The following is a 144,179-nucleotide window of genomic DNA, read 5'->3' as shown; positions in this document are numbered from 1 at the left end:
CCTACTAAAGTTTTCAGTAAACCCACCAATGCTGTGTGAACCCAAATTATCACCAGCAATACAATACAGGGCCCCTTTGACCGTTTCACCACCTACAGTTATTCCATTTTCCTCCAAATCTTTTAAATCCACTAACATCTCTGAGAAAACCTTAGCACTTCCAAATTGTTTTAGGTCATTCTCTCCACACAATAAGACAAGGGACATGTGATCAGTATTGGACCGCACATGAGCAGGTAAATTTGCCAGAGAAAGATATACTCCAACAACTTTGTGTTTTTTCTTAGCAGAGCCGAGGGGATTGACAATTTCAAAAGCATCCTCGTACAGAATTAGCTTCAGGCATCCTGGATTTTCAATGAAGAACTGGTTGGACTTAAAGTTTTGTCCATCACTTATGTCACCTAAATCATCTGAGTCTGTTTCACAAGACTGTTGTGACACTGAATTCTTCCATAATTCTGATTCTAATAAGTTATTTACTGTTTGTTTCACAGGTATGTAGTAAGCAAACCTTTGTGCCATATTTTCATCATTTCCTAATGTAACTTTTTTAGGCTCCATGTATTTGAACATCTTTTTGAACGTCTGAGCTCTTGAATATGTTGTTCTCAGTGGTCCCTGATGACAGACAGAGAACAGATCTGAATCCTTCACACAATCACAGATTTTAGCAATAGCATTATCTGTTAGACACATGTCATTTTTTAAAAGTGAACGTAGTTTACTTAAAGTGTAATCCTGTCCCAACTCATGCACATTTTGCATCTCTTCGACAATCGTCTGTATTGTTGAAGCTGGAAGAAGGAGCTGCCCTTGCAATTTTAGGTAGAATAAACATACATTCCTAAGAAAGGTCTCATTGAAATTCTGTGGCAATTCAATGCTTTCATTTGTTGTTGCATCATTTGAGCTCTGGGAAGCATCTTCACATGCAATGACAGCAGAAGACTGAGAAATAGTTTCCCTGTACATGTCACTTATGCTATCCACCGAACATGCTCTATGTTTCCTGGACATATGAGCAGTAAATGATGATTTCACAGTGAACGTATTTTTACAACCAGTTACTGGACATGCCACAGGTCGCCCCTCCACTATATGCTCTTTTAAGTGGGATATAAGTTCTTTCACTGTGTGAAATTGGCGCTCACACAGCGAAATGGCACATTTAAAATCTGTAACAACGGCTGTAGCAGTAACAGAGGGTGCAGGCACATTGTGAACCCGATAGAAATGAGCTTTAAAAGCTGCATAAGTAGAAAATGTCCGATTGCAGTCAGTGCCAACACATTTGAAAAAACAATGGGGTTCGTTCCTATGAACTCTACAATGCAGCACATAACCCCTCAATGTCTCTAGTGTTTTGCTGCAAAAACGGCAGGTAATCATTTTTAGCAAACTAACAAAACCGCTGGTTTTTTAAGTTTTTACCCTCCTCGGATGACGCTGCAAAAACCACCGCTCCTCAACAGCATGAAAAAAAGAAACTGAAAGAGTTCAGACATAGCATGAAACGCCAGACTAATTAAACCCCAGTCAGTCGGCGTTATTATTATGACTGCAAAATATACCCTCGGTCACAAACAGAAGCTAGTATTTTTCTGACAACAAACGGTCATGTATTTCAAGTTTTAAGAAAAGAAATTGTTAGTTTACCAGTGCTACACATCGTGATTCTCCATGTCATCATGTACACACAGCTCCATGCGCTGGCAGACTGGGCAGTGGGCGCACGCGGCACACTACGAGCCGTTAACTTCGCCAAGATGGCTGCTCCCGCGATAATTAAGCAGTCCAATGAAAGAACAGAAACAAACTCTACTGCTCAGTGAGTTGACGAGGCAGAGCTCATCTAGTTTGAAATTCAAACACAGGCGTTTATTTTCGCGGGAATGTAAAATTTACATTGAAAATCATTACTGTTACATTTAAAATGGCCTTAAGGCACTATAAATATTACCAACTGACATTATTCTGTAATGAAAAAAACAGAATAATGAACTGATGAACAGCTATGGAACAGATGAGCAGCTAAATGTCCATTTGGAAGACAAAGATAAAATTTCTGTAATTCCATCACCAGTCATTATTACAAGTTCTACACTTATTTTAGGAATTTATGGTGTATAGACCTCAGTTATCTGTAATAATACCACTCGTTTTTCAGTAAAAGAAATACAATTTACGTATTATTTTGACTATAGTTAAGACCAGAGGAAAATATATTGAGGGATTATCACAGGCTGGCATCTGTTTAGCCAGGATGCTGTTTTGAAACCATCTAAAAAAATGTATTGGTACCATAGTCCCATTTGGTGGCTGCCATAAGCAACATCTGTTTCTGGTCAAAACTGACTGATGTGATTTTATTCAGAAAGAACAGTCATGACAACTTATTATATATTATTATTTTATAGATTCAACCTAAAAACAACATGAACATACCTTTATATGTGTGTGTGTGTGTGTGTGTGTGTGTGTTTGTGCGTGTGTGTGTGCGTGCGTGCGTGTTCATGAGCATGAGTGGCATCGTATGATCATTTTACAAACGTAGGCATGGCATTTGTGGCAGGTGAGGCTAGTTTTGATGTCTCTTGGGGCACAGAACTGGCATCTCTTCCTTTTACGCCCTCTTTCTTAGGGGGTTAGGGGAGCTGCTGGGGCTGGGAGGTGAGCAAGGCCTCAAGAAAACTTTATTTATAAGATCTGCAAGAAAATGTATGTATCGTTTTGTCTGGAAGGTGTGATTCCTGTGGGGGGGTGGGGACATAAGCACGAGAAAGAGATAAGTTCCCGTAACTAACATTATATTGTTTTGTCTGGAAGGTGTGGTTCCCGTGGCATGATGAGGCGGGTAAGGGGGTGCTCAAGAATGATAGGAGGTCAAGTCTGGGTCAGAATCACAGCTGAAGCTTTGCAGGTGTGTTTGTGTGTGAGAACAAAGGCCCCTCTCGTCTGTGTGTATGTATGTGCATGTGTGTGTGTGTCTGTGTGTGTGGGATTGTTGGTGGTGGGATGGGTGGGGGGAGGGTTGGGTGTGGTGTGGGGATGTATGGGGAAGTCAGACTTGGGTCAGTCAGATGAAATATACCATATTTATCACAGAAGAAAGTTGTAATCGGCCAATTTTGCCCGGAACACAATAGGAGGGTTAAAATCCATTGGCTATTAGCTACACTTACTCATGAGTTCTTTTATCAGGGAGGCTATAAAAATAGTTCATATGTAATGCAATTTTTTTTACAGTGACCTACTACTATTATAGTTTTACTAGCCTACTGATATATTGTTAAATATAGGCCTACTCAATTCTAAACAGACACATCACCTGTTTTTTTAAACCCTTCATATTAACATAATTTTACTGTATTTGTACATATTCTTATCTGTAAAGTATAACATATGAATTTGTAAAATGTAATACGGTTTCTTTCTGTATAAAAAAAAAACTACCTGACAAAAAACATTATTTTAACACTGTCAAGTTGTAATTTTAACTGTATTGTATTGCTTTTTGTTTTACAGTTTTTCTGTGTTTGAACTACAGTAATCTGTAAATTCTACAAAGAAATATGATTATTTTAACATATTCTTACTTTAAAATTAACAGTTGTGTTTGGTTCAGTATTTTACAAAATATTACTGTAAATTAAACACTGCTTCATTGTTTTTCTATTTACACTTTTTTGATGTCATAATTTCACAGCACTTCACTGTTAATTTCACAGACATTTTTTACAGTGTGGTCATCAATCAGAAAAAAATAAGAATACAAGGATTATAATTATTTAGAATATAGTGTCAATATGATTCACATAACAATGTAATATATTGATCAAGAAAAAAAAGTAAGATGTCTTGGCTATAGCCGTGTTATTTTCAAGTCGATTGTCAGTTTATTCAGTGGTTCTTATATCTGAATATAAATATGCTTATATTTCTAATTGCTCAAAGATTACTCATTATCAAACCACTTAAAAAATAATGCAGGGCAAAAATGTACAAGAGTAGTATCTTTATTCAATATCTATTGAAAATACAAAAACTGTATGCCTAAGTGCAAACCATGTCTGTGAAACCAAATATAGAATGAAGCCTTTGGTTTCTGATTTGTTTTTCAGCTACATCTCTGATGATGAGACTTTAAGACTTCTGGAGAGGCATTCTTTCCATAACCTGCCCTGGGCAACCCACATGTAAGTACCCTTTAAACATTGCAACTTGATTGTGATTAAAATGAAGCCACTCCAGCAGCGCCACCATGAACACTGCAGTAGCCCTTGGAGTAGTTCTCCATCATGCTGCATCTATCCTGCATTAGTACTGCACTGGCCACTGTCCCACAATTTGGTTCAGAATCCAAATCAGAAGCACCTTTATCCGCCAAGCACTGTTCAATACATACACAACAAGTATTTTTTCTGAGAAAAAATGAGGAAGCCTCTCTGTGGTGGTCTAGGGTGGCCATTTATAACTGCAGAAACTACAAGCCAGCTCACAAGTCACCAAGCTACTCGAAGCTAATGCCTTGAAACCTGGCATGTGAAACAGATTTTTTTTCTTTGGGTGTGTGTGTGTGTGTGTGTGTGTGTCTGTCTGTCTGTGTGTTTGTGTATGTGTCTGTGTGTGTGTCCAACAGAGAAGTAAGAAGTATCAAAACACTGGCACACATTGACCCAGAAGCATTTAAGGATCTGCCTAATTTAAAGTATCTGTAAGTGAAATCTCATTTGCTTTCATTAGTCTACATAAGTATATCACGTTTTTCACAGGAAAACCATACATAAATGGTGCTAATATGCTTGATGCTATATTGTTTCCTATCTAGAATTTAACTCTTTGGTGCCATTATTGCTAACTGAAATTTGTTTTGATACAGTGGTATTTTCAACACAGGTCTCACCTCCTTCCCTGCCCTACAGTACATTCAATCCAACCAAGAGGAGTTTATCTTGTATGTAGCATTTGAATACTGTACCTAATGGCACATCTCATTTGTTAGTCAAAGTAGCTGAACTTTACTCTTTATTGTCTGGTGTGAAATATTTAATGTCCATATCATCTCAACAGGGAGATGGTGGATAATATCTTCATAGAAGTAATACCTGCAAATTCTTTCAATGGAATATCTGAAAATGATCTAACCATGTAAGTATGATTTTGACAGTTCTGCTTCCTCTGTATCTCAAATGTTGCTTTTCTTTGACATTACCATAATAAGTACATTAGTCCAGCTCTGGGCTACTATTATCTACTAGCTAGGCCCCAAATGGCAGCGAGACGTAACTCTGAGGTCATTTTGAGGACTTCATTATCCAGATATCATCTAAGGTGATATCAGTAAACTGTACACAGCCCCAGCTGATCTGTGATCACTTCTGGAAATGTCTTCCTTTGAAATACCTAATTTATTTCCTCATGATATTGGCCATATTGTTGTGATCATCATATAGGCTCAGGGCAGTCTGATGAAGCATATCTGAACATCTGAACATATAACAGGAATAAACCTTTTGCATATTGATCTGGATAAAGAATGTGGACGAAGTGATCCCAGGTGGACATTACTTACATACATGAGCACATCAAAGTATTAAATATGTTACATCACATGGGACAGCCACAGGAAAGTACAACCTACTGCCACTGACAGACAACTTGAGCCCCAATAGGTACTGTATGGAGATTGAGGTACTTCAGATTTATAACTGAATAACAATGTGTTTTTGTAGTATGTTGAATAGCAATGGCCTGAAAGAGATCCATCGCTACGCCTTCAATGGGAGCAGACTTGAGGAAGTGTACGCAGTTCTTAAGTATTGTGTTGTTGACAAAAGTTTAAAGTGGTAATCCACGAGATTGTCTTTTATTGATTTTGTCTCCATCTTTGGTGCTATGCAGTCATTGCTGTGGTGTTTACATTTTGTCTCCATCTTTGGTGCCAAGCGGTTATTGCTGTGGTGTTTTTTAAATTTTGTCTCCATCATTGGTGCTAAGCGTTCATTATTGTGACATATTTTTCCTTGGATTTTCTGTTGATGAAATTTTAGTTTCTGTAGATGTAGATTATTCCATATAAACTGGAAACATAAAACGCATCACTTCCTGTGCACCAGACCCAACACCAGGCTTCGAACAGCAAATGTAAAAGCTTTCATGAACAGGGTTGGATTACTATTGTGTTATATCAATCAGTGATAGAGAGTAGCAAAACGGACATTTATTTATATGAAAATTTCATGGATTATTACTTTAAGGAATGATATCAATTACAAAACTTCCAAAATATTGCCACTTTCCCCTGCCTTTAATCTATTCTCCTTTGCTCAGGTATCTTCACAGGAATGTGGATTTGGAAAGACTAGATGAATTTGCTTTTTCTGGCGTGATTCATGGCCCAACTCTCTTGTGAGTGATTGAAAAGTATACAGTGTTTGCTAGATAGGGATTACCGTTGTTCTGTTACTGTTCTCTCTGAAGAAACCACAAATCAGCTAGACATATTTTTTTCATAATTTAGTATTTTACTGAATCAGAGAATATCCTAAATCTACCCCTACAAAACACACTGAGCTCAGACTGTAAACCAAAACAGGAGACAGGAACAGCCTTAGCCTTGTATCCATATAAATTCAGCTTTGCTCTCTCTGTCTTCCCAGAGACCTTTCAGAGACCAGAGTGAACTCTTTGCCGTCAATAGGACTGGAGACCATTGAGAAACTCCAAGCTAAAAACACTTGGACCCTCAAGAAACTACCCCCCCTTAGAGCCTTTCTCCATTTACAGAGTGCTGAATTGACCTTCCCAAGCCACTGCTGTGGCCTCAAAAAGTTGAAAAGATGGAGAGGGTGAGTAAGAGAATAGAAAGTCCTCTAAAAAATGTTTCCCACGCTATACTTGATTACCTCTGGTATTTGTTCTTCTTCTTTTTTGTACAACATTTCCCCCATCTATTGAGTTTGTATGTTCCACAAGAGTTATGTCAGTTTGGGGTATTCATTTTTATGCATTTTAGTTGAAATAATTTTTATAATGATTTTACTTCAAACTTCAAAGTTCATATGCATTTAATTAATTTGCAGTTAATTACTTGGTATTCTCTGATGAATAATCCTTGCCTTCTGTGCTCAAGACACACTGAGGCAGTTATTTGCAACCTGACCAGGGCTGGCTTGGGACAACAATTGCAGAAATCTTCTGGAACTGTCTCTCAGAGTTATAGGAGACACAAAATCTACTACCAGCATCCACATCTGAAAGACAGCTATGCTCTCCAAACCACTGGCAACCCATATCACTATTATTACTACTACAACAGCTACATTTGTCCTCCGGATGAGTGTCAAAATGATGGCTTTTACATGGAGTTGGCTACGGAGCGTCCTGACAAGGATTTTGACTATGCACTGTGCAATGAACTTAACACAGATGATCATGGGCTTCCCTGCAGCCCCCTTCCTGATGCCTTCAACCCATGTGAGGATGTGATAAGCCAAGGATTCCTGAGGGTGTCTGTCTGGGTAGTTAGTCTGTTAGCCATTCTGGCTAATCTCCTGGTAATGTTCGTCTTGCTGACCAGCCACCACAAGCTGTCTGTCACCCGTTTCCTCATCTGTCACTTGGCATTTGCAGACTTCTGTATGGGGATGTACTTGCTGCTCATTGCATCTGTTGACCTTTACACACGCTCCCAATATTACCACCACGCAATTGCCTGGCAGACAGGAGCCGGCTGCAATCTAGCAGGGGCGTTATCCATCTTTGCCAGCGAGTTGTCTGTTTACACATTAACTGCAATCACCCTTCAACGCTGGCATGCCATCTTTTTTGCAATGAGGCCAGAGAGGAAACTGCGACTACGCCATGCGGCTGTGTTGATGCTTGTTGGTTGGGTGCTTTGTCTGATCCTAGCACTGCTGCCAGTGGTTGGTGTGAGCAGTTACCAGAGGGTGAGCATCTGCTTACCTATGGATACTGAGACAACTGCTGGTCAAGTTTACGTGGTCTCTATCCTGATGCTCAACGTCTTGGCTTTCATAGTGGTATGCTTGTGCTACTTCCACATATACTGTATGGTGCACAATCCCCAGCACCAGTCGAGCAGATGTGATGCCAGCATGGCCAAACGCATGGCTGTTCTTATTTTCACCAACTTCTTATGTCTAGCACCCATCTCCTTCTATGGCTTGTCTGCAACTCTCCACCAACCACTAATCACTGTCACAGATTCAAAGGTTTGACTCACTCTTGATTTTGAATTCAGTACATTTTCATTATGTATTTTCCTGATAGCTAAAATAAGGGCTAATCTGTTTGTCCCCACAGGTGCTGCTGGTGCTCTTCTATCCTATCAATTCTTGCGCACAGCCATTTTTCTATGCTATACTCACAAGGGCATTTCACTGGGACATCCTGATGTTGCTGAGCCGGATGGGGCTATGCCAGCGCCAAGCACAGCTCTACCGAAGCCAACTTGTCAGTGTTACTCCCCACATATGCTTTCCTCACAATCCAGCGTTCAAATCTCAAAATTTGTCAGTATGGGAAACACCAGGCAACAAGCTGTAGGTCCCCCCTTTGATCTCTCATCCTGTAGTAGGGCATGAAACTCAAAAGGGATAATTGTCTTTCTGTTCATTTATAAATGTGATGAAATTAAATATGTAGTATGAAGTAACATACATAACAGTAGCAAGCAGATGCTGCTTTCAAATGCAGTTAGAAATATTTTAATTACGGGTAGAGCACACTTGAACGACCCAATAAAGTGGTAAATATGACTGAGAAGGTCAAATTTTACATGATTTTAGGTGTCACGTAACTTTTATCCAATAAACTTAAAATATCAATTACAGCACTAATGCAAACATTCTTCCCTTCATTTTGCCGTTGTAGCACAAAGTGGCTCTGTACCACATGGTTTCTAAAATAGTCACCAATAAAGCTACTTCTGTTTCAGGGTCTATTGTTATTTCTGACCAAAAATAACAACAAGATGCATTTACGACTTTCCACTCAGAAGTAGGAGCTTACAAGGAGCATTTGAAGGCAGCAAGACTCTTTTGCCAGATCGCTGAAGGGCGGCCAGAGCTTTGTGAGTGGGGAAAATCAATGAGGGACAATGAGGTAAATATTGGTGTTTGTTTTTTTTACATTTTTATTTAGGGATAGCAAAGTGTACACATATAACACACATATAACAGTTCAGGCATAATAACAACACTTTCCCCTTTTTTTTTCACGTCCACATACTTTAACCTAGCCCCTACTGCCTAGCAGGTTTGTCACAATACCAAAATTTTGACTTTGATACTGATACCAGCTTAATAATTGCGATACTGGTTCCGAAACAATACCATGGCAAAAACCTAAAACATAAGGAAAAGTAATGGAATATTATATTAGATAACAGAACATGGAACATAAAATTCTTTATAAAATCATTCAGATAACAGAACATATTTTGACACTGTTGAAACTTAAATAATATTGAACATGTTTTTAATTAATAAATTAAATGAAATTAATTTAGATAATCAAATAAGTTGAGCTATGTGTCATATAGATACCATATAAGAATTATAAACCTGTCTATTCTGTAATAATCTTTGGCATCAGTGTGTGAAATTAAGAATCCAGTCTGTAGAAATCCAATAGGCCTACAACAAAAAACACTTTAGAAAATTCAATAGCCTAGTTCAAAAATAATTCCACATGTAATAATCTTTCCAAAATAACAGATCAGTTTACTTATGGACTTAAGGCTATTGTAGTTATATTTAATTAGTTTTATTTTATTAGTTTCCCATTTTATTTAGTCAGTCAGTCAATCAGTTCGTCTGTCAGCCAGATATCACCACAGGATTTCTAGATCGCAACTGGGCTTTGTAGGCCTACTTTCAGCGTTAAACAAACAAATCACCGGCATCCAAATCAATTTGAAGGATAGCAGTCATCTTTTTGTTTAAAGGCTTCTCCTTTTGCTTTGTTGCAGAGAGTCCAGCAGTTAGAATCCTTTCTTTCATGCTACGATCTGCCATATTGATTAGCTTCATACTCAATCTAAGCAACTAGCCTGCATTTAATCTGTGGTTGTTGTCTTCCTGGTTTGGTTGAGGCACCTCCTTTCTGCGCCACTTTTTGCGCCAGATTGTACCCGGGGATACCAAGTAGGTCTATCTGCAGCCTGCAGACTCCCTACAAGACATGCCCCACAGGATACGTATAAGACACGCCCCCTCGATTAGGCTAATTCAATTTGCTCAGTGCAATGAAAAAGGATGTGATGTTGTGCTTCTCGGTGGGTGGGTATCTCAAACTCGTGGCAGAGGAGACCGCTAGAAGAGAGCTACCATGGTTTCTACAATAAATTACACTTTGTGACCAACCTCACATCAATCTTTATTCATCAAGTAGCTGGTTAAGTAGCTGGTTAAGTAGCTAACTAGCTATCAATAGACCTCCGATTCTATGGTATTTGGTTAGCAACTTAACATAGCTAAGTCGCAATCAATCAACTCTGATGCTATGTGGTTAGCAAGTTAATGAATCAATGACATGCACTTTTTAAACAACTTGTTATGGTTACTAAATTTATTTTGCCCTTTAACCCCCTTTGACCTCCTTTGACTGACTTTTAATTTGCCAAGCATATTCTTCAGCCTAGACTACAGTGCTTCATGGCAAAGGTAGCCTATATACTTTGCTTATAAAATTGGATTTGATGGTGACAATGGAGGAGACCTTCCTGCTGGGGAAGGCAAGAAGGCTGCTCCACATCTAAGTGCTGCAACTGCAAAAGCACAATTTAGCCCGGGTTACAGCCATTCAAAACCAACATGTTAATTAAGCTTTACATATTTAACACCTTGTCCACACCTATGTGTCAGTGCAATGGGCAGCATAGACGCGTCAGAACGGCAGATAAACCTTTTCCTCCTCATGCACGCTTACTGCTGCAATTGCAATGTTGATCATGATAAAACGAATGTTTATGATGTCACTTACTGAAATGATAAATTGTCCATAGGTGTTGATCGTGATGAAGACCTATCGAAATGTTGTAAGATAAATAAATATATAGGAGCACTGGCAGCAGTGTGCAGCATTTTTTCGTAAATACTTTAGCTCCACTACACTCCAGCACCTGATAAAAAGTTTATGGGATGCTGCATATGGTCATCTTCTCTTTTGTGTTATGATAACACATCAGAAACTGTCTTTTATAACCACAATCAGAGCGGTAATTAATAATTGCAAAGCCAGTGTGTGAGTCATATTTATTAAACATTTTCATGTTTCCAATGATAATTAATGCCCTGGAACTTTATCTATTGATTTTTTTTTTTATTAGGGGTCCAAGCATGTAGTGCTGGGAACCCTATTGTTTCTGTTCGGATTATTAGTGTGCTTGCTGAAAGCAAGTATACACTCTTATTTACTTCTTTATTTATTAGTGTGCTTGCTGAAAGCAAGTCACACTTATACACTCTTATTTACTTCTTCATTAGTTGTGCTTGCTTCAGCAAGCACAACTAATAACTATTGTTCTCCTGTTTACTTATTATTATTCTTCCGGACAGATTTTTGCCCATTAATGCGGCTTGAACCGTTTGAGCTATCGACCCGGTTCAAACTCTAAAATGTTCAGCATGTTCGGGAATAGTGCGCTATTACTTTTCTAAGCATTCTGATGTTTACTTTTTCTGCAATTTACGTTTAAACATGATATTTTTCCCCATAGAAATGAATGGAGAATGTTCAGCCTGCTAGAGTGGTGATGTCATCACACACTCCATCAATTCCATCATTGTAATCTTCCCGTTCTGTAGCATATAAACACGGCAATATTGTAATTGTGTTCATTACTTTTTCTACAAATGTATGGTCTTCCATTGCTGGTCGCCGGTCGCCGCCTGTACTATAAACTGCCCCAAGATACTTATTGCAGTTTCTTCTGTTACAGAAACTGATCTTCAAGAACCACCCTGGAACCACCTGACACTGCTCTGGAAAATGCTCCCAAAGAAATTAACTTATTTATGATGTGTTCTGGCCTTTTCACTAGTTAGTAAATTCATATGTAATCAGATTTAGTGTTCATAGTGTATACGTTTGTTTTTTTTTTGAGGGGTATTTGGGAAAGGCCTACTCAAATTAAGTCAAAGAAGGTTGTAAGGTATGAGACAAGCATCCCCATCTTTTTTTTCTTTAATCTTAGGCTACTTTGGCGTTTAATGAGGCCGTTTTCTATGCATGTTTTTTATTTTTTATTTTAGATCACTTTTTGTTGTTTGTGATCCTTTCTGATGATAAAGCTTTTTATCTAAACAGGACCTTGGCACATACTGTATATTGGAAGTAAGCATGTTCAGTTATTTATCTGTTACAGTAACACCTACACTAGATTTTTCCCGCCTTATAAACTAGTGTTCCAGTTCAAAGATGATTGGTATTTTCTAGTCACTGGATTGGTCTTTTTCCAAATCTGATGCAATGCTTAATACTCCCAATAATGATTCACCCATTTAAAATGGAACATGTAGAATGAAATATTGTATTTTTAAATAAATGTTTATGCTAGCTACATACTACAATTTGTCTTGGATCATCTCATAAATAAGTCTCATCTATCATCACATTGTAATCCACTGCCCTCAAATTACTTTTCTCAATCTTACCTTGGTTATTACATTTTACCAACATATTGTTTTTCCAGTCACAAATATCAATATTGTGTTACCAACAGTGTTTTTAATTATACAAGCCAGTCTTACAGAATATACATCGATACATTTTTTGAATGTCTCTTCCTTGTGAGTACTTTCTGCCGACATTGACTAAAGCCACACATCTAGATCACACAGTCCAAGTTAATGAACATGCTGTTGCCTCAGTGTAGAGATAGTATTGCTTGTAGCCATTATTATTCTGCTGCATGTAGGCTACTCATTTAAGACATGGGATTGAACTACACTGGATCAAAGGTGAGTCGCCTCACGACATTTGTCCATGACATAAATATTAGAGTTTTGCTAGTGAAAAAAGTCTGTTACCAATCACTGCAAACAAGTTCTACCACATGCGCAGTTGAGCAAATGTAGTTACATTATCCCAGCTGTAACAGTAAATTAAAGTGTTGATCAAATGCTATTTTCTCAGACTCTGCGGAACTAAATAAGGCTAGGTATATGATAACCACATTATCATTCCAGCACTGATGGCAGTGGTATGCCATCAGTAATCCACCTCAAGTGACCATGTCAGTCCTTGCATAACAGCTCAGACCGATAGCCTAAATCCGCACTCTGCTGGATACCATTATATAGCCTACTGCACTGGGAGACTTCCAACTCAATTCATGAAATGTTTTCGTGATTGCTGAAAGTGGAAGTACTTTATAACAAAATAGCCAAATTTTCATACAAAAGTTAAACAATTTCTAAAAATAAAATAGCCATATATGCTACAGATTTCTGATTTCTTGTATTTTAAAAGGAATCCTTCAAGATTATAATTTTGAATAAGATAAACTCCCTATACATGTGTTAGAACTCCCACCTGGTTTTCCTTTTTTTTTTCCTTACTTTATTCTTTCTTTATTATACAATTTTAGTGTACAACATTCTTAGTAAGTATTACTGCTGTTCAATTGTTTGTATTGTTGATGTACATTTGCAAGTTGATCAATAAAAATAAAAAACGTTAGGCTACTTATGGAGTTTAAAGTTACTACAAACAGCATAATTTCAAAATGCAGTGTTGTAATAATCACTAGTAGGCTACAATGGAGAAACTGACCATTTACAAATTAAATTTAGGCTATTACATATTGGAGCACCCGAGGCTAGAGACCCCCTGCCACACCAAGGTCTATTTAAAAATCTGTCTATTTGTTTTTGCCTTGCTTATCGGCAAAAAACACACATTGGAAAATATAATTTGAGACTTTATTATGAATCAGTAGGGTGTTCTGGTAAATTCAGCATGTATATAATCCTCCAAACGCTCCAATTTATGTATGTATGTGCAGGGGAACAGTTAGCCTACTTCACACACACACCTTCAATATGCTCCAAAAATGCACACACAACAGGAATTGTGGTATAATGTCAAGATCCTGATAACGGTCCCCGTTCATTGAACAATGCTAAGACAATAGAACAATGCTCAAACTCAGTGAAACATGATAGAATGTTCATTATTTTTGATTGTGGAACAGTCCAACCTGCCCACCATGCTGATGATGGTCTCATTCTAGCAAAGGCACAAAATAGGCTGTCTTGTCATGACAACACTGAACTGATTGAGGTCAGCATTGGACCAGAAATTAGGCTACACATTAACCCTTCAAAGCATATACTGTATATTAGAAACAACAAATTATAAAATATAGGCTAATCAATTATAGTCTGGTGTGGTTTGCTTCTCTTTTGTGCTTTGTAGTGGATATTTTCAAATTACTTTCTAATCTGTAATCATAAAATGTACCTTCTGTTTTGTGCTAGTTGTCACAAAAACAGGTGGTTGGTGTGGTCCACAGACTTCCAGGACATGTCATCCGTTTCACATTAAAAATACACAAACAAATAAATAAATAACCTGTTATAAAACTGTTCTTTTTTTCTGTCAAAAAGTAAAACATGAAAACGGTCTTCATTTGTTATAGTTTTACTAGCAATTTACCTAATCTAATATCAGGTGTTTTACTGCTGATAAACTTTTCAATAGTATATATAGCCTATAAGGCATACTGTGAATTTGACAACCATCTGTGACTGTATTGCATTATATGCTTTTGACTGGTTTGGCGACACTTTATTTTTATTTGCGTAATAAAATCAGGAATGTAGACTGCAGTTGTATAGGCTACAGTCATATGCAAAGAATTACAAAAAAAAAGACAAAATTCTTGTTTTTTTGGGAGTTTTTTTAAAAGCCTTTATTGAGGTAGGACATCATTATATTGTTTCACCAAAAGACCAAGGAGGTTTTATATTAAAATCGTTGATGTTATTGGGTAAGTTCATACATCATTAAATTTCACTGTTAATACAGTTATGCTTTCTACGTATAAAGTATAGAAAAAGTATAAGAAAAAAGGTTTCTCGTTTAAAAAGCAATGCCACTTTTGACAATAACGATAACAAACACGATAAGCATGTAGCGTTACTGCAGTCTTTCATGGCCTACTCCTCAGCAACAGTGCTAATTAGGTAGTTAACGAGCTTAACCGTGCCCTAGTTGTCACTTGAACAGTTAAGAAAAGCGCTGTTACACTTTATTCTTTGAATGACTGAGCTATTTCAACTTTCACATTTGCCAATTAACGTTACGGAGTAGTCTAGAAATGCGAGCACAATCAACCGTATCATCATTCCCACACACCTTTGAGCCAAAAAGCAGAACAAATAGGCTACCATGTGTAATTCACCTGTAGGATATTGTAAGGTAGTCGACATCCAACAAAGTGAACGCAATTTGTTTATGTCTTTTTGTTTTTACAGGTTTACAAAGCTCAATTGCCATATAGAGATTTATTTTACAAAATGTGACAAGATATAGCTCAATTTGTTTCAAATTTTATGCTTTTCATGGGCCTGGCCCTACATTATTTCCTCTCCAGACTTACCGTAGTTGACGGTTGCTCTGCGCATTTGTCTGCACATACCTGGTGGTCTGAAACTGCACTGGTTCTCCGCAGCTGAAGGTCGTTGACGTTATTGGGTAAGTTAATACATCATTACATTTCACTGTTAATACAGTTATGTCTTTTACGGATAAAGCATATTCCGAATTAAGAAAAAAGGTTTCTCGTATAAAAAGCAATGTAACTTTTGACACAAGGCATATTTTCTTAACAAACGCGATAAACATGTAGCTGTACTGCAGTTTTTCACAGTCAACTAGCCCCAAAGGGACGCTAGATGGCTATGCCGTTATTGGCGTCCCAAATATCTTTATCCAACTTATCATTAACAAGAACTTAATTTAGCAATGCCTTCCAAACGCCTGCTCCTTTGTGGCTCAAACTTACATTGAGGGGCGAATTCACAAAGAATGGATTGCAGCCGCTAATAGCACCATGAATTGTGTATCATTTGCAACCGCTGTTTGCTCCGTCTCAAGGACCGATTCACAAAAGATATTGCGCTAATGATATGCCAGCGCAAACACGCCCATAACCTGTTGCAACTGAGTGCAATTTGCCCCTGTTTTGCGTCTGATTGCAATTATCAATGTGGCAAAGTATAAATGTTGCCTTTGCGCCAAGAACACAGTAGGCAGGACAATGGCAGAGAGAAAGAGAAAAATGAAATTTTTAGACCGCGAGCTGCAAGTCCTGACGGACGAGGTGCAGAGGCATTCCTCAAAACTTCAGGCAAGAAATTTAACCGGGACTGCGAGAAACCATATTTGGGATTTAATATCCCAGTCTGTCAGTGCTGTTGGTGTTTCCAAACGCACACCTTCAGACTGCAAAAGAAGATGGCATGATTTGAAGCGGAGAACAAAGGAGAATGTAGGGGAGCTTTATTCATTTATTTTTCATGACACAATTGCATCCTGTCACTGCATCCTTTGTTTGTCATTGCATCTCACTGCATCCCAAAATAAACTAGAAGGGCACTCGGAGAGCGCAGACCTCCACCAAGGCCCATCCAGTCTTCTATGATATGCAAATGTGCAAGTGCAACCAATATACGGATCCGCTCCAAAATTTAGTGGGTTCTTCCTTGGCCCATGCTACATCCTTCCACAAAGTTTCATGAAAAGCGGGCCAGTAGTTTTTCCATAATCCTGCTGACAGACAGACAAACAAACACACAAACAAACGGCACCAAAAACATAACCTCCTTGGCGGAGGTAATAAATGAGTTTGAGCGGGGCTGTCCATGGTGCTGAATCTTTAGGCCAAAATAAGACTCACTGTGCTGACTAGTGAGATAAGTGAAAATATTTTCAGAGTGAGAAATTGAGTTGTATTGATTGTTTGGTTGTACTGATTTATTTGCTTTTGTTTGTGAAGCAATCTGTGTTAAAGTTCTATAGTAATAATGATAATAAATATAGCCGCAGGTGGCAATGACCGGGTCCAAGCACCTGGTGACCTCTGGGTTAAATGTGAGATATAGACACCAAATATTGCACATTTCCTCAGAGTAGATATGTGCACAAGTGTACCAGATTCAGTGAAGATAGCACAAAGCAATCATGGGTTAAGGCTCATTTTCTCAAATATGTGCCACGGCATCAAATTGATTGGCATATAGCGGCCAAACGATATGGAGTACCAAATACCTTTAAATGTTTTTTAATCATGGGAGTCCAGAGATGATGCATACCAAATTTGGAGTAGATTGGTTCAACGGTGTAGGAGGAGTTCGCAAAAATAGGTTTTTGAGAAAATCCAAAATGGCGGAAAGTCTAATATGGCGGCAATGGGCGGGGCCTATGAATATGATGTGGCTTCACCTAAGGAATACAGGAAAAAAAGAATTTTGTTTCTGTGATTTATAATTACTGAATTATGGGCATTTAAAATCTAAAATGTTGCTGTAGCGCCCCCTATGGGCAAAATGACAGCAAATTCTGGTTTGTATCTCAGAGTAGACATCTGCACAAGTGTACAAAATTTGGTGAAGGTAGCACAATGCACTCATGAGTTATGGCAATTTGTGTAAAATAGACCCCGCCCACAACCTCTGACTAAACTTTGGAAGCTAATTATATCAGAACGGTATGGAATATCAAATATCTTTTAATGTTTTTTAATCATGAGTGTCCAGAGATGATGCATGGCAAATTTGGAGATGATTGCCTCAACGGTCTAGGAGGAGTTCGCAAAAATAGGTTTTTGAGAAAATTCAAAATGGCGGAAAATCTAGTCAGACGGAAATGGGCGTGGCCTATCTGGGTAGATGCGTAATGATCCAAGGAATCCACGAGTAGAGGAATTTTGATTCTATGACTCACGGTTCAGAAGTTATGGACCAAAACGTGAAGTAGGCTGTTATAGCGCCACCATCAGGCAGATTGGGGTAATTTTTGTTTCCTGAGTAGTGGGTGAGATTTCCAACCTATGTGGAAAGTTTGGGTGCTGTGGGGCTTATGGTTTCTGAGGTCCAGATACTTTTAGGGCACGGGAAGAATAATAATAATAATAATAATAATAATCGGAACAAAAACAATAGGGTTCCCAGCACTACGTGCTAGGACCCCTAATAATCGGAACAAAAACAATAGGGTTCCCAGCACTACGTGCTAGGACCCCTAATAATTCCTTGAAATACAATAGGTCCTCGCACCGGACGGTGCTCGGGCCCTAATTAAAGCTGCAAGCAGCGATGATCGGGCCCTCGCACTTCGCGCACGTCGGGGTGTGCCGCAGCCGCGGCGTCGTTACTGGACACCGACCGGTCGACGCGACTCTGAATTTTCATTATAAAACATGTCATTTCCTTTTGCCAGTAGGTGGCGGTATGACTATGATTGAAAATTGGCCTGTAGATGTGTTGAGGCCGGGAGTCTCATCAAACGTGTGAAGTTTGGGGCAGATTTGACCACGTACAGCCGAGTTACAAACCACTTCCTGTGTTGCCAGTAGGTGGCGCTATGACCATAACTGAATATTGGCATGTCGATGTCTTCATGCCGGGAGTGTCATCAAACATGTGAAGTTTGGGGCAGATTTGACCATATACGGTGGAGTTACAGAGCACTTCCTGTGTTGCCAGTAGGTGGCGCTATGACTGTGATTGAAAATTGGCATGTAGAAATGTTGAGGCCGGGACACTTATCAAACATGTGAAGTTTGAGGCAGATGTGACCATGTACAGTGGAGTTACAAACCACTTCCTGTTTTGCCAGAAGGTGGCGCTATGACTATAACTGAATTTTGCCATGTTGATGTCTTGAGGCCATGACACTTATCAAACATGTGAAGTTTGGGCCAGATTTGACCATGTACGGCCGAGTTACAAAGCACTTCCTGTTTCGTGGCGAAACATGGAAATTCGACGCCTCGCCACGCCCACGCCGTTCGAGGAAAACTCAAGCTTTTAATAACTTTTCATCGTCAAGGTCTGTTATATACGCTGAGCAAGTTTGAGGTGGATCCGATTAACCGTCTAGGAGGAGTTCGTTAAAGTATGACCCCTGTAAATGGGCAAAAACGCACAAAAATGCCACAATCAATTCAAAATGGCTGACTTCCTGTTGGGTTTAGGTCATGGCACCTATTGACGTTTTTTGTAGGTCTGGACATGATACATGTGCCTACCAAATTTCGTACATCTAGGTGAAACAGAAAGTTGGGGGCTTTTGTTTTGAAATTTTGTAGGGGGCGCTATTGAGCCACTTTGCCACGCCCATGTCCAAGACCCATAAAATACATAATTTTTCACCACTTCTGACGCGTGTGCAAAGTTGCGCAACTTTTCCAGTACCTTTAGGCCCTCAAAAATGCGATCAAACAATAAAAATAATAATAATAATTAAAGCTACAAGCAGCGATGATCGGGCCCTCGCACTTCGCGCATGTCGGGGTGTGCCGCAGCCGCGGCATCGTTGCTGGACACCGACCTGTAGACGCGGCTCTGAATTTTCTGTATATAACGTGTCATTTCCTGTGTTGCCAGTAGGTGGTGCTATGACTATAACTGAATATTGGCCTGTGGATGTGTTCAGGCTGGGACACTTAGCAAACATGTGAAGTTTGGGGCAGATTTGACCACGTATAGCCGAGTTACAAACCACTTCCTGTTTTGCCAGTAGGTGGCGCTATGACTATGACTAAATATTGCCATGTAGATTTGTTCAGGCTGGGACTGTCATCAAACATGTGAAGTTTGGGTCAGATTAGACCACGTACAGCCGAGTTACAAGCCATTTCCTGTGTTGCCAGTAGGTGGCGCTATGACTATAACAGAATATTGGCATGTAGAAATGTTGAGGCCAGGACTCTCATAAAAAATGTGAAGTTTGGGGCAGATTTGACCACGTACAGCCGAGATACAAACCACTTCCTGTTTTGCCAGTAGGTGGCGCTATGACTATAACTGAATATTGCCATGTCGATGTCTTGAGGCCATGACACTCATCAAACATGTGAAGTTTGGGGCAGATTTGACCATGTACAGTGGAGTTACAAACCACTTCCTGTTTCGTGGCGAAACATGGAAATTCGACGCCCCGCCCATGACTATAACTGAATATTGGCCTTTAGATGTGTTCAGACTGTGACACTTAGCAAACATGTGAAGTTTGGGGCAGATTTGACCATGTACAATGGAGTTACAAACCACTTCCTGTTTCGTGGCGAAACATGGAAATGCGACGCCCCGCCCATGACTATAACTGAATATTGGCCTTTAGATGTGTTCAGACTGTGACACTTAGCAAACATGTGAAGTTTGGGGCAGATTTGACTATGTACAATGGAGTTACAAACCACTTCCTGTTTCGTGGCGAAACATGGAAATGCGACGCCCCGCCCATGACTATAACTGAATATTGGCCTTTAGATGTGTTCAGACTGTGACACTTATCAAACATGTGAAGTTTGGGGCAGATTTGACCATGTACAGTTGAGTTACATAGCACTTCCTGTTTCGTGGCGAAACATGGAAATTCGACGCCTCGCCACGACCACGCCGTTCGAGGAAAACTCAAGCTTTTAACAATTTTTCATCGTCAAGGTCTGTTATATATGCTGCGCAAGTTTGAGGTTGATCCGATTAACCGTCTAGGAGGAGTTCGTTAAAGTATGAACCCTGTAAATGGGCAAAAACGCACAAAAATGGCACAATCAATTCAAAATGGCTGACTTCCTGTTGGGTTTAGGTCATGGCACGTATTGATGTTTTTTGTAGGTCTGGACATGATACATGTGCCTACCAAATTTGGTACATGTAGGTGAAACGTAGAGCGATGAGTATTTTTTTGAAATTTTGTAGGGGGCGCTATTGAGCCATTTAGCCAAACCCATGCGCAAGACCCATAAAATATGTAATTTTTCACCACTTCTGAGGCAATTGCAAAGTTGCGCAACTTTTCGAGCATCTTTAGCCCCTCAAAAATGCGTTTTTTTTTTACAAAGAAAAATAATAATAATTAAAGCTGCAAGCAGCGATGATCGGGCCCTCGCACTTCGCGCACGTCGGGGTGTGCCGCAGCCGCGGCGTCGTTACTGGACACCGACCGGTCGACGTGACTCTGAATTTTCATTATAAAACATGTCATTTCCTTTTGCCAGTAGGTGGCGCTATGACTATGATTGAAAATTGGCCTGTAGATGTGTTGAGGCCGGGAGTCTCATCAAACGTGTGAAGTTTGGGGCAGATTTGACCACGAACAGCCGAGTTACAAACCACTTCCTGTGTTGCCAGTAGGTGGCGCTATGACCATAACTGAATATTGGCATGTCGATGTCTTCATGCCGGGAGTGTCATCAAACATGTGAAGTTTGGGGCAGATGTGACCATGTACAGCCGAGTTCCAAACCACTTCCTGTGTTGCCAGTAGGTGGTGCTATGACCATAAATCAATATTGGCCTGTAGATGTGTTCACGCCAGGACTGGCATCAAACATGTGAAGTTTGGGGCAGATGTGACCACGTACAGCCGAGTTACAAAGCACTTCCTGTGTTGCCAGTAGGTGGCGCTATGACAGTGATTGAAAATCGGCATGTAGAAATGTTGAGGCCGGGACACTTATCAAACATGTGAAGTTTGGGGCAGATGTGAGCATGTACGGTGGAGTTACAGGCACTTCCTGTTTCATGGCGAAACATGGAAATTCGACGCCAGGCCACGCCCACACCGTTGGAGGAAAACTCAAGCTTTTAATAACTTTTGATCGTCAAGGTCTGTTATGTACGCTGAGCAAGTTTGAGATGGATCCGATGAACCGTCTAGGAGGAGTTCGTTAAAGTATGACCCCTGTAAATGGCCAAAAACGCACAATCAATTCAAAATGGCTGACTTCCTGTTGGGTTTAGGTCATGGCACCTATTGATGTTTTTTGTAGGTCTGGACATGATACATGTGCCTACCAAATTTCGTACATGTAGGTGAAACGTAGAGCGATGAGTATTTTTTTGAATTTTGTAGGGGGCGCTATTGAGCCATTTTGCCACACCCATGCGCGAGACCCATAAAATACGTAAATTTTCAGCACTTCTGACGCATGTGCAAAGTTTCGCAACTTTTCGAGCAGCTTTAGGCCCTCAAAAATGCGATTTATTTGGCCCGAGAAAAATAATAATAATTCCTTGCATTTCAATAGGTCCTCGCACCGGTCGGTGCTCGGGCCCTAATAATTCCTTGCATTACAATAGGTCCTCGCACCGGTCGGTGCACGGGCCCTAATAATAATTCCTTGCATTACAATAGGTCCTCGCACCGGTCAGTGCTCGGGCCCTAATAATAATAATTCCTTGCATTACAATAGGTCCTCGCACCGGTCGGTGCTCGGGCCCTAATAATAATAATTCCTTGAAATACAATAGGTCCTCGCACCGGTCGGTGCTCGGGCCCTAATAATAATCGGAACAAAAACAATAGGGTTCCCAGCACTACGTGCTAGGACCCCTAATAATCGGAACAATTACAACAGGGTTCCCAGCACTACGTGCTAGGACCCCTAATAATCGGAACAATTACAACAGGGTTCCCAGCACTACGTGCTAGGACCCCTAATAATCGGAACAATTACAACAGGGTTCCCAGCACTACGTGCTAGGACCCCTAATAATCGGAACAATTACAACAGGGTTCCCAGCACTACGTGCTAGGATCCCTAATAATAATCGGAACAAAAACAATAGGGTTCCCAGCACTACGTGCTAGGACCCCTAATAATCGGAACAATTACAATAGGGTTCCCAGCACTACGTGCTAGGACCCCTAATAATCGTAACAATTACAATAGGGTTCCCAGCACTACGTGCTAGGACCCCTAATAATAATCGGAACAAAAACAATAGGGTTCCCAGCACTACGTGCTAGGACCCCTAATAATCGGAACAATTACAATAGGGTTCCCAGCACTACGTGCTAGGACCCCTAATAATAATTCCTTGCATTTCAATAGGGCTTCGCCCCGGTCGGTGCTCGGGCCCTAATAATAATTCCTTGAAATACAATAGGTCCTCGCACCGGACGGTGCTCGGGCCCTAATAATAATTCCTTGAAATACAATAGGTCCTTGCACCGGACGGTGCTCGGGCCCTAATAATAATCGGAACAAAAACCCAGCACTACGTGCTAGGACCCCTAATAATCAGAACAAAAACAATAGGGTTCCCAGCACTACGTGCTAGGACCCCTAATAATAAACCAGCACAATCCTGATAGGGTTCTACCCCTTCGGGGTATGAACCCTAATAAACCAGCACAATAACAATAGGGTTCTACCTCTTCGGGGTATGAACCCTAATAAACCAGCACAAAAACAATAGGGTTCTACGTCTTCGGGGTATGAACCCTAATAATAAACCAGCACAAACCTTATAGGGTTCTACCCCTTCGGGGTATGAACCCTAATAAACCAGTACAAAAACAATAATAATATACCATAATAAACCAGCACAATCCGTATAGAGTTCTACCCCTTCGGGGTATGAACCCTAATAAAGGGCCGTCAATATAACTATCTGGAAAACTGACTTAGATTAATCTTTGAATAACAGACTAGTTACTATATAACTACAAGAAGCCGTAATAAAGTGTGTGATATGTGTGTGAAGTGTGAATGTAATTGAATAGCTATGTGTGATGTATGATATGATGCCCAGCGGACAATGATCAGTACATACGACACCAGCGGAGGTCCAGAGGGAGATGAAGCACGCGAGGCCGGGAGTCTGTGAGGAGTCTCGGCTCGACGAGGTGCTGGAGGTTGAAGATCCGACGTCTGTTCAGTTAAGGCTAACGCCGACCCACTCTGGAGGTTCCGATGAGTCTTCAGATTTAAACTCAGCAGGATAGTTGATAGTGAGGTTGTAGCAGGCAGGACACACAGACACACGTGCTGGCGTGTGTGTGTATTTGTCAGGCAGACAGGCAAGGCAACAAGGCTCTCTTCACTGTTTCGGATGAAACAGGCTTTCCACTTGGCTTGTGATGATGATGCAGTTGAGTCCGTCTTTGGAGACAAACTTTAGAACAAAGTTGTTGTCAGACTCCGTTAGCACACGTGTCGCGACCACGTAAAGTGCATGAAATCCGCATTGGAAATGTGTGTGTTTGGTTTTGTTGTGATCAGTTGAGGGGTGTGTGCGTGGGCTGGCATGTCTAGTGTTACGGCTAAAGATAAAGAAATTGAATAATGCAAATAACTATTATATAAAACATCACAGTTACACATAAAATTAGACATATACATTAGACTCCACCACAATGTGATCATGAGTCTGTATCAAAGATTTCTTCTGATTTTGGCAACATTCCAATGGGTGTCACTTCAGACTCTCTGGCGCCTAGGGGCTCATCAGAGACAGGCTGTGTGTTGGTGTTTTATGGTTGTTTACCGAGTCTGTTTCTTGGTACCATCCATGAAGAGTGAAAACGGAGTGATTCACCAAGAGGTCAGTGGCCTCCTTTACGATCCAACCACTTTCCAACCACTTTCCTGATCCGTTATCAGGGAAGAGGCTCACACAGGATGCAAGGCCCTTCCAGATGTGTGATGACAATGACGGTGTGGGTGCAGTTACTACAGTATTATATTGTGTCATGTAACACTGCTGCTAGCAAAGCCATTTCTTGGACCAGGTCTCTCTTGAAAATGAGATTACATCTCAATGAGACAACCTGGTAAAATAAAGGTTAAATTAAAAAAAAAAAAAAAAATCTCCCTTTTCTAGGGAACAAAAAGTAGATTGCTTTGTCTCACCAGACCATAGAGGTTTAGGGGAGACCAGGACATGTTACTTTTTTTTACTCACTGGTGTATTTCTCAGCAGTGCCTTACTATTGAGATACAATATATATATATATATATATATATATATATATATATATATATATATATATATATATATATTTCTAGCTAGATTATGGTCTTCAAGAAATGGCATTTACTGCTGAAATTACTCTTGAAAACCCCACGTCAGGACGTGTTGTCACATTGACAAGTGTGTTGTATTCGGGCATTCAATTCCATGTCCTTTGAAGTATAAATACTATAATAACATAAACATACTCTTGTATTGAAAACAACATAGTTAATCTTAGCCCCTCCCTCACCCATCCTAGGATGCATAGACAAACACAAATTCTGATCAACAGTATGATATATTAATATCAACACTATTATATTTTAATGTACATTTAATTTGATGTTTTATGGTGTAAAATGGCTTCTTAGTCACAGAAAACAGTAAAAATACTAATCTGCCTATGCAGCCTACCCTCTGTGGTTGTATGCGAGGGTGGTAAAGCAATGACGCCAATAATGAATAAAACTATTTAGAAACCGATTATAAAAAATATTTATTATAAAAATGCTTTTAAATTAGCCATCTAATAAAACTATTTATAAACCGATTAATAAAAATGCTTTTAAATGAGCCAAAATTTCCCTTTCATTTGTTCATTTGTTTATTCATTTTCATATTCTTTTTCCTTTTCACAATTAATTTTGGACCTTACTTTACCATTAGACAACTCTTTTACTTACTAAAGCACAAGCACAGAGAGTGCCACACTGATAGTAATAGCTACATTGAAGTATTTTGATTAATTAAAACAGAAATAAGTCAAACAATTTGCAAAATGGCTTTTAAAGATTTTTTTTAAGACATTTAAATGTATCTTTTCGTTTTTTCATTTGCTAATTCCTTTTCCATTAAAAAAATGCTTTAATTAAAGCCACAGGGACCAAGAGTGCCACGCTAATCATTATATGAAGTCCCACCCACAGAGCAGTAACACAAGCTCTCATTGGCCAGCTGCTGCTCTGTGGATTCTAAGGCTGCGGTTGAATAGTCAAAAAAATAGGTCCTAACTCCTATTCCTAACCACTTTACCTTGACCTCGTTGGAAAACGTCATGAGGTCAAGGAAAGATGTGAAGGAGAATGCATAAGGACTTAGGAAAAGACAACCGCGGTGCTAAGAGAATCCGACTGCACTTACACTAGGCTACGTAATTATGCGACAGCGGATGTTAATGACGTGGGTCTGCCGTGTGAAACTACAATGTTCCGAAGATGGACTACTAAAAGCGCATCTTAGATACTTCGCCCCGTGCGTTCTTACCGTGTTGTTTCATGCAGGCTATATAAACGTGGACAACCCGGTGAAAAATATTGCTTCATCACCAAGGTTGGAATTGAAATAAAAAAGGAATAGGCTACCAGTCACAAAACTGAAACGAAATGCTCACATTGAGAATGGTTGCTCACGCCCACCCTCCTGTCCACTCATATTTATCGACATGAATCCCAATTAGTATGATTGTATGAAAATAATTGTTAAATCCATGCAAGATAGGCATAACATGTTAGGCCTACAAATCTACTACTGTACATATCATCATTCTTTTCAGTTTCGTTTCAAACATGTTGAATTAAAAACATCATCTGGCTAAAAACGTCTCATATCCCTTTTTCTTGAAAGACTGACTTCTGTGTTATGGTTAATATGCTGATTATGATCTGATTATAAACCTATGCATATAATAGCTTAAGAACCACCACACAACTCAGTAAACACCTTGAAATGTTGACTTGATTGTGCTTTGATGTTATGGCTGATACAGGCTGTGGATGTGTAATGTGACAAAATAGTTGATTCCCCAAAGATATTACTGTCAGATAATCAAGGGCCCAACACTACTGCACCCAATGAATGGCCAGTAACCCATCTACCCAGCTGAGTAGTATCCAGATGAGCCTATCTTCAGTTAGTGGCCTATAAAAGGGCAGCTGGGGAGTATCAGAGTTATACAACAAAATGGGAGACATGGAGCTTGCTGCTGCTGTGTGGCTCACCTTACAACGAAACCGAAGGGATATTCACAGGAGGAGAGTACGACTGCAGAGGCTCATGGCATTGTGTTCAGAAATGGTAAGAGGATGCGATATGGGTTTTGAACATCATTGATCACAGAGCATGCTTAAATTGAACATACCATCAAAGCATAACTGAAATTGTTCCTGCATATCTAATGTGTTCCTATGTAGAATACAGTATAGCCGTTATGTTTTGCCTTACACAAGGATAATGCAACATTAGGTTTAAAAATGCAAACAAGACAGGAAAAAACAGCACACTAGTTAGCACACACTTTATTCTATTTACACTTTATTTTGTCTCTTACAGGAGAGGAGAAAAATCTATGCCACCCCCAACACCCATGTTCCTCTAGTACAGATCTATTTAGATCTATCCAAAGACATGCATTTTGACTACCGCCTGTCTAGGTCATCTATTGAGGCACTGATGGCCCTTCTCAGGAGGGAGAAGACCCATGGCTGGGAGAAGTACATGGAGGTCCTCCTGGTGGTCTACTGGCTGGCACATGGATTGTCTTACACCGTTGTCTCCCGGGTCTTCGATGTGCCAAAGACAACCGTGTTTGACATTGTACATCAGATGTGTGACGCACTCCTGTCTCTCCTGGACAAAGTGGTCCACTTCCCCACACTGGCACAGTGTGCTGAAGTTGGCCATGGCTTCCAACACCTTGCCAACAGCCCAGCCTTCAGCCACTGTGTGGGAGCCATTGATGGATGCCACGTCCGCATCAAGGCTCCCCATGGTCCATATGCACAAGATTACCTGAACAGGAAACTCTTCCACTCTGTCCAGCTTCAGGCAATCTGTGACAGCACTGGCAAATTTCTGGACATATTTGTTGGTTACCCTGGTTCAGTCCACGACACCAGGGTGCTACGAAATAGTCCAGTGTTTGTCAGGGGCTGTTACCCACCAGCTGGTTACTTCATCCTGGGGGATGGGGGATACCCATGTCTGACTGTACCAGTCAACCTCATTACCCCATACCGGGAACCAGTGAGGGGAAGAGTGGAGGCGCGCTTCAACGCTCACCATGCCAGAGCCCGATCCATTATAGAGAGGGCCTATGGCATGATGAAGGCATGGTGGCGAGGGATCTTCTTCAAAGCCCTGGAAGTGGATCACACCTTTGCTCCAAATGTCGTCGCAGTGTGTGCACTGCTCCATAACATCTGCATCACTGCTGGGGACATCCTGCAGCCGACTGAGGAAGAGGATCCAGTGCCACCACCACCTATGCAAGGGGATGAACATGGGGGTCAGCATTACAGGGACAGACTGGCAGCACAAGTGTCAGCCCCAAACCAGTGTCCCTCACCTCTGCACGATCATGACTATTTTATTTTGTAAAGTGAATCAATGGCTTTTCTGTTACATTTTGGTTTCAGTCAATGATTCAAGAACCTCTCTTCATTTGTTTGCACATTAATGAATCAAGAACCTTTTCTTTCACACAGTGTTTGTCATATTTATTACAATGGATCTTTCTGTGAGAGATGCAAAGACCATGGGCTGCCTAAGAAACACTTAAATCATTAACTCTGTAAAACCAGTGGTAAAGGGGCTTCCAACTGGTCAAATTATTCTAAATAATAAATGTCGAGTGTCTGAATGTAAATGGAAGTATATAGTGAAAAGGACAACATGGTGGCTATGTCCTGCATTATAGCCTACATGTGTTCCATTACTGCTGGACTCCTTTTTTCATCTGTGTGGTCATTATATTTAGCTTGTATATTTCACAGGAGTAGTCAGTCACTTAGCATTCGGTACTTCTACCTTTATGCACCAGGTAGGCCCTGGTGTTGAGGATTTCATCACGGTAAAGAACATACATTATGTTGCATGTACAGCAGAAATCTCATGTGTTTGAGGTGACAGTTCTGAAAAAGGGGATCCTGACAGCTATTGCTATTGGCCATCTTGTAAGAGGTGGGAGGAAGAGGCTTGCGCAGTACAGTGAGTTAGGCAGTGGTTGGGGACAGCTCTGACAGGTGGGCTAGGTTTTTTGTTTGTGGATTGAAGCAATGTGTTGCTCAATACTATTCCATTCATTCAGCAACTGAAGAGCTTTGTATTTGACTTCTTTCAGTTAACACAACAGGACTCCAAGTTTAAAGTTGTTGTTTTTTTTACAAGTTCAGCAAAGAGGCTGAGGAATCTCTCATTTTGCTCGTAGAGAGCAGCATCCCTTGCTTCCTCCTTCTCAGCCTGCTTCTTGAGGAAGGCCAACATGCCCCCACCCCTCTTTGGCCTTTTAGTGGGTGGCTGGGAGCAGGTCGAGGGCATGGATTCCTCCTCACTGTCTGTGCCAGGCAGGAGGGACATTTGTGAAGGCCCTTCACATCCAGAGGATGAGGCTTCAGCAGCAGCCTGGCCATGGTGTGGCACCGAGCATGAGGCAACAAGGGTGGGAGGCTGAATGGACGGCCTTTCCCCAAGTGCCTCATGCATGGCATCAGAGAGTAATAAAGACCAGCTTTCATCAGAATATTAATGTGACAGGTGTAGGTCAAAGGTCAGGGGACACGCCCCCCTCCGGCGTGCGAACCCCCGCCTCCCTCCCCCGTGAGAACTAGGGTCAAAAGGTCAAGGCTACCAGACACAGTCCAGACACCCACCAGACAGACCCCCCCCCCCCCCCAACACACACACACACACACACAAGTTCAAGGTACCAGACACTCCAGACCCCCACCGCACCCACCCTCTCACCCTCTCCTACTCCATAGGTCTGTCATTTGCTCCGTAATCAAACGCATGACTTTAGCCAACCACGTACACTCAGGCCAAACGCTGTGAAATAAACTCCTTTAATAAACACCTCAGCATTTGAGGTGTAAACCTCAAGCACCGCTCCTCCATGACCCCTCCCTCTCTCTCTCTCTCTCTCTTTCTCTCTCTCATATGAATGCGTGTGATGCAGACTAGTTCCCAGACGTCTCCTAATGATACGCGAAGATCATTAGCAGAATTTTCAAACAGCAGTCCTATATGATACAGGGGTAAAGTATGAGTATTCGAACGTAAGACAAAGCACAATTTCTTATTCCCAGGCAAACTAAACATTTTGAAACAAACAATTTTGCACGCAAGACGAAAGAATGAGGTAAGATTAATTCTTTTCATAAGCCCTAGGTTTTCTTTTCCTTTAACTTTTGACTGGATGTGCATGACTACAAAATCAAAATGACCTTTGAGGTCAGAATAGGAATGTAAGACGGACCGACAATTTATTCACAGGCTATATTCCTAGAGAAACTAAACATTCACGGAATGTTGAATCAGCAGACCTACAGATACGAGAGATCAATAGGACATTTTTGAGCGCAAGACAAAAGAATGAGGTAAGAGTCATTCCTTTCTTAACCCCCATGGGTTTCTTTTCCTTTAACTTTTGACTGGCTGTGCATGACTACAAAATCAAAATGACCTTTGAAGTCAGAATAGGAACGTAAGACGGACCATCATTTTATTCCCAGGCTATATTCCCAGAGAAACTAAACATTTTGAAACAAGCAATTGTGCACGCAAGACAAAAAGAAAGAGGCAAGATGAATTCTTTTTTATTCCACAAACTTATTGTTTGGCTTCTTTCTTTTTTATTCCACAAACTTATTGTTTGGCTTCTTTCTTTTTTCCCTCCTAGGCTTTTTGTCTGGAGGCCTATAAATTCGAAATGTTAGTTAGCTGGCAGTAAGAAGGCTGACTGACAGACAGACAGACAGAGAAAACCATGGCACCCGGTAGAAACATATTTTAGTTGTTGCATTAATGTTATTCTATATGTATTTTTTTTTTTTTTTTTTAATGTAAATATTTTATTTTTTCGCAGTTTCAGGACCTTGGGACAGATCTCAAACATCAAGAACAAACCATGATGCTGAGGGCTTAGATGGTAGGTTATTCTTTTAAAAGTCAAGTTATAGTCAAGATAAAAAAGTCCAAGTTATTTAAACCTTTTTAACCTTTCAGACACAAATCCCTTTGTCCCGAATCTCCGCGGATTCTCTCAACTTTGTCAAAGCGAATATGGTAAGTAATATCTTATTAATATTATTATTATTATTATTATAGTATATTCATGTTTATCATATTCTGTTTCATCACGCATAGAGCTGAGTGATATCGACTGTCTCACACCTTGGGATTCCTTGCAACCCGTTGAGGAGGCCGTTAAGGATCCGGTTCTGATTCCTGAAGGACCGCCGATTTCAGAACCAGTGCCGGTGATTCCTGAAGAACCACCAGTGCCGGTGATTCCTGAAGAACCACCAGCACCACATGCGAATCCTGCATCCATACAGAAGCGGTAAGTTTTCTTTTGCGGAGGGAAATTCCGAAAAGTGTTAACTGAAATGTGAACTGAAATGTGAACTGAAAAACTCTCTCTCTCTCTCTCCCCTGACACCCCATGACCCCTCCCCCTCACATACACACGCAGACACAGAGAGCGACGGGACAAGAGCGAGACTGAGAAGAGCAAAGAGGACAACAAGAGAGAGGAGGAGGCCCTGGAGGAGGACCTTTAAGCAGGACTGTCTGCTGGCCGTGAGCAATATTTTCAGCAGTACGAGCGATGTTTTCGGTAGTATGAGCTACTTTTTCTGTGATATAAGTAAGCTCCTGTATGTGGCCTCTAAACCGTAAAATGTTGTAAGCCAAGGTGTGACATTTTTAATCATTTGATCATGGGTGAAAACGAAGATACAGAACCAAACCTTAGACAGTTAAGGGCTTTAACAGAATCTTTCAGAATTAATCAAGTTGATGCGCCTGACCCACTACAAGAACTGCCTGTCCCGTTACTAAATGCAATAGGCCAACTAAATCAGGATGGAGTAGACGATCTTTTTGACCTATTTAGGCCCCTCCACAACGCTATTGCAAGCCTCAATGCACCGGACCACTCACAAACTGTCGCCCTAGAAACAGAAACAGATTGTTTGAACGAAATAAACGACGCTCTCGCAGAATACCAGATACAGCAAGGGGGTGAAAATATAAATGATGTAAATGATGTAAACAACTCGCAACAAGAGACGCCTGAGCCTCGCACAGAGCCTCACATAGCTGAGCGCGCAGAGCCGCAGGTGGTAACGCGCAGTACATTTAACAATGTAGAAATAAGACAGCTTCTGAATTTTCCTCACTCTGAGGGTGATGCCGAGGTAGATTTCGTTGCATTCTATAATAATGTCGCGGGCCAGATAAACAATATGACGGCAACAGCGTTTTCACACGCCATGCACGGAGATGTCATCCAGATGGAGTTGAGAGGTCAAATGTTACAGAATAACGTATCCCACATGTTAACCTTTGACGAAGAAACGGATAGAAACGGTTTTCAGAACCTATTAGATAGACTCGTGCAATCAAACCAGTCCGTAGCAACGGACGATACTCTAGAATTAGTCGCCCAAGTAATTTACAACCCACGAGGCGGCGGTAAAAGAAGATTGTTGGAAAAAACGTTAGAGTGTGAAATCCTTAAAAAAAAGGCTAGCTGTTTGTACGTAGTAGAAAACCCTGGTAATCAACTCTGTTTTGCCATCAATTTGGCTCATCTTATGAGGCCCAATCTCTGTGATAGGGACGCCGCTGCGCTCGGCAGTAAAATTCAGGATAAAGCGGGGTTGACTGCACAGACGGCTGTGACTTTTAACGACGTCTGTAAATTTGAACAGATTTTGAACCGCAAAATTGTAGTGTTTTACAGAACCGATGATTCAAAAACACTCTCTAAATTCCAGACGTCTTTTCAAAAGCAGTCTAAAGGGCCTACACTGTTTTTATTTCTCTTCCTAAATCACTACTACGGCATTAGAAATCTCAAAGCCTTTCTAGGAGTAAAGAACGTGTGCGAGCATTGTTACACAGGATACAACAATGTTTTGAATCACCACTGCTACAAATACTGTAAAGTATGCTTTGACTCTGACTGTACACAGCATGAGCTAAAACCTACGTGTAACGAATGCAACAGGACGTGTCGTTCCCTTTACTGTATGGAAGCGCACAAAAAGCCTAAATGGCGACCAAATGCCAAAGTATATGCCAGCGATTGCGAAATGCATAAAAAATGTGAAAATTGCGGCCTGATATACTACGTAGCTTTGACTAAGAAAACCGAACCGCACGTGTGTCCGTTGCAGAAATGTAAAATCTGTGGGGAGAAACTGCTGTCAGAGTCTGACGACAAACACGAATGTTACATACAGTGTTTGCTCCCCGAGAAAGATTATAACCAGAACTTATTTTCTTAATATTCTATGACTTTGAAACGTTTCCGGACGAAAACGGCGTTCACATCCCCTTTTTAGTGACTACAAAAACGCTCGAGGGAGAGACGTGGTGCTCTGAAGGGCTCCAATGCGCCAAAGACTTTGTTCTGCATTTCAGGGAGCCCAAATACGCGAAATCTGTCTTTATAGCGCACAATTCTAAAGGTTTTGACAGCTATCTTGTTCTTAACGCCATGGTCGAGTTGGGTGTAAAGCCCAGCTTAATTATGCAAGGTAGCAAAGTCATTTGCTTCAGCGATAGCGACTACCGACAAAAATACATAGATTCGCTGTCATTTTTATTCATGTCACTAGCCGCTATGCCAAAGGCCTTAGGCTTTAGCAGCAAAGTCAAAGGGTTTTTCCCCCACCGCTTTAGTTCAGAGGCCAATTTAAAGTACGTGGGCCCCTACCCCCCTCGCGAACTGTACGGAGTAGACCGAATGTCAGAAAAGCAAAAACAGGAATTTGATACCTGGTACGATACCGTCGCTCTTCACGGGACCTTTGATTTTCAGAAGGAAGCTAAAGTTTACTGCGAAAATGACACAGACATCCTCATGTCGGCCTGCGTCATATTTAGAGAAGAGTACATGAAAGAAACAAAAGTCGACCCCTTCAGCTGCGCCACAATCGCCTCAGCGTGCATGAAGGTTTTTGCCACAAATTTCTTACTTCCTAATACCCTCGCCATACCATCGCCCGACGACTACAGACAACAGTTTAAAACATATTCAAGCGCCGGCATCCAGTGGTTAGAGTGGGTCAGGTTCACAGAGAATGCTCTGAATATAGGAGAAAAACAACTGGGGAGGTTTTTTGTAGACGGGTACGCAGAAATTGACGGTGAAAAATGGGCCTGGGAGTTTCTGGGATGTTTTTACCACGGTTGTCCGTCCTGTTTTTCACCTCTTGACAGCAGTCCTCTGACACATAGTAGCTATCAAGATTTGCACGAGGCGTGTGAGGATAAATTACAAAAGCTACAATCTGTGCACGGTGTAAAAGTGGTAGTGATGAGAGAACACGACTGGACAGAGATGAAAAAATCAGATCGGGGATTGCAGGATTTTCTAAAACAATACAACGCTCCTCAGCCTCTCTCAGCCCGAGCCGCTTTGTACGGAGGTAGGAAGTGCGCGGTACGGCTCAGGTACACGGCCGCTTCTGATGAAACTATACAGTACGTAGACGTGACTTCCCTCTATCCCTATGTAAACTGTAACTATCCTTACCCTCTAGGACACCCCGAAATAATCTACAAAGATTTCAAAGAGCCTCAGGCTTACGACGGGTTGATCAGGGCAGTTGTCTACCCTCCTAGAGGCTTATTTTTCCCCGTGTTACCTTACAAAACGGAAAAAGGTAAACTAGTGTTTACTCTCTGTCGTACGTGCGCCGAATTGAATTTTCAAGAGGGTCCTTGTGCACATAATGATGAGGCCAGAGCGTTGACGGGGGTCTGGGTCACTCCTGAATTTAACAAGGCCTTAGAGATGGGATATAGGGTCGCAGAGATCACAGAGGTGTGGCACTTTGAGAGATATAGCCAATCTATATTTGTCGAATACATTCACACTTTTCTCAAGGGAAAGCAGGAAGCTTCAGGCTACCCCCACGAGGCGCTGGTAGATGAAGAAAGCAGAGAAAAATACATAAGGGACTATCAGGCAAATCAGGGCATTTTGTTAGACGCTTCTAAAATCATATTAAACCCCGCCAAAAGACAAGTGTCTAAACTCTGTCTCAACAGCTTCTGGGGAAAGTTTGCGCAGAGAAGTAATCTGACCCAAACTGTACTGATCACCGAGCCTGAAGAATTTTTCAAGTTTATGTTTTCAGAACAATACGAAGTCAAGTACTTCTCCTTCCTCAACGACAGAACGGCCCTGCTTCAGTGGTGTCACGGTGATCGGTGTATCGCGCCCCCGAGCAAGGCGAACAATGTGTTTATAGCGGCTTTCACCACCGCCTACGGGCGTCTCAAGCTGTACAGTTTTATGGAGCCTTTGCAAGCCAGGGTTCTGTACTACGATACAGATAGCCTGGTCTATGTCACAAAAGAGGGGCAGACGCCGCTTGAACTGGGTAATTATATGGGGGATCTGACGGATGAGTTAGAAGGTGACACCATACAGGAATTTGTGGCGGCGGGACCCAAAAGTTATGGTTATCAAACTGTAAACAAAAGAGTAGTGTTGCGAGCTAAGGGCATCACTCAGACGCGCGAATGTAGCGAACGGATCAACTTTGACAGTATCAAAGAGTTGGTAGAAGGTTACATTGAAAACTCTAAAGAAGAAAACGTGCTATCAGCCCCACAGCACAACATTGTGCGCAATAAAAAAGGGTTTCATCTAAAAAATTCGACAGTTCACAAAAAGTTCAGAGTGGTGTATGACAAAAGGCGCCTCTTATCCCACAGTCGAACTGTAGCCTTTGGTTATTAATTTTTGGTTACTAACCCTGTAAATGTAAAAAAATGTCGCACCTTGGTGTAATACAGGAAATTGATTTTGATCATAGGCTGCGGTTGCCTTTTTCCTGTCTGATTGTGGGCCCCAGCGGTAGTGGGAAAACTTATTTTGTAAAAAATGTAGTGGAAAATTGTGAATATGTGATGGATTCTGTACCTGAAAACATTGTTTGGATTTATACATCTTTTCAACCCATGTACGCTGAATTACAAAAGCTGAATAAAAAGATAACCTTTGTTCACGGACTACCTGATTCTTTTGAAGATTAACAACTTTTTCCTTCTGCGAAAACACACCTGGTTATTTTGGACAATGTTATTTTTCAAGCGGCTGATCATCCTGAAATTGTAAAAATCTTTACACAGTATAGACATCACAGAAATATGAGCGTCATGTTTTTGACGCAGAATATTTTTCACCAAGGTAAATACAGCCGTACCATCAGCTTAAACAGTAATTATCTCATCTTGTTTAAAAATCCTCGTGACAAGTTACAGATGAATATCTTGGCTCATCAGATATACCCCCGACAAAAAGCCTTTTTTATGGAAAGTTATGACGATGCAACCAAAAACCCTCACAGTTATTTAATGCTAGACTTGACTCCTACCTGTCCAGAACAGTTTAGACTAAGATCGGGGCTACTACCCGGAGAACCGTCCCTGCGTGTATTTGCCTAAGAAGAAGAAATAATAAGATGACGTTTGAAGAGAAACCTCCCGCTGCTGAGAAAGCTGGCAAACAGTTCTCCGAGTCAACGCAAAACCACGATAGAAGGATGCCACGCCGATGTCATACAGGCTTTAAGTGAAATCAGCCATAATCTTTTGAAAGGAAACATCCCCCTCACCGGTTGTCAATACAAAAAACTAAAACGACACAAGAAACACATCAGACTGTTGGCTAATAAAAATACCGGCCTAAGCAAGAAACGAAAAATAATGACTCAAAAAGGAGGATTTTTGATGCCTCTACTCACTTCTGTTTTACCATTTGTGGGTCAACTCGTCAGCGGGCTCATTCCTAGATCCTAAAAGGAAAATGCAGAAAATGTATATGATCTCTCCCGAGCATCTAAACCGTCTACAAGAAACGCAAAAGAGTCCTGAAAATATCAGACAAAAGGCCGAAAATGAGCTGGATGATAAAATGAGAGAGATTCTGAATCAAAAAGGATTATTACCCGACGAGAAAATTAAAAAATACAACATGCTCCTACAAAGATATCTTATTCTCCAGAAACAAAAGGAAGGTGAAACTAGAGAAATTACTCTTAGTCTTCCTAAGGAGACTGAAACGCCTTCAGAAAGTTCCCACAAAGATATCTTTAACGAAGTACTCGGGAATGTTAATCCTTGTTTTCAGAAGAATACGGACTATATTATGCGTAAAATATTAGAGTCAAAAGGAGCGACTGGATGGAACAAGGACGGTGAGTTTATCTACAGAGATATCCCCGTCAGAGGATCGCACATGATGGATTTAATGAAACATTTAACATCCACCCTTAAAACATCCGCCCGCAAAACTCAGCCGATAGGTTGGGATGTGTTTTTGAGGGCGCTGTCTGATCTGAAAATACCTCTTTCAACCGTGACTAATACTCAAGCGCGTCAACATATTCTAAAGCTCAAAGACCTCTCGGAAGATTCAGACTTAGAACGGTCTGAATCTGCCTCTGACGTCGGACCGAAAAAGAAGAAGAAAAAGATTGGCTTGGCTACCCGTTTCATAAATAAGTTTCAACAAATGTTTTGGGGTTTTTTTGTTCAATAAAGAACATGTTTTTATTTAAAAGACAAATGTCTGCGTTTTCATTTTTCCAACATTGTTCCAATTACATTTTTAGTAAAACACAAGACTACATTTTTAGTAAAACACCATTATTATGTAATTGTGACGCTCAAAACTTTTTCAAAAATTATGACACTCGTTAAACATTTTTAAAGAACAGGAGACGTGGTTAAAGGACCCTGCACGCTGATTCCTTACACAACGTCTATATCTTTTCACAAAATCTGATACCACGACATCATTTTTCATCGAATCATCTTGATACAAAGATAGCACACGTTCGTAGGATAGGCCGCTGGCCCTGTGGCATAAATAATAAACGCAGTGTTCCCCGCATACCACGGATAGCGGGTGTTGAAGCTCTCTCTCGTGGTAGAAAATTGCATTTTTTGAACTGGATTCCAAAAATTGTAAGATGCTTTTAGGGTAATAGGAATAATCAGGGGGAAATCCAAAAGAGTCAAAAAAGGTAGCCTTTCCGTCTTCCTCCAGAGTTAGGGCGAGCCAGTGCTGTCCGGGCCGATGACGGGGGTCCGTGTTTACAATAAAATAGGCCGGAGGCTTAAATGTCCTCTGCAGTAACGGTAATTCGTCGGAGGCCCATACACCGCAGAATATATCTCCCAGTAAATGATGCAAGAGACCTTCCAATTGATGATTATTCATATTGGGGGTAGGGTTATTTTGAATTTGTCTTATTATTTTAGTAAAAATAAAATTTAATAGTAATCCACCAACACTTGTCGTTTGGAGTTTATCTCCAAAATAGAATCGTAACAGGCGTAAACAATAAGAGTGGTCGTATGCGGCAAGGGAACTCTGAATCTCATTTCCAGTCTTAAATTTCTGTTGGAAACGGGTGATAAGGTGTTGCTGTTTTCTTCCGGGTTTAGATTAAAAACAAATAAGGCGTATCCCCGTTGAAAATCCTCTTGGTCGATAGAGAGAGGTAAATCTTTAAGATGTCTCCCCGTGGCTGTAAACGTGTTGTAAAACTCTCTGACCGACTGGTTGTTGTTAAATTGTGGCTGGAATGCTTTGGCGGGGACCTGTCTGCCGTCCTGACAGAGGGCCATGTATTCCACATCGTTGTGGACAAAATTGAAAGGTGACAAGTCACTTCTCCCCGTAAAGGCTTCGTGGTTAACCATTCCGAGTACTAGGTACTTGGGCATGGTCCCGAGAAATAGATTCTCTTGATTACATATTCTCGAATTCTGGGGGATGGAGTATGTTTTCACATTAATACGTGATAACGGGTAGAGCGCGTTACCTTTCAGCAAGGCCGCCGAATGACCTAAACGCACGGCAGGGGAGACTGTGGCTTTCTTGACAAACAGGGAAGCCCCGAGTACTTTTAAACCGTAATCGGCGTTGGCGGCTGCCATGAGACAGAAGGCGTCGTTTCCCCCGGGTCAGCTTAATTCTCAAATCCACAGAGTTCAAAAGTAACCTCTCGCAGAAAAATATGTCGGAGTGAAGGGGACCCAGCAAGTGAAACTCTCTAGAGTCCGCGCTGAATCGACCTCTCCGAACCGCCCCTTTATTAGGCCCGTTATTAATCACTACAGAGTCCATAGCGCCTGCCGTGTCTTTGTAAAATAAACCTGCGCTGAATTGACTTTTTAGCGTATCTTCTGAAAAGTTTAGCAGGGTCTCGATCATAGCTCTGTACGGGTGAGTGGCGCTGGCCTGAGATATCAGTCTGTCCCCGAGAATTACGTCGCATTGTGAAAAAATGGTATTCAGAGGATAATTAATGACGCTCACGGCAGTGTCCTGAGCCAGGTCTGTCCCGTCGGCGTTGGTAATTTTCAGGCGGAGATGTAGCAAAGTATCGTTGAGATCTAGGTATTTTTCACCGTCTCCGGGAATAAAGAATTCAATAGGACCTCTATCAGTAATGGCCGCTATAGGCATAACTTCTGTGTAGTGTTTTTCTTCGATAGACAGCTGCGTCATGGGCGCTGAGAATAAATCCAACTCCGTCATGGTGCATTCGGGTGATTTTTCGTGTAAAAGAGCCATTTTTAAAATATATCTCCGGACCTCCCTACCGAGTTCCTTCCTTTAGGTACGCGTCTTTCGACTGATTTTCTTTTTTTTGATTTCCCTCTTTTTACACGGCGCCCCGGCGGTCTCTTCCTCGCTCTTCTAGCCAGAATCATAACACCCGCTCCTTCTTGACCTTCTTGACCTTCTGTCTTTCGACCGAATTTACTAACGACTCGGCCAAATACGTCCGAAACAATGTTTCGGCCGGCAGATTTAAGATGAGGTTTTGCGAGGGCAAAACCTTTTTTCATCAGGGGTGATACAAAACGAAATAATTTTGAAAATATAGATCCTATTCCTCTCCCGTACATTACAGGGGCTCCATAAAAACCCTCGAGACCTCCCCCGACTTGATTTTCATAATAGCTCACAAAACGTTGAGGATCATTCAGAATCTTTTTTTTTTTTATATCTCTATATCTTAGACGAGGGTCTAAAATGCAGTTTCACAATACACTTCCCGTAGGTAAAGTTTACATATGTGATGATCGGGCCCTCGCACTTCGCGCATGTCGGGGTGTGCCGCAGCCGCCGCATCGTTACTGGACACTGACCGATCGACGCGGCTCAGAATTTTCAGTATAGAACGTGTCATTTCCTGTGTTGCCAGTAGGTGGCGCTATGACTATAACGTAATATTGGCATGTCGATGTCTTCAGCCCGGGACTCTCATCACATATGTGAAGTTTGGTGCAGATTTGACCACGTACAGCCGAGTTACAAACCACTTCCTGTGTTGCCAGTAGGTGGCGCTATGACTATAACTGAATATTGGCCTGTGGATGTGTTGAGGCTGGGACACTCATCAAACATGTGAAGTTTGGGGCAGATGTGACCATGTACAGTGGAGTTACAAAGCACTTCCTGTGTTGCCAGTAGGTGGCGCTATGACCATAAGGAAATATTTGCCTGTAGATGTGTTCATGCCAGGACTGGCATCAAACATGTGAAGTTTGGGGCAGATTTGACCATGTACAGTGGAGTTACAAAACACTTCCTGTTTCGTGGCGAAACATGGAAATGTGACGCCCCGCCCATGACTATAACTGAATATTGGCCTTTAGATGTGTTCAGACTGTGACACTTAGCAAACATATGAAGTTTGGGGCAGATTTGACCATGTACATTGGAGTTACAAACCACTTCCTGTTTCGTGGCGAAACATGGAAATTCGACGCCCCGCCCATGACTATAACTGAATATTGGCCTTTAGATGTGTTCAGACTGTGACACCTAGCAAACATGTGAAGTTTGGGGCAGATTTGACCATGTACAGTGGAGTTACAAACCACTTCCTGTGTTGCCAGTAGGTGGCACTATGACTATAACTGAATATTGGCCTGTGGATGTGTTCAGGCTGGGACACTCATCAAACATGTGAAGTTTGGGGCAGATGTGACCATGTACAGTGGAGTTACAAAGCACTTCCTGTATTGCCAGCAGGTGGCGCTATGACTATAAATTAATATTGCCATGTCGATGTCTTGAGGCCATGACACTTAGCAAACATGTGAAGTTTGGGGCAGATGTGACCACGTACAGCCGAGTTACAAAGCACTTCCTGTGTTGCCAGTAGGTGGCGCTATGACAGTGATTGAAAATCGGCATGTAGAAATGTTGAGGCCGGGACACTTATCAAACGTGAAGTTTGGGGCAGATGTGAGCATGTACGGTGGAGTTACAGGCACTTCCTGTTTCATGGCGAAACATGGAAATTCGACGCCAGGCCACGCCCACACCGTTGGAGGAAAACTCAAGCTTTTAATAACTTTTGATCGTCAAGGTCTGTTATGTACGCTGAGCAAGTTTGAGATGGATCCGATGAACCGTCTAGGAGGAGTTCGTTAAAGTATGACCCCTGTAAATGGCCAAAAACGCACAAAAATGGCACAATCAATTCAAAATGGCTGACTTCCTGTTGGGTTTAGGTCATGGCACGTATTGATGTTTTTTGTAAGTCTGGACATGATACATGTGCCTACCAAATTTGGTACATGTAGGTGAAACGTAGAGCGATGAGTATTTTTTTGAAATTTTGTAGGGGGCGCTATTGAGCCATTTAGCCAAACCCATGCGCAAGACCCACAAAATATGTAATTTTTCACCACTTCTGACATGTGTGCAAAGTTTCGCAACTTTTCCAGCACGTTTAGGCCCTCAAAAATGCGATTCATTGGAGGGAAAAATAATAATAATAATAATAATGATAATTAAAGCTGCAAGCAGCGATGATCGGGCCCTCGCACTTCGCGCATGTCGGGGTGTGCCGCAGCCGCGGCATCGTTGCTGGACACCGACCTGTAGACGCGGTTCTGAATTTTCTGTATATAATGTGTCATTTCCTGTGTTGCCAGTAGGTGGCGCTATGACTATAACTGAATATTGCCATGTCGATGTCTTGAGGCCATGACACTCATCAAACATGTGAAGTTTGGGGCAGATTTGACCATATACAGCGGAGTTACAAACCACTTCCTGTTTCGTGGCGAAACATGGAAATTCGACGCCCCGCCCATGACTATAACTGAATATTGGCCTTTAGATGTGTTCAAACTGTGACACTTAGCAAACATGTGAAGTTTGGGGCAGATTTGACCATGTACAATGGAGTTACAAACCACTTCCTGTTTCGTGGCGAAACATGGAAATGCGACGCCCCGCCCATGACTATAACTGAATATTGGCCTTTAGATGTGTTCAGACTGTGACACTTAGCAAACATGTGAAGTTTGGGGCAGATTTGACTATGTACAATGGAGTTACAAACCACTTCCTGTTTCGTGGCGAAACATGGAAATGCGACGCCCCGCCCATGACTATAACTGAATATTGGCCTTTAGATGTGTTCAGACTGTGACACTTATCAAACATGTGAAGTTTGGGGCAGATTTGACCATGTACAGTGGAGTTACAAAGCACTTCCTGTTTCGTGGCGAAACATGGAAATTCGACGCCTCGCCACGCCCACGCCGTTCGAGGAAAACTCAAGCTTTTACCAACTTTTCATCATCAAGGTGTGTTATATACGCTGAGCAAGTTTGAGGTGGATCCGATAAACCGTCTAGGAGGAGTTCGTTAAAGTATGACCCCTGTAAATGGCCAAAAACGCACAAAAATGCCACAATCAATTCAAAATGGCTGACTTCCTGTTGGGTTTAGGTCATGACACCTATTGATGTTTTTTTTAAGTCTGGACATGATACATGTGCCTACCAAATTTCGTACATGTAGGTGAAACGTAGAGCGATGAGTATTTTTTTGAAATTTTGTAGGGGGCGCTATTGAGCCATTTTGCCACACCCATGCGCGACACCCATAAAATACGTAATTTTTCACCACTTCTGACGCGTGTGCAAAGTTTGGTGAGTTTTGGAGCAGCTTTAGGCCCTCAAAACTGCGATTCATTGGAGGGAAAAATAATAATAATAATTCCTTGCATTTCAATAGGTCCTCGCACCGGTCGGTGCTCAGGCCCTAATTAAAGCTGCAAGCAGCGATGATCGGGCCCTCGCACTTCACACACGTCAGGGTGTGCCGCAGCCGCGGTGTCGTTACTGGACACCGACCGGTCGACGTGACTCTGAATTTTCATTATAAAACATGTCATTTCCTTTTGCCAGTAGGTGGTTCTATGACTATGATTGAAAATTGGCCTGTAGATGTGTTGAGGCCGGGAGTCTCATCAAACGTGTGAAGTTTGGGGCAGATTTGACCACGTACAGCCGAGTTACAAACCACTTCCTGTGTTGCCAGTAGGTGGCGCTATGACCATAACTGAATATTGGCATGTCGATGTCTTCATGCCGGGAGTGTCATCAAACATGTGAAGTTTGGGGCAGATTTGACCATATACGGTGGAGTTACAGAGCACTTCCTGTGTTGCCAGTAGGTGGCGCTATGACTGTGATTGAAAATTGGCATGTAGAAATGTTGAGGCCGGGACACTTATCAAACATGTGAAGTTTGAGGCAGATGTGACCATGTACAGTGGAGTTACAAACCACTTCCTGTTTTGCCAGAAGGTGGCGCTATGACTATAACTGAATTTTGCCATGTTGATGTCTTGAGGCCATGACACTTATCAAACATGTGAAGTTTGGGCCAGATTTGACCATGTACAGCCGAGTTACAAAGCACTTCCTGTTTCGTGGCGAAACATGGAAATTCGACGCCTCGCCACGCCCACGCCGTTCGAGGAAAACTCAAGCTTTTAATAACTTTTCATCGTCAAGGTCTGTTATATACGCTGAGCAAGTTTGAGGTGGATCCGATTAACCGTCTAGGAGGAGTTCGTTAAAGTATGACCCCTGTAAATGGGCAAAAACGCACAAAAATGCCACAATCAATTCAAAATGGCTGACTTCCTGTTGGGTTTAGGTCATGGCACCTATTGACGTTTTTTGTAGGTCTGGACATGATACATGTTCCTACCAAATTTCGTACATGTAGATCAAACGTAGAGCGATGAGTATTATTTTGAAATTTTGTAGGGGGCGCTATTGAGCCATTTTGCCACACCCATGCGCGAGACCCATAAAATACGTAATTTTTCAGCACTTCTGACGTATGTGCAAATTTTCGCAACTTTTCCAGCACCTTTAGCCCCTCAAAAATGCGATTCATTCGGCAGAAAAATAATAATAATTAAAGCTGCAAGCAGCGATGATCGGGCCCTCGCACTCCGCGCACGTCGGGGTGTGCCGCAGCCGCGGCATCATTACTGGACACCGACCGGTCGACGCGGCTCTGAATTTTCAGTATAAAACAAGTCATTTCCTTTTGCCAGTAGGTGGCGCTATGACTATGATTGAAAATTGGCCTGTAGATGTGTTCAGGCCGGGAGTCTCATCAAACATGTGAAGTTTGGGGCAGATTTGACCACGTACAGCCGAGTTACAAACCACTTCCTGTGTTGCCAGCAGGTGGCGCTATGACCATAACTGAATATTGGCATGTCGATGTCTTCAGCCCGGGACTCTCATCAAATATGTGAAGTTTGGTGCAGATTTGAGCATGTACAGTGGAGTTACAAACCACTTCCTGTGTTGCCAGTAGGTGGCACTATGACTATAACTGAATATTGGCCTGTGGATGTGTTCAGGCTGGGACACTCATCAAACATGTGAAGTTTGGGGCAGATGTGACCATGTACAGTGGAGTTACAAAGCACTTCCTGCATTGCCAGCAGGTGGCGCTATGACTATAAATTAATATTGCCATGTCGATGTCTTGAGGCCATGACACTTAGCAAACATGTGAAGTTTGGGGCAGATGTGACCACGTACAGCCGAGTTACAAAGCACTTCCTGTGTTGCCAGTAGGTGGCGCTATGACAGTGATTGAAAATCGGCATGTAGAAATGTTGAGGCCGGGACACTTATCAAACATGTGAAGTTTGGGGCAGATGTGAGCATGTACGGTGGAGTTACAGGCACTTCCTGTTTCATGGCGAAACATGGAAATTCGACGCCAGGCCACGCCCACACCGTTGGAGGAAAACTCAAGCTTTTAATAACTTTTGATCGTCAAGGTCTGTTATGTACGCTGAGCAAGTTTGAGATGGATCCGATGAACCGTCTAGGAGGAGTTCGTTAAAGTATGACCCCTGTAAATGGGCAAAAACGCACAAAAATGCCACAATCAATTCAAAATGGCTGACTTCCTGTTGGGTTTAGGTCATGGCACGTATTGATGTTTTTTGTAGGTCTGGACATGATACATGTGCCTACCAAATTTGGTACATGTAGGTGAAACGTAGAGCGATGAGTATTTTTTTGAAATTTTGTAGGGGGCGCTATTGAGCCATTTAGCCAAACCCATGCGCAAGACCCATAAAATATGTAATTTTTCACCACTTCTGACGTGTGTGCAAAGTTTCGCAACTTTCCGAGCACGTTTAGCCCCTCAAAAATGCGTTTTTTGTTTACAAAGAAAAATAATAATAATTAAAGCTGCAAGCAGCGATGATCGGGCCCTCGCACTTCGCGCACGTCGGGGTGTGCCGCAGTCGCGGCATCGTTACTGGACACCGACCGGTCGACGCGGCTCTGAATTTTTAGTATAAAACGTGTCATTTCCTGTGTTGCCAGTAGGTGGCGCTATGTCTATAACTGAATATTGGCCTGTGGATGTGTTCAGGCTGGGACACTTAGCAAACATGTGAAGTTTGGGGCAGATTTGACCACGTACAGCCGAGTTACAAACCACTTCCTGTTTTGCCAGTAGGTGGCGCTATGACTATGACTAAATATTGCCATGTAGATTTGTTCAGGCTGGGACTGTCATCAAACATGTGAAGTTTGGGTCAGATTAGACCACGTACAGCCGAGTTACAAGCCATTTCCTGTGTTGCCAGTAGGTGGCGCTATGACTATAACAGAATATTGGCATGTAGAAATGTTGAGGCCAGGACTCTCATAAAAAATGTGAAGTTTGGGGCAGATTAGACCACGTACAGCCGAGATACAAAGCACTTCCTGTTTTGCCAGTAGGTGGCGCTATGACTATAACTGAATATTGCCATGTCGATGTCTTGAGGCCATGACACTTATCAAACATGTGAAGTTTGGGCCAGATTTGACCACGTCCAGCGGAGTTACAAACCACTTCCTGTTTCGTGGCGAAACATGGAAATCCGACGCCCCGCCCATGACTATAACTGAATATTGGCCTTTAGATGTGTTCAGACTGTGACACTTAGCAAACATGTGAAGTTTGGGGCAGATTTGAGCATGTACAGTGGAGTTACAAACCACTTCCTGTTTCGTGGCGAAACATGGAAATGCGACGCCCCGCCCATGACTATAACTGAATATTGGCCTTTAGATGTGTTCAGACTGTGACACTTAGCAAACATATGAAGTTTGGGGCAGATTTGACCATGTACAGTGGAGTTACAAACCACTTCCTGTTTCGTGGCGAAACATGGAAATTCGACGCCCCGCCCATGACTATAACTGAATATTGGCCTTTAGATGTGTTCAGACTGTGACACTTAGCAAACATGTGAAGTTTGGGGCAGATTTGACCATGTACAGTGGAGTTACAAACCACTTCCTGTTTCGTGGCGAAACATGGAAATTCGACGCCCCGCCCATGACTATAACTGAATATTGGCCTTTAGATGTGTTCAGACTGTGACACTTATCAAACATGTGAAGTTTGGGGCAGATTTGACCATGTACAGTGGAGTTACATAGCACTTCCTGTTTCGTGGCGAAACATGGAAATTCGACGCCTCGCCACGCCCACGCCGTTCGAGGAAAACTCAAGCTTTTAACAATTTTTCATCGTCAAGGTCTGTTATATACGCTGCGCAAGTTTGAGGTTGATCCGATTAACCGTCTAGGAGGAGTTCGTTAAAGTATGAACCCTGTAAATGGGCAAAAACGCACAAAAATGGCACAATCAATTCAAAATGGCTGACTTCCTGTTGGGTTTAGGTCATGGCACGTATTGATGTTTTTTGTAGGTCTGGACATGATACATGTGTCTACCAAATTTGGTACATGTAGGTGAAACGTAGAGCGATGAGTATTTTTTTGAAATTTTGTAGGGGGCGCTATTGAGCCATTTAGTCAAACCCATGCGCAAGACCCATAAAATATGTAATTTTTCACCACTTCTGACGTGTGCGCAAAGTTTCGCAACTTTCCGAGCACGTTTAGCCCCTCAAAAATGCGTTTTTTTTTTACAAAGAAAAATATTAATAATAATTAAAGCTGCAAGCAGCAATGATCGGGCCCTCGCACTTCGCGCACGTCAGGGTGTGCCGCAGCCGCAGCGTCGTTACTGGACACCGACCGGTCGACGTGACTCTGAATTTTCATTATAAAACATGTCATTTCCTTTTGCCAGTAGGTGGTGCTATGACTATGATTGAAAATTGGCCTGTAGATGTGTTGAGGCCAGGAGTCTCATCAAACGTGTGAAGTTTGGGGCAGATTTGACCACGTACAGCCGAGTTACAAACCACTTCCTGTGTTGCCAGTAGGTGGCGCTATGACCATAACTGAATATTGGCATGTCGATGTCTTCATGCCGGGAGTGTCATCAAACATGTGAAGTTTGGGGCAGATTTGACCATATACGGTGGAGTTACAGAGCACTTCCTGTGTTGCCAGTAGGTGGCGCTATGACTGTGATTGAAAATTGGCATGTAGAAATGTTGAGGCCGGGACACTTATCAAACATGTGAAGTTTGAGGCAGATGTGACCATGTGCAGTGGAGTTACAAACCACTTCCTGTTTTGCCAGAAGGTGGCGCTATGACTATAACTGAATTTTGCCATATTGATGTCTTGAGGCCATGACACTTATCAAACATGTGAAGTTTGGGCCAGATTTGACCATGTACGGCCGAGTTACAAAGCCCTTCCTGTTTCGTGGCGAAACATGGAAATTCGACGCCTCGCCACGCCCACGCCGTTCGAGGAAAACTCAAGCTTTTAATAACTTTTCATCGTCAAGGTCTGTTATGTACGCTGAGCAAGTTTGAGATGGATCCGATGAACCGTCTAGGAGGAGTTCGTTAAAGTATGACCCCTGTAAATGGCCAAAAACGCACAAAAATGCCACAATCAATTCAAAATGGCTGACTTCCTGTTGGGTTTAGGTCATGGCACGTATTGATGTTTTTTGTAGGTCTGGACATGATACATGTGCCTACCAAATTTGGTACATGTAGGTGAAACGTAGAGCGATGAGTATTTTTTTGAAATTTTGTAGGGGGCGCTATTGAGCCATTTAGCCAAACCCATGCGCAAGACCCATAAAATATGTAATTTTTCACCACTTCTGACGTGTGTGCAAAGTTTCGCAACTTTCCGAGCACGTTTAGCCCCTCAAAAATGCATTTTTTTTTTACAAAGAAAAATAATAATAATAATTCCTTGAAATACAATAGGTCCTCGCACCGGACGGTGCTCGGGCCCTAACAATAATAATAATAATAATAATTCCTTGAAATACAATAGGTCCTCGCACCGGACGGTGCTCGGGCCCTAATAATTCCTTGAAATACAATAGGTCCTCGCACCGGACGGTGCTCGGGCCCTAATTAAAGCTGCAAGCAGCGATGATCGGGCCCTCGCACTTCGCGCATGTCGGGGTGTGCCGCAGCCGCCGCATCGTTACTGGACACTGACCGATCGACGCGGCTCAGAATTTTCAGTATAGAACGTGTCATTTCCTGTGTTGCCAGTAGGTGGCGCTATGACTATAACTGAATATTGGCATGTCGATGTCTTCAGCCCGGGACTCTCATCACATATGTGAAGTTTGGTGCAGATTTGACCACGTACAGCCGAGTTACAAACCACTTCCTGTGTTGCCAGTAGGTGGCGCTATGACTATAACTGAATATTGGCCTGTGGATGTGTTGAGGCTGGGACACTCATCAAACATGTGAAGTTTGGGGCAGATGTGACCATGTACAGTGGAGTTACAAAGCACTTCCTGTGTTGCCAGTAGGTGGCGCTATGACCATAAGTAAATATTTGCATGTAGATGTGTTCATGCCGGGACTGGCATCAAACATGTGAAGTTTGGGGCAGATTTGACCACGTACAGCCGAGCTACAAACCACTTCCTGTTTTGCCAGTAGGTGGCGCTATGACTATAACTGAATATTGCCATGTCGATGTCTTGAGACCATGACACTTATCAAACATGTGAAGTTTGGGGCAGATGTGACCAAGTACAGCTGAGTTACAAACCACTTCCTGTGTTGCCAGTAGGTGGCGCTATGACTGTGATTGAAAATTGGCATGTAGAAATGTTGAGGCCGGGAGTCTCATCAAACATGTGAAGTTTGGGGCAGATGTGACCACGTACAGCCGAGTTACAAAGCACTTCCTGTTTGCCAGTAGGTGGCGCTATGACTATAACTGAATATTGCCATGTCGATGTCTTGAGGCCATGACACTTATCAAACATGTGAAGTTTGGGCCAGATTTGACCATGTACAGTCGAGTTACATAGCACTTCCTGTTTCGTGGCGAAACATGGAAATTCAACGCCTCGTCACGCCCACGCCGTTCGAGGAAAACTCAAGCTTTTAATAACTTTTCATCGTCAAGGTCTGTTATATACGCTGGGCAAGTTTGAGGTGGATCCGATTAACCGTCTAGGAGGAGTTCGTTAAAGTATGACCCCTGTAAATGGCCAAAAACGCACAAAAATGCCACAATCAATTCAAAATGGCTGACTTCCTGTTGGGTTTAGGTCATGGCAGCTATTGACGTTTTTTGTAGGTGTGGACTTGATACATGTGCCTACCAAATTTGGTACATGTAGGTGAAACGTAGAGCGATGAGTATTTTTTTGAAATTTTGTAGGGGGCGCTATTGAGCCATTTTGCCACACCCATGCGCAAGACCCATAAAATATGTAATTTTTCACCACTTCTGAGGCATGTGCAAAGTTGCGCAACTTTTCGAGCATCTTTAGCCCCTCAAAAATGCGATTCATTCGGCAGAAAAATAATAATAAATAATAATAATTCCTTGCATTACAATAGGTCCTCGCACCGGTCGGTGCTCGGGCCCTAATAATAATTCCTTGCATTACAATAGGTCCTCGCACCGGTCGGTGCTCGGGCCCTAATAATAATTCCTTGCATTACAATAGGTCCTCGCACCGGTCGGTGCTCGGGCCCTAATAATTTTGAAAATATAGATCCTATTCCTCTCCCGTACATTACAGGGGCTCCATAAAAACCCTCGAGACCTCCCCCGACTTGATTTTCATAATAGCTCACAAAACGTTGAGGATCATTCAGAATCTTTTTTTTTTTTATATCTCTATATCTTAGACGAGGGTCTAAAATGCAGTTTCACAATACACTTCCCGTAGGTAAAGTTTACAGGAATGTTTTGATCCGTTTTGATCTCAATGTGAATGTTTTCAATGTGTTTCCTCGCCACGGGCAGATAGTTGGCGGGGTTAAAACACTGTGTGACTATGTCGCCGTACGTCCCTCGTATTTCGACCGTTCTCAAGAGCGGCGCGTAAGCGTCTCCTACCATCTGATGACGAACCACGTCGCTATAACAGTACAGTTGATAGAACCCGAACTTTATATCCGTGGGGTAGGGAGCCATCCTTTCGTCGAACTTGAACCATTCTCCCGGTTTCATGCCCAGCATGTAAGCCAAGGGCGGAAAAAAGCGTAGATGATATTGACCTCCTGCCTGAAATTCAAATCTCTTTTGAATACCGCTAAAGTTTAAATAAATATCGGTTCCAGCTTTTCTAAGATGGGCCTCCAGCTCCACCTTGAGTTGACTCGGGCTGTTGTAATAACCTCCTCTAAACCTTTGACGTTGGCCCACGCTCTCTGAGTCGGGCTTGACAGGCTTTGGCCTCCATTCAAAGTAGGCCAAATCTGCGGGGATGTTAAACCAGGTGTGCGGGTATGAAATCTCAGTCAAGGCAACCTGCCACGGACCCTCTAAGTCGATATGCTGCGCTAAATCCACCCGGAAACTAGAACTTGTATTATTTTTAAAAACCTTCTGGCTGCCGTTGGAGGGTAGGGTCACATAAAACCCATCGCCGGACATTGATCCATGACTATGACTTTATATCATTTGTGTTTGTTTTTATACATTTTCAAGGTCACGAGCCCTGACCCAGCTGTTGAATTTCTCCGGCCAATTTTTCCAGCGTACCAAGACGTACTTTTCACCTTTTTGTTTACGTTCTCCCAGAATTTCTTCTACTTGATATGTTTTGTCTTTAGCAACCTTCACTTTTTGTAACTCTGCTTCATAAAACGACCCTTCGATAGGTTCACCGTCGTAATCTCTCAGTTTGTACACAGGGGGGAGACGAGGTATGCGTTCGACCACTGTAAACAACTCATCCGTAAAACTCTGTTCATATTTTTTATCAAACACTCCTCTCAGTTTGGATATTCTCACCAGATCTCCCTCCTTGAACTTTGTAGTACTACCCCTAAGCGCTGAATTCCCTACACTACCGTACAGGTTTTGAAAAACTTGAGGGGTGTTCTCCGATGTCACCTGATTAGGAGGCATTTTTATGTTTTTATGATGACTGCTATTGTAGCTTTCAAGCAAATCCTGTAACACGTCTAGGTACCGTCTGGTGTTTTTAGCCGTAAAACACCTCCACATTCGAGTTTTCAAAGTACGATTAAATCTTTCAACCACGGATGCTTTCAGGTCGCTGGCTGTAGCAAAATGATTAATGCTGTGTTTCTTCAGCAAGGCCTCAAAACTTTTGTTAAAGAATTCTTTTCCCGCATCAGTTTGTAACTTTTCAGGCGTCCCGCTCTCTTTTAAAATAGAGGCAAAGGCCTTGGAGACCTCGGATCCTGTTTTTTTCTTTAAGGGTCTCGCGTAAGCCTTTTTTGAAAATACATCGTTGACCGTTAATAAATAATTAAACCCGTCATTATGCTCGACCAAGGCCTGCATATCACAGAGATCTGCCTGAAACTGATTTAGAGGTCGCGGCACGAAAACTCTGTTTCTGGGAAAATGTATCCTGGCGGGCTTATGCAGAGTATAAGCGTCCTGTTCAGATAGAAAATCTTTCACCCTCTCGACGTTTACTTTGACCCCCGTTTCATCTCGTACGGCTCTGTGGAGCCGATCCACTCCCCCGAAACTACCTGGATGGGCAGGGTCATAAAACATATTTTTCATTTCTCTCCCCAAATCCATCTCTCCTTCAGGACGCCTTTCTTGGAAATGACAAGTTTACACAGTTTTCACAGTTTTTTTATTTTATTATTATTTTCACTGATTGTCACTGCTATCCGATGCTAGGGAGCATCGGATAGCACATTTGTTGAACGCCGGATATGCCACCTTCCCGATCGCCTAGAGGAGCCGAAAAAAGACATTTTTTGAAGTTGTAGTACAGTATGACGCGATCCCGTCTGACAACTTGGTCCATCTCTTTAAAAATCTGCTGAAGGCTTTCCCAGTCACACCGTTGAATGACAAAAACAGTGTCAAACCACTCGTCAGATTCAGCATAAGTTACAGAATGTGACTGCGTATCGCAAAACGACTTATCCATATTGCGCATAAACGCCTTAGTGTCTGTACACGAGCGAAAAAAAATTATCCCCTCTTGCTCTTTTTTAGAGCAGTCCGCATCAATACGGTACATGTCAGGACCGGTCCTGCTACACCACATGGATCTATGTATACACCCATGGCGGTCTCCGTTTTCCAGCTCCGGACAAATTGTTGTGCGAAAAAGGACCCAGTCTTTACTTGAGAGACACAAAAATGCTTGCTCGTCAGAAGCTGAAGCATGTACCCTATTGTTTTGTTTTTTTTTACCTCTAGTTTTACGTGGTCATTTTTGTATGAAATTACATACACATTTCCATTTTTCCCTTTATGCTCAAAGATGTCCTCAGCTGCAGCTCCACTAGTGAGACGCCAAGATTTCTCTTTTTTGACAAAGGGGTGGTTGTCTGATGGTGCAGCTTCCATGGTGTAGAGGTCTGGTCTGATAGCGATCCTATCGATGTAGTGTTGTCGAAAAATCTAGTGAGTGACTACAGTAATGGATTTTAAACACGCCTTTTTGTTTGTCTGAAGTCGTGTGCACCGATGGTCAGCGGGCAAATGTGGGACAACATAATACTACTCAAAAGTTTTCAGAGTTTTATATTTTATTTTAATGAATCATTACACACTACGTGTTCATCAAACATTACAAACACTACATGTTTTAAAAATCAAATCAATCAGAAACATCAAACAATAAAAGTCAAACGCTACATGTTTTAAAAAATCAAATCAATCAGAAACATCAAACAATAAAAGTCAAACGCTACATGTTTTAAAAATCAAATCAATCAGAAACATCAAACAATACATGTTCATCAAACATTCCAAGCAATACATGTTCATCAAACATTACAAACAGTACATGTTCATCAAACATTACAAACAGTACATACACATCAAACATAACAAGCGGTCATCAGGTTATGTATGTTTGATCACCTTTAAAGCATGAGTCAAAACTGCGGATCCGAATTTACAGCGAATGACATTATGCAATATTTGCAATTCATGCATCGTGTTCACAGGCTGCTTGTTTTTTAAGCGGTAACACACAGCATCGATAAACAACGCGTAAATAGTAAATAGATGGAACACATTCATTTTTGAGGAATGTAGGAGCATGTTTTCAACAATTTTACAAAACCTCTCAGATACCGACTTTTCACATAAACGTGATGTTGTTTGTACAAGCAGTTCCCACAGTGTGTACTGAGACTGTGACCGAACAATTTCCGTAATCTCTTCTAGTCTAGTTACTTTAACGTTTTTGCTAGGCCTACCATTTACCTTGTTTTCAACGACTCGAACTATAAGACCCTGTAACTCTGAAATTAAAAAATACTCCTCTACCACTCTAAACACTCTTGTAATATGGCTACTCATCTCTCTGAGAAGATGATGATTCAAGTCCTTGCCAAAACTCGAAAGCTTCTTCCAGTTTTTCAAGCTTGTTTTTGTCTTCTCCGATATGTGAATTGTAAATCTCATTAAGTCTGTCTTCTAAACAGACCTCTGTTTTTAGTTCGTGAAGAAATGTCTCTGTAACGCCTCGGACTCTGGATTCTGTTACGTTGATGCTGTGTGATTTGAGTAGTCGCTGGATGGAGGGGATAAAACGTTTCATCCAGAGTCTTTTTATCAACTTGCTGTAGTGGGATAGGTAAAATCCCTCAGGTAGTCCCTGCAGGCATTCGTGATGTTTTTGACTCCCGTGGTCAATTTGACAGCCGTAGCAGATTTCTATTCTATATCTGCATAAAACCGCTCCCAGCAAACTAACCACCGCGGCTTTCACCGTGTCCAGAAATAGACAGGCCAGCAACCCGTCCGGATCGTCACGATCCCGTAGTGCTACTGGTGATGCTGCTACCGGTGATGGTGCATCAGAATCAGAATCAGAATCAGAAGACGATGAGGAGTTTTCAGTTGCTGAAGAAGGATGATACAGCCCCGGGTTGAGACAGTCACAATTATCCGAACTCCCGGCCTGCGGGGATGGCGGTGGTGTGGGAGGGAGTGACATTGTAGGTTTTTTTCTTCTTCTTCCCTGTGCTCGTATGCCCCAACAAAACCCTGTTATAAATGCTAAGAGGGGGCGGGGATGTAGGGTGTAGGGGCGTGTCTAAGAAAAGGAGAGAAATCTTTTCACAAGCACTTGTTCTTTCCAGCAACGGCTGTGCTGGAAGAGAGACGTAATCCTTGAGGCGCTTTCTTCGAACATTATCAACCAGGCATTGACCGGTACGCATAGCGCGGTCTGAAACACCCCACATTCGGAATTAAAGCGCTCGATGACGAACTGTCCAACGGGCTCATCTAGTGCATTCAAATGACAGCTCACCCGGTAATACCATTTAGCGGTAGGTATGTTCTTAGTCTCCCATACAGCTCTGAACGTTTTTTGTATGCCGGGCTCCTCCTCTTGCTCATCGTTGTTGCAGGGCTCCTCCTCTTGCTCATCGTTGTTGCCGGCTGAGTTTGGGTCAATGTTTTCCTTATTTTCCTCCTCGTTCACCACTAACGTTGTTTCTTCCGCATCCTGGCCCACTGACTGGAAATTGAAGCCGCGTTTTTCATTTTGAGGCATTGCGTCACCACGAGATTCATCACTCCCCAGTCGTTGGATGTGAACGTGGTTTTTATCGTGTCGGGACCAAAAGACCCCCCGATCGGCAGATGATAAAAGCAGAGTTCGCTGACGGTGTAATTAAACACATACCCCAGAATTCCGCCCGATCCCAGGCTCCATTCCCCGCGAAGCGGTTCTGAAGGAGGTACCTGTGTCCTACACAAATACATGACACGTTTCTTAGGAGCGTACCACAACGGCGATTCTTGAAACGTAGTCACAGGTACTTCGCAGATGAAACCCCCCGTGTTAGTTCTCTTTGCCATTTTGCCACTTTGCCACTTTGCCTCTCATGAAACGGAGGGCCTTAAATGCGGTGAGCCGTAGAGGGAGGAGAAGGGGGTGAGAGGGTGGGTGCGGTGGGGGTCTGGAGTGTGCCTCGTACCTTTAAACTTGAACTTGGGGGGGGGGGGGGGGGGGGGTGTCTGTCTGGTGGGTGTCTGGACTGTGTCTGGTAGCCTTGAACTTTTGACCCTAGTTCTCACGGGGGAGGGAGGCGGGGGTTCGCACGCTGGAGGGGGGCGTGTCCCCTGACCTTTGACCTACACCTGTCACATTAATATTCTGATGAAAGCTGGTCTTTATTACTCTCTGGCATCAAACCACGGCCAAGTAGCTGCTGTTGCCTCACCACTGTCCGTGCCTGTGCCGGTGGGGGGATTCTTCAACTCCTATTAACACCATGGATAACAGAATGTTACTGAAAGGGCAGTTGGGGCAGAATGCACAGTGACCAATAATGGTCACTGTGGAATGGAATGGTCTAACTGTTACTAGCCATTCAACTTTGTGGCTACTCATAATTGCTTTCACCGCAAATGTTGAAAAGTTAATCTAATGTGTAGATAACTAATTAATAGGCACATTACATTTCCATATAGAAGGCTGGGGTAGCCATTGTACGCCTGTTTTAATTGTACAACATAATATCCACAAATACTAGCCCACCACAGTGCCCAGCCATATGATTTGCTTTACCTTGTATTTGGTTTTTAAGTTGTCCCACTTTTTGGAGGCCTGCATGGCAGTCACCTGCCCCTCCAGCCGCATTTCCTTCACCACCTGCCTGTAGGTCCGAATTAGCTTAATTCGCCATACCCATTTATAGTAACAACATTTTAATCCACAAATACTTACTCCCAGCCTGATTTGGCTGCATTCCTCTTCCCGCTGAAGAGATGATCCAGTTTGACCCTTGCTTTAATTAAGGCATGGGTTTCAGCATCTGTGACTGAAGTAAAATGAATTAGTGATATTCCTAAAGGCTGGCAATACAACAACGCTCAGAATGAAGAAATAACTAATGCAAACTGAGCATAGGTTACACTACAACGTTCACTTCACTTTGATCATTTTACAACAGCAGCGTAACGTTCATAGTTCGCCTCTATGGGTTTAACATATTGTTGAGTGTTCAAAATATGTAAGCACATTAGCAGTTTATGGCATAAGATGAAACATGCTTAATAAGCAACGGTTACTTACATGATCTACGTCCCTTTTCGGTCATGTTGTTGATCGTTTGTTTTCGTGGCCGGATCGTGCGTCGCTTTAAATGTTGCTGCCGCAAGGAATTGTGGGACGGCATTTTCTCCTTTCCTTTCGTAAAGGATGGTCCAGTGTATCCTATGCTAAAGGAGCTAAGTTAGGAAGCATTGAAGCACCTTTCCTTAGCATGTAGAGAATTCGAACAGCTCTTATCATGGCTGCCACTTAGGTACTTCCGGGTCATTTCACTCAGTTAGGAACCTTCCTAAGCAAAAAAGACTATTCGACCGCAGCCTAGATCTCTATCTGCAGTCAGTAGGCTGTAGCATGTTGCTAATGCTAGCAAGCCAGCACAATGTCACGGCTGGGGGTCCCTCGGCTTTAGCCTCGTCTGGCAGACCAGATGGAGCACTACCTGACTGTGTGCTGTCACAGTCCTCCTCCAAGCCTAACAATCTAACAGCAGTGGAGCAAACTAGTGGATGGTAAAAGCAAGCATTAGCTGTTAGCCGGCTAACTTTAGCTTTACCACCAGCGATTAGCTTGTGAGCTCCCTAGCTACTACTAGCACGCTCAGCAAAGATTTCTCAAAAGAACCACCAATAAGATCATGTCACCCTACTGACTTGCATTGGCCTAAATTGATAGTGCTGCTAAGACGTTATGAGCAGGGCTGCCAACTCTCACGCATTGACCGTGAGACTCACGCAATTGACACTTTTCACACACTCTCACACCACAAGTCCATTTTCTCACGCAGTGAAAAACAAATTCATAACTGATAACGTCGCGGCGCGAAAAGAGGACACTGACAGCGCACGGACAGACGAGACAGAGCAGCACAGCGCAACAGCAGCAGTCAGCGTCTCTCCCTCTCCTCTGACGCCGTGCGCGCGCAGGCAGGAGTGAGAGTGAGACCCTGTTTAGACTTGGTTTTAAAATGCGTCTTGGGCAATCGGATCACAAGTGGACAGTGCTAAATACAAGTGTAAACGACCACGAAGACGCATTGTGATCCGATCACTCAAACCACTTGCAGAGGTGGTCTGGGACGCATTTGACCACATATCTTTTGTAGTGTAAACACTAATGCGCCCTGATGCGTCCCCGACAAGGACGTAACAGGAAAATACGTCATCAGTGCAGGATGTGGTGGTTGCTTTTGTGACAGAGCGCCAACGGTCCTGTCAATCTCAACAGTTGGAATAGCCCGTACATAGAACCTCCTTGATTGAAACGTTGTTTTCTTAGCTAGCCCGTGCTAAACAAATCTGGCACTTGTCTGGCGACAGACTGACGTAATAACTGTGCGCAGGGCCCTTTGACCTTCTAGCGGAAGTGACGTAGGCAGTAACGACATCTGAACACAAGTGGTCAGCTGGACACCTTGGAGACGCATGATAAACACAGGTGTAAACGGCGATGTGTCTCGGCTGTCCACTTGTGATCCGATCGCCCAAGACGCATTTTAAAACCAAGTGTAAACAGGGTCTGAGTTACTATGGTTACGGGGATACTTTGTGTCTGTTGCTCTGAAACTTTCTCGCGATTCCCAATAATAGGTTTTTAGGTTAGTATGCCTATGCAAAATCATGAATGTAAGTACCTCAATGCTGAAATCTAGTAGTATAACATAATTTTACATTTTTGGTTAACATTATACAAGGTTGCTGTTTCTTGACTTAATCCAAGAGGTTAGGTGGTGTAGAAATGCAGGAAATTTGTTTTAAATTACTTTTTTTTTTCTGGGGGAGGACCCCCAGACCCCCAGAAAGTATTATGAAATCATATTATTAATTGATCAATTTAATTTTCCATTTAATTGATTATTATACAAATGTTTAATTAATTGACACATTTTAAATCCATTTTAATTAGTAATTTAATAAATTGTTTGACTTGTTTATCTTTTAATTAATCAGTTATATTAAAATACTTAAATGAGAGCTCTGCAGCTATTAGTGTGGCACTCTCGGTGCTTGTGCTTTAAGTAAAAGAGCTAGTTGTCTAATGGTAAAGTAAGGTCCAAAATGAATTGTGAAAAGGAAAAAGAATATGAAAATGAATAAACAAATGAGCAAATGAAAGGCAAATTTTAAATGTCTTTTTAAATAGCATTTTGCAAATCAATTTCTAAATTCAGTCAATTATTTGTCCATTTAATATGTCCATTTAATCAACTGTTTTATAAATAGTTTTATTAAATGGCTCATTTAAAAGCATTTTAATTAATCGGTTTATAAATAGTTTTATTAAATGAGCGATTTAAAAGCATTTTAATAATCGGTTTACATATTGTTTAACTTAATGAACTTATTGTATAACTTAAAAATAACTCCCTTCTGTACACAAGTTTATTCCAGCCCCAGTTTTCAGTTTGGATTATGGCTGTTTCACATCATCTTTTCTGTGGATATATTTATTTTCTCTCTGCAGTTTGCAGGGTGGTAAAAACTAGACTGAGCTGTGTGCGCATGTGATTGACAGGCAGTAGGGATGCCTCCTCACATAGAGCTCGCCTGATTGGTTGTGACCTACGGTGACATTTTGCAAAGCTTGAATACAGAGGCAGATGCTGTCACAGAGGCCTGATCTTCTCTCAGACCATTTGAATTACTAATAGCTGAAAATGTGTTATGAAATTTTCACAATTTTCGCAATTCCTCCTTTAACTCCAATCCATTTAGCACTTTGAGCGCTCCCTTTGCGCAGTTATAATCTGAGAATGGTTTCCCTTCTCTTCCTAGAATCTCTTCAATGTTGCTTAAACAGTAGAACCTGTTCTCCCTACTGGAGACTATGTATAAAATTAAGAGCCATCTCTTACATCTTACATAACACAATCAAGAATTTATTTTCCAAATGCTGCAGGTAACCTATAAAAAGCTAAATGTAAGGCCTAGTGTATTTTCAGAGCATCATCTCAACACTGTGACAGCAAAATATGTAAATACTATATATGAGTGCATAAGGTTAGAGGTACTTTTCAGATTCTTATGATATTAAGAGCTGATGTTTGGAAAAAAATAAAATCAAGTTTCATGAGTTGAAGTCAAAAAAACAAAACAGCATTGATACATAATGATCAGTTACTATATCAAGCACAACTACATATGTTACAATTTAAAATCATGTAAACACAGTAGTTACTGTGTTAATGTGTTGTCATTGACTGCTTCAGGTTGTGACATTCACTCAGGTGTGTAGGACAAACATTTTACCTCACCCTATACATGGCAGCAGATTACATTTCCTTGGACCCATACAGAGTAAATAAGAATATTGTTTGCAAGTATCCTGTTAAATATTTGTTAATATTTGTGAGTCATTGTCCTCTTTATGAGCAGTATCAAGTCCACTTTTAAGTCCTTATTAGTGAGGTGTTACTCCAGACACCCAACTATCTGGCTTGCACACAAATATTAAGCGCAGAAGAAGTTGAAATAAACAACTGCTTAAGTTGGAAATCGACCAGAGTTTCAACATTTACATTCTGAGCCACAAATAAACTCAACTTTATGACTCTATATATGTGCATTCTTCTCAGGGGTTAGAAGCCTTGTTTTGGATTGCTGTGTGAATCTTTCTCAGGTTCTGTCGGACTCTGACAAACTCCATCAGCTGGGCTTCCTCTTGTACCTTCTCTTCTTGCTGCTTCTCCCTCTGGCAACACAGTGAGAAAAGCAAAAGCATTGTCATTCCATATGAATTCATTCCATGACAGCAAAGTGTTTAAGACAAGTTCATATAACATATTCATATAACAGAGCAGATCTGAACTCCAGTCTTGCATGCAGGAAACCAAACACGTAGTCATCCGCCAAAGGAAATGCCCATTGTCAAAATGTCTTGCAGGGCTGTTCTGCTACTTGCATACGATTACCGATGATGATGACACTGATTAGGCCTTTATTAGAATCAAACCAGGCAGAAGGATGGTAGGAAGGCTGACTAATAACTGGATGGTTGTTTCTTCAGTCCCTTGCTGGAGCATGTTTTTCAGCTGTGTGCTGGCAAATGAGGTGGGCTTGGTAATAAATCTACATAGCATAACGCTGATGATGGCTTATAGCTGAAACGCGTCCATTGTTTGTGCTCACTAGCTGCCCATTCATTAAAAAGACAAAAGGACATTATGAGTGCTGGCTTTTCTTTCTACAAATATCAGTTTTGGCTGTGCACCTGAGGAAGATCTTTTTGATCGAGTTGTGCTCGCACTTAGCGGAGTTTGGATATTAAATCTACGTAGCCCATTATCATTGCTGAAGCGGCCTTTAGCAAGACACTGAATTTCAAACTGCTGATTAAACTCTCAAATGAAAAGTAGAAGGTTATGCATGTGAGAGAGACAAATTCAAATGTGTTGTGGAAATGGACCAAAAAAGTAATTTTATTCTTCTAATTTTCTAAATATAATTGGCCTTATGATTAACACTAAAGTATTAAGAGTATTGAAGTCCATTTACATTTTGTGCAAATAGTTTTCATATTTATTTTACCTCTCAAAGCAGTTCATTTGATGATCACAATGTCTTGAGAAACTTATGTGACTACTTGTATGAAAAATGAAATGAAAAGTTTAATGTCATTACAGAGCCCTGTATCAATCAGCTCCTGTAATAGGGTTTGTCACCTCAAGCTGTTTCTGCTGACGTTTGAGCAACACCTCTTCCAGAGGAGTCCTGGTCTGCTCCTCCTCTTCTCTGTCGCTCTGCTCTCTCTTCCTCCTCTCAAGCACCTGCTGAAGCTCTGGCCTGCTGGCCAGCCCCAGGCCCCTTGGCCCATATAGGACAGAGACAGAGAGCTGTGGTTAGATACGGTAGTATCTGTGGCTTGGAAAATAGAAGGCAAAGAGACGGGATGTTTGTAGATGGTATTCCAGGGAACACGTTTTTAAACACTTTAAGTCTGGACCAGAATTATTATGATTTTCTAACCCTCTTTTTTTTTTAAATCCATTGATTTTGAGTCAGTTCTAAAAAATAATATCAGATAGTTATCATTCAGATACCAAATCAGTAAGTAAGTAAGATCTCGCCATCTGTTGGACAAATAATGTTACCATATGTTGTTCAGCCAAAAAGACTTGATTAGTTTTAGTTTAGTTTATTGCACATATTAAAAAACAAAATAAAAAAAAAACAACAAAACCACATTATGTAGCATAACAGTGAAGGGACGGAATATAATACATAGAAATTGGGAGTTGAAGACAATGACTACAAAAAACAGAAAAAGATGTGCAGGAGCCAAAAAAACCCATAAGGGCTTGTCAAGTGGCATATTGTGAAGCAACCAAAATGAAGACAATCAAAGCCAACAATATAATGCAGACATAAACAGACAAAAGCAAAAAGTTACTGAATAAACACATACAGAACCAAAAATCAAGGTGCTAATGTGAATATTGAGAAAGGTGGATATTTATATAGTGGTGAGTATTAATGAGTGTAATAGTCCAATCTCCTCTTCTACTGGGCCTGGTCACAATTGCTTTTGGATTAGCATTATTTGTTGATTTAAGGTACAGAACTACTAAACTACTACTTGTGCAAAACTAAAAACTTATTTTCTTTCATTTCTTTGTATGTTACTTTTATTTTTAGCAATGATAATCCAAGAAGCAATTTCTCTTGGTTATGCAGAGTAACATCTTGCATTTGGTGCATCTCATGTATGTCTTGTTTTTACAGCCCTTATTTCTGCATCTTTCTGCATGTGTGACAGGTAGGCAAACTTAAACCCAGATGCAGACACACTGAGGCAGGTATACGGTGAAAAATACATTACTATCAGTAAAGCAAATGCAGGCAAACAAACCAGGCAGGGATCAGGCAAGGCAGAGTCAGAGTTCAGATACCCAAATAATACAGAACGGAACATGAATGCAGGAAAGCTAGGCAAAACACACTAGACAATCTGGCAGGGACTGAGGGGAAAGTGACTGGTATATATGTTACTAGACTAATTGTGAATTAAGGAAAGCTGGTGCAGGGAGGAGCTGGGCTGGCTTGATTGAAGCTGTGGTGTGCAACAGGACCTAGAAACACAACACATAGACAAGACACACAGACAAAGAGATCAGAGATGCTGGGAGAGAGGAGTAGAGGATGAGGATGGAGAGGAAGTAGGAGAGGCAGGCAGGTCAGGAAGTGATGCAGGCAATGAAACAGCCGGTCCCTTGATAGGGTGTTTGCAATCCATCGCTGGCATGTGCGTGGTTCCATATTTACGCACAGATGTCTCTGGTTGTGGAGTCCTCATTTTCATTGGTGGCTCATACTCTTCTTCACTGTCTTCACTTGCACTGCTGTCAAGCTCTGGATTTTCCAACAGCTCTTCAGCCAGGTGCAATTTGAAGTCCAGGTACTGTTGAGTGTCGTTTGCAGGTCAGTTCAGGCCTTTGCTGTAAGACTTGTACTGGATCTAGGAGTTTGCAATGGCAACATCAAAAAAGTGACCGATCACATGTGCAGTCCACTTTTTGGTCCTGCTTTACATTTTGTAAAAGCTCAACATGCAGTCACGTAAGTCCACCCCACCCATGTTGTTATTATACTCTCTGATGACACCTGGACATGTGCTTTGTCTTTATTGGAACATCTTGTGCAGACATCTTCGGGCTCTTTTCCATGTATGGTAGAGGTAATCTTTCCTTGGTACACTTCAAAGTCCAGCATCAGACCATCTGGAGAGGCAAGGACAAATACCTTCAAGCCAGTAGGGTATGGCTTGCCTGGAACAAACTGCTTGATTGGACAGTGGCATGTGAAAGGAATGATTTGCTCATCAATGCAGAGATTTCCTGGTTTTGGAAGACTAAGGCAGCCTTGTTGCAGGAGGGGGCTGACTTTCCAAAGAATGTCTGTCTTTGTTTTTTCTGTCACACTGACAATTTTCAGTGAGTTGTTGTTGCTTATTATTGGCACTTTTGTGGGGGTTTTTTTTTGGCCCAAAACACTTTGATTCTGGCATAGCCAAGGCAGGCCATGTGGACTGATATATCAAAGAAGACCTTAATTTCCTGTGGTGTGGTATTCAGAGGCACTCCTCTTATCTGATGCTCCCTTTGATTTGTGAATGCTGCCAAGTCTTCAAAAACTTTGCTGTTGATGTACTGACAAAAGTACTGAATTGGACTTAAATTTGCATGGGTTGTAGGATCATCTTGGTAGTCAGGAAGCCTAGGTAGTACAGGTGTGGATCTATTATGATGAAATGTTATTACATTTAATTAACTCATTCATTTTCAATATGTATTCAACTGAGTAATCATTTAACCTTCAACCCCTCTGACAGTGAAATGTAGTTATTAGTTATATTTACTGTAAAAATATGATTTGGAATACTGAGCTGCCATGATATATTTTTTACTGGAGATAAACATTATTTATGGGTACACTGAAACTACATAAAACAGCTCTCTACCTCTTCAACAGGCTCAAACTCATCCTCAGCATTTTCCTCATCTGACGAATCTACATCTGAATCTCCCTCAATTTTGATGGATCTTCTCTGCCTCTGTTCTGTCTCCTACAACAAAGTGGAAATGTGAAAGACATTAACATCATCCTGGTGTCCACTATAGAGGACATTTAGAAATGGGTTAATTCAATGTAATTCCTGACATGTTAATAAACAAGAAAATATATGAATATCATAGTAAAAAAAATCAGTAACTATGCTATAGAAGCCATTTTGTGCAGAAAGGAAGAGGAAGTTGTGAGCATCGTACCTCTAAGATAAGATACATAATTGGTGGGGGGATCAGAAAAAAATAGTAATTTAAAACAAATTTCCTGCATTTCTACACCACCTAACCTCTTGGATTAAGTCAAGAAACAGCAACCCTGTTGTGGAAGAAAAATTAACATGCATGTATGTACAGCTGAACCCCTGAGAGAATGTATGGTTGCATGGTGAAGGTTCACCTCACTGATAACCCTTAGCCCATAACTTACTAGGTCAGAGGCCTCTTGATACAAGTGGCTCCTGCCCCAGACTAATCTGTAGATTCTCTCTAAAACTAAGACATAACATATGTGTTTGTAACCCTTTTCTGTGACCTGTTCCCATGTCAGCACACTCTGTGCGCCCTTGAAAGATACATAAAGACCAGCTCAAACCTATTCTCCTTCGAAGAAGTGTATGTAGCCTCCATGCTGTGTGCATCTCTTCCTCTCGAGACTCCTTTCAATAAATATATACTCAAGTAAGACAAATCTCTGACTCCAGAACTTTTTCCTCAACACCTGTATAATGTTAATCAAAAATGTAAAATTATGTTATATTACTAGATTTCAGCATTGAGGTGCTTACATTCATGATTTTGCATAGGCATACTAACCTAAAAATCTATTATTGGGAATCTTGAGAAAGTTTCAGAGCGACAGAGACACAGAGCGTCCCGTAACCATAGCAACTCACTCTCACTCCTGCCTGCGTGCGCACGGCGCGAGAGGAGAGGGAGAGACGCAGAAGAGCCGCTGACTGAGATTACTCTGAGCACCATGCATGGGAATAAATTACAATATAATATATTTGTGTATATTTCTCTCTATTCAGATGGTTTGAATAACTCGCTGCTGCACGGTGCTGCTCTGTCTCGTCTCGTGCGCTGTCAGTGTCTCTTTTCGCGCCGCGACGTTATCAATTATGAATTTGTTTTTCACTGCGTAAGAAAATGGACTTGTGGCGTGAGAATGTGTGAAAAATGTCAATTGCGTGAGTCTCACGGTCAATGCGTGAGAGTTGGCAGCCCTGTGAACTCGCTTGACATTATTATGTATGAAACTGCCAATCAGATTTATTTACTTATTAATCGAAGGTGCCGGAACGCCGTTCCGGATTGTTCCGGCCCACTTTAACCCTTGCCTCTACACATGTGGTATCACTGGAAAGCCCAGGATGTCCTCTTTTAAGTACAGCAGGAATTAATAGGGTAACACAAATGCATAGGCTGGGTTTCAGGAGGATATAGGTCTGTTTCTCCGTCTAGTCTGTGCCAGACTGTAGTGTCGTTGTCCTAGCCTGCTATCCAGCCTTAGTACTTCTCAGTCTAGTTAGTATCTGTCTGTCCGTTCCTACCCACCTTTTGTCCTCCAATTGTGTTCCCCGCCTGTTGCCATTAAAGGCCCTGTAACCTGCTTCCCTCTCTGTCTGAGTCCTGAGCCCCACAGAAAGTGGACTCTTAAAATATAGCCCTACCCTAGTAAGCCAACTGGATGTCAAAATCCTCAGTTGTAGTCTTTGCCTTACATTCCTGGATTGCATGTGAAAAAGATGAGGGCATCAGTGTGGGCAGGATGAAGTCTTGATTGCTGTCGTGTGATGATATTCCCAGCCAGAGAGAAAATCCTTTCACTTGGGGTACAGGTGGCTGGAACAGCCAAGTAGCATTTAAACAGCTTGGCCACTACTGCAGTGGGTTTTCCATCTGCAATTTCTAATCTCTATAAAGTGTAGTTTGCTGGCTATCCTGCTCAGCATACCATGAACAAAACATTGCTATTGATTTTATGGATTGTATATGTTATTATTGAAAGTTTAGCTGCAACATTGTCAGACAAAAGTAATGCCAATTTTAATGCAGCAAGATTTGTTTTTCTGCTTTGCAGCTAAAACCAATACATTTTTTATTGACCTTTTATCAACCTTCACAACAAATAGTGCTTGCTTTATATGGGATGGCTGCAAAACAAGTAAATTAACTCTTACTAATTGTATAATAAGTGAATTGTCAATAATGCAAACTGCTCGCTTTAGAATTGGTAGCTCCAAAAAGCTCAGCTAACAATGAATAATGGCATAATAATAACTAAATTAAACCTGCTATAAGCAATTTCAGACCCTATAACCAATCCTGAAAATAACATGTGCTATATGGAGATTTCCTTGAGACATAATGATATAAACCAATATCCACACACAGCTGCAGGGACGGACTGGGGCAAAAAAGCAGCCCTGGACTTTGACCCAGACCAGCCCACCACAACCGGCATGTGGATAATCCACAGTCCCTGGCAGGGTCACGATACCTTAATCTTACCTCACGATACTATACCAGCCAAGGTATCACGATACCAAGTAGTATCATAATAATTATTCTAACTGAACAAAAATATATAAGCAACATGCAACAATTTTCAAGATTTTGCTTGGTTACAGTTCATATGAGAAAATCATTTGAAGAAATTCTGGGCAAAGTAGAAATGCTCAGTAATAGGGATGTAAACAAACTTGTACAGAAGATTAAAGAAAATTAATGGGATATTTTAACTCAGTAAACATGGGAACCAAAACTTTACATGTTGCATTCATATTTTTGTTCAGTAGGCTATAGTTTAACTAGAATACTCACTGAGATGGAGGACACAATGAGGGCACTCCAATGACTTCAGCTTTTTATCACATATTTTCTCAGCACCACCCTTTTCTTTGTGTTTTTTGGTCTACATGTTGGCTTTGGCCAATCCCAAACCAGCCCCTACTACTACCACTTCACCACCATGTGTCACTCCAAATCAAGTTACACTCGCAGCTGTGTAGGGCACTTCTAATGACGGGGGAGGGTAGAAATACATTGACAAACTGTGGGACGCCTTCGCCACCGGAAGAATTGAAAGCAGTCGTCACCATGGCAACCGATAGATGCCCTTCTCGTGTCAAATTTTACGAGAGGCAACGATAACAGGTTGTAACTGTCCTGTAAATACATAACATCCAAAACCATGAGAATGACATGTTAAGTAAATTGGACATGCATATCTTTTTCTGTATGCTAACCATCTGATTGTAGCTCACGATCTGACTTCCGGTCGCTTACTTCTTCGGGTGTTATGATGCTCAGGAACCAAATTGTTGCATAAGCGCCCTCTGTGGCGACTGCCGATATAACTATCTGACTTAGAAATAATAAGAACTCTGTCATTCAGATCTTAGCAATGTGTGCGCGGCCGAATGGGCCAAGCGGCCGTTCTGGACTTCTCCAGAACTTCCAGATGGCCAATCCGTCCCTGCACAGCTGTGTTGCTGTTTTCACCTCTTTTCTAAAGCTTGTTGTCAAAACCCGGACCAACTCAAAGCTCCTCCTGGCCCATTCAGTAGCTTTTAATTTTTTTAAAACTAGCTTGTCTCCTCCCTCGCTGTTTAAAAGCGGTGCTCACCTCCTCCCATTCCTGAAAAAAATTATCGTAATGGCAGAATCGTTGAAGCGAGCAAGTAAACTTGTTAAATTAGTGAACTCGCTACCTACCTCTTCACTTTGTGGGACATGTAACCTTCAGCGGGAGAAAATTCTGGCAAAGTGAGACTGGTAACCAGCGACACTTCTTCATTGGTACGTTTAGCTTAGCTATTCCTTCGCGAGGTTTGTGCTTTCGGGCCTCCGAAGTCCAGCAGCTTTGCTGTGGTTTATTTACAAATTTGTTGTGGTTTCTTTCACCCTCTAGTGATCGGAAAATTGCTTAGTGCAGCTTTAACAGCTTAGTATTATATGCCTAAACATTTCATAAATAAGTGTGGATTTGTAATTGTTTACTATGAACCAACAATTAATCATTACCATGTTTGAAATCCTTTATCAATTGTAGTAAATTTAAAAGACTAATAAAAAATTCTAAGTAATCTGTTAACATTAAAAGTTTTTGTACTTGTGTAATTACCTATTAATAGCCAATCTTTTGGTAATATGAAGTAAGTTGTAAACCTGCTTTTATTACTATCATATAGAGTTGTAAAACATTTGTAGGGCTTTTAGAATTTCTGTTAAACGTCAAAACAAGTCAAAAAAGAAAGTCTACAAACAATTACAGTTATCTTGTATGGGCTTTCAAGTACCTAATTACTTATTAGTAACTCATTAGATATTAGTAAATAAGCAGTAAACATACTTTTAATGTTATTATTACCATTTATTTGAAAATTGCTTGGTAACAGTACTCCCACAGGGACGCGCGCTCTGTAATAATCACAAATAGAGTTGATAAAGAACAAGATTAAAATCACTCAGGTAAAAACTACATTACCAGACCTCCAGTAGTAATACTAATGTTGTACTCTGTTCTGTGTATTCTGTTATAAGTGACTTTAAGCAGAATTCTTTCAGTTTCTGTGACTTAGACCTATGTCTAGGGGTGTAAACACAGGGGGAAGAGTCACATGAATGTGCAAGCTCTGGGTGCGTGCAAGCATGAACGTTTTTGAAAATGGCTGGAGTAAAGATTTGTGCTAAATAATGTTGTAAATATACGTAAGTATTCCGTTGTCACTACTTGTGTATGTGTACGCAGCTAAACAGACAGCCAAACTCCCCTCAAAAGAAACAGAGTCAGGATGTACCGTTTAAGCTCCTTTTATTCAAGGTGATTGAAATGAGAAAAAGAAAAGCAGGAGTATACAGAGGTAAGTATGTCACAGGTAGGTAAATATACAATATACAAATATACATACAAGAATATGTCCAAACAACTGAGCCAACACAACTAGCTCACAACTGCTCAAGCCAAGTACCAAAGCATGTGTAGGGTATTCAAGTATTCCTATAGACTTTCATTCTGAATCTTAGTGAAGTTGTTTTGGACAGGCATGTTGCCCTATCAGGAGTTAAGATTGTGTATTTGCTATTCACTATCAGAATCCTCCATCTGCATGATGGGGTGTGACAAAAAAAAGTTGCAGAGGAGAGAAGATGAGAAAATGGCCGGAATGAGTAAAAACTCTGTTGTCTAGTGCCGAAGTGAAATTAATTATTACCTTCAAATAGGAAATAGATATCGAAACGGGAAGCCATGCTGAAGTTTTGTGGACTCTTTGTTAAGTGACAAAGTATTCGTTTCATAGCTGCTGTGGATAATTTGCTGGTGTGGAACAATGGCGGATTACTGTTTTGGAAATGGTCATAGACTGAAACAACAGAGGCTTCGTCAGTACTGTGAGTTTCAAGAGAAGACATAATTTGTTGTTCTGTGGAAGAGCAAAGTTTATTCTTAGACAGACATTTTGATATGGACTATTTACCCCCATCAGTGGGTTTACTTGTTTCCATGCCATGGAGAGCATTGTTTCAGTTTTCGGGAGTTTTGGAGGAAACTGACTGATTGCTGAATGGGTTTGGATTGGAACTGAATTACTGTTCGGGATTGGAGAGGATTCTGCGATGGTTGCCTGGTCCTGTGCGCAGATTCTGGCAGTGATAGCAGTGAGAGTTGCACGTTGCGTTGCAGGAGATACACCTGAGATCAAACTCATCAGAACTATTTACAAGGAGAGAGATTCCCCTGCCTAACCCTAAACCCTGATACTTTCACAATGTTTAGATAGCACATCCAACTCCTTTGTAATCAAAGAGGCAAGGGTGTCATGATCCCTGCCTAGCCCTTGTGTTTTCCTTGTGTTTCCTTTTCCCTGTGTTCCCAGTGCTCTTTTGTCTGTCTCTCTCTTTCTGTCTTGTTGTGTGTGGGTGTGGTCTCCCCTCGTTCTCCTGGCTCCCAGCTCAAGCTCTTTTTGCACACCTGCCTGTAATCTGCTCATCTCCAGTCTGCTCACCTGCTTTCCATCAGCTCATCAGCCCACAGTATATTATCCCCAGTTTGCCATCCACTCTCCGCCGGATTATACACTTTGTTCTTCCAAGGACTCGGCTACGTTCAGCCTGCCAACCAGACTCCAGCCTTCCTGTCTCGCCTGCTTCCCTCGTCGGATCAGTTCGGCTCCCCGCTCTTTGGAGCCTGCTCTGCCTGGCTCACCTCTGCACTTTCCCTGTCCTGCCTTGGCCCAGCTGCATGCCAATCCTCAGCTCCAGGTTTCCGACTGCCTGCCCAGGCCCTCACTCCAGCTTCCAGCTACCAGCTACCAGCCCAGTAAATAAACTGTCTTTTGAACTGTGCTCCAGCCTCTTGTCTCTGTGTCTGCACTTGGGTTCACTTGCCTAGCCGTAACAGTATGATCCGGCCAGTCATGGACCCAGCAGACACACCCTCTGCAACTGGATTACAGACCATTTCCCTTTTTGCTTACTTTGCCCGTCAAGCAGCCTTGTCTGCTAGCAACCGGCCAGCTAGCTTCCAGCCTGCATCTTGCCATGTGACTCAGCCTGCTTCCCGGCCTGCAAGCAGTGACTAATGACGGTATACCTTAGAAAAACTATAGAAAATCTTTAGGTGGCAGTGACTATAACAAATGACCGGACTTAAATGTTAAAGAACCAATGTCTGTGAAGCTCCCCCTGGCATCATATTCACGACACTGTTGATGCTTCCTGTACTGTAGTATCATGTTTATGACGCCAGGGGGAGCTCCACAGACATTGGTTCCTTAACATTTAAGTCCGGTCATTTGTTATAGTCACTGCCACCTAAAGATTTTCTATAGTTTTTCTGAGGTATATCAGTCATTAGTCACTGCCAATATGACCATCTACAGTGTATTTTCACTGTGTAAAATACACACACACACAGCTCTCCATCTCTCTATTTGGCCCTCTGTGACCTCTGCTACTACTGCAAACAGTCAAAGTGACTGTTGCTACAACAGCAAGCACACTTACATTTTCTTCAGAAAATGTAGCCTTTTCTAGTAAAATACATGAAACCCATTAGGAGAAAATATGATGTGGGATGCTCTAGAGTCTGCTCAAAGTGTAAACAGCACCTGGAACCTATGTACACCTTATGTGGTCATGTCCAATAATCCAAAAGTTTTGGTCTTAAGTAGTTACCCATATCTACTCCATAGTCAAAAATTCTTTCGAACTCAATCCACTGCCATGTATACTTGGGTTGCAATCAAATATTCAAATACTAGACCAACAATTTCTAGCTGGTTTAATAATATAATGAATATTCTATCCTTGGAAAGGCTCACTTGTGTACTAAAAGGAAATTCTGATTTGTTTTTCAATACATGGTAAAGAAAACCATCAAATAAATACCAGACGATTTGTAAATATGAACTAATATCAAGCAGCAAGAACTTTTACAGTGTTGTAAGTATGTCAAATTTTTTATGTACACTTCTTGTAAATAATAATACCCATGTTTGTACCAGGTAGCAGAGAAAGCAGCAGCTTTGCAACATTTAGTGATATGATAATGGTTATATTACCACAATCATATCTGTGGTAATATAACCAGAATCTAGACTGTAGAGAATAACGATTGTATTGCTTTTTTTTTTTTTCATCCGTGTTCCCTCCCTCCAGCTAATATCCCTGACCCCTGGTTTCGAGCCCCATCACTGGTATCTTTTTTGTTTTGTTTTGTAGTATTTAAATTTTTGTTGCTTGTTAGTGGGTGGGTATATGTGTATAGCATATGTGTATGTATATGTGTAGTGTAGGTAAGTATATGCATGCATACACGCATGCACACTCAGCACGTTGGGTCAGAGTGTGTGTGTGTTTATGTGCTTGTGGGCGTCTTGGATGGCATGTGGGTGTGTTCTTTTGGAAATTACTGTATGGTGTTCTCTTCTATTAGTACCTTGTGCACTATTGATGTGACCACCGATACGATAAGTTACGTGTCATCTTGGACAACGTCTCCCACCCACTCCATGACGTGCTGGTCAAGCACAGGAGCACATTCAGTGCAAGACTCATTCCACCGAGATGCACCACAGAGCGCCACAGGAAGTCATTCCTGCCTGTGGCCATCAAACTTTACAACTCCTCCCTCAGAGTGTCAGACACTCTGAGGGAGGAGTATTTTAACATTTTAACTTGATTTTAAGGTTAAACAGCCCCAGTGGCTTAAAGCTACACTTTTTTCTGACCACTAGAGGGTGACAGAAACCGCAACACATTTTCTAAACACACACAGCAAAGCTACTGGGCAACGGCAGCTCTTAAGGACAAACCGTGCATAAAGGCTAATGGCTAAAATAAACTGGTACGACTTTATATTACGGTGCTGAAAGAACAGGGTAGCTGCCGGATATTGCAGACGAATGCGAGTACCGTCAATAGAACTTGCAGAAGTTACCTGGTGGTTAGTGCGCATTAATCGGAGTTAGACAGTAGTTACAGTTACATCTCCCAGGAGGTATCACTCAGTTTCTTTTATTATTATCAGTACTGACCTTATAATTATCAACTGCTACCCGGTCCTTACAGGACATTTGGATAATTTCCCAGTGAAGAACCTCAGAGGTAATCAGAGTTATAGCTATGCCTAACAGAAGGTATCATGTAGTTATCAGTACCTACCCGGTCCTTACAGGAGATTGAGTTTCATGAGAAGAATCCGTGTGGCTCTTTTTCAAACGTCAAATCATTTTCAGTTATTTCACTGCAGCTACCATGTAACTTCACCAGGTGAGCACTGTATACTAAAGCAAACCATTCCCAGTAGTTTCATAGTAACTACTCAGTCCTTACAAGAGATTAATGAGTTTTACGAGAAGAATCCATGTGTGACCAATCCCAGTAGTTTCATAGCATCTATCCAGTCCTTACAGTAGCCTACCTGTCCAGTCCTTACATGACATTAATGAGTTTTATGAGAAGAATCCATGTGGCTCTTTTTCAAAATGTCAAATCATTTTCTGTTATTTCACTGCAGCTACCATGTAACTTCACCAGGTGAGCACCGTATACTCAAGCAAACCTTCCCCAGTATTTTCACAGTAACATCATGCCTATAACCGATAACTTACCATGTCCTGTGGAAAAAGCCCCCGTGTGGGATCCATGTTGTGGTGATGGACTATTGCAAGCAGTTTACCAGACATTGTACAGTAATTTCGGCCTTTGAGCGCTGTATACTGTAGTGAAGTCGTTCAGCATATTTCATATTTAAATTAAAACAACATCTAACCCACACATTTTCAATGCTTACATTTAAATGTATAAACATGGAATAATGGTCAAGTTTGCACACAGTGTTAGGTTCAGTTGTTTTATTTTTTACTTAAAACATTAAAAAATAGTAAGGACACAGGGTTCATATTCTAACAAAATAGCTGAAGGTAAAATGATAAAAAATAAATACAAAATTAGATAAACCATAAAATGAAAAATAGTCTACAAGTAATGTGCACAATGTGAAATTTTCCAAGGAAAAACACTAATTTCTTACCTAGAACAGGAAAAAATAGTGAGGACATACCTCTCTGACATTGAGGGTTCGCAACTTGCTACAAGTCAATGAAGTTAGACAACTTACGGATAAAAAGCAGAATACCAAAAGTACAGATTTTCTCTCTTCCTATTTTCTGATGTCTTTGAAATCCGTTGACACTGGTGCAGGAAAAACAACACCGACTACAGCCAGGTATTCTCTGTAGAACTTTTTCCACAAGACATGGTAAGCTATCAGTTATAGGCATGATGTTACTTAGTATACGGTGCTCACCTGGTGAAGTTACATGGTAGCCTAGCTGCAGTGAAACAACTGAAAATGATTTGACGTTTGAAAAAGAGCCACACGGATTCTTCTCTTAAAACTCATTAATCTCCTGTAAGGACCGGGTAGGTACTGATAGCTACATTATAACTTCTGTTAGGCATAGCTATAACTCTGATAAATTGAATTTGAATGAAATTATCTAAATGTCCTGTAAGGACCGGGTAGCAGTTGATAATTATAAGGTCGGTACTGATAATAATAAAAGAAACTGAGTGATACCTCCTGGGAGATGTAACTGTAACTACTGTCTAACTCCGATTAATGCGCACTAACCACCAGGTAACTTCTGCAAGTTCTATTGACGGTACTCGCATTCGTCTTGCAATACCCAGCAGCTACCCTGTTCTTTCAGTACCGTATGTTAAAGTCGTACCAATAAACGTACCTACAGCGAAATATTGCCAGTTACCAGTCTCGCTTTGCCACATTTTTCTCCCGCTGAAGGTTACATGTCCCCCAATGACAAGTGAGGTAGGTAGCAAGTTTACTAGTTGAAAACGTGTACTCGTTAAAAATAAGAGTAAAATAAGAGTTAAGTAGGTTAATTTTATAGTTTTAAAGAAATAATAATAATAACTTTATTTATATAGCACTTTTCAAAACACAGTTACAAAGTTACAATAAAAACAGACACATTTAAAATGCAAAGAGAATAAAACAAACTAAAAGCCATAAAAACTAATCACATTATAAAAACACAAATAGAGTAAAATGAACTAAAATGCCATAAAATATAATGAAATCACCAAAAAGCAATTTTAAACAAGTGGGTTTTTAACAGTGATTTAAAAGACGATACAGAGTTTGCAGCCCTGATCTCCTCAGGCAAGTCGTTCCAAAGTCTAGGAGCCCTGACTGCAAAGGCTCTATCCCCTCTGTGTATCAATCTGGACTTTGGAACAAGTAACGACGTATCCGATGATCTCAGGGAGCGGGAAGGGACATAGGGCAATAAGAGATCTGATAGATAGCTTGGGGCAAGGCCTCTCTGGGCTTTGTAAGTAATCAATAAAATCTTAAAATCAATTCTAAAAGCAACAGGTAGCCAGTGTAGGGAAGCCAGGATCGGTGAAATGTGATCATGTTTTCTAGACCGAGTTAAAATCCTGGCAGCAGAGTTTTGGATGAGCTGGAGGCGGGAGAGGGATTTTTTGCTGATGCCAGAGAGCAGGGAATTACAGTAGTCCAATCGACTGGTTATGAAAGCGTGAATGACAGTTTCCAGATTTTTGGCAGAAAGAAATGGTCTAATCCTTGAAATGTTTCTGAGATGATAAAAGCAGGATTGAACCATTGAAATAACATGTTTATCTAGGCTGAGGTTTTGATCAAAAATGACACCAAGATTTCTGCAATGCTGAGTTATTGAATGAGATAGTGAACCAAGACTGTTCGAAATTTGGTTGTTAGCACTCTTGACCTATGATCAATATCTCTGTCTTATCAGCGTTTAACTGCAGGAAATTTTGTGACATCCACTTGTGGATGTCATGCAGACAGTTTAGCAGGTTGACATTGTTCTGAAAGTTGTTTTCAGGGTCACAGTTTAGATAGATCTGAGTATCGTCTGCATAAAAATGGAAACTGATATTATGTCTACGTATAAGGTGGCCTAGAGGGAGCATGTAAATGGAAAAGAGGATTGGACCTAGCACCGAGCCTTGGGGCACCCCGCAGTGAACACCCGTTGTAGCTGACCTAGAATCAGAGATACCAATACAGAAACGTCTGTCTTTTAGGTAGGACCTGAACCATTTCAGAGCAGTGCCACTGATACCAACCCAGTTCTCAAGACGGTCCAAGAGGATATCATGGTCAATGGTATCAAATGCTGCACTTAGGTCCAGGAGAACAAGAATGGATTTATGGCCAGCATCAGCTGATAGCAATAAGTCATTTATGACTTTAAGAAGCGCAGTTTCAGTACTATGGTTTTTTCTAAAACCAGATTGGAATTTCTCAAAAATATTATTTTCATGAATAAAAGCAAGCAGTTGATCTGCTACAACCTTTTCTAAAACCTTAGCTAAAAATGGGGGCTTAGAAATAGGCCTAAAATTGTTAAGATCAGAAGAGAAGAGAATCAAGAGACGGCTTTTTTAAAAGAGGTTGAACAAGAGCAGTTTTAAAAAATTCAGGAACAGAACCTGTCGACAGAGAGCAGTTTAAAATTTGCAGAATAGAGGGGGAAACTGTAGTAAAAATGTCCTTTAGAAATTTTACAGGAAGAATATCTAAAGGACATGTTGAGGGTTTCATTTTCATTATCATATCAGTCAGTGAAGATGGAGAGATTGGATTTAATGAGCAGAGGGAAACTGCACAGGGCTTCTCAACAGTAATTGGAGAATCTGGGGGAGAAATGCCACTTCTAATAATTGAGACCTTCTGGGTAAAGAAGGAAAGAAATTCGTCGCATTTCTCAGGGGTGGCATCTAATATCTGGCCCGGGGAAGGATCAATGACACTGCTCACAATGTTGAACAACATTCTTGGGTTGGACAGATTGTTTTCAATTAGAGAAGCAAAGTATGCAGATCTAGAATTTTTAACCTCTGTATTACAAGTCTTAAGAAGAGACCTAAGATGTTCCAGGTGAACTGTGAGTTTTGATGATTTCCACAAATGCTCCACCTTGCGGCATTTTTGTTTCAGCACCCGAATATTTTCATTTATCCAGGGCATCGAGGGGCGACTAGATTTTCTGGTCTTGAAAGGAGCGATTTCATCTAAGATGGAGGAACACATATCATTAAAATTATTCAACAGCTCACTTGCAGAAAGAGGTGAGCCAGAGAAGCTAGTGGGAATGTTGAAGGCAGTATTAAATTTAGCAGCAGAGGATGAGTTAAAAGTTCTAGATCTAGTTTTGGGGACTGTGATGCAGGTAGCACAAGGCAACACCATGTTAAACATAAGGCATTGGTGGTCAGAGTTACAGGCATCCACACATTCAACATCCGGAATCGTTATACCATGGGATAGGACTAGATCCAGAGTATGACCTTTTGAATGAGTAGGTCCAGTCAGAGCACGTGATAGGTTAAAAGACTCAATAAGATTTAAGAACTCCAGGCCCAGGGGGTCGTCAGGGCAGCAGACATGGATATTAAAGTCTCCAAGGATCAGAAACTTGTCAAATCTACGCAGAATTGAGGACAGCAATTCAGCAAATTAATTTATAAAGCTGGGATCATATCTAGGTGGTCTATATATTATCAAGCATAGATAAGGAGAATTTCCTTTAATCAGGAAAGGAAGGGCTTCAAAAGTGCTAAACGGCCCCAAATCAATGCTGGAGCATTTGTAACTATTTTTATATAAAAGGGCAACCCCACCACCCCTGCCTGTTTGTCTGGGCTGGTTTAAAAAACAATAACCAGGTGGGCTGGCTTCAAGTAGGGGAACATGATCATTTGGTGACAGCCAAGATTCTATGATCATGAAGAGATCTAGATCATTTGAAAGAATAAAATCGTTACATAAAAAAGACTTGTTAACAAGTGATCTCATATTGAGAAGAGCCGACCACAAAGAGGAACTGGCAGAAATGGCAGGGGATGGAAAAGAGGAGGGCTTAATGTGGATAATGTTATTCTGATTTTGAAAGTTGTGGTTCTTATGATTAACATCCTGGTTGTCACTGATTATGACAGGGATATGACTATAGTTGTGGAGTAAATAGTTATCAATACTGTGGGGATATTCTGGGACTTGGCAGCAATCATTTGAGGTTTTATCATTTGAAACATTTGAAACAGCAGGACCCTCTCTAACAAGAGTGGGAGTGTTTAGAGTCCAGGAGAGGTCTTTAGGGTCATGCTGGGATGTGGGTCAGAAAGAGTTAAAAGCTATGTATTTGATAAAATTTGACATCAGTTTACTGGACCCCATCCAATTTGGGTGTAAGCCATCAGATTTATACAAATCACACTTAGACCAAAACGTGTCGAAATTGCTGATAAAACCATAACCTGTTGCTGTACAGAAGTTTTGCAACCACTGATGGAGGCTAAAAAGATGACTGAAACGTTCAGATCTGGTTGACATGGTGGGAATAGGACCAGATAGGTGACAGTGTTTGCCCAGGCTCTCAATAGTTAATGCCAATGATTCAATGTCCCTCTGGAGTTTGATTGATTGTCTGGCCATGACGTCATTTGTTCCTGCATGCACTATGACTGTGTGAACCGAGGGGTGAAGATCAATCAGCGTTGGTGCGAGTTCAATAAAGTCTGCTACTTTGCCACCAGAAAGGCAGTATGTTACGGCACCGGGTAGGTCCACAAATCTGATAATGTCGCCTAGAACCAGAACTTCGAGGTTATTACAGTTTCCAGTGGCACTATACACGGAGAGTTTGGGTGGAAGCTGGAGATTAGCAATCACTGCGCTAGCTGTATTAGCCTCATTAGCATTGCTGGAGGAGGTGGCTTCGTGGTCAGACAGCGGTGTGGAAAGGGAGGCGTTGACTGTACCTGCAGCGCCACCGGGTGCATGAATAGAGTTATCTCTGGGACTAATACTACCCACGGATGCTGAGGCTGATAATCGGGGACGTTTGCCAATAGGAGAGCTATCCCGGGAGTTGGACATGTTAGGCGAGTAGCGCCTTTTGGAAGATGTTGTAATTCGATTGGCTTCGAGAGCGTGGGAGGATGGGGAAGCTGGGTCGTCAGTGACCTCAGCCAAAGGAGCAAAGTGGTTGAAGAGCTGAAGAGAGTTATCTTCTCCATGTGGATCATAGAGAGGAAGGGAAAACTTCCTCTTGCCTTTCACCATCGTTGCCCAGGAGGAGCAACTGGGAACAGGGCTAGTGCCACCCCATTGTGGCATGATTTCCGAGACCAACGGGGAGTGACAGCCCGGCTGTTCTAGATAGGCTAATTGAGAAGAGAGCTCTGTTTGTCGCTGGAGAAGTTCCATGATGAGAAGCTCTATGGATTGCAGCTCAGTTTTTATGTCTGAGATTGCTGATGTCTTAGCCATTCTTCGAGAGGAGACTTCAGTCGGACGGTCGGAGAGACAAGATCATCAAAGTAGGTAAGGAGATTTACCAGGTTATCCTTCTCTTTACCAGGTTATCCTTCTCCTTTTCCAGCAGGGAAAATGATGTATACTGTAGTATGTCGCAGGCAGTCAGGCTAGTGAGATGATCCGTAGGCGGCAACGGGCCCAGACGGGCCCGGCTGCGGTGATCCAGCTCTTGAAATAGGCACAGATGTACGGTTTCACTCAGTGTGCACTGTAGTCAGCTTCTTCTGGTTTGGATTAGGATTCCTTCAATAAGGAATCCTAATCCAAACCAGAAGAAGCTGACTACAGTGCACACTGAGTGAAACCGGTTTTTTACCGGTTTTAATCACCGGGTTCGTTCATTTTTGAGTGGAGGAAACCTCTGCGAACAGCTCGGCTCTTGGCAAAAATGAACGAACCCGGTGATTAAAACCGGTAAAAACACTGAATAAAACAGTTCCTCGTTAAAAATCAGTGTTTCGCTGATGCTGTTTGGGGAGCGGCTGCTAGCCGAGCTGCCGCAAGACATTTGCTCAGCTCGTTTCTCAGAAAACTTAAAATCCAGACGTCCGATGACTAGTGAAATTCACACTGTAGAGCGATATTTCGGACAAAATACAACAAATGATTAAATATATAACATAATTTTGCAGTGCAATGTGTTAGATCTTTCAGGAGGCTATCAATGGTTATGTAAATATGTTTCATATATAGGCCTACGTGCTGTTTGTTCTGTGGATGTCATGCGTCAGGAGAGGGCATGTGTGTGTAAGTCACTGCAACAACTTGGGTCGCAAGAACATATGTGACAGAAGCACTGTGTGAACACTGTTTTAGGAGTTGACTGTATGTCTTTGGAAGACGTCATTATAAAGTTAACACAGCTACTCTCCAATTCCAGAGAGATGTCTCATGTCTTTGTACTCTCATATATCATAATAAACCATGGAGTATTGATCAGATAGAGACTTCAGTGTGTTCTTGGCTCCAAGTTTAATTCATTTGCCACACATATTACATATTCCAAAAATAACAAATGTAGCTTCCACTTAAGGCAGAAGCACCAAAAATAAATACAGTTTTCACCTAAGGCATGAATGGAAGCACCAAAAATAACAAACTGCCTTCACTTAAATAGATAAAGCCACACCCCGCTCTGTGTCCTCAGCTCGGCCCCAAGGAGCAGGCGGTTTGGAAGGCGTCGCTAGATGAAGCTCTCGGTAACGGTGAGTTGGATCATTGGGGCTATAGCCGAGCATTGCTCCCACACTTAGTCCCACTCTCTGTCGTCAATGTACATACATCCACGTCTTCTGTTGCCCTATAAACTTTAACGTTAGGTAACGTTGTTACCTGTGGTATTTAAGTGATGTTAGTGGAATTATTTAACTGTAATGTCGTAATGCTTCAGTGCATTGAATTGAATTGAACACACACGCCGTGGGTCTGTACAGGATCTGTGCTTGTTTTTACAATAGTGCCCAATTTGTGAGCATTTGGGGTGTATGTAATGCTGAACATTACTGAATGGCTCTTCTTTTTGGGAAGAGTCTTTTGCAAGAGTTCTTCAAGGGCCATTTTAAAGGCATCATCCAGCAACTGGAGGGGAACAGGGAAAATCAAATAATCAAGTTGTGTTTTGGTTTTCCAATATAAACAAGACAAGGAGATTTTGAGTAATATTTTCATTTCTGCGTCTTGTTAGAAAACGAGAAAACAAAAACAAGTTGTTTTCTTGTTTTTGCCACTTTTGATTTAATGCAAAAAACAAAGTCAGCATTACTGCTGTCACAAACACATGCTGACTAGCACACCAGAGCTGGCATCACCTGGGCCAGACTCATAACACTGTGTAGATTTAACCGTCCTCTAACAGCACCAAAGCAGCCACTGTACCATTACGCACAGTCATTATGCACTGCTATATATTGTAAGCCATAATAGCTTATTGATTGATCACACATGAGTAGGTCTAATTTATTATCTGATGTGTGTTATTCTTATTCCCACATTACTGTACGATTTGGTGACAACATGGAAATCTATTTAGTTGCACTAGAATAAAAATCAGGCTTGCAGGAAAAGGATGTCAACGCACACATCTATAAATTAGGTTGTAGGCTATATTTTCCTCTGTTTTCTTTACAAATATGTAGCTGGGGCTGGTGGGAGATGGTCACAGCTGACTGGTGCAGGGGTTGCGGATGATATTAAACAGTCCGATGGCCACCAGCACAAAGGAACGCTTGAGGCACTCCGTCTTGCAGCGTGGGACTCACCTAGTCGTAGAGAGGGTGAGAGGGTTCTTCTCTCTGCCACTGCCTCCAGACTGTCCAGCTTGAGCCCCACGACAGAGCTAGCCTTCTTCACCAGCTTGTTGAGTTTGTTGGCTTCTCCTGCCTTGATGCCGCCTCCCCAGCACACCACAGCAAAGAAGAGTGCACTGGCACTGACTGGCACAGACTGGTAGAACATCTGCAGCAGCCTGTTGCACACATTGAAGGACCTGAGTCTCCTCAGGAAATACAGCCTGCTCTGTCCTTTCCTGTAGAGGGCCTCAGTGTTGTGCGACCAGTCCAGCTTGTTGTTGAGCTGCACTCCTAGAACCGATAGGAGTTCACCATCTCCACCTCCTCCCCCTGGATGGTGACAGGGTTTGGGGGCTTCCTGCTTCTTCGAAAGTCCACCACCAGCTCCTTGGTCTTCCTGATGTTGAGCTGTTGAGCGGTCCAAGCAGGTCCAAGATCTTGTCCTCCCTTGTTTTGCAGGTCACATACTGTGTGAAGTCAGTCAGGGTTCAGTCTCCTGAAAGACTGCGGGACATGGTTGAAGTCTCCATTGATTGTCATGAAGGCGCTGGGGTGTTGGCATGTGAAAACTCTCGAGGCTGATAGTATGGCCTCAAACCCACAGCCAACAGCTCAATATCTGGAGTACAGATGCGTGCCTTCACAGTAATGTGTCCTGGGTTACACCATCTGGAGTTAACAAAGACGGCTAGACTTCCTCCTTTCTTCTTACCGCTTTGTTTCTCCCTGTCCACCCGCACTAGCGTGAAGCCAGCTAGTTCGACTGAACAGTCTGGTATATTCGGATATAGTCGGGTAACGCTTTGTGATGTCGCTTAGTGAGATGGCCTCTAGAGGGTGTCTTTGACTAAGACATGGCCCTGAGTCTCTTGACAGAGGAAACAAATCTAGGCCATATCAAGGGGGTCATTGGGCTGGAACACACCGGTACGCCATTCCGGGAGTGAATTTGACAACGTAACACGCATTCCGGTTCTGAAAAAATAAATACACAGCAGTACCGGTGGTTGTACCTGTTTTAGGAGCTTAAACAGTTTTCCGGCTGGGCAGTTTTTGGACCTTTGGGCCAATCACAGTGCTTAAAAACGGAAAACTCCACTCAACCGGGATGCCGGGCCACATTAAAGAAACGCATAATCAAATGACAAGCACAGACAGTTTAATCTGAGCCACGGAGCTGACAGATTGTGTTGTGAAAATGTCGAGAAAGAAGAAACTAGATTCTTTGTTTCCTATTTTCAACCCAATGTGAGTGATAAAACAATGTGTTCAAGTGAATTTAACTTGTTTCTATGAAGTAGCACCGTTATGAGCGAAGCTAAGCTACTGTATTTCTGCCTCTCCCACCATGTTGACATTCCAAAACAGCCGAATGGACAGAAATCTATCCGTCAATAATTCTGTCAGTTTTCCAATGGATCAGTGTGGCCGCAGCTAGTGGAATTCAATACACGTGCCATGGGCCTGTACAGGATCTGTACTTGTTTTGGAGAACGCTGCTACGAAGTTGTGCTGGGAAGCTCCGGGAGTGTTTTATGGACTAACAAACTTAACCAGAGTGTCAGCTGGGATGAGGGAGAGTAGATCATTTCATTTTCATTTTTGGGTGAACTATTCCTTTAACCCTGGAACTTGTGCCCTGTAAATTTGCTGAACTTAAAGGACAAATTCAGGGTGATTTGAGTTTTTTGTGTATTTTTTTCCATTTTTCATTTTATGTGTTTATTGTTTATTCTGACTATTTTTACATGCATGGGCCATGATTAAGGATATTTTTAAATCAGTTTTGGCATACCTCTCAGGCTCATGTGCTCAGATTCAACTCCAACGGCATAGAAACCAACTCGCGAGACTTCTGATTTGGTCGGTAATGGTCAGCCATCACTGTGAATGAGAAGCCAACAATCATGTTTTACAAAGTGGCATTTGAATGCTTATACCAATCTATTTAAAAAGAAGTTCCAGGGTGCCCCGGGGGTTAACCAGTGGAGCACGTTCCGTTTGGGCTGAGTCGTAGTTGCAGTGGCAAGTGTTTGAGTCCGGCCTGTGCCTTTTGCTGCATATCATCCCCTGTCTCTGCCCTGTCATTTCTGTCTCTCTCTGCTGTGAAATGCCCCCCCCCCCCCCCAAAAAAAAAAAACTGCAATGCAAGTATTCTGGAACTCCGTGACAGCTGAGACAGGAGGGGGCATCTTACCTCTGATTTCTTCTTATAAACAAAGCCAGCTAAAGTGCTTTGAATATTTAGCCTTAAGTGTTTGTTTGGGGAACAGTGACAACTGTGGAAGGTTGTTGGTTATAGGGGCCTACCGTCCACCTTCTGTACAGTCTAGCGTGATTGATAATATAGTTAAATTGATATCTTTACCGGAAAATTCTGAAATTTTATTAATGGGGGATCTTAACCTTGACTGGTTTTCTAATGCGTCTGATGTCTTAAAAGACTTGTGTAACAATTTGAACCTCACACAGCAAATTTCTTCACCTCCTGAAGAATCCTGAGAAAGCCACCCTACTGGATATTATTTTAACAAACAGGCCACACAATTTTAAATCTAGCGGTGTTCACCCACTCGATTTTAGTGACCACTGGCCAATAGCCTGTGTCAGAGAAACTAGACATCAAAAGTCTCAATCTCATATTATAATAAAAAGAAATTTGAAACATTTTGTGGAACAAGCTTTTTTACATGACTTGTATTTCAGTGACATCACTTATACGACTGCTATCCCTGACCATCGTATAGCTTTAAACTATTTTATCAAGGTTTTTAACTCTGTCGCAGATAAACACGCCCCTTTTAAGAAACTGAGAATAAAGAACAGAAGTAACCCCTGGTTTTTCTCTGATATCTCAGAGATGTTACAGGCTAGGGACATCTCTTGGAGCAAAGCGCATGCTTCTGGGTTGGGTTCAGACTGGCAGCATTTTCGTCACCTTCAAAATAAGTGCCTTGCAATGATACTAAAAGCCAAATTATCTTTTTATGTCTCTACCTTATCAGAATGTAGCAGAAATCCAGCAAAATTCTGGAGAACAATTAAGACTGGCTTGGCATTGGCTTTGAGAAGGGAGCAGCACTGCATTCTGTTTATAAATTGCCTGGTTATCTAACCAGTTTTTTGCAAGTATGTACCACACTCGTGTCAGCACAGAACTAGGAAAAATGGCATTTGATTATTATGCCTCACATAAGTGGAATAGCCTGCAGAGCTTGCTAAAATTTAATAGCTTGATTCCATTTGATCATTTTAAACATCTTCTGTATGATACTATGCAATCTGAATGTACGTGTGTCCTATGAGCTGATGTCTGTCGTCTCATTTGTCAGTTGTAACTTGTGTCTTATAGGGCTGCAACTAACGATTATTTTGGTAGTCGATTAATCTGTCGACTATTTTTTTGATTAATCGATTAATCTAATGATTATTTTCTTAGTTACATTAGTCATAACAAAATAAAACTGAATCAAGCGGCTCAAAATTTAAAGCTTTATTGAGCTCTCAAGTCTTCGAGGAGCAGGTGGAGGATGCTTTCTGTCAAGACTTCAAGGAGAAAATCATCTATACACCTTTGTATGTTATGATAGAATAATATTGTCTTAGGTGTTGATAATACAGAAATGTATTGATGAATTTTATTCAGTAATAGACAAGTATATAACAAGTAGAGGTGACAGACCAGATGAATTTACTACTTTAACTGTGGGCTTGTTCTTTAACATTGTGTAACTGTTATTTGAGCACCTTTGTTAAATTCAAAATTATAAAATACTCTTCACATAAATATGAATTTAGTGGCAAAGAAAATAGCAGACTGTGGATTTATGGCTAAGTTTTATGAAAAAGTTTTGTTTGGAGATGAGAGCTGTCAGTTATATTTATCCTCTCAGGTCAGTAGTTACCTAAGCATAACTAGCCAGAGCTTCAGTAAGGTCTGTAGTCATGTTACTCCGTCACCGATAGCCAGGTAGCATAAACAACGTTACTCACCAACTACTATCAGTTTGAGAAGTGGCTCCGGGATACTTTCGTTTTAAATGTTGGTGTGGTGCTGTAGTATGGAGCTTTTTTCCTATCTTTATTCAAGAGCGTGGTCTTTCAATTTGAGAGCATGATTTAATAATCCATGATCTAATGATTTAATGAAATCAATAAATCATGCTCTCAAATTGAAAGACCACGCTCTTGAATAATGATAGGAAAAAAGCACCATACTGTGGTGGAACTCCATTCTACTCTACAGAGGTTTTACTCTACTGTATTGTTGGCTTTAGAGCTGAAAAATCCCCGGACTTTGTTTTGAAACTCGCGGCCTTGCAGTAAATTTCTTTGAATGTCTCACAGGTCCGTCAGCCACCTTCCATTAGGGAAACGTTTTCTTTCAAGTAGGTCTATCTGCAGCCTGCAGACTCGCTACAAGACACGCCTCCACCGACTACGTCAGTACAAGAAACACCCCCCCCCACCGACTACGTCAGTACAAGAAACGCCCCCTGGGACTATGGTGGAGAAATGGGTCGGACAGTGGAACTTTGCAGTACCGTGAAGCTGCCCAAAATTAAATTTCCAGTTTTGTCGCCGAAGCGCATTTTCTTTTCAAAATGAAAGTCCCTACGAGGATGGCACTAAAAACACAGTTGTGAATCGTGAAATCTCTGTAACTAATAATTTAATAATGTAGCAAAATGTTTAAGAGGACGACGTAGGCTTTCTGACTACAGAAATCCCCCTTTAATGTCCATGAATCAATTAATGCTGAGCTGGCATAACAAATAGAAAGGTAGGGGGCATGCTGTAGAGTTTTATTGTAATTAATAGTATCATTTCCTTGTCACTTTGATATAACAGAGTACTTTGCATAGAACTTGGAATTGAAAATGTCAAATAAATGTATTTTGAAATAACAATGTAGAACAAAAAAAACAAACATTTCTTTAGTTTAAAAACTCTTAGTTTACAATTGGGCTAATCCTAAATAACTAAAGAATAACCCCACCACCAAAAAACAAATTGTGATTGAAGTAGTCTAATTGTATAGCCCTACTTAATTCACTGATAGAGCTCTTGATACAAGAAGTAAGAATATACAAAGGCCCCCACACTTATGACGATAGGTTTCTTAATATCTATACATTTTCTTATCCCTCTCCTCCTGCAGATTCAATTTCATTCAATTTCATTCATTAAACTTTCCCATTTCAAGGAGGCACAAAATGTAGTTTTCCCAGCCACACTAGCTGAATGTGTACTTTTTTTCCTCTTTCTGTGTGAATTAATGCAGTTTATACATCAACCGCATCTGCATTGTCACTATCACAGTTTCTTGGAGGGGGTTCTGTGATTAACATGTTTTAATTTATTATCAACAAGAGAAATACCATTTCGTTGAAACATCAAGACTTTTATTTTGAAGGCTAAGAAATTCTACCAGAAGTGAGTTTCGTTATTGTGGCTAGTTTCACGCAGCTTTACTTTGCAGAAGGCAAAAAACATTATTTCCTATGAAAATGATTGTTTTTCACTTGTCATTGATATAACTTGCTAACCACATAGCATAGCATCAGAGTTGACTTAGCTAAGTTAAGTTGCTAACCAAATAGCATAGAATCAGCGGTCTTTTGATAGCCAGTTAGCTTCTAGTGATCTCCTCTGCCTCCTCTGAGGGGGCGTTTCTTGTAGTAGCGGGTGAGGGGCGTTTCTTGTACTGACGTAGCATGTGGGGCTGTGTCTTGTAGGGAGTCTGCAGGCTGCAGATGGACCCTTCTCTTTTCTTTGCCTGTCATGTCGATCAGCTGAAAAAGAGCATCATTGAAAAAGAGAGCTTGTTCTCAACTGGTCCTCCCTGAATAAATAAAGGTGAAATGAAATGAAAATAAAGCAAAGGTTTCTGGTTCACTACCTGTCTGATTTACGCTTGCTCCTCTCCAAAATAAAACTTACAACCAATAGAGCTGGCACATGGTACAGTGGTTCAACAAGTGATTTTCCCCATGTTAGACACCCATCCAGCTTCATTCTATTGTTGATGACAGCCAATCTGTATCAAGTAGGCTTATAATTTCCTATGGGGTGAAGCAAGGCATTCACAATCAATCTGGGTTGAAAAATATGTTTTTTTTATCATCAGACAATACCCATAAGCCTTGCCAACTCTCTACCAATCACACGATCAGAAAAGGTGTTATGCTATTATGTTCATTCCACTGTAACGCTCTCCTCAGCACCAATTTAACACAGTAGCTTGCTCTGTGCTGCATAACAGCCCTAGTATCCTAATACCCTGCGCAGCTGTTGGAAATATATTTGATCTTACCTTGTAAGTCTGATCCATTGTTCTTTCAAGCATTCACTCCTGGGAAATGTGTAAAATGCTGTACAATTGGTTACAATCCAGCAGAAAACAATTTTTATAGGCGAGAAATGGCCAGTTGACTGAAAATGGCACTGTGGCGTAAAGGACCTTCTAAATTGTAGTCCTTTACCGAGCTAAGGCTGTTGTGTACACAGTCTTCTACCAATGATTTTTTCGTTTTTCTCAAATTTCAAAATGCAAATCCAATTTAGTTATTCATTACTCTTGCACTGTAGATTTGCACTGTAGAATGAGCAGAACGACACAGAAACCAGCTGTATTGAAATATGAGTACTACAAATGAGTAGTCAAAACTCTTGGACCATTTATGACATCTGCATTATCTTGTGACTAGCCAGTTCTATAGCTAATGTGGTTACTGTAGGACCTGCATTCTGTCAATCACAACTCAAGCCAACCAAGATACTTTAATTACTACTTTAATTATTACTTTACTTAATTAAATATTCTATACTTTCCAGTTTTTTATTTTATGTCTTGAGGTCCATTAAAAGCTGTTTGTGTGGTGTCATGAACCAAAAACACTCTGAATCCATTTTTGCACGTTAATTTTCCAGCATCTCTCTGAGCCTTACCAAGAACAGGCTGTTTCTGTTGCTGTGTCTTTAAGGCTCATTAATATCTGTTCTAATTGGCTAACTGTTTCAAGAGTGAAATGTGAGACACCACAGCCTGGCAGCGACAGGTAGGGAAAACTCTCCGGTAAATACACAATGACAACCGCTCAACTGCTTTGAAAAAAATGCTTTGTTAGCCTATTATTTCTTACAAAAATGTGTACCTTTGTGACGCCACAAAGTTACGGATGTCCAAACGGTTCATTTAGAGGCTCGGTTTTCTAATATGGATTGTGTGGATTTAGTTGGCTACTGTACGTTTTGATACTTTCACGATGTTTAGATAGACCATCCAACTCCTTTATAATCAATGAGGCAAGGGAAATCCCGTTTTACACGATATGGGACATTTAAAGCATGATTTTACACAATTATGGCTTTAAATTGCTTCCCTCCTCTTTACTGGGAATTACTCATAATATTTAGACTGCATGTGTTTCAAAATATTTACTCTGAAAAACAACTAAGATGAAGGAAAAATGGCAAATATCTCATAATGTGATAAAAACACTGGAAAACGATGTACAGTGATGTAAAACAGTAAGGAAATTCATTCCAGTCACACCAGAATTGTCTATTATCTCAGTAAAAAGGTTGGTCAGGGTCAAGTGTGTTCCTGTTTTCACTACTAAATTTGCAACATTTCCTTGGTTTACCTGTTTACTATTGTGAATTCTGCCGGAACATCGTCCCCTTTGACCTCCATAGCTTCACAAAATGTCTGATGTGGAGCTCCAACTTTACAGTTTAATCTTGAGCTAGATTACAGTACAACAGTACAATAAAATATCTTGAGAAAATCAACAGTCTCTGAGTTCTAATCTACTTTTCATAAATTCAAGGTAGTGTAACGATGAAAAGCTACTGAATGGCCTGGGAGGAGCTTCGTTACGGAGCGGAATTTGACCACAAGACCAAAAGACATGAAAACAGCAGCAGAGCTGGCCCGCGTGTGTGGATATTGGTTTATATCATTATGTCTCAATGAAATCTCCACATAGCACACAGTTTCAGGATTGATTATGAGGTCTGATATCGCTTATTGCAGGTTTAAAAGAGATTTTGGCCATGCCTTAATGTCACAGAATCATCATAAACTTCTCAACATGCTAAAATAGATTTATGCATTATTGTTGTAAAAATGTATGACTTTCAGGTTTGAATTTTGTAACAGCACAACCAAATTAGCAGGGTGCATACAATTACCTTTGTGTGCTATCAATACAAGCAAGTGGTGGGCTCAGGTTAGTCACTGTTGTTAGTATAAATATCACTTTACACTGCTTCATGCTCCCAGTGGCTTAAAGAACTGGGGCACCATGGAGAGAAGGTGTATGATTGCAGTTTGTGAGAGAGCACATGCTGGGGAAAGATAGAGACCCTCATGTATTCTTAATGAAGCCAGCATTAGAGAAGAGAGACTTGGGAGAAAGGTACTATAATGCTTTCTAATGATGGACACAAAAGTTAACACAAGTCATTACGTGGCATTTAGGACCTTCCAAATAGTACAATCTAGCAAAATAGATTTGTTGTTAATTATGTTTCATTGGCCCTTTGGCCATGTCATCATATTGCAAAGGAATCATGCTTCTTTAAAAAAAAGTCATGAAATCACATCAGAGTACCAGTACATATTTCAGTAGAGGATTTTGCCATTTTAATCTTTCTTCAAATAGGTTAACATATCTATTTATTGTATTTCTTTGTTCCTATCTATGGTACCTACTTTGTGTGGGCCAGTAGTAGTTCCTTGTGTAGCTCCTGGTGAGTCCTGGAAGCCTTGATGGGGTTTGACTGCCCTGAAGACACTTCAGCTGAACTGCTGCGCTTGAACTCAGTCTTGACTCCATTATCTATCAGAGAGAAATCATGTCAACACTGAGTTCTTGTAAGTTGTGTTAGACCATGGTGAATGGCATATCACATCACAACACTGTTGAATTGTTCATACAGAGCGGATGTCTTGTTATTGACCACAGTGGCCTGTGTTGTAATGGTAGAACTGACCTCTTTTATGGTGATGGCTCTGTGGAGTGTTGTTTGTCGTCCTGCTGTGGAGGCCAAGGCTGGGGGTCCTGGGGGCCAGCAGGACATTGGTATGTGTGTGATTATTGTTGTTAGGAAATGAACCACTGAGGGACATGGTGGCCTGGGGGTTGTAATCAGTAGCTCTGACAAGGGGATGGGAGGGTCTGGCAGTAGAGGACAATGGATGGAAAGAAGCAGCAGAGGCAGCTCTCAGTGCAGAAAAAGGCTTGATGGAGGACTTGATGGAGGACAGCACCTGAGACTTGGCCTGCAGCCACAGCTCCTGCTGCATGCTGGGTACCTGCCAGGGGGTTGAGGGAGTGGAGGGTGATGACAGGGTTGATATGGAGAGGAGAGATGGATTGAAATGAAAGAAAGCATTAGAGAGAAGGAGGCAGTGGGTTGGAAAGAGATAGCTGAAGTGGAGATGTATAATTTATCCCTCTAGTGGGCAACTGCATTACCTATTCAAATGAATGATTAGGGAGGAGGAAAACAGTGGCACAATGACAGAGATTCAATGCCAAAACTGGCATCTAGCTCACTGAAATGAAGGGAGATAGTGGAAAAGGAAAAGTCTAGGCTTACAAAACTAGAAAATCTCAAACATGTTGACTGGCCTGTTGCATAACAAGCTTCAAACTAGATACAGAATAGCATAGTTAGTTTGCATCAAGCACTACAGTTACTTTCCTGGGTGCACTCATCTTATAAGTGAGAATTAGTCATATCATAATTGGTGCCAGGGCAGAATATGATTGGTGCCAGGGCAGAATTAGGTGAAAAAACAGTAGATATAATACACACATACTGCATGACAACCTAAATGTAATATTACAAAAAGATATAATAATCATTTCTGAATGTTAATATTCAGAAATCCTCATGACAAAATACAGAGAAATCTAATCATTCCTGTCTGAATCTTTGCCTCTGCATGAAATTTCAAACACTCACTCTATAGAGGAGGAATTTGACAGATACCAACAATATCAGCCATAGCTTTCACAACCTCTGATATTGTGCTAGAATCACAGAGAATTAAATACAGGCTTCCACCCTACCTGTGGTGTACCAGTCCTTCATGAATAAGCCCTCATCTGTGCACATTAACCATCAACTGGAGCTGACAGACAGTGATACTATTGAGTGTAGTGTTATTTGAGAGCCCTGACTCTGGCACTCTCATTTACTGTTCCAGCCCCCATCTGCACTTCTGATTACAGTCCACAGGGGGACGCTATTTCACAAACAATCGGGGCAACACTGATGACATAATATCTGTGTGATATCTGTCTGTCCCTCAGAAAAAGAACAATTTTCCATAACAAGTTCCTCCCAGTAAAGAGCTTTATTTAAAAATACACACGGTCAGCTGAATTATTGTCCTTAAATCAAAAAACACTTACGGCAGATCAGTCTTTATAACATCAGATTTCTCCCACTTAATCTATAGCAACCAGTATAGTACATGGTTGAGTCGAGTGTTTGATCTTGTAAGCAGACAGAAAGTAATGATGCAAATTCAAATTAAAAAAATGTATTGCCACAAGAATAATGAAGAATCAAAAATAAAAGGTGTATTATAGAGTAGCCACATCTTTTTTTTTTTTTTTTATCAGCTTACAAGACATTACAGTAAAACATACCATAGTAAACCAGACTTGAATAGTGACTGTAACATCGCAGGACAATGGGAAAAAAAGGAACCTTGAAAAACAAAGGATCAGTCAGAAAATAGAAGCTGAGAATATGCTGTGGAAAACACAGATCCAATACTAAAAGTTTTGTCCTAATTGATTTTGAAGTTCTCTGACCAATTCTGGATACATGTCTTTCAATATGGAAGTATAATGAGAATTGCAATTGAAAAAAATATTGCTGCATGCCAGTGATGTGCCGGGGTTAACTACATGACGACGAGATGGGAATGACCTGGTTGCTATTGGGAAATGTTTGGAGCATAAGGAGCTACAGTTATGCAGAGCAATTTTACTCCTACTCACATATGAAGTGTTATGAAGTGTGAGTATTGATTAATAATCTGTTTTTCATGTAAGACATCTTCTAGGTGTGATTGAGAAGTGCAGGTGTTGCATATTTCCTTTGATAAGCAGTCTGTTATTGTATGGGCAGAGATCCATAGCGTTTATACTTGTGAAAATATGGTGAAATATTAGTGCAATGTGATGTTGACATGGGTCTTTGATTTCACACGAATATATACAGCAGTTGTATAGAGTGTATAGTATGTGGCTAGTTATAGTTGATTGAGAAGTATTTTGAGTTGTTCACAATGCACTGAGCAAAAGGGGAAATGCAAGGTATTACGTATAGTTTTTGAGAAGACTGACAAGAAGACACTGAAAATGTCAAATGATATAGAAAAAAATTATTAAGTGTGACAGGGCTGAGCCTTAGAATTTAAGGGCTTACTATACTGCCCCCTATGAGGCAAATCAGTACCATTCTTTGTGTCCAAGTAGCGAGTGGCCATGACCATCTATACGCCAAAAAAAAAAAGTTACCAATCTATGGTCAAGTTATTGGACCAAATAGTGGAGAAAAAAGAACAACAACACTAATATTAATAATAGGATTTCCAGCAATAACAATAGGGTTTCACTACTACCTAGTGAATCCCTCATAAATCCAAGCTCCTGATGGACTTCAAAGCATTGAGGGTATGATGACATGCTATACCTACCAAAGACAGAAACGCTATGGAATTTTGACTACTGTATCATGAATATCTAGATCTCACCTTCTCAATGTCAATATCATTTTTAAAAAAAATGCCATTACCATGTTTTGTTACCTTACAGTGCAAGGCTAGATTGGACTGGGACACAGCAACAGTAAAAATATTTGGCACGGTTTCATCTCGGAACAATGAAGACATTGAAAGATCTAAGAAGTGTAATGAAAATAAAATGGAATGATAAAAAATGCACAGAATCCAAATCCTAGTCTCTATTCTGCCCTCAACAAATTATGTGTAGCTCTACAGGGAATGCATTTTAAGACTTAAGCTAAATCATGGTTTTGTTTCCCCTTATCCCTATACAGTACAATGTTGGCATTTTCCTAGACAAGATTAGTAGAGAACCACAATTTTCACATGGGAGACAAACATGGAAAGACCCGTGTATCGTACACACCAGAAAAAGTAAGTTTATGACAGATTTGACATAACCCAGGGACATTTAACACATAATTACTCTAGCCACCTTCCACATCAGAAAAGGAAAACAATAGCAATCTATTAATTTACAGACAAACAACTAGCGAATCACCTTTTACCTGGAAGAGTGACCAGTGGGCGTACCTTGTTTTTTTCTCTTAAAATGAATAGACCACCTTGTGAACAATGCCCATAAATGCAGAAAACTCAACAAGATCCCTCACCATATAAAACTAAAAGTATTTTTTAAAACTTATATTGTCATGAAAAAATATTATATTCTTTATTCACAACCTTTCAGTTGTAATGTGCCTTGATGCACTGGCAGGTATCACTAGACAATACCATGTCAATAATAACACTACATTGGAAGCTCGCAAACTATTTTATACAGTAATATCTGACAGTTTCCCCTCAGGTCACACCTTTATCTGAAGCTTAGAAGCAACCACATTAAGACTATAGAAAAAAAAAAAAAAAATTAATGTTAAAATAATCTACACTTGGCATATGCTGTGATACAAAATTTTAAGATCTCAAGTTTAGATTTTTAAGTTTCAAAGATTGGAAGATAATTTTGAATTAAAGTTACATTTCAATCAAGGTTAAATCTAACTCTTGACACTCTTACAACAAATGACCAAATTAGTGCAAATTGTGCATATCTCTGGCTAGATTCACCTGATTACAGACAGTACAAGTGCACCATACACAAGCTGCATCTTGCAACAAGTAAAGGAAAAACCATATAAAATTTGCGTTTCATAGCATTGTGCTCATGGGCTTGGGAACCTCCTCTTGTTAATTGTGCAACTTAGCTTCCATGCTGTACACACAAGCCTCATGCAGCTGAACTGAGCTGTGCCAATTGATCTGAAATTGATCCATGTTCCAAAATTAAAAGCTTTGAATGTCCCTGTGTTTGCTTGTTTGGGATTTGGGATTACAGTCACCATTATGAACTGCAGTGAATCCAATCTCCTGCACTGACAACCAAGATACAGTGGTGTGACACAAACCACAAACTTAACACCAGCAAAATGACAAGGGCAAAAACAGAGGGCCATTACTGGAAGCCCTATTCAGAACTCCCCAAGACTTCCCATTTCTATGCACAGGCCAAACTATAGAGGGTAGTAATATTCACTTTCCATCCAGATTATGGAATGGGTAAATTCACATTGGTTATGGTTTTGAAGTGAAGCAACACTGGAAAGGGTAAAGCAGCATAAGAATTTAAACACAGCAAAATGGTCTGACTATAAATCGTACTGGCATCTGCTATATTAGCACTAGTATTGCATGTCAGTAGTCAGTAGTTGGTCCAAGTGGCAATAGGATGCTTAGGATTGTCAGAATTTCACAAGGCCTGTGGAAAATATACTGTTGAAAAATGACCACCACCACATGTAAAAACAACCATTCCAAACCAAAATCCCTCTCAACGTCCACCCTACACTAACATAAAAAATATAGAGCTAAATTATGGTGAACACTGAGTGAATGCTATGTTAACGTGGGATTAGTTGGAAAGTGTGCACTGTGTGTTTTATCTCACAGCATGAGTAAAGTCAAATGTAGCTCAGGCAGGCTAGTTACACTGCAGCCAGGACACAGTGAAACTTACAGGATATGACATCAGAGAGCGCAACCATCACTAGTCAAACACATACAATGGACTGGACACTGGACCTCTTTAGACCCAATTGTTACAACCTAAAACATAATTACTCCTTAAAATAGCCACATAAAATATGCCACACTTTCACAACCAATGTCATTGATAAAAGCAGTGACATTAAAGTGAAACATGACATTCCCCACTAGACATATACAGACCAATTGTCATCGGCATATAGGTAGTGCTGGTTCTCTAGAATGTGTCCAACTCATTGCATCATAGAACAGTGACTGGCATGTATGGGACTCAGGTCTGTACCTGACTCAAGACAACTCACTACTGTCTTGCATAACTGCTTTTCAACATGGAGTATTTACAAACAGACATTGATAAAATGACAGAGAGTAGGTAGAGCACACAGGATGAAGGGTCCACAGAAGAGATGGAAGTGGTCACTTGAAGGTCGACTGCAACTCCTTGAAGGCAGCTCGTCTCTGCTTCTGTTCCTCGGCCTGCTTCTTCTTGGCCTCTTGCTCCTGACGGATTTCCTCCTCGAATCGGTTGGACTCATTAATCGCCTGAACCTGTCCAACAGAGGAATAGACGGCTGACACATCTGATCAATTTGTATTTAGATGTCAGCTTGTTAGCTAGCTAACCATAGTATCTGGTCAGCTAACCATCACTGTCTTGTTAACACATCTTGATTTGCACACTAAGTAATATTGCATAGCTAGCATTAGTGGTGGGTAGATATTTTGCTTAAATTAGCTTGCAGGCTAGTTAGCTAGCTAACAACAGCCAAAAAACAGTTTGTTCAGGTTAACTCAGCTGACTCTTCTCAAGCTACAACTTCAAGTTTGTTTATTTATATAGCTCTTTATCACATGCATATCTCAAATGACTTTAGAGAGAATGAGGCTAACTAGATCTAACTGATCAACAGTCAACCATAGAACAGAATGATATAGGACAAACATCAGGCAAAGCACAAGACACACAAAAGCAGATTTTAGCAATACACAAAAGCCTACCTATTCTACCTAGTCTAACCTACCCGGCACCACCAGCCTTAGACCCTCAATGCATACAAGGAAAAACTTACAAGAAGAAAGAAGACCTAACTTGTGTTTTGGAGTAGAGAATGGGGCTAAATACAGGAGGGTTTACTGTGTCACGGTAACCTACATTTGGAAACAAACCTACTTTATCACACCATTCACTTAACGCTACTGAATGGACATATACAAATATATCCAAATGGACAAACAAAGTCTTTCCTCCTTACTCCTCGAGTAAGGAGGAAAGATCAAGTGATTACTAGAGATGAATCACACCCCCCATTTAGTGCATACGAGCTGTTACTATCAGGCCGACGGTATAGGGTGCCATCCCTCAAAACCAACCGGGCTCGCAGATCATTTGTTCCTACCAGTATTGCACTGTTCAAACTGTGAAACAGAAAGAACTAGACCTTGGTGTGTTGGGATGCTGCACCTTGTAATGTGAGGAGCACTCTAGTGATGTGGGATATGATATGATGTGATGTGATGTTGGAGTGTCCAGTCATTGTGGTGAGGTGCTAGTGTTGTTGTTGTTGCTGCTGTCATTGTAGTTGTCTGTTTATTTGTCTGACATTGCTGTATGGCACACGACAAATTTCCGAAAGGACCAATAAATGCATCTATCCATCTATCTATCTATCTATCTATACCAACACCACCATTATCTTTTTCAAGTACATCTCTTTTTCTAGCCTGGTTATTTGTTTAGACATTATTTGTGCACAGCAAATTGGCCAGTGGACCTCCATGATGACACCAGCTGTGATTGTAAGAGCTCTGTGACAGAATTGGAAAAACCTCTGTAGAAGTTCACTGATGCTTTACCCTCTGTTTCCCTCATTTGCTTTGCAATTACAGTTACAGTGAAACCCAGTACATTACATCTGGTACATAGGATGCTCCTGTTTGAAGAACATACATTTTTTGCCCAAGTGTCTGCACATTTTTTTGCATGCATGTCTCTTGCTATGCTTGTAAATTAGTTCTGTTACTGCAGTGGAGTGACTACATGAAAAGACCACTGTGTCTGTAGTTGTCATAGTTTCATTAGTCTTGGGAAAGACTTGGCTTACTTTGGCTTCAAAGAAAGTCTTGGCTCCTTTCACCCCCTCGGTGGAGACGTCGATCTCTGAGAGGCGAGCCAGGACACTGAGGCCACTGTCCTCTGCGAGTTCTCCTGCTGCTGCTTTCCTGAAGATCAGCAGGAACTGGAGGAAGAGGGAAAGAGAAATGGATAAAGAGGAAGAATGTCAGTGAGTTTAATTTGCCATTGGTTTAACATAGAACACAGATCCTTTGAAAGATTCATGGATCCACTAATGATAAGATGGTATCTTGTTTTCTCTAATCCCACCTCTCTGAAGCTGAGCTTGTTGTCTAGGTCTTCATCCACCTCCTTGATCATGTTCTTCAGGCCCAGGTGGGTCTGGGGAGCTCCCAGCTTCTCCATCATCAGCTTCAGCTCCATAAGGTCAATGAAGTTGTCATTCCCTGCATCGTAACTGGCCACAGACAGGGAGGAAATTGGTTTGTGACAACTCAATTTCACTCACTTACTAATGCTTAGGAAGCATAGCATATTGATTAATATCTAAAAGGAATTGGGACTTTATTGATCTTTACGTCACATCCCCAGATAATTTCAGCCAGTGCCCTTAAATTGGTACACATGTTTACACATGTAATATTGCAAGAGACCACAGGATGGAGCTAGAACACGAAAAAACATTTAGAGGACTGATCAGGCCCATCATGTTTATATGCTTGTTGTTTCCTTCTTAGATTCATCTGCAGTTAACTCAAAATATGTTTGCTTCTGGCAGGAATCAAAGGACGTCATCATCTGAGATTAACTATAATGAACAATGTTACCATAACCAAAGCATTAATAACCACAACATTGTCTGGAAAACTGTTCAGTGTCACACCCCGTGCCGATCTTGGCATGAAAACTCTGATGGGGCCCCAGCTACATGATGAATTCCAACACTGCAAGAGACTAACCACACTCAAACAAAAAACATAACACACACCTGCACCTCCCTTTTACAGCAGCTAACATTTGAGAGAGAGAGAGAGAGAGAGAGAGAGAGAGAGAGAGAGAGAGAGAGAGAGAGAGAGAGAGAGAGAGAGAGAGAGAGAGAGAGAGAGAGAGAGAGAGAGAGAGAGCAAGCAATGTCACAAAGACCAATATCAGTGATATCTACATGTTATCCCACAAACTCCACATCTAAAAACCACACCAACAGCGCAGACCAACTAATGCAGATAATAAGCCCAACCAACCAAGACCAGACCACTACCAAATTTTCATATATAGCCTGACACTGTAAGGCAACTTAAAAAGAAGGTGCTGTTACAGTAATTTAAAAGTGGTCAGATAATCTAAACGATTCATGGTTGAAAGCAGCTCTTTTGACTAATTATTATTAGTTAGCGAGCAAGAAGGTTAGGCTACCTCACTAACTGAAGCAGAAGAAATTTGTTTGCTGTTAATGTTTTCAGTGAGCTGTGACAACAAAGGGATCCTCTGGAGCGCACTGAGCTTTTGCCTGTCACCACCATCAAGCACACACATTGCGAAGGATTTTTTCCTTTGAAACATAGCAAATGTGCGTGAGTAACAACTTTAACCTTCATGTTAATAAATCACACAAATTTTGAATATTAGGATGATTTTACCATAGGCATTTTAATCGAATAAATAGGCTTGAAACATGTTTTATGAACTATAGATTCTTCTGTACCATACCGCCAGCAACGCCACTACTCATCCAAATCTTTTTAGGAAGAGAGCTTTTGGTGAATATCTCAAATCTATGAAGACATGATTTAGCGTGAACCTCCATGTGCATTATGCTCTTCCGAAAATCTCCTTGCTGTCAGGTGAAAAGCAGCAGCTATCATGTCCTAACATGTCCACACCCTCCCTGGCAGACAGGAGGGTCACACGACAGGGACCGTGGAGCACATTGGGAACTATAGTGTGTGCATGTACTGTAAGTACTGGGTTTCCCCTACCATTGTGCAGACCAGCCAGGCTCAGAGAACCCCCACCAGGCTAACAGAATTATAAAAAAGGACTTTGAAAGTAATGTCTCATTTCTTATCATATTTATTGGTTTATAGCGAAGGCACAGGGCCTCCACTAAGGTCAGAAATATATCAAACAAACAAAAGCTTGCGAAATTGTGTGCAAACAAGTTAAACATTAACCCTAATTACTGATAGACTGTGTGAGGCTGGAAAGGCACAGTGAACTCTGATTCCCACAGTTTCCCATCCCCCCTCCCTCTTACATCTCTCAGCAGCAGCAGTGAAATCGAAATACAGCATCTTGGTTACAGTTGTTGTCAGTCAAGGGTAAATCGATGTTTTATATCATTATTTTACATCATTACATTGTGTCCATGACAAATTTCCTTCGGGACAATAAAAGTCTATCTAATCATCATCTATTTGTTTAATCTAATTAAATTGACTTAAATTGCTAGTTGCTATTGTTAGTTTACAAAGCCTAGCTCATTAGCAAACTTTCTAGCTTGTTAATCATAACATAACTACTACCATCCAGTCTCCCTTAATCAACAATTAGTGAACATTAACTAGATATTTGGCTTGCCAATTAGTTTATATCAAGCAAAGAACTTGATCAGATCTCATACATGCCTTGCATGGAAATTCACCAGCAAACTCTTAGATGAGATATCAGTGTGACAGCTTGGTCACCCTCACCATCTATAACTATTAATTAACCATTCATGAGAAATTAATGAAGAGTCTAATTTATCTTAAAATGGTCATAGACTTTGCTATTTCTACTTTATGACATGAAATTGAAATTGTCTGACTCATGCATGCATAATATTTTCTGATAATTTATGTAGACTATTACAGTGTTTGCCATATCCTTGGTTGAATACCTAAAATAATTTAGACCCCAACAGCTACCTACATTTATTCTTCACCATTTGAAAAAGACAGCAGAGATAAATAAATAATAAAGGACAGCAAGGCAAACTTCTGACATAAAAGGAATAAAAGAGAAATTACTAAGCAGAGAGGAGACATAAGAATAGAAGATGAGAGAACAAAGAGAAGGAGAAAACTATAAGAGAAGGGTCCAGCAGGGAAGAGTGGAGGAAAAGGGTAAGGTGGTAGGGTATGGTAAGGCACAATCCAAGTCTAAATTCAGCATACAAAGTCCTTTTTCAGAGGTCATATTGTTTGAAGCCTAGTAAACAAAAAACTTGAAGCGTTGAAATCCAAATTTACCTGCCACACCAACATTGCTTGCATTCTCTTGTGCCATGTTAATTTAGGGAGATGAAAAAATATATAGTGCATTGCAAAAGTATTCAGACAACCCTTGAATTTTTGCACATTTTGTTGTTTTAAGTCACTTAAAGATTTATTTTTTCAGGATTTTTAGTCTGAGTTCTATATAAAAGCACTCTATCCCATCAAAGTGAAAATACATTTGTATAAATGTATTATATTTTACACTAGCAAAAAATTGCTCAGCATTTCTTGTCATCTGTTACTCAGATGTCATATTTAGATTGTATTGAGTGGTTGTGAACAATGTTTTCCTTTAACTTTTTTTTTATTTGTCTTTTTTGCTAACAAAGCTGAGACCAAGTCCCTTCACTAAATCTTAATGGAACTGAGTGGGATTTTAGGGTGACGCCTGGACTCTTCATCAGATTAATTATGCACAGTATGGGATACATGGTCCAGTTCTTGAGGTTTGAAAATCTGGAAAATCTAAATCATCCCTATTCCATTTTTACTATGGAAGTCAATGGAGAAATTGGACAGGAGAAATTCAGAAATATTTCAAATTCTGTATTTTCCCAAACTGTGATGAGAGGGTGATGACATAGTAAGCACGGAGGCAACATAGTAAGTAGTATTTCTTTTTTTCCCCCTTCTTCTGGGTTCTTATTTTAACTTCTATATCTTTTTATTTTCCCTTCTTTTATCCACTATGTTGGTTTTATTTTCTGTATTAATCTGCTTCAATTTTCTCTTTTTTTTTTGTTTTAAATGGGCACTGTGTGGAGAGGGAGGGTTTAGCATTGTTCCAGGTTGCTTTTCCTCTCTGCTCACTAAATAACTATGTTGGCAGAAGAAAGAGACACAACTGAGTTTGGGAGAGCAAAGAAACAAAAACAGGATCCTAATGTTGAGTAGATAAAAGCAGACACTGTATTAATACTGGAGAAGCTTTCAATCAGTAGAGAAAAGTTACAGAAAGCATTTTGTACCGGTGCAGACATGGCATTCTTCTTACTCGACTGGTAAGTTAGCTTGCTATCTACGGAGAGAGACTGGACTCAAAACTATTGACAAATTTGTATAATGATCCATAAATAAGAGAAACATCACAAATGTGTTATACTATCTAAACTGTCATTTAAATGAGTGTGCAATGCTTTGTACAAATGGATATATATTTGTGAGTATATGTTTTCCCTTTTGTACATATATCATTAGCCTGGTTCTAGACTCCTGAATCGAGACCCACGATTCAAAGAGTCTGGTGTTGCTCTATTCAACGTCTCTTTCTAGCTTGGAAAAACGATTGTCAATCGCCAATCAGCGCCTTTGTGGGTGGGACTTAAGTTTGAACTGTTCCTTCGTTGCATCAGTGTAACTGAAAATAATGTCAGAGCGGTCGGATAAGTCAGTTACTAGTGATTGGTTAGGGGAAAATCCCCCACCCCCTTACCCTTTCGGTGTTCTTGTTCAATCCACATACAAATGGTGGTCCACACCATAGACTGTAAAAAAAGAAGGACATAGTGAGTGTGACGTCACCCATAGGTTTCTGAGAGCCATTTTGAAGCCAAAAGTTGTGGTTTACGAGCGCTGCCATGTTGAAATTTTTTAGAGCCGGAGCAGTCTGAGCGAAGCCACGGCGCCACCTGCTATTGGTCCTTGATCGGCAACCTGTCAATCACTGAACAGCCAACCTGTCAATCACTCTGAAAACAACTGTTTTATAACCGTTATATCCCGTTAATGACACAATTATTTTGAAAATTGCCATATGGACACACACTAGAAGAAGTAAAATTAGCTGCTGAGACCATAATCTCTTGCCAAAAACATTTATTGACCTTATATAGTCTTCTCTATTTTTTTGAGTCAGCCACTTCTTTATTGGCTTCAAAATTCACATGATTTTGGCCGCTTGGTCCACACACAAATGTACTTCCTGTGTGTGCCCAATGCGAGCAAGCCAGCTACCGCTAGGTGGCAGTCTTCCTCTTCTATGGTACAAGTGCTGCTGTCTTTCTGCTCAAAACAGAGCAGTGGCTCGTTCATAACTCGCATAGAGCAAAGCCACAGCAGGACAACCGGCACCAACCAACAATGGAATCACTTCTGCTGTGAGTAAAAGCAGCGAGATCGATAGTCTAGTCCAGTTAATTATGTAGAATGTCAATTATTCGGGACAAGGAGATTTTTTAACAGCCACTTTATAAGACCCAGATGACACCATTGCCTTCAGTAATAATTTTTGCCATTCCGATTTCACTACTTTGTCGTTGGCCAATGCCAAATGACAAAACCAGAAAAATGTGCGTATGCATGGTCAAAAGTTTGTGGGACAGTACATACATTCTCACATCAAGTTTATTTTTATACATTCCAACATGTGTGAAAACTGCCGTACGCAACCTTTTTTTGAAGCATGGTGTTCTTGACAAAGAGCATGTATGGCAATTCAACCTTTCCTGGATAAGTTTAAGTTAAAAAATAATTTCTCATGAACATTTTTCTCCTCTCCTGAGCAATCAAATCCATCTTTATGTAACAGAACATTCTGCACATTCTGTCGTTCTTCTTTGAGTTGGTCTCTTACAAATCTTAATTGAAAGAATCTTCTTGCTTGCTTTGCCCAAGACTCTACTCTAGCCTTCAAGTCAGGAAAATTATGTCAAAAAGTGACACTGAGGTCTTGTTAATGCATGTCCATGACTTTGTGTTGCTCATCTGAGGTGTCATGCCCGAATTCTTAAGGCTCCTCTCATGTCCCTGCCTGTTATGCACACAACTTGCTTGTTTTTCTATGAAAGTAGCATTGCACATGTCTTTGTACAGCTATCCTTAAAAGGGTTCAGATCCCATATATTGTGTCAAAAATCTAACATGTTTGATAAAAGCTGAAGGGGAGCAAACAGTTTGAGGCAAGGCAAAAAAGCCTGCAACATAGTTTCTTTTTTAGCTTTGATGTGAAACTGGGCCCTACTCCTGGGACTTCTTTTTGTCAGCAGGAATACTCTACTCTAAACTAAGTCCAAATTTCACTCAGTGAAAATAAATGTCTTGAAATAGATACTGAACTCTGGTCAGCCAGTGAGACCTGCCAGGAAAGGGTAGGATGATGAAGTGACAAAGATTAAAGTTTATTCGACACACAAGACACAAAAATGAAGACTGGAGAGAGCAGAATATTAAATGTTGGGTGGAAAGTTTATCTGTGACAGTTTATCATGTTTCTGGCATGTGGGATAACAACTGCATGACTGCTGAACTTAGAGTCAAACCATGGCTCAACTTAACCCAGTCTTAATGAGTTGTCTGAGTATTCAGGAAGGAATGAGGTACTTTAGACATTACTTCTGCCTTGCCAAAGAGGAAGTGCAAATTTACCCAACATCCTCAATTGTAGAAATGCCTCTGGTAAATATAGGGACGACAAGCATGACTATCCCCATTTGGGTATAGAGTCCACTTAAACTCTTGCAAACATTAAAAGTTTGACTATGCAACTTAAACGCTTGTGAGTTACACTTCAGATTAAACTAATGTAGCAAGGAAAATAACAAGGACCTCCCCAAATTGGCAAACAAATTAAGTATAGACACTGGGTTCTGCCCGTGCAACCGCAGTCTACTACTATTGGCCACTGGGGGCTGCCTAGTACAGGCACAGTCTTCTACTGTCATCCACTGGGAACTTCTACTGTTGGCGAGTGGAAGCTGTCTAGTACAACAACTGTTTTCTACAGGTGGACAGTGAGCAGCTCCACTGGAGTAGCTGGGGGTTCAGTGCCTCACTCAAACTCTCCTTGACAGTAGCTGTTAAGGAAAGTAATTAGTGTTACTGATTCACTTTCCCCAACCACATATTCCCAGCCAGGCTGGGGATTTAACCAGTGACCTTCCAGTCACAAGCCCACTCTAAACTTTAGGCTACCACCGCTCCAAAATGACATAAACTGGCTGTGTCATTAATCTAAGTGTGGCCATTAAATGTTATCAAACTAGTAATTTTTATTCATGAGCAAACAGTCCACTGTCTGCACATCGTATGATCAGAAGCTTTGGGTGTGTGTCACAGGGTAAGAATATTGGAGAAGAAAATACTTTTACTTCTATTATCAATACTTTTTTTGTATGTTTTATGGAGGAGCCATGCATCAGCTGGAATGTAGGTTTCTTATTGTAATTCTTATTGTATTTCAGTCAGTGGTACCAATCACCTTTGGTTACTGCTGCTACTACTGCTGCTTTTGCAGCCACTACTATTATTACTACTACTACTGATATTACGGCTACTACTTTTGCTACTACTACTACTACTACTACTACTACTACTACTACTACTACTACTACTACTACTACTACTTAAAACATTGATGTATTGATTACTACAGGAGATTTGGCTGGTGAATTGCTTTACCTCAAAATAATCAAATTCTACAGACATTTAAACTCATTCTAATGAATTCAACTGTGCAACTTTTCAAACTGAAAACTGTAATCTTTTCTAGTTCTTCCACACACTTTTCTGGCACTCTATCTCTTATTGATTTTATTTCCTCTTTTGTGTTTGGTACTCTTGTCCTTCATGCTGTACTTGTATATAGGTCTCTGTACCTGTTTTGTCTGTAGTTACTGTTATTTTAATTTGAAAGGCACTGTGCTGTCTGTTGTTATTGCTATTTTAATATTGTAAAGCACTTTGTGATTCTGTATCTGAGAAAGGTGCTATACAAATAAACTTTACTTACTTACTTAACTGGTCTTGCACCGTTTTAGCTATCAACACTGTTCAAACTTTAAAATGTTCGGTATATTCGGGAATGGCGTGCTTCTATTCAAAATTTTATGGTGTGGAGTGACTGCTCAAACTGAAGAAGTTGAAGTTGACTGAAAAATTATCTAATGTATTCCATTTTAAATAGTTCCATTTGTCAAACAAATAACTAACCTATATATCTGAATTGCTCTCTTTCAAGTACTTTGTGTCAAAGATAACATAACTTAAAGGATAATGCTGGTGTTTTTTAATGCATTTCTTACCATCAACAAATCCTATGAAAATAACAAAATCAACAATGTGTTTGCTCTACTCCCATTACTTTCCAACTTCCCACGTACCGTTTTTAGCCGTCAAACCAGAAGCCATTGGCTCCAGTTGTAAGCTAAAAACCTTTAAATACAGCTCACAAAGACATAGTTTCAATTTTAAAAATCGCTGTTACCATGAAAAGTCAGGCTATTGTAGTTATTACCAAATCAAATTCAAATGGGAACAAATTCTTCATTAGGACAGGGACTATTTTCGGTGCTACGGAACTACTTTGCTGAGATGGAAAACATGTTTACGGTCGGCTTATTAAGTTGTTTGAGGAAAAAGTCGGCCGGCCTGGTGCATCGCAATGATGAAATATGCTGCCCAGAGCAAAAGCATGGCTCTTTGACGTGTTTTTAATCTTTTTTTAATACAATGGAGTTCTATGGCTACTGGAACATGGCTTTATTGGGCATCGGCTACATGGACGAGACTTGTTAGCAAAACAAATTCATTGCTGATTTTGTTATTTTCATAGGATTTGTTGACGGTAAGAAATGCATTCAAAAACACCAGCCTTATCCTTTAAAAATATAAACAGTGCTACACTGTTCTGTTTGTCTTTTGTCCTGTCTACAAGGTACAGAAGAATAGAATTTAGGCCCCTTTTACAAAGAAATCTGCTTTTCTGACCCCCAGCCCTGCTACATCTCTCTGTGCTGTCAGTCTAACCTGTATCTTTACATCGTTAAATTACTAGCCTTTAACATTGTTACATTATCTACTCTGTTTTACTGCTCAGCAGCTCCTCTGGTCCAGACTGTCCTGCTCCTCCCCCGGACGATTCCTTTTCCTTCTTTGAAAATATTTTTCAATATTAATCTGGATTGAGGGAGCAAACATTCAGAGACAGAGTAAAGTTAATATTAGCGTTATCAGTCCACTCAGTGGATACTGACTAGCAGCGTGCTAATCTCAGAAACCCAGCTGTATTCCGAATATCGTTAATAATTCTTAGTTCTTCTTTTCGGGAATTCAGCCGGCCGTCTTCTTGGCATGGAAAAAAAAATATCCCTCAGGCCCACGTGTTTAATGGGAGGTGCACAGGCGGGTCCGGTGAGAGAGCGAGCGAGCACACGCGAGAGAGAGACAGAGACCGAGCGACAGAGAGAAAGAGAGTGAGAGAGAGAGAAAGAGAACCAGAGAGAGAGCGTGCGGAGCAAGTAGGGGCTGAGCGAATCAATGCGCTACACGCAGCTCTACAATTAAATAGTGAAAAAAAAATAATAATAATTTGTGGCGGTCAGTGCTGATATTGTGGTGGGCCGCCACAAAGTTGTCTATGTATGGGAAACCCTGGATACCCTATTTAATGTTTCCTTAGTAACAACATTTCAAATCAAAACAATGTATTCACAGATCCTGTCTAACACCCTTTCTGCATTCTGAAAGTTGCCATAGTACAGGATTTTAATGCTAGGATTAACTTGCATCAAATAACAATAGCTGCGACCACGTACGCGCATGCATACATGCGTGTACGTGGTCGCATACATGCGTGTACGTGGTCGCATGCATACATGCGTGGGGATACATGCATGTGGGGATACATGCATTTTGTGGACCAACCAACCAACCAACCGACCGACCAACAGAGCAAGCTACAGAGCTGCTGGTCGCAGCTAAAAAGGTGCCAAATAGGGGTAAAATTATTCATTGTTTTGATTTGGTGTGCCGGGCTTAATGTTTGAGATACAGCTGCATCAATTCAAACAGCTTGAATCGGGCCAAAGTTGGGAGGGAATCACAGGTAATCGATGCAGGCTGCTATGTAACAAAAACGTCCAATTTGACAGGCATATCTTGCTTTTATTTTAGTACCCAATGATGTAATTTACTACATGTGTGTTTTTCTCCCTCCAAATCCATAAACTCGTCTCTGCCAGTGTTGTAAGCCCAGTGAGGGTTCATGTAAAGTGTTCCCCGCGCCTCAACTGCCCGTTGTTTTGTCAAGAATGTTGACTAACGGAGAGCAAATATACTACGCACCAAGTGCCTATAAATCACAAGTGTAGACCCACTTTGGCTTTTATAAAATATGTTACTTCCCAAGCAGCAGTGAAATATCCAGGTAGCAGTAGGATACTAATCTGGCAACCCATTCTAAGAGACACCCTGGACTCACTGTGGGAAAGAGTCCCCGCTTGCCCTTCTTACCCTGCAGCCAGGGTAAGAAGCGGTAGCGCCAGCAACAAAAAAGGTATAAAAATGTTTTTCCATGCTCCACTCACCAACAGCTCTACACGGTCAAAATCCATTACTGAAGCCACTGCATATCAGCATGGCATTATTAATAAATAATTAATAATCTGTCTGTTTGAAAGGATTATCTTGAGTTGACCAATTAATTTTTTTTTTTTTTTTACTATAAACAAATGAGATTCCAATAAGGATGTTATCATGGTCATTAAAATGTTACGGTAGATCTTTCCGTAACCCTTCATTTTACAGGTCCCTAACAACGTATGAACTATTTCTAATTAGACGTTAACAAAAAAAATGTATTACTGTGTAATAGTTTTTTTGTTAACATCTAATCAGGAATAGTTTATACGGGTTACCGATTTTTCTCTCGTACATATAACTGGATTGATTTATGCCTAAAGATTCCTTCTTGCAACAAGTAAAACAGAACTGTTTCCACGATTGAATTTCATCGTATCGTCGTCATCACCATCAAGACAGGTCTGAATCAAATCATATTGAATAGTTGGCTGCTTAAAATCAAGTCAAGTTTGTTTATTTATATAGCCCTTCAAGTAGGGTTGTCATGATACCAGAATTTTGAACTTGGATTCTCATACCAGAGACATTGTATTTCATTCTGACGGTTTAATTAGTCACTTCCCCTGTGGAGAATATTTCTCACCAGTAACTGTAATTTCCCTCCAGTGACCAACACTCTTTTCTGTTGCAGCTGCACTTTGTGATTTAGACTGCTAAAATAGGTGTGTTTTTACATAAAAATCTTGCCTAGTGCAACTTTAATGTAACAGCCTATATGGGATGGTATATTATGTTTGATGTTTTTATTGTGCTTTTGTTTATTTTATTGTAAGTTTTATTTTTTTTACTGTGTAATTGTTTTTTTTTTTTCTTTTATTGCAAATACATTTTGTTTTGAAAGTTGCTATACAAATAACTTTTATTATTATGGTAATTGGTCATATGGGACATTTTAAAACATGGCCAAAGAGCTGCTGCTGAATTAATGAATGATTAGATGAATATCTTGCCTTTCACTTGATTATAATTTCTCAATGTGGCCCTCACCAACATTGGGTTTGACACCCCTGGCCTGCATTGTGGAATTGAGAGTCTATTCCCAAGTGAGTGTCGGAAAGAAATCACTCATATTCAAACACAGCCTTTGCCCCATTTACCACAACTAGCACAACTAACAGTCTGACTCAACAGTTAACAACCGTCTTCCTGACCATGCCCTCCCTCTGCTCTCTGCCAATCTCCTCCTCCTCAGGGTTTAGTGCTCGTTTCCAGGTAACAGCTAGCCTAGCCAGAACAGAAAAAGGGAAGCCTGTCTCTCCTGTATGCAGCACTACTAGTTCAATTATGATGGCCTGCACATGTAACACACACTGCTGCCTAGACATTTGTGTTTGTCTGTGTTTTGCTCAAGGCTATATGAGATTAATTCTATTGTGCAACTCAACCTGGAAAATGACACGTTATTGCATTGAGAAGTGTGTAAGCTGTGTGCGATCAAGATAGGATTGTTGGCGCCATTTAATTCTTTCCTGGACAGATATGGCAAAAGTACATAGGCCTACAGGCTCTTGTTGATGCATGTTGACATCCTTCTTTAGATTGATAACTCAACAACTGGTCTACCACACCACATTTCTTATAGACAATAATGTTCCATATGTCTAAGGAAAACAAGACACAGCTAGTCAGTGCAGATGGAGAATTCCAAGACCTTAAAGTGGACCACAAAAACGGAAAACAAAGCAGAAAACATTATACATGGTACTGTGCCAAGCTGCATGAGGAGCCTTATAGTAGTTTAGAGCCCTTGTGCTGCCAACAGATGGCTTCTTCTTGCCCTATATGACATCTCCCTCCAACATTATGAAATCCCGTCACACACTCCCTGAATACATGCAAAACAATGAGCACATTAACAAAGACTCACTTTGACTGGATTTCAGGCTAAAAGAATTAAAAAAGAATTAAGCAACCAAATATTTCAGATATATTTTCAGATCCACAAGGGAGACTGGATCTATAAGTAAAAGGAAGGAAAACGAGGGACAAATTGTTTTGGATTGGGTTGCAGCCTGCACAGCGTTCTTAGATTTAAAAATGAGTGAGTTTAAAAATTATTGTATTTAAAAAGAGTGCATCAGATAATTTTTCAGTCATTCATGTAATGGGATCTTTTATTGACAATAGCCTATATATTGACAATATAAGAGAATACAAGAATAAAAAGGCACACAACCCCAACCCACCTACCACCACAAATAGATTCTAATTCTGTGGGAAACACTGGGTTAGGTCTGGGTCGGGGTCATGGGGAACTGGGAAGCTCCACTTAATTTACTTGCACTCCACAGCAGCATTTACTGGGAGATGGGAGCAAGACTGTTACCAGGCCTGCCTCTTTTCTAGTGCGACTTGATGAGGAAAATGGAGGTGGAAGAGAAGCAAGAGGGCTTTTAGTAAATATTTCCAAAGAAACAAAATCCAATTGTTTCCTGGAACATAACATTTTCTCTTTAGATTGTAAGTAAGTAAACTTTATTTATATAGCACCTTTCAAAACCAACGTTACAAGGTGCTGTACAAGAGAAGATTAAATAATAACAACAACAAGGACACTGTCGGGGGCAGACACCAAGGGTATATCCCCTAAATTCCCCAATCCTCGAAGGCCCCATTAAGTCAAATGTAATAAAAAGCCATTCAATAACCACACAATAAGACTCCAGGGTTAATCTTCCCAATTATATCGGTTGTATGTCCCAACTATTTTTATTTCGCCAAATAATAATAACTTTTTCCTTCTGGGCTAATCTTCATAATAATAAAGCTTGCATGCCGTAACTATTTTTATATCACAAATAAAAAAGTTAACCAGTTAATTATATTATTATTACTCCTAAACACTCCAAAATGAATGGATATAATCCTCTAGGGATTGTCTCCGCAGTAATAAAGGGTATGTACACTCAATAATAAATTAACTCAATAACAAATTAGCTATTTTATTAATAATTATCATCAAAAGTTTAAACTTCATACAAATCTCCCCAATGGCCTGAACAATTATCTTGACAAATTTCAATACAATATAATGCACCATTGGTGAGATATGGGTCCAAATAGCATGGACATGAATTTAATCAGTTAATTAATAATAGTTATAATAATCATAAACACATCAAAATCAATAGAGTTCTTCCTCTATCGGTCATCAATTTCCATACCAAATTTGAAAAGATTCTTATGAAAAAAAAACTTCAAGTTATCGCGTTCACATGGAGGATCTGCAGCAGACGGGCCAGCAGATGCGGCGGCGGTCGGGATGAATCCATAATATCCCCGAAAGTTATTTCGGGGATATAATAATGATAACACATATAGCCGCAAGCGGCAATTGGCGCCATATAATGATACTGTAGTTGTATAATTTAAAGCCCCTATGCGTAGAATTTGTATCCGATTATATCATCCTCCAATTAATTTTGATACCATAAACGTTTGTCAGTAGAAAAATGAGACCATCGCAGAGAAAATTGGTTTAGTCTATAATTGCTTTCAGTCTGTTCATTCTCTCTTTCTGTGGGTACGAACTGGCGCAAAGTGCCTCACTGACTTATGGCAGAAAGTCAAACCAAACCAGAAAGAAAACAGACGCAGCTTGAATGCAGACTAGTCGCTTAGATTGAACATCGTGAAGCTAATCAATATGGCGGATAGTGGTAACATGGAAGACAGGACTGTAACTGCTGGACCCTCTGCAATAAAACAAAACAAGAAGCCTATAACAGAAGAGGCTAAAACAGCTAACAGGGAGAGGGAGGGCAGCGCGAGATCCGGAGCTCCTGGTAGCCCCGCGGATCGATCCGCTTGAAGTTCCGGTTCCCCAGCCCCCCACAACATGGCAGACCGAAGACTCCGGTCACCAAATCCTGGGAGCCCGACGGACCCATTGGCACGTAGCACTAGTTCTATAAGAGGCCAAAAGAGCTACGAAGGAGCGCGAAAAAGCACGGCGTCAGACCGACCAGAGTTAACCGCAGCCGGGTGTTCACTCGCTGAAGAGCTAGACGGGAGCTGAAGAGCTTAAAGACCGACACAGAGCTGGCTTTCTTTCTCCTACACATATAAGTAAAATACCAATAAGGGTCTCAAATTGTGTTACCGAAGCTTTTACCTATTTTTTAGGACCCGTGTAGTTTATATCTGCGGTTATGTGTAATGGCATAACGTTTATTTATTTAGTTTATTTGTGTAGTCAGCTACCTGTACAGTTACTAAGCTATGTAACCTAGCCGTGCAAATTAGCGTCACTTGTCAGTACATAGCCGGCTGCCGACAGAGAGTGGGGGTACAGAAGGGAAAGAAACTATCATAGTCACTTACATTTGTCAGACCATGGCATTCCTTCTGTCCAGTGTGTGTGTGTGGGTTGTAATCGCGTCGTTTAGTCCGCATTTGCCGTCTGGTTCCGACGTCCTGCGTCCGGTTCATGTGTTCTGCCTTCTGCCAGCTTGATCGGCCATAATCGCCACATTTGATACAACTCCATACTCCGATTACGTTACTTGATTTGTGTTTAGTCTAGTTTGTTAGCGGTAGCATTTTCCATTAGCTGCAGCTCGTAGCTTCAGAGTAGTAAATGTTGGACAGGCTATGTTCACGACAGCGATCCCCCAAACATCTGTTAACCTGAATTCTCACACTAGCAAACTACTTCATAGTACAATGCTGTCATTAGGAATAATATTGGAACGAATGCTTGAGCTACAGTTATCTGCAGCAGTATTTTGTTTTCATATTGTGGCTGTATGAAGTGGGGTATCACAAACGTCGCTAAGAGGTTGCAAAGACGTTTGCGACAGTGGCACTACCACTAGGAGTCACCAAAATCAACAATTTTCAAATCCTACACATAGGGGCTTTAATATTAAATAGTATAAACATTAAAAATGCTGACTTAGTGTGTTATATTTTGTGTGAATATCCTATCGTGAAACTTGTATCAGGATACATATTGCATCGTGGGTTAAGTGTATCGTCTCATGCCTAGTAAATACAGCAACTTGTGAAAACCTAGGGCATTCAAATTATTACTAAGTCAGTTTATTGGCTCGCCTTATTGATGAACATATGCTTCAGTCTATCATAGCTGCATTTTGGCTGGCCTGTATGGAATTTTTTAATTTAATATTCTACACTTTCCAGTGTTTTATTTATGTCTTGAGGTCCATTAAAAGCTGTTTGTGTGGTGTCGTGTACCAAAAACACTCTCAATCCATTTTTACACATTTTCCAGCATATCTCTGAGCCTTACAAAGAACAGGCTGTTTTTGTTGCTGTGTCTTTAAGGCTCATTAATATTAACAACCCTCTGTTCTGATTGGCTAACCGTTTCAAGAGTGAAACGTGAGACACCATAGCGCCGGCAGCTACAGGTAGGGAAAACTCCAGTAAATAATCAAAGGCAACCACTCAATTGCTTTGAAAAAAACACTTTGTTAGCCTATTATTTCTTACAAAAATTATAATGAGTGAACCTTTGTGATGCCACAAAGTTACGTAAGTCCAAGCGGCTCTTTTAGAGGCTTGGTTTTCTAATATGGATTGTGTGGATTTAGTTGGCAACCGTGCGTTTTGATACACAATGTTTAGCTAGCACATCCAACTCTTACTTAATTTTGTATATTTAGGTCCATGCTTGCAACCGCCGCTTTTGCAGGTTTGTACAATCAGGTCCGTGCTTGTAAACTCTGTTTATGTGCTTGAAATTTCAATTTTACACTTAGAAGAGCTGTCTTTTACCTGCTAATAGGGGTGTTAACGGTTCTCACAGTTCAGTCTGTAGCTCAGTTTTTGGGTCTGGCTCATTTCCAAGTTAAAATAAAAGACCTGACACTGAATGAACATGTTTTACTTTACTGAAGTCTCTGTTGAAAGCAGTGGCGGCCGGCCCATTGGAGCACAGTGGGTGGCGCACCGGTTGATTGACAGGCAAAATTTTGGCTGTTAAATTATGTTTAAAATGTCAATAAAATGTCCTGCACTTGTAAGTAAAATATTATGTTATGAATATGTGCCATTACACTTTGTAGACACTGCCTGCCAGTTATGTTCTGATACATGTGATCTGCTGTTGGGGCTCACTTGCTTGCGCCTTTATTTAGTGCAAAAAAAAAGAAAAAAAGAAAAAAGTATTGCGCTACATTGTTATTAAAAGCAGACTGTACAGCAGACTGGCGGTGCATGGTGGAGGCTTAAGTTATGACTCGCTTTCAGAATGAACACAACAAACTGCAAAACTTGGAAATATTCATGTTACTTTGAACTGATCAAAGAAAAGGGTAAGAACATTATCGTTAACTGTAAGTTTAGCTTTCACTATCATACCTAAGGTTTGAATTGAAAGTGCTTCTGAGCGCTGTCTGCTGTTTATTTTGAGACCAGACAAGATCAGTTAAGGCTTCCTCTGTGATCTGACTATTTACTGTGGAACCAGGTAAATGAAAGCTACCTTGATGTTTTCTTTAGACAACAGTAGATTGTTACTTAAGGCTGTGTCCCAAACGTGATGATTAGTGATGATTTCTGTACAATAATAGTGATGACATCAGCAGAAGACGTATTTTAAAAGGCATGATTTTAAGTGGGTAACGTTAAAGTACTCTACTAAGTTACTGTAGTCTCTATTAAAAGTAACTTGTTAAAGTAACTACTTACTATTTAGGGCAAGTAACAAAGTAAAGTAACTAGTTAGTTTCAAATGTAACTTTCCCCAACACTAGTTGTGTGTGGGTCATGTCTCTCTCCAATGTAACTTACTCATGACTATGTAAACACTTAGAACACAATGCCATCTCTTAGGGCTTTCTCTCAGGGTTTTCTGTACTGATCTCTGCTATTACTTCAGTTTTAAATTACATTGTATCTGCTGTTAACAAAAGAAAACATTGCGATGTTGTCTTTGTTGATCTGTCAAAAGCATTTGACACAGTCGATCACTCCATGCTTTTACAGAGTTTACATAATGTTGGTTTTGATTTTAATATTTGTAAATGGTTTCAGAACTACTTCTCTGATAGATATCAGTCTGTGAATCTGGGGAATGTACATTCTGAGTTTTTACCGATCACAAAAGGTGTTCCTCAAGGATCAATACTGGGTCCAGTCCTGTTCACAATTTACATGAATGATATTATTTCATCCTTAATAGACTGTCATGTTCATCTTCATGCAGATGACACAATTCTGTATTGTTTTGCTGATTCCGTGTAACTAGCCATTGAAAACCTGCAACACTCCTTCAGTGCTCTGCAAGGTGGACTTATTAGTCTTAAACTGGTGCTGAATGCACATAAAACTAAATTCATGCTGTTCTCTAGAGCCGAACACATTGACTTCAATAACCTGTATATCTCCACTTTAAACGGATCCAACATTGATAGAGTTACAGAATATAAATATCTTGGCATTTGGTTAGATGAACAATTTAGGCTACATTTAAACACCAAAAAATTGGCTTCTTGTACAGATTCAGAACTAGCTTTCCTATGCTTAGCAGGAAGAAGGTTGTTGAAGCAGTTTTTCTGTCTGCACGCTGCTGCTTCTACCCTTAGGCCATTAGATTCAAAATATCACTTCGCCCTCAGATTTATCACTGGTGATAGCTATGATACTCATCATTGCATCCTTTATGAAAAGGTTGGGTGGTCATCCCTGTCCCGAGAGACGTAATAAGCATTGGTATTTATTAATCTATAAAGCCTGTATTGGAAAATCACCTCCTTATATCATGTCAATGTTAGACTTGAACCTTGGACCCTACCAAACCCAAACAAATGACTGGCTCACACTCCCAAGTTCCTTGAGTTAATTCTGAACTCGGAAAGACTGCTTTTAGCTTCTGTGCTCCAAATACATGGAACGATCTACAACACATCCTAAACATTACTACTCTCGTAAACTTTGGTCTTTTCAGAAAGATGATCACAATCCTTCCCGTATCTGTATGTACTTGTTTTTAACTGTTTATTCATCGCTTACTGTTTTTTTCTTCATCTCCTTTTTGTTGTTTTGTTTGGCTTTGTTTTGTTTTATCCTTGTAATCTCTACAACATTGTAAATAAGGGCTACCCTCAATGATTTCTTCGAGAAATAAATAAAGGTTGAATAGTCAAAGACGCCCTCTAGAGGCCATCTCACTAAGCGACATCTCACTAAGCGTTACCTGACTGACTGACTGACTGCCTGCCTGACCTGAATTTGCCTCGTGATGCCCTCGGCTGCGCCAAAAATGTCTTTTTTGGAGATATTTTGACATACCCAGTTTGGACTGCTTGTTAGTAGCAAGAGGCTAGCAACGGGAGCTTGCCGTTTGGTTAGTCAGGGGCCAACTCAGGAGCCAATATTGTCTGCGGGTCCAAGAATTACAGGTATGTAAGAGACAAATTATATATACGTCCTTTAATGATTAATAAGAGGTATCATTAGTGTGGTGGCATATCAATTCCAGTGAATTAGGTAATTTGGAACAAGGACTAAATTGGAACTGGTTCTTGATACCCAGCCCTATTACTCTGTAGGTTGTAATACATTTCATCGCAAATATAATGCGTTTGTTGCTGTCGAAAACATGACCCCAAAAGTTTGCATTGAATGATTTTGTGAATTTACTGCAAATTATGGAACACACTCTTTATTTTTCCATTGAAATAAACACATTTAAATTAAAAGTCAATATATTTCTATATTGCTTTAGCTGAAATTATACAATGCAACATATTTTGAACACATAATAGCTCTATTTTTCATAACAAATAATTTAAAAAAGACATTAAGTTTGCTAGCGGTACCAAAACACTAGCTCTGCATAAAAGCACACGTGGAAATGACAACAATTCAACAGTGGAATTTTATATTAGGCTACTAAAGAAGTGTACAAGATCAAATACATGTGGAGTTCTGGCCTGACCATGTGCAATCACTGTTCAAATAGCCTTCAAGTAGGTATGTTGCTCAGAGAATATATTGTCTATAATGTTCATATTGTTATACAATATTTTTTTCATTTTTCTTGGCATTTTTTTAAATATTTTAAAATATGAATCTGTTGATTTTGTATTATCGCACATCGAACAGTTACTCGCTTATGATAAACATTCAATTAGTTCAAATGTTAGGCCATTTGTGTGTGAATTCTTTTTTGAGAGCACCGGTCCCCAGGCTGAAGCGCAAGATATAGTGCATTGCAAATCACCACACCTTCTGTGATTCTGACTTTGGAGCTCCTCAGGACGATTTCCACATTCTCTGCTGCTCGCCACCCATGTACAAGTGAGGAAGTATGAACTCCTTTGAAGCCATTAATGCAACCACCGCAGTGCGGTCAGAGACTCTATTAGGGATGCACCGATCCGATACTTGGTATCGGGCCGATATTGGCCTAAAATGCTGGATCGGATATCGGTAGCAGTGAACGTTATAATCCGATCCAGTTCTGATCCAGAGCAATCAGTTCGATAAAACGGGCCCCCGGAGTAATAAACTGCCGTAGTCGCCTGCCGTAAAACATGTCTGCGTTTGCACGTGATGCGACACGAGTGAGTGAAGAAGATGGAAAAAGAAAGAGAGCGTGCAATGTGCGGATGTAAACATGTCTGCCGTTGGGAATTATTTTAGCCCCAAAGGGACGCTAGATGGCTATCCCATTACTAGCGATCTAAAGATCTTTATCCAACTCACCCTTACCAAGAACTTAATTTGGCGACGCCTTTCAAATGCCTGCTCCTTGGTTCAAACTTACATCGAGTGTCCTTGGGCTTAGTATCATGTACACACCACCATAAAAGTTTCAATAAAGTCTTCCGTTTTCACAAAACAAAGCTTTTTGGAGCTGGGAGCTAAAGCTAATGCTAATGCTACCGCGCTGATGACACTGACGCAACCTGTGCATGCGTCAGTGACTGTCAACACTGTCAGTGAACGGAGGAACAGGCTGACAGCAGAGAGAGGTGAGATGCTTCTGTTTCTGAAGAAAAACCTGCCCCTTGTCCTTAAGTGATTAAAACTAGACTAGGCACATACTGGAGGTTATGCCCAGAAAAAGCCTATGTGTGGCAGTATTTTTTCTGTCAGTTATTCACACTAAAGAACTTTTGTGAGTTTTTTGCACTGTATCCCTATGTTGTGTAACAGTAGCCTACTTTATTTATTACCTCCGCCAAGGAGGTTATGTTTTCGGTGCCGTTTGTTTGTTTGTCTGTTAGCAGGATTATGGAAAAACTACTGGCCCGATTTTCATGAAACTTCGTGGAAGGGTGTAGCATGGGCCAAGGAAGAACCCATTAAATTTTGGAGCAGATCAGGATCCGACTCACGAACAAGCAATAATAGCACGAACCTTGGCGGAGGTCTGCGCTCTCCGAGTGCCCTTCTAGTTCATTTATTTTTTGGTCTTATATATATATATATTATATATATATATTATATATATATATATATATATATATATATATATATATATATATATATATATATATATACACACGTATATATATATATATATATATATATATATATATATATATATATATATATATACATATACATATACATATACATATATATATATATATATATATCTCAGGGTTTCCCATTAATGTATTAAACTGTGGCACACCGCCACAAAGAGAGGCGAGAAAGGAGCTAGCAGAATCAATAATGCTCTTTTACGCCGCTTTCATTACATTATTGTGCTTTGTTTATATGAGAGCTAATTGTACTTATGGCCACCAAGTGAAGCTATCAATTTCTTTACCAGTAGGAGACTCTGCACACCACATCTACTGTGGATCAAAGAGTCAAGTCCCCTGTAGCCCATGTTGAGAGAAACACCTGTAACTTCACCTTGGCTAAACGGGTTTCAATAGGCTACTGGAGGGACACATGTTACCTCCCGGTCATATTAAAAACATAGGATAATAGCGCATTTGTGGTCAGGTTAACCAAGACATGGTGCTATTTTGTTAGCTAGCTAGCAAAAGTTAGTGAGTTAACTAGCTGCCAGGTCAGCAAACTGCCTTACCACTAATCCCGACCGGTTTGTAACGTTTCTTTTCAACATTTTTAGAGGCGATGGTCTTTGTCAAATAGCGCCGGGTTCCTCTGGACTTCTGTCATCAGTTCCTCAGCAGCAGCTCCGTCGCTGCAGTGAACTAATTAATTCTCCCAACCCGTCCTTTGTAGAACTCTATTTTGATTGGTTAAAAAAGTTTTAAGTGTTGTATCACCTAAGGCAGGGGCTGGAGAGGATATCACTGTAGCAGAAGGTATGCAACCTCAGGTAGGAACGGTATGCAATAGCGGTTCATCAGTGCAAAGCAGCAGACTAGCCACAGCCCCCACTGAGAGAGGGACAGCTTCATTTATTTATTTATATTTACAAGTGTGTCTTAAGCGTATGGTTTTGCTAAAATCGAATCGCAGTATGGGTGAAAATTCAACGTGACTGTATCCCAACATTCATTCAATTCAACCGTTATTTTTAGCTGCATGCTTACAACCTATTTTTTGCTGGATGTTTACACCCTTTACTTAAACATAACAGGAGATGATGAGAATCAGACACTGTGGACATTGAGACTCTTTTAATTGTTTTATATTTATATTGTTATATTTATATTGTTATGTACTGTATATTGCCTTTCTGCACTATTCTTACTCTATTATTATTAATTACCTTCTCTTTGTTCTGCTACTGTACACTGCTGCTGTGACACCCAAATTTCCCCTAGGGGATCAATAAAGTGGATCCTTATCCTTAAACAACCAACATCAGAGGTAGCATGGTAATAATAGAGCAAGAGCTAATTTTTATGAAAAATATAACTAAAATATAACTAAAATATAACACAACATAAATATATGCATTAGTCAATAACATAGGCGTGTTTGTATTTATAATATGCAGTCAGGACTACATTGCTTACAAAAGCACAAAATTACTAATGCCCCCCTAATGCTTTATAATAGTCACAGTAGAGAGAGACAGGAAAGGAAGGGCACAGGGGGATGAAATGCAATAAAGGGAATAGGCCGGATTCAATCCCATGCCACTGTGATAAGGATTTAGCCTTAGTGGTACGCGCTTTACCGGTTGAGCCACCTGGGCGCTAAATATGTTGTTAATGCCATAACTAGCACCTTTGCACACAATAATATAATTCAATTCGTTAGCAAGTCTCAACGTGGTGCATTAATTTAGAACAGGCATAAGGACTACTGTATCATAGCCATGTGGTAATCTGAAAACTATCAATACCCCTCCAGCCAATCAGAATTCCTCCAGGCCATGTATAATAAATAGTAATGGATGATATGTTGAGAGCTGACTTTTTTGTCATGTCATGTTTCCTCTAGCAGGAGGAAGTTGAGCCAATTTTGAGGGAAGTGGCAGAAATAGTGATAAAAAAAAAGGGTTAGGGTTGGTAATTAAAAAAAGGTCATTTTGTCCATTCTACCAATATCATAGGAAGGACATAGGAAGGAGATTGAGGGAGTCAGGTTCAGGGAGACAGCAGAGTAGCCATAGCAACCAAACCCCAAATCCAGGGCAAGACACTGCACCCGTGGCTTCACTAGAGCCTTTTTTCTGTTTATTTTATGGATGCAGCTGTTAATGCCAAGTGTGATGGAAATCTTCCATCAAATTATAATATTTATATAGAACAATTCAATTCAAATATAATACAGAGGTATGTTACAAAATCTTTTAATTTTATCAATTTAAGATTCAAGTAACTGTATAGTGATGTATGCAGTGTTTCTATTAAAAGTTATATTTGGGGGTATAAGGTCAATATCACAGTACCTGCCAAGTTATCAAAGTATTTGTCATATGGGCTAATTTATTTTGAGGGTAAACAATAAAAACAGCATCAGAAATTGGGTTTCAGCAATAACATTATTTGGATCCCTAAAAAGATCTTCAATACTAGAGGGGCCACGAGCCATGGCAAATAATGTAAAAATGTATGAAATTGCATATAATGAGCAAAAAATCTTATGGGGGACAACCCCAGAGCCCCACCTTAAATGTCTCTACCACAATGAAGTTGATGCCCTTTGTCAGTAACATTTATTTTAGCCATCTGTGTAATGATATGCTGAGAATATTTTACACCATTAGGGGGGTTTGTTTAACCTTAAAACAATTTTGTCAAAAAATGCATTGAAATGAAGTATTTTGTAAAGAAAATATCCCCCGGACCCCCCTAGTGAGGTGGCTTCCCCCAGTGAATTCTGGCCACTGAGACCACTGCATAGAACCACGTGCATACTTTTAAGGAAGTAAATTCCTATTATAATTTATATAGTCGTTATACTTTTAATTTAGCCTACTACTTTCTCTTATATACTACTTTTAAATGTTTATATACTACTTTTTATACTTTTGTGCTATATCTAATATGACCAAAGTGAACCAATCTAGTCGAATTCCTTGTAGTAACAAACTTATTTGGCCATTGAAAATAATTCTGATTGATGATGAAAAAGTTAGGGAACCCCTGGTGTTTACTATACAGGTCAGCAATGATTCCACAATATTTTTATGGTTTAGCATTAAAAATGCCACACATATGCATCATGACCATTGCGTACTCACGTTTTGAAAATCTTCTCCATGTCTTTGATTTGCTTCCTGGAGAACTCCTTGAACTCGGTATAGGGGTTGAAGACCTTCATGCTGGGCTGGTGGTGCTCAGCCAGCCCGTCGTTCAGCTCACCCCGCCGCTGCAGCTTAGCACCCAGTTCGGTGTCCGCGTTGGCCGTGCTCGGTTTCTCCGCCGACCCGTTCTGATGTTCAATTTCATCTATGGCCTCCGCCTGCTCGGCTCCCTCCTCAATCTGCAGTCGACGGTTCAGCTTGGAAGAGAGCTCGTCTGTGGCCATTTTAGACTGACTGTACCAAAGGCAAACGTATCTAACTACAGTACGTAGGATAAGGCGTCAGCGCATAGGGCCATAGGCATACGTCTGTTAAGGGCTGTGTTGACTCCTATGTAGTCGGCAGGTATTTAATGGATAGGCTAATGCAAATTAGTCAGAAATCAAATATTTTTGTCGTTTGGCAAAAGCTTTAATATTGACGGCACGCCAGTTACCTACACCACACGAATATCTCCACTCTAGTATCTTGCGTAGTTGGTTCATTAGCTACGTAGCTTTCTGCATCCCAGTCACCACGCCTTTTAAAGGGACAGACAAGATAGTTCACTGTATTGGAAGTATTCTGCAACGCAGTAGTGCTGGGCAGTGCTTTTTGGTGATTAATTCATTTCGGAATCGGACCAGTACCTCAGAATGAATCGAACTTTCGAGTTTTTCGGTTTTCGAGTTTTTTCCTTAAATTGAGCGGTCTTCATAACTTCCGGGCGCATTAACTATCAAGGCCCTTTCCCAAACCACTCCCTTGAGGAGGACCAAAATATTCAAAATTAAGTTATGTCAATAAATAAATACATCAATCAATAATTAAATGTAATATTCAAATATTTTCTTTTGAAATATTCCATTAAAACACACCAATTATTCTACTACTCCTTTCATAATAGCCCTTTTCACAATAACAGTGTTGCATTTAATTCATTTTTCATTTCATAATAAAAGTTAGCAGTTTCCAATGTTGCTTTTCATAACAACAGTCTTCATTTCCCAATGACACTTACCTGACAGACGCCAATTTCCCCAAGGAGCTTTTTCATAATATCCAGAGACTTATCACAAACGTCAATCAACGGCAAGGGGGCGGTATATAGCGCTGATTGGCTAATCCTTTAAGATCGATTATTTAGGTCTGGACCCATTTGAACCAGGTAAGCCTTACAAAAAAACCCTGCAGGAATTTCAGTTCTTGTGAAGGAGTTGTGTAGGTATCTTACAGGACCCCTGCAGCACAAATGGGATTTTGATTTGATATTCCTGCAGGATTCTAAAATCTCCTGCAGGAAAAGATGGGTTCCTGTAGGATTGTTTACTTGCATATCCTGTAGGATCCCATGGCACTGCAGGATTTCACAGGATTACACTGGAGTCCGTTGGTATGACTTGATAGCACAAAATCCATAGTATGGAGAGATTTGACTTATGCACACACGCCAAGTTGTCAGTGAAGGGGTGGAACTCTTTATTGACTCTTTTTATTAACTTGGCATAAACCAGAGTAGGTTTTGACATCAGGTGATAGAATGAAGAATTGAGAGACATTTTGACAATTTATCAATATAGAACTATATAGAGCAATATAGAGGCCATTTTGCAGTTCCTGAATACAACAAAATTAACATCCTTTTACAAATAAAGTTTATCAACATTATATTAAAAAGCCAGATATGAAAAATATAAAAATGAGACAAATAAGTTAATATAATAAAATAGGATGGAGTGCATTACATTTCAGACATTGTAACTCAGCAGAATATATATTTAATCTACAGAATATACAGGTTAAAATAAACAGCAGTGCACAAAAATAGGACACTTAACAGGTTACTAGGTAACTGCTAGATGAAAGTAGTGATTGTATCCATGGCCTTTACACATGGGGTCTTTAGTCTACTTCCCATTTGTTTGGCTGTACACATACTCCTCTTGCAAACCAGGGATGTCTTTAAGATAGACACAAGTAGAATGGATGTTTGTACACTCTATTAGTTGAACTTCACTTGAAATTCCTATCACTTTGAGAATCCCAGAGTCACTGCCACCTGTCTCTCTGTCTCTTACTGCCCATCTGGCTGTTAGAACTGGGTCTATAAAAGCATAGCCCACTTCACTACCAACATCAACAAAAGAGGGGCTGTATCCACAAAGCTTCCTAGTACTAAGAGTTGGTCCTAGTGGTGAAATTCTAAGAAAACTCTGAGAGTGATGACGTTTTCTAAGAATTTCCCCTTAAAAGTAAGACTAAATCCTAGTAAAGATAAAAGCTATTCACAAAGCATCTTAGCCCTTAAGAGAGCTCCTAAGGTGGAAAACTGTTAAGAGTATAGAGGAGGACTTTTAGGAGCTTAGGAGTTTCTTAAGGAGAGGAGGAAATGGCTGAAAGACGCAGAAAAGATGCATTAATGCTATTGTTATAAAGTCATCACAATGTTAAGATATTTAGCAACAGGCAAACAGTGCAGCAGTGATAATTTAGGTTTATGCAACCACATAGTAGAACAATCACACAAACAATCACAGCTCCTTCACAGCCTCATATTGTGACGCAACCTATTTAATTCCCACTGGACGTGCACACCGTGCGCCGACAAAACAGTAGCCATGGATATAGCAAGTTTTCTCTGTATTGTCTGGTCACTGATGGGACACACGTCCGCATCATCTGCAATATACTCATGTTCAAAAATCCTATTCATATAGGCTTGCCAATATAGTCTATAAATTATACTAATACTACTGAGTCTTGAGCCATTTTCACCAAATCTTAACATCAAATTAGTAAAGTATAATTACATTACTGCATTCGCCCAAATAAAGGCATAATGCGTCAACCTGTGAGGACCGTACAAGTATTAAAAAGTACCATTCGTATGGTTTTCAAAGATTTTGTCCAATGAGCTCTATTTTTATTTTATTTTTGATAGTATAAGCAAACCACGCGTTAATATCGAGTAAATTGTGTTTTATCTTGTGTGATTCCTTGTGTTCATTCTGGATGACAAAAAGAGGCGTGTTGATTTTTCTTGATCAACCAATGACAGCGTCCAAAAGAGAACATCACACCTAGCAACAGGGTCAACCACACCTCCTCACTAAGATAAAAGTTCTTGTCCATTCCTTGCTCAGAGATGCAAGGACTTTCCTAAATCACTCCTAAGCTAGAACTCCTTGCTAGGAAGTTTTAGGCTAAGATAAGAGCTCTCTGAGAGGATTCTCAGAATGTTTGTGTATATGGCCCCTAACCATCCCTAAAGACCCATCATGGACAACCACAACATGGTTTATTTGCTTAGATAAGTTAGTTGTGCTTTTCGTGTGAATGTGATTCCCATTAATGATAGCTCTGTGGTGAAAGTTACACGCTTCTTGATAAGTGATGCCAGACTCCACAAGGAGCAATGCCTCTCTTGGTGCTGGCTTTCGTACAACTGTTTGACCTTGAAGAACTACACTTCTTATTTTTTTGCATTTGCCAGGGTGTACCAGGACAATCTATGTCTTTACCAATGTACCAGGACTCAACAGGGTATTTGGACTCAAACCACAAGGTTATCATTTGCCGACATACACCCAGTTAAATGCCATGCATGTAATCATAGGCAAATCCTAAAACCATATTGAAAAATGTGAGTAACATAAGACATAAGACACTTTATTGTCATTGTAATCATACAACGAAATTCCGTTTGACAGCACTTGTAAAAAAGCAGCATTGGTAAAAAGGATGAAGTAAAAACTGTACAAAACAAATAGTTAAATAGCGAATAATAAAATATTATAAAATTTCATAGTGTAATAATAATAATAATAATAATAATAAAGTGCCGAGAGATAGCTTAAAAGTGCTAGATAGTCCATAGCAGCAGTGGGAGAAGGCCGTTTAAAAAACGTCTTTAGCAGCCTTGTGGGTTAGGGGGAGGTGGGGATGGTGATGTTTGGCAGGGGGGTGAGGGAGGCTACAGCTCTGGGAAAGAAGCTGTATTTCAGCCTGTTCGTTTTTGACCGAATTGTCCTGCACTGCTTGCCAGATGGTAAGGGGACAAACAGGCAGTGACCAGGGTGGGTTGTGTCCATGATGATACTGCTAGCCTTCTTCTTCGGCTTCAGCATAAACAGTGTCCAGGTTTAGGAGCTCAGTGCTGATAACTCGCTGGGCCGCTTTTACCATGCAGTGTAAGTCTCTCCGATCCGCGGCTATGCAGCTGGCGTACCACACAGTCGCACAGTGGGAGAGGATGCTCAAGGCTGTATGAAGTGTGACTGAGACTGCATCATCCGTGGATTTGTTAGCTCGGTAGGCAAACTGATGTTGGTCCAGATCGGAGGGGATGATGGCCTTGATGTGCGATAGCATGAGTCTTTTGAAGCACTTCATGATTATGGGGGTTAAGGCAACTGCTGCTTTTCTGACGACGACTTTGCGCAGAGTGGATCTCACCTGGTGGCGCTGTAGGATGTCTACTCTTCTCCAGGTGGAGTGGTGTGAGGTGCAGCTCTACCATTTTGACTGTCAAGACGAGCAAAGAACTGATTCAGGTCGTCAGGGAGAGCGGTGTCATCATTGGGCTGTGTAGTTCTTGTAGTCTGTCATGGCCTTAATCCCTTTCCACATGCAGTGGGGGTTGTTGTTCTCAAAGTGTTCCTCGATGCGCTGTTTGTATTTACACTTGAGACCCGAGACCCGAGACGGGTCTCGGGTCTATTTTATGGACCCCACAAACCCGGTAATTAAAATTGCTACTAAAAATGCCGTTCTACTGCTAAAAACGTTTATCATGTCGGATACAACATATGGTAGCCTAATAAAAGGAGATCAAAATAACAGAAAGACTTGCCAAGTTGTGCCGTTCTACAGTTTGTCCAGTAGATGACAGTAGCTGTGTTTACATGGAGCCTTTTAATCAAAATAGCAGCCCAATCAGACTAAACTGGCCGATCCGAATGAAATTTCATTCCATTTGAGAGGGGTGGTATAACCCTTTCATAATCCGGTCGATGGATAAAATTTCGTCATGTAAACACTCATTCCGATCACTTTCTTTATCTCGCCTCTTTCTGCACATGCTCGCGCATTTTTTAAGTAACGTCAATTACGTTACCCTTTTTTTCCCCGGGAGCTCCGCCTCTCCGGGCCAGTTTCGGTTTACAGCGGTGAAAATTACAAATGGACCCAATCATTGCGGGGGCAAAACAAAACGTCTTTTTCTGACACTTATGGAGTCGTATGTTTTGATAAAACTGTTGCTTCATCAGAAAGAACAGCAGTAAAGAAATAACCGATGCAGGTCCATCTTTTAAAAACGTAAGCCCATGTTAGAGTGCTGGATTCGGTGTTTTGCGCATGTCAGAAACTTTTATTCTGATTACATACTGTGGAGCATGTAAACGCACATCTTAATGCGATCGTTATATTTAGCGCTCATGTAAACACTTGCGTGACAATCTTCCTTCAGAATGATCAGCGCTGATCACGGGTCTTCTTGGATCCACTCGGGTATTACACATAATGATAAACAGACCCGGGACCCGCGGTAATGTGGGACCTGACCCGGACCCGATTGACCATAATAAAACGTGGACCCGAACCCGTACGGATCCTAGGGTCCGGGTAGACCAGTGAAGACCTCTACCTTACAGTGAGCAACAGAGTCGGTTATACAAAGCAAATTGTAAACAGAAGAAGAATGTGTTTTGCTCTTAAAGATCCCATATTCTACACTTTCCAGTGTTTTATTTTATGTCTTGAGGTCCATTAAAATGTTTTTGTGTGGTGTCATGTACCAAAAACACTCTCAATCCATTTTTACATGTTCATTTTCCAGCATCTCTCTGAGCCTTGCCAACAACAGGCCGTTTCTGTTGCTGTGCCTTTAAGGCTCATTAATATTAATGACCCCTCTCTTCTGATTGGCTAACCATTTCAAGAGTGAAACGTGAGACACCACAGAGCAGCTCCAGACAGCAAGAGGCAGGGAAAACTCTCCGGTAATAAACAATGACAACCGCTCAACCGGTTTAAAAAAAACACTTTGTTAAACTATTATTTCTTACAAAAAGGATAATGAGCGAACCTTTGTGATGCCACAAAGTTACGGAAGTCCAAACGGCTCGTTTAGAGGCTTGGTTTTCTAATATGGATTGGATGGATGGATAGATGTGCGTTTTGATACTTTCACAATGTTTAGATAGCACATCCAACTTCTTTATAATCAAAGAGGCAAGGGAAATCTTGTTTTACACGATATGGGACCTTTAATTTTGGGGGAAGCTCATTAATTGTGACTTGTATAGGCCAGGTGTGAACAGGAGATGACTTAAATATAGGAACACCATCCCCATTCCATGAAAATGACAGGTTAACTAAACCAGGATCATGCACCATCATAAATGTAATCTATGCTGTTTGGGTCAGTCTTGGACCTGGTATATTTATAGTCTAATGCTTCACAGAATTTGGGGTCTGTTAACTCTTCCTGTAGTTGCTTTATCACTGACAATTTCATAAACACTGATCCATTCTTAACTAGGGATGATGTGTCCCCTGGGTCATTTCCACATGACATGCAGCAATCTGGAACTTCTTCACCAAATAAGTACTGGCATGATGGACATACATACTGCATTTCAAAAGTGTCATTGCAGTCAAAACACTTCATGAATCTATACAGACTACTGGGAACACCATTTGTTCCTTCTGGGCAATGAAGGTTTATAAGTTGTAATAGGCATACAACTAAGTTGGCTCTCAATGACCTAAGACCAAAGCATAATATTGACAGCAGAGACTCATCTTCAGTGATCTTGGCACCTGGATAGATTTTGATAGGAGACGGAGGCTGGTGTGCGGAGGACTGGCCTTCCTCTACATTACTCTCTGAATTGCTGTCCTAGTTAAAAGCAAACTGTTGATGCACACCAAAATTATTTTTGTGAGAGTAGACCAACCATTGAAAAATAGCTAAATGTTTTAAGGGCATTTGCAAACATATAATCTGTCCAATTTAGGCAATAAGTTACTCTCTCACATCTTCCCACTGGTTCATTTAGGTTTCAAATTGCTTATGAACAAACAAATCATTCTTGGTAAAAAAAAAAAAAAAATCCTAATCGATGTGCAATGATGTGAGTTGATTCAGTAAAGGAAAACTGTGTGCCATAATTAAAATGTTTAATAATAAACTCAAGCCTTGATTGAACTGAGGATATGTGTGCTTGGTTGGCTTAATGGTAAGTGCGGTCATGCTGTTATAGTTTTTGTTTCAACTGATGATGCATTGCTATTTGGCTATTTTGAAAATAAATTGGTTATCTTGATGCATTTATGACAAGCGATCCTGAAAATGCAACAATGTGAAACATGTTTGTTTGCCATGATTTTGGTGTGCATCAACAGCTAACATGCTGTGTTGTCTTACCTGAGGAGATGGAGGCTGGCGCCTAAAGGATCGGCCCTGGTCTACGTCACTCTCAGAATCATCATCCTAATATGAAAAGGGAAAACAGCCATTGAAAATTACTGAAATAAGTTTAAAGTGATTTTCATTGTACATCAACAGCTAAGCTACTGTGTTGCCTTACGTGAGAAGACAGAGGCTGGCGTCCAAAGGATCCGCCTTGCTCAACATCAGTCTCAGAATTACCATCCTAGTGTGAGAGGAGACCAACCAAATGACTATAATAGTCTTAATTTATTTTGGTGTGCATTAACAGCTAACTTGCTGTGTTGTCTTACCTGAGGAGACGGAGGCTGGCACCTAAAGGATCCGCCCTGGTCATCATCACTCTCAGAATCATCACCACTCTAGTATGAAAAGGGAAAACATTGAAAATAATTAAAATAGTTTAAAATGATTTTCATTGTACATCAACAGCTAAGCTGCTATGTTTATCTGAGGAGATGGAGGCTGATGTCTAAAGGATCCACCCTGTTTGATGTCACTCTCAGAATCATCCTAGTGTGAGAGTAGACCAACCATTGCAAAAAGCCAAATGGCTTAAGGGCATTTTCAAACATATAATCTGTTTGGTCCAACGTAGGCAATAAGTTACTCTCTTATGGTTTTGCAGCCAACCTGCCTGTGTCTATATGTTTTCTGCATTGTGCCTCCATTGTGCCTTCATCCTGGCATCCAAAGTATCCACCCGTTCGATATCACTCTCAGAATCGTTCTGAGTGAGAAGAAATTGTAACTTGAAACAATTTGCTGCTTTGGTTTACATAGGAAGACATCAATTTTTAAATGACATATTTTGCTTTGCATGTTTTAAGAGTGTGTGGTTCAGCTAAGCGGTTGCGAAATATTTACTCTTAACCATGGTTTATATCCCTTTTTCCTTTTCAATCCTAAAGAAAAACAGACATTGAAATCCATCCAACATAAATTTACACCAACATGGGTAGCCATGTGAGATAAATTCAGTATCAGTTTTCATCTGTCTAACTTAATTAAAAGTAGACTGAAACATTTGTTATTAGCACTAACTACTTAGCCTACTACCCCCACCCCACCCTGACAGTCCAGTTAAATCAAACTTTTCTTTTTTTATATACTGTAATTAAGCATAAATATCTGTTAATTAGCATGCTCTGTGAAAAAGTGACAGTCAGCCACGTGTGTTCGTGTATATGCTCTGTGAACGTGCCTAGGCTAGGGGGTACGCTCCAAGCGCATTCACCGCTTCCACTTCCGGTGTTGATGTACTTACTTCCTATGTACTTATCTTTATCCTATTAAAGTTATTAATATACACTCACCGGCCACTTCATTAGGTACACCTTACTAATACTGGGTAGGTATCAGCTTTCAGCTCAGTGTCAACCGGCTACCAAAGTGATATCTGCCTCAAGGTTCGACGTGTTGCATTCTGAGATGCTTTTCTGCTCACCACAGTTGTAAAGAGGTTATCTGAGTTACTGTTGCCTTTCTATCAGCTCGAACCCGTCTGGCCATTCTCCTCTGACCTCTGCCATCAACAAGGCATTTTCGCCCAGAGAACTGCCGCTCACTGGATATTTTCTCTTTTTCGGACCATTCTCTGTAAACCCTAGAGATGGCTGTGCGTGAAAATCCCAGTAGATCAGCAGTTTCTGAATTACTCAAACCAGCCCGTCTGGCACCAACAACCATGCCACGTTCAAAGTCACTTAAATCACCTTTCTTCCCCATTCTGATGCTTGGTTTGAACTTCAGCAGATCGTCTTGACCATGTCTACATGCCTAAATGCATTGAGTTGCTGCCACGTGATTGGCTGATTAGATATTTGCAGTTGAACAGATGTACCTAATGTGGCTGGTGAGTGTATTTTGGCTTTGAGGGTTGTTCTAATTTATTTTACTGACCGTAAATGTATCTTTAGATGTCCAACTTGAGTTAACCTGCTTGAGTTACATACTGATGATGTCTATTATGTAAATGGAATTAAGTTTGTTTCCAAAGAGGTGCATTTGTGGGCACAGTATAGGGAGTTAAAGCATATAGAGATGTTGTTAGACAAGAGTCTAGATACTAATAACTACTCAAGTAAACCTTGGTGTTGCTGTGACACCAAACAAACCCAGGATATTCCCAATGATAATACAATTTAACAATTATTTTCATTAGCAGAAAGCAGTTGCATATGTTACAGGTACCAGGTGTCCGTACCACTATAACACTTATAAACTGAAAAACAAAGGAAAAGATCAGACAGGGAGATGTGGCTTTGTTTCTCTGAATCCTCTGCAACTATGAGAGGAACAAGCAGACCACGGCTATTCAAGGGTTTAGCCACAGACTCGCGCTGCCCCCCACTGTTGAGAAGAAAAATCACAAAGTACATTTCTCTTGTTAAATTATTTATGTGTATAATGAATACAAAAATACTGTATAAGTAGAAAAGAAAATACAGCTTTTGTCCACACTATTTGAGGATAAGAGGAATACATATAGATATTAACACGTTAACACACATTAGTGGGTGTCACACGCTGCCCGACAAAATAAAAATGTCTCTCGACATTTCCAAAACCTAAGCCATAAATATCTGAACAATTTTCAACTCAGAGTCTCTGTCTCTAAAACCTCCATTCAGTACACAGGCGTGGTTTGTGGCATGTATGTAAGCAGAGTGAAAAGCACAGGGTAAGGATATGGTAAGTATGTGGGATTGAGGTAAGGTGCAGGGGGTAAGTACAGTGTATAAATAGATGGTGTGTATGGTGTTGGTAGAGGTAGAGGTTTAGGGTGATAAGAGGTGAGTATGCTGTTGAGTAAGTCTGAACTGAGGTAATTATAGCATGTGACTGCGATGATGGTAGACCAAGTGTCTCATATGTGAAAAGCTGTGGTGGCCTTCGATCAAGTGTGGACCTGCTAATGTCAGTGTGTCACAGCTGCTGGGGGTGGGGGGGGGGGGGGGGGGGGGGGGTTGGGTTGGGTTGGGGGGGCTGTTCTTGGTCTGATCCTGAATGCTCATCATGCTCATTTTCATGCCCAGGTATGATTGGAATGGGTAGGTATCTGTTGCACACTTTGAATGATGACACGTTTCAGGATTCAGGTGTACATATTTTAATAAAAGATTCTGCAAACAACAAATGGGATATTGTTTTAGATGACCGTAGCCACAAGCAGTTGCTACTGTGCTTTCTATGCTTTCTTTCACACTGATGCGGCTTGCTTCTATGTAAGGCTTACAGCGCGTGTGAATGATTTCCCTGTATGGCTACTGCCACCTACTGGCTAAAATTGGTATATCCAAAGAAGAGCAGTGAGCTTGCAGGCAATCTGTATAAGTCACAAAATACTGTTCAAATAACCAAAAAATACTCTACCACACTTCTGTTGTTTATCTATTAGACACCATGAACTACATGTCTACCAATGCCTCCACATTAGTCTTTCTCAGCATGAATTTTTATAACTTCAACACTGTTTAAGAGTCCATTCTCTCTTCTTTATGGTTATCTTTTTTTTATTGCGGTCTCTCAGTCTATCAATGTCTCTGCGTGTTATTTTAGTCTCTTTTCCGTTTGTCAATTTCTAACATATTGTCTCTATGGCTGACTGTGTCCAAGGTCTCCACAGTCTCTGAGAAGAAGGAGATGGTGTCCTTACCTCAATACTGCCCACACCAGTCTCTCTGACAGTAGGTTGTCCCAGTGCATTATATGTCAGCATATAATAGGGTAGACATTCAGTGGCTGAGGTGATGACTCCTGTTCTGATTCAGAGTCTCTGTCTCTCTCTTGATCCTCTTTATCAGATGCTTGTTCCTCCTGTTGCTCAAGCGGCTCATGATCATCCTATCTGGAGCTCAGGTTCCTCTTCTTCCCCAGTGTCAGGTAAGGCTGCCTCACCGTATCCCGACTGAGGTTCCTCCGTTCCCTCCACTTCAGGCTCACAGATCTCCGCCTCAGGAATAGATACAGCAAATCTCCTGCCATGGTCATGGTGGTGTGGAAACCTCCACACAAGTTCACCTCCATCCTCTCCATCACTGTCTGTATCCTGGTCTGGTAGCTGTTGCTGAATTTCCACTCTTTTATGTCTGGTGTCTCTTTTTCCGCTGGTGTGATCTTTTGTCTCAGGTTTATCCACTGGCAAGCTGTCACATGGAAGCAAAAGGTTTCTATGCACTACTCTGCTCTTGCCTCCTCTCTCTGGCTTGATCTCATAGACGGGGATGTCAGAGCTCTTTTGACTCCCCACTACATACACCTGATCTTCCCAGTGTGAGCGAAATTTGCCTGGCCCTCCTCTTTCTGACAGGTTGCGGAGCAAAACTCTGTTGCCAGGGTAAAGTTCAGCTCCATGGATCTTTTGGTCATAGTATCTTTTCCCTCGAGGCCTCTTTGTGGGCTGTTTTTGATGCAATGTCATACGCCTCTTGCATCCGTGCCTGCCAGTCAGCCACATATTCTCCATAGCTTTCTTGTTGCCCCTTTGCCGGCAGACTGAATAGGAGGTCTATGGGAAGTCGTCGGGTGCGTCCAAACAGCAGATAATATGGCGAAAACCCGGTGGCTTTGCTCTGAGTGCAATTGTAGGCGTGCACTACCTTTGCCAGCGAGTTTTTCCAGTCAGCCTTTTCAGTGTCAGTCAGTGTTCTCGGCATGGACAACAGGGTTCTGTTGAAACGCTCCACTTGTCCGTTGCCTTGTGGATGATACGGTATGGTGTGGGATCCACGCACACCACAGACTTTCTGCAGCTGGGCAAACATCTTATTTTCAAATTCTCTTCCCATGTCATGATGGATGGAAAAAAAATGCGAAGTCCTGGTGGGACTGGCTTCTGACATTCTTCCAGCCCATTTTCTGCATATCCTTTAGATGAATCTGGTTCTGTTTCTTTGAATAACCCAAACAGCCAACAACAGCAAGTTAACTGGTAGGCGCAGATGACGGCCATACAAAGAAAGAAAGGTGAGTAGCCAGTAGACTCGTGTTGGGTGCAATTGTACGCATGTACAACTTGCAGGAGGTAGTCCTTCCACCGCTTTTTCTTTATCAGTCAATGTCCTCAACATTTGGAGTATCGTACAGTTGAACCGTTCAGCCGGATTGCCCTGCGGGTGATAGGGCGTTGTTCAGTTGTTGTAGCACACAAAACAGTTCATTCTCGAACTCACGGCCCTGGTCATGATGTAGCCTTGATGGATATCCAAAGCGAGGTATGAACTCATTAAAGATGCGTTCAGCTGCTGTTCTTCCACTGTTGTTTTTGGTGGGGTATACTTGGGCAAATCTAGTAAAGTGATCAACCACTACTAGAATGTACTCGTATCCATCACGACTAGTCTCCAGTTGTAAGTAGTCAATACACACAAGCTCTAATGGGAGCTCGAATGTGTGTCACTGGTTTCTTTAATTTTATGCACAAACATTTCCGGGTAACATACTCCTCAATTTCCTTAGCCATAAAGGGCCAGTAAAATCTCTGCCTTGCAAGATGTAACACCCTTTCTGTGCCAACATGGCCCATCTCTTTATTTAGATGTTTCAGCACAAGGTTCTTGTACTTTGCTGGGAGGATTGTCTCCTTTCATTGGTTCGTCGGTAGAAGATGTCATTCTCCAGATGCAACTTACTCCACTCATGTAGTAGTTTTCTGGCGGCCCCACTCATTGTCTTGCGTATTTCATCTGTCAATATTGTGTCTGACTCTTTCAGGTTAATGATCTCGCTGCTAGCTGGATCTTCTCGTTGGGCTCTCACGAGTTCATCATGATCGATAGTGGACAAGTGAGTGTAGAGCTCCTGATCAGGATCTTGCGAGGAAATATTGAGAGCTGCAATCCAGGCCACATCCCTCTGATTAGCTACCCGACTTCCATCCCAGGTTGCATGAACTGCCTCCTCTGAGAACTCCTCTGTACAAGTCAGTTCATACTTCTCCATGTCCAACGGAAGGCGAGACAGTGTCCGCATCTGTGTTTGATTTTCCAGGCCTGTATCTTAAGTCAAAACGGAAATCCGCGAGTTCCCCAACCCACCGATTACCTACTGCATTGAGTTTCGCCGTACTCATGTACAGTAAGCCCTTACTAGAGTCTGAAGATATGGGTATGTCACATTTGTTAGATTTGAAAGATGTTGTTGATACAGAAGGTGATATTGAGTCAAATGATATATTGCCAACCCCTCGACTTAACAATGTAAATGTTCCGGTGAGCCAAGCCAATATTAATGTTAATCCCATTAACGTGAGCGCTAACAGTATGATTAGTGGCGCCTCTAACATTGATATAGCTCATGCTGTCACAACTGGCTATGTGAATCAAACACCAGCCATTGATTTAGGTCCTACACCCACAGCTACTGCTGTTAGGGCCACACATGACACAGAGCTGCAGAAAATACTTGCTAGTGTGGAAGAATTGTGTATGTATATGCTGTGCGCCACCAGACCTGTAGATGTCACTGCAGGCTGGTTGTGTGTAAGATTCTACTTCCTCTATAAGCTCCACCCCCCGAGCAAGTATAAATTCTGATCGGTATCTAGTGTCCGGTGAGAGAGATTAATTTAGTTGCTACGGCCATGGTCTTCTCCCGTGCACGTAAAATAAAGCAGAATCAACAGCAGTCCACTGAGTGGTTCTTGAAGGGTTCCACGACACTAGCTATGAGGAATTCAATAGGAAAATGTTGCAGTACATGACAACTCCTACATCTCAATCCGCTCATCTGTCACCAACACACTCCACATCACAAAACAGTGACAGTCATGCAACAACTGCCCATCTGAACACCCTACACACCAGACACATAAAGTGATCGCCATAAGAGACCTTGCATATGTTCACCATAGAGTTTAAGATTCAGGGGGGTCAGATTGGTGACCAAGGGTCAGATATCAGCTACAACAACGTTTGTCAACAGATTGAAGAAGGTACCAAAGAACAGTTTAGTGAGCGAGAAATTGTACAGGGATGAAGTGAGATATGTGGGCCGCCTTGTATCTGCTGAAGGAGTCAAAATAGACCCAAAAGTCCTGGAAGCTGTACATTCCCTCACCAGTAAGACACCTCAAACAGTTGGGGACATTAGAAAGCTTACTGGAGTCCTGAGCTATTACCACTCCTATATCCAGGATATCCAGGGCCCAAAAACGCGATTTTGGAAAGGCCACGCCCCTCACACCGTAAGTCCGATTGACTTGAAATTTGACACACAAGTCCAGCTGAGTGTGCTCTACAAAAAAGCCTCTTGGACCATAAAGGTCCACCATGATGGATTTTTTGCTAATTTGCATAATGTGAAAAACAGTAATGTGACATATACTTTTTGGATTTTGATTGAATCAACACCAAATTGGTATACAGCCTTGGGGGACTGCGATACACATTTGTATTATAAATGAGCAAGATCGGTCGAAAAACATGGCCGCCATCAACCAAAATATCTTCGCAAAGGGCGGGGCTTAGCAAATATTGGCCATAACTCATTAACCATTTGTCCGATCATCCTAAATCTTGGTAGCTAACTTCAGTCCGTGTCTGGGAATGGGTGTCCCAAAGCATTTTGAGCCTGACCCATAGGGGGCACCACAAATGCCACAAACGTGTACCGGAAAACCCTGTGAACGGAATACCTTAGCCCAGCGACTGCAGACACTGGCCAGCAGCCTGCCAAAGTCTGCCCCTGCCTCGCTAATGGTCCTGCTGGCTGTCAAGTTGTTGCTGGGGGCCATCACACAGACCGCATCAGGTGTCCGCGGCACAGCAGCATTCAGCACCTCAGTCCTCAAGTCTGCCGCGGTGGCCCCCGGCGTCGACATGACACCGAAGGAAAGTCCTCCCTCTGGCATCTTGACGAATCCATCCGCGATGGCTCACAGATGGGAGGCACCAACAAGCAGTACAAACTGGAACAACAGACAAAATTGTTTTAAAATGAAAACCGCTAAACATTCCTCAGATCGACTGCTTTGATCATAACTTCTACAACAACAATACCTTCTTGTCTGGAGACTCGGCTGGAATGACCAGCTTGTGTCTTTGTCCGGTCAAGGATGAAATTGGCCATTCTCTAACTGCGTGGCGGTAACCTGTACCCCTGCCTATTTATAAACAGACACAAAGACACCGAGAAACAACTTAGTGAACTTTTACACATCATAAATTATGTAAACACAACAATTACACACCTTCCTACTAGGAAAACTGTATAAAACGGAGGGGAAAAAACAGTTTACAATCATGCAACAAGAATATACAGCTTACACATATAAAGGAAAACATTATAAAAACGGTTGGCTACATACGTGCACAAGTAGCATCGCAAGGCTGCTGAGGTTCAACATCCACAGTCCGTCGCTCTGCCATTTTCCTCTTGGATGCCTGAGAACGACGGTACGACTTGCCACGAGGCATCTAAAAGTATGCACAATTGCTTATAATAATGACATTACAAGACACTTTTAGCCTACAATAATTGGACAATTACATTTTTAATTACATATATAACTAAGCAACAAATCATTTTTGAACAAGTGTACTAAAATTTGATGCATCAAGCTCAACAAAAAAAACCTTACTGCTGGCTGTTTAGGTTGAAAGACATTTGCTATTGGCCTGTTATAGCTAGGCTTTGACCAATTCCAAGCTACACAACTGTAAACATCTATGTAAGTTTCATTACTGCAATAAGGACATTCACAATACAGTACTGAAATAATACAAATAATGGTCATATTCCTCCCCTTAGTTAGCATGTCCATAGATCACAGCTTATAAACACGTCACTGTTAATAAGCACATGTACACAGTACATGGGTGTGTGAAAATAGTGTTGCCATATATATTGTTACCTTGCTTGGAAGGGAGAACAATATGTTCACTTCAGTTGCGCTGATAAAGACCAGTTATACAGCCTTAACTGCACTAACAACAACATACACATTGAATGAAACTAAAATGAGGTCTGTTGTCATTTCAATGTGTACACTTAATGCAACCTAGACTATATAAAGGCTACCAGCTAAAACTATTTATTAATGAGCAAAAATTGAGTTAGTATGGGTGTTGGTTTACATGAAAACCTAGAGGTTGTTTTTAAAAATGGAAAAATTAAACATTTTGAAAATGCCCGACTCTTGCAGCCAAAAGCCCTATTTTGTCATTTTTCTACATGTAAGAAGTTCCTTTCTCATTTCTGTGGTGGAGCTTACCTAAAGATATGATGCTGGCTGGTGTTTATTATAACTGTATTGCCTCCAAAACACTATCTGAGTGAAATACAAACTTAACAAAAAACGTATTTTGTATTTAACGGTTAACAGTTATTTACAATGTAATCAATAACTAAAATAACTCACCTTGCTTCGCACCAAATCCTGTTGTCCACCAAATCCTTGAAGTATCTGACTGTCTTGTCTCTCTGATGATTTGCTCAACTGGCAAGAAGAAACACAAAAGGACATATTTTTCCATTTCGTTTTGTTGAGTAGCCTACTTATTTATACACACATACTTAATGAAACTACAATGAGATCAGACCAGAGAAGAAGGACGCTTCATTCTAAAATATGACCAAATATACTTATCAAACAGAGTGAATTAGACATAAATGCCTGTCTCTACCCTGCTTCAAATAAACTGCTGGAGCCTGGGACATAGGCTGCTCCATATTTATTAGAAAAAGTACAACAACAAATTCCATGTACAACCCACAAATGGAATTCAATAAGGCAAAAATGCTGCAAAACTGTGACAAATCAGTAGTTTGCCCTGTCTTGACAGAAGAAACCTCAGTTGTGTCTCCAGCATTCAAATCTCATACCAACTGTCTCTTAATACAATATCCTAATTAAAAGTCTCTCCTATAACCATTTCTCTCTTCCTACCTTGAATGTGACACTCAATTACATATACAATACAGTATCTGATTCACTGAGCTCTCCAACGCAACACAGCACCTAGTCCCAACCCAAAAAACGGATAAATTCTCCATAGTAACACACGCACTAACTCCAAACAAACAAACAGAACTCATGGCACAAAGCTTATGTAATTTAAGCGCTGTAATGTTAATTTGAAATCGTTGAGAAATTGATTTTGTAAAGGACAATATTCTTTTAATTTACATTAGTTAGCTAACATTAGTTAACGCTAGCGAACGTTAGCTAACAAACGAAGACCACAAGTGCGTCATCATTAACGTTACTCTGCAGTTAACGTTACACATGCTAACGTTACCTATTGAACGTTCATTTAAAAACAGAGCTATGTTAGAATTTAGATTAGTTAGCTAGTTAACGTTAGCGAACGTTAGCTAACAAACGAAGACCACAAGTGCGTCATCATTACTCTGCAGTTAACGTTACACATGCTAACGTCCAGCGGACACACTGGGCCTTTCTCAATATGCGTTCTTGTCTGTACTTGTGTTCTTGTGCACTTGTGAAACGTCATCAGTCGCAGCCCAAGTACTGTTCCAATTCAAAAGTACAGTACAGCCAAGTACAGTCCAAATGCCCAGATGTGTTCTTGCGCCGCCCGTTTTATCGAGGATGCATTGGGAGGTGACTTGTGTGGACTTGGGACAGCCAAGTATCCCAGAATGCATTTCGCACAAACCAGCGGCAAAATCATCGGCAATGGCGGAGGAGAAAACTCACAACTGTTCGTTTTCACGAATTGCTGGGCGCATGCTCATGCAGCGACCAGCAGCAGGTGTACTGTCCTGTGTTGTCAGTTGTTTTAAACTGGTTTTATGTGTTATGAAAATGTTTTTAAACATTCCCAGTGTTTTGTAGTACTAAGGTGCTCATGTGTAGGCCAACTCGAGTTGTTGAGTGAGCAGCAGCTTGAAGCTTTTCGAACCCGCGGTAAACAATGGAACTTTGGACTCTGTTCCTGGCATGGCTGGCGTTTCACCTAACCTGGCACGCTGGTTGCGTCCCGCTGACTCCCAACCACCCTACTCGTATCCAGTATAGTAGAGAGTTTCTCCTCCTATGGGACAAACCTAAATTCATCGACCCTCTGATGGATTTTAACCTGCCCGATTTGAACGGATTTCAGGCGAATGGCCTTACGGACTTCACCGACAGAGCACACCGCAAGGTATGGACTAGGAAGCGGGGGAGGAGAGGTGGCGTCCGCCTCAAGATGAAAAGTCGGCCTCTCTCTCGTATTCCCCTGCCTTCTATTATACTTTCCAATGTTCGGTCTCTTCGTAATAAAATCGAGGAATTGCAAGCCCAGGCTCGCTACAACCATGAATTCAGAGATGCCTGCATCTTCGCCTTGACGGAGACATGGCTGTCGGACAGAGACACGGACAAGGACCTTGAAATTGATGGATTCGGTGTGCCCATTCGGCTCGACAGAGACTCTGCGGTCACAGGCAAGTCCATGGGAGGGGGAGTATGCCTCTTTGTAAATCAACGTTGGTGCAAGAATGTTATAGTTAGAGATAGGTTTTGCACTGCGGATCTGGAATTGCTTTCTGTCTCACTGCGACCTCATTATTTGCCTCGGGAGTTTTCCCAGGTATTTGTCACTGTTGTCTACATCCATCCAAAGGCTAATGAAAGTAATGCCTGTGAACTTATACACCAAGTAATACAAAGGCTACAATTAATATCTCCTGATGCCCCTAACATCATTCTTGGTGATTTCAATCATTGCACACTGTCAAAAACTTTGAGGAACTTTTATCAGTATGTTACATGCCCAACTAGACATGATAGGACTTTGGATTTGTGCTACGGTACAATTAAAGGGGCATATAAATCCATCCCTATCCCGCCCCTGGGCACGGCCGACCACAACTGTGTGCACCTCATCCCCATATATCGCACTGCACTAAGGAGGGGCAAGGTGCGAACGATGCAAGTGAAGAACTGGACAGAAGATGCTTGCTTGACTCTCCAGGGTTGTATTGACTCTACTGACTGGTGCATGTTTAAGGAGTCATGCTCCGACATTGATGAATTGACTGATGTTGTTAGTAGCTGGGTATCCTATTGTGAAAATGTTGTTATTCCAGATAAAACTGTTATGGTATACCCGAATAGCAAGCCATGGGTATCCAAGTCCCTTAAAATGCTGTTATACAAAAAGAAGAGGGCATTTAAGGAAGGGAACATTTCAGAGATGCGCAGGCTGCAAAAAGATATTAAATTGGAAATCAGGGCAGCTAAAAGCAGGTATAAGGACAAAATTGAGACACAGCTTAGTATGAATAATCTGGGCTCCGTCTGGGATAGCATGAAAACCATAGTGGGGCTCAAGGAAGGTAGTAGGAGCAAAGTAGATCTTAATGGCTACAATTCAGACCACCGGTTGGCCCAGGATCTCAATGAGTTTTATATGAGATTTAATGTACATGATTTTAGTGATAATCACTCTGAGTTCAGAAATAGCCTACAGTCCACTGTCCGTTGTGATCCTCCCTTTGATGAGCAAAGTGTGATTAAGTGTTTCAAACGTTGTAGACCAAGGAAAAGTCCTGGCCCAGACGACATAGGTAGTCGCCTACTCATCGTATGTGCAGAGCAACTAGGTCCCATTTTTAATTATATTTTTCAGCTGTCACTTGCTCAGCAGAGAGTGCCACCCCTATGGAAGCGATCCATTGTAGTGCCTGTTGCCAAAATTAGTCAGCCCAAGACCCTCAATGACTTTAGACCGGTTGCTTTAACGTCCTTAGTTATGAAGTCATTTGAGAGACTAGTCAAGAAAGAGCTTTTAGCTAAAACAGAGAGCCTTTTAGATCCTTTTCAATTTGCCTACAGGGCCAAGAGGGGTGTGCAAGATGCTACCATCACCTTGCTTGATCTCCTGGGTAAACACATGGAGGGAGGTAAGAATCATGCTAGGCTGCTGTTCGTCGATTTCTCATCAGCTTTTAACACCATACAGCCACACATTTTAGTTGAGAAACTTGTTAGTAAATTTAGCCTAGACTCCGGTATAGTGGGATGGATCCTAGATTTCCTTACAAATAGGACTCAGAGAGTGAGAGTAAATGGAATTATGTCCGGTGAATTGATTTCTTCCACCGGCTCTCCTCAGGGCTGCGTTCTCTCTCCTCTCTTGTATATTTTGTATACAGATGATTGTCGCAGCCATTATGAGAATAGATACATTGTAAAGTTTGCTGACGACTCTGTAATTCTTAGCCTTCTTGGTGATGATGAAGCTTGTCATGGGCCTGTAGTTGACGATTTTGTTTTTTGGTGTGAAAATGCTTTTTTACAACTAAATGTAGCAAAAACAAAAGACATGTGTATAGATTTGAGGCAGCTCCCCCCAGCTCCCCAGAGCAGTGTCATCAAGGGTCAGGCAGTCGACATGGTAACCAGTTACAAATATCTGGGCACCATAATTGATAACCGGCTGAAATTCGATCTAAATACTGATATGTTATGTAAAAAAGGTCAGCAACGCCTTTACTGTTTAAGGAAACTCGTCAAATTTCAGATTGATAAGACCCTAATGACCCTGTTCTACAGAGCTTTTATTGAGTCTGTCATCTCTTTTTCTAGTATCTGTTGGTATGGCAACCTTGGCATTAAAGAGAAAAATGCGCTTGCTAAGATTGTGAAAGTGGCCAGTAAGATAGTAGGAGTACAGTTCAGTAACCCAAATGACTTATTCAATAAGCAGGTGCTTAAGAAAGCTAAAGCTATTATTTCAGATAGTGCTCATCCCTTACATTCTGAGTTTAAGTTGTTACCATCTGGCCTACGGTTTAGGTCCCCTGCTGTCACAAAAAATAGGTATAAGAACTCCTTTATCCCTGTTGCCATTCGAGCCTTAAATGCTGCTGGTAGGAGGAGGTAACCGCTAATTGTATTATTATATTATTACTATTACTTTTTATTGCTGTATGGTATGTTACATTGCTAGTAGCGATTTTGCTTGGTTAGGATGTCATTGCTCTGGTGGTGAAGTTGATGATGACAATGCACTGATAACCATACTTTTGTATGGTATGTTGATAAGCTGTAGGCAAGGTATTGTCGTTGTTGATGTCACTGACTACTCCTGTGTCGATGGTGATGATGATGTCGATGATGCTGTTGACGTTGACATGGTTCAGTCTTGTAAGGACTATTGTTGGTGTATATGATTTTATTGTACGCCGTATGGCATGAACGGACACTTGCGCCAATTCTCTTGGATTTGGAATGAACTTGGTGCAGTGGTGTGAGTCACCTCGGTTCCTTTATCTTAATGTTTCTATGTGATACTATATGTTTCATGTTGTCATATGTGTTTTATACTTGCTGCAGCACAAATCGCCCATCTGGGACAATAAAATTGACTTGACTTGACTTGACTATAATTTTCGAAATACTATTGTTGTTGTGTCACGGAATGTAGTTTTAAGATTTTTTTAGGCGGTAATGTAGTTGTATAAACTTCAAATCTGTGGTCGATTTATCAAGATAGAGCCTACTTGAAAATTTGCTCCGACGTTTTCGGAGATGTGAGGTCCCGCTAGCTAATGTTAGCTATCAAGATGACCGGGCGGTCAGCGCTCATGGTACCCCCGCCGAGAACGGCCTTATCTCAGCAAGTTCTTTTGAAATTTGCCGCTGGCTCTGATGTCTCTGTAGTGGTTAAACATGAGATATAATTCGTTTTGGGTATATCTAACAGGCAATCTTTGGTCTCAGAGTCTAAATCTATTATTTGTTCCCGGGCAAATCGGGTTGGCTGAGGGCAAAGTTAAGGTTCATAACTTAACTTAACGTTGTACTAGAGCGCTGTCTTTGTGCTTTTGACCGAATTGTTTGCTTGTCTTTATTGCCTATTGTACAAACTTGTTATACTTGTTATAATGGCTATTATTGTGCATTAAAACTAACATTTAAGCAATATTTGAATCAAGGGACAACTGAGGAAACCCGGGCCCTCACTGACTGGCGGGCGGCCAACGAGAGCCTTTTCACCGGCAGGTGAAATTCCTCCAAAACTGGATGGGA

General features: G+C 41.0%; 3 protein-coding genes across 3 annotated transcripts in view; 1 reads left to right on the top strand and 2 right to left on the bottom strand.

Annotated features, from left to right (window-relative positions):
- LOC144542280 (thyrotropin receptor-like) overlaps nucleotides 1-8,243 on the top strand; it is a 14,887-nt gene extending 6,644 nt beyond the window's left edge. Inside the window, exons 3-10 of the mRNA XM_078287998.1 lie at nucleotides 4,125-4,199; nucleotides 4,643-4,717; nucleotides 4,883-4,957; nucleotides 5,074-5,151; nucleotides 5,736-5,804; nucleotides 6,334-6,411; nucleotides 6,663-6,851; nucleotides 7,136-8,243. Coding sequence (XP_078144124.1) covers nucleotides 4,125-4,199; nucleotides 4,643-4,717; nucleotides 4,883-4,957; nucleotides 5,074-5,151; nucleotides 5,736-5,804; nucleotides 6,334-6,411; nucleotides 6,663-6,851; nucleotides 7,136-8,243 — 1,747 coding nt within the window. The remainder of the gene's footprint in view (nucleotides 1-4,124; nucleotides 4,200-4,642; nucleotides 4,718-4,882; nucleotides 4,958-5,073; nucleotides 5,152-5,735; nucleotides 5,805-6,333; nucleotides 6,412-6,662; nucleotides 6,852-7,135) is intronic.
- Nucleotides 8,244-60,357: 52,114 nt separating this feature from the next.
- On the bottom strand, nucleotides 60,358-90,860 carry LOC144542316 (uncharacterized). The gene is made up of 4 exons (XM_078288306.1): nucleotides 90,548-90,860; nucleotides 90,267-90,393; nucleotides 61,448-61,589; nucleotides 60,358-60,477 (listed from the first exon to the last, which is right to left on the bottom strand). The coding sequence occupies exons 1-4, from the start codon at nucleotides 90,858-90,860 to the stop codon at nucleotides 60,358-60,360; spliced, it is 702 nt and encodes a 233-aa protein (XP_078144432.1).
- Nucleotides 90,861-93,092: 2,232 nt separating this feature from the next.
- efhd2 (EF-hand domain family, member D2) lies at nucleotides 93,093-122,231 on the bottom strand. Its single transcript, XM_071909774.2, has 4 exons — nucleotides 121,696-122,231; nucleotides 97,792-97,939; nucleotides 97,511-97,645; nucleotides 93,093-95,957 (listed from the first exon to the last, which is right to left on the bottom strand). Exons 1-4 carry the CDS (start codon nucleotides 121,980-121,982, stop codon nucleotides 95,826-95,828), a joined length of 702 nt encoding a protein of 233 aa, XP_071765875.1. The 5' UTR covers nucleotides 121,983-122,231; the 3' UTR covers nucleotides 93,093-95,825.
- Between the last annotated feature and the right edge of the window lie 21,948 nt (nucleotides 122,232-144,179).

Source organism: Centroberyx gerrardi, chromosome 14 (assembly GCF_048128805.1).
Source record: "Centroberyx gerrardi isolate f3 chromosome 14, fCenGer3.hap1.cur.20231027, whole genome shotgun sequence".
NCBI lineage: Eukaryota > Metazoa > Chordata > Actinopteri > Beryciformes > Berycidae > Centroberyx > Centroberyx gerrardi.
This window is presented reverse-complemented; position numbering and strand designations above follow the sequence as displayed.

Coding starts and splice junctions, on each gene's coding strand:
- efhd2 (XM_071909774.2), bottom strand. CDS start 121,982: ATGGCCACAGACGAGCTCTCTTCCAAGCTGAACCGTCGACTGCAGATT. Junction 97,940..121,695: donor ATGGAGAAGATTTTCAAAAC/GTGAGTACGCAA, acceptor GTCTGTGGCCAG/TTACGATGCAGGGAATGACA. Junction 97,646..97,791: donor ACAAGCTCAGCTTCAGAGAG/GTGGGATTAGAG, acceptor CTCTTCCTCCAG/TTCCTGCTGATCTTCAGGAA.
- LOC144542316 (XM_078288306.1), bottom strand. CDS start 90,860: ATGCAGCAGGAGCTGTGGCTGCAGGCCAAGTCTCAGGTGCTGTCCTCC. Junction 90,394..90,547: donor GAGCCATCACCATAAAAGAG/GTCAGTTCTACC, acceptor TCTCTCTGATAG/ATAATGGAGTCAAGACTGAG. Junction 61,590..90,266: donor CTACTACTGGCCCACACAAA/GTAGGTACCATA, acceptor ATATGGGCCAAG/GGGCCTGGGGCTGGCCAGCA.